We start from the raw sequence: 144,179 nt of genomic DNA, 5'->3' as shown, positions 1-144,179 counted from the left end.
TTAATTTGCCTAATTCAGTCATCGTATTTATCACTGTTAGCGAATTAAGGACATTAAATTCAATCTTTTTTAAAAAATTCATAATAAAAATTATATGAGATATAATTACCTTTTTTTCTTTACAAAAAAAAATGCAAATCAATGAGAAATAACACATATAAGAAATTAAGCTTCCATTATGAAAAATGATTAAGGTTGTGACATAGAAAAGAGAGCGGTAATGTTAGGGAGGAGGTCGGCAAGTTAGAAGGAGAATACTTTTTCTTTTAATTTTTAATTTTTAAATAATTTTAAATCAAATAAATAATTTTATAAATAAATATATAATAATTTATAAATTTTTTTACAAGTTAGATGAAAATGTCCTTAATTGGTTAACGAAGATAAACACAAGGACCAATTGGCCAAATTGAAAACACAAAAACTAAACTGACCCAATGACTAAAACACATGAACTATTTTAACATTTAGATCTTTTATTATAATATGTAGTTTACGTTTTGTTTAAAAAAAAATTCATTAAATGATTGAAACCCAACTTTCTTCGAAATAAAATTCCTTTCCTCGCCTCCGTCTCACGCCTCGCCATTCTTCCTATCCCCAGTCCCACCCTTATTATTATTATTATTATTATTCTGAAAAATCCACTTGACTACAAAAATCCAGATTATTACGACCTCTACCAATCGTCCTAGCCCAATTTTTAATTAAAAAATTGAAAATTTCGTCAACTTGCAGCTTTGATATAGTGTGCCACAAGGCTTCCACGTTCAATGCGGTTGACTATCAGGAAATAGATATATGTACACAATTTGGTATAAAATAATCAAAGTTGTTGAACCTACAGTCAGTAACATGTTGCACCAGAAATTTAAAAGGGGAACAATTCCAAGCTATTTTTTAATGAATGATTTTTATATAGTGATTTAAAATATGAATAATTTTGATTATAAATTAATTGTCTAAGCTAAATAAAGAGAATGGAACGGTTTGAATTCGAAATGAACTTAGATAAACAGAATTTCTTTATCCACCAAGATAATCTACTATTTGCAAAAATCAATTGTAATTAAATGAAATACCCTGTCAAATTCTTCATTTACCCTACGTTGTACAAGGTTCCTCTTGCTTTAAGACCCATTGTGTCAATCCCCGTTGTGTTGTCCCCAGTATGAGAAACGACTCGAATATAGGACTTGATGTATACAACATTGTTCAACTAATAAGTCTAATATTATGAAATGATAAAGAATCTCATTTTTCTTAATGACCAATGTGATCGAGTTTAATATATTTATATCGGTAATGTGTTGATCAATTCGTAAATATACGCGATGATATAAATAGTGTCATTTGGCAGATCAATTTTTTTTTTTATTCAAATAAAACCCAACTTTCTCTTTATTTTGTTTCAATTTTAGACTTTTTAATTTTGGTGAAAGCTATTTTAAACGTTTTTCTTTTGCCGAATGAGTTAATATTTTTCAAATTGGGTAATTTTAGGGACAGCTTTGCGGAAATAAGCGCTTCTTATTGTTTTATTTAGGACATGTTGATTGAAGATGGTCTAAAAGAATTTTATTTAGAACCAAAGTTACAATTGAATGAAAGTTTAGAGAATATTGCTCCAATTTTCTCTTTAGATGTTAATATACCTCTCTTGAATTTTTAACAAATTTTTATTTAACATTACAAACTAAAATAAAATTAATAATAAAAAAAAAGCCTTACGCGGTTTAATTTGAATGTTCTTTGTTTTTGTAATGGCATATTTTTCTTAGCCTTTTGCGTAAGTGTGCCGGCTAAACACTTTTATAATACTTATGTTCCAACGCTACAATCTTCACTTTTGACCAAATTCAAATTTGGCGTTTTCAATCCAAACCAAGCTACGTGACGTGTTGTAATATAAGTAAACAATTTTTTTTTTTTATATTTATACTAGCATTTGCCTACATATTTTGTGTGTATGAACATATTTTTTTAGAAAATGAGAATGAGAGAGGGAGTGACACACCCCGACCCAGAAAGTCCACTTGGACCCTGAATCGAGCTGTGCTGGCCGACACCTGGAAGGTGACGAAGCCATAGAATGTGATAGTGTATAAAAAGTGAATAAATTTGAATCTAAAAGTGTCTAGGTACCAGAGTGCGCTACGAGTGAGAGCGAACCCATTTTCACACGCGATGTCAGAGCATAAGTAAGGTACAGTAGTTTGGGTGAGAATCATACCCTCAGAAATATCCATCAATACTAAGATTCGCCACATATTCTTGTCGATACAAACTCAGCAGCTAAAACCTGGAGGGCACCAAACAGAAGGTGTGAGTAAGCAATAAAACCAAGCTTCCCAAAGTTAGTACCTCTCTAAAAGTAACGCCCCTAAATGTAAAACCCGTATCGTTTTCCAGAAGACATTACAACATATATACATATATCCAAACCATACTCAGAAATGACCAAAACCTCAGTTTGCCATCAACTCCACCATACATTAATAAGTAGGCCAAATGAACTAAATCAATACAAAGTGATATATCAGTTAGAGTCATCTAAAATGACATGTACAACTTATCCATATCTCATCAATCATGGCTAGCATATAAGTCGGAGTCACCTATAGTGACCTGTACGACTTATCCACATCTCATCAATCCTGGCTAGCATATAAGTCGGAGTCACCTATAGTGACCTGTACGACTTATCCATATCTCATCAATCATGGCTAGCATATAAGTCGGAGTCATCTATAGTGACCTGTACAACTTATCCATATCTCATCAATCATGGCTAGCATATAAGTCGGAGTCACCTATAGTGACCTGTACGACTTATCCATATCTCATCAATCCTGGCTAGCCAATAGCTCAATAAGTATATCTGCACACGAGTCGGAACCACCTAAAGTGGTCTGTACGACAGGACTGGGTGTAAATAAGTGCTACGATCACGTGAAGACTGGGCGAATAATCGCGGGTCACCTACGAGTCGGAACCACCTAAAGTGGTCTGTACGACAGGACTGTGCACCTACCTTGAATCCAAGGTGAGCGTAAGGTGCGGGAGGTGAACATAACGTGAAGGACTGTGCCCTGGCCACGGGCGGGAGCACTAACACCGGGGTGCAGGTTTATGAGCTATACTATATCTCAACACAATCGTACTCACTACCATCACTAACATCAACATGTACTCACCTGAAACTTACCTGGGTGTCCTGCTTCCACCTTTGCACTTGAAAGCATTCCCAATAATTATATGCAAGTAATATACATATGGATATACCATGATGCAATCTAATACTCAACCATGTCGTAGCATTTTCAATTATACACAATACAGTGAGAAGTGTACAATCAATAACGCCCTACACCCAAACTACTTATTTTCAGGGATAATTATCCATAACAACCCAATTAACACTAATTAACTAACTAATTCACAAAACTAAAACTTGCCTTTACCAATTTCCTTTGCATTACTCAATTTCCCAAATAAGGCTTTTGTCTCAAATATTTTATGGCTGCATCTAACGTCTCGTTAGACTGCCTACGTACCCTAAACAGGGATCAAGCCATTCGTAGTTCATATAGTACTTCAAGCATTCACAATAATTATATATGAAAGTAATATGCCTAATCAATTTAAAAGTGTCGATAGAACTCTCAACAATAGGTACGATAAAAAGGAAAAGATCCACTCACCTGAAGTCCACGCTATGATTCTCTAGCGCACACATCGAGGCGTCCTGAATGATTGGTCCCTGTGACCAATTATCAATCACATCTCAGAACTCTTATCCGAAGAATACGTAATTCACATAAAACACAACATCAACGACATTCTAAAATAGTTTGAGACCCATTGACCACAAGTCAACCGTCAATCAAAGATCGACGGTAGGGTTTACAACCCTGTATAACTTGACCCGGAAGATCCGCATATCAGATTTCCAATCCGCAACTCCCAACAATCCACAATATGTTTCTAGAATAACATATTAAAATTTCATTACGATCCAACGGTCAGATCTCCGCCAATTGCCTAAAACAAGTGGTCGTGAACATTTATTTTACTAACTTACAAATCAAATTCAGGAAGATCCGTAAGTCGGATTCCCGATCCATAAATTCCTATGATCTTTAAATATTACGTATTATAATGTATCTAATTTTGGTGACGATCCAACGGTCGGATCATCGATTCACATTTTTATCAAGTAACGTATCGTAACGAATTTAGGTTCCAACTATCAACCTACGTCATTCAAATGACAAAACTGAATTCAAAACATTTGACATAGCCTAAAAATAGCATTGGCGGCCCACTGGCCACGCGCCGCCGCACGCGCCGCCGCGGGTGGCGGTCGGCCGCCCCGACTCGCCGGAAAATCCAACTATTTCCAAAAATTCTCAAACTTCACATAAATGAATATCTCAGTGAGTGGAGTAACTTTCATACCTGCCACGAAGTCCAAAAGTGGACGGAAGATGGTCAATTTTTCCCACAAAGCCGGCGGGTGCCTAAAACTTCCCGACGTCGATTCGTCGTCTACGGTGGTCCAACGGGGTCAAGGTTGGTTGGGTTTTTCTCCTGGGATGATGGGATACAAAGCCCAAGTGGTGGCATCGGCCATTGCTTTGTGGATTTGCCGGAAAATCGAAAAGGGTGGCCGGAGCACCATTGATTTTCGTCAACTTTCGTGGCCTCAAACCGCCCCATACCATGATTAATCAAGGTGGTTCTTGGGTGGGTTTTGTAGAGGGGAATGAGAGCTTCAAGATGGTGGTGGTGGCATCGAAACACTCCACCGGAGTTGGCCGAAATCGGCCTTGGAAGATGTACCCGCGGTGGGTGCGGGTAGACGGAAACCACCTTTGTTGTTGTTTTTTTTTTTTTTTTTTTTCTTTCCTCCCTCCATTTCTGATTTTGGGCCTCCCCCACAAAGTGGGGATTTAATTTAAATAAACACTAAACCTTGAATAACCAATTTCGAACGTCTGTAACTATACCGTTATAATCCGGACTCGCAAACGGCTTTCGCCTATACGTTCGTACCAAAGAGTACTACGAGGGTATGCTTAAAGAATAAGTCCCACATCTCTCAAGTCGATGGTCAACAGAAGTCAAAGTCCTTACCTCTAGGGCAATTTCGTAAATTCACGTTTTTAAAATAAAATAAAAACGTAAAATTTGGAACGGGTTGTCACAGGGAGAGAGAGAGAGAACATGAGGGGAGTGTGAGGTTTTTGTTTTTGGTTTTTTATTTTATTTTAAATATTGGAGGTATTTTAACATTACCTGTAGATGAGGCTCTAATAAAAGATAGTAAAATTTGGACCTGTGAAATTACATTATTGCCCATCATTTTTTTTTGTGTGATAGAAGACTAATTTGTCCTTTCACCCTCTTGGTTGATAAAGAGAGTTTCATTAATTAGTAGAGATTATAATATGCAATGAATTTTAATGTTCTTTTGTTTTTATTATGGCTTAAATGTCAAAACGGTCCCTATGTTTTTGATTTGGCTAATTTAGTCATCGTATTTATCACTGTTAGCCAATTAAGGACATTAAATTCAATCTTTTTGAAAAATTCATAAGAAAAAAATATATGAGATATAATTACCTTTTTTCTTTACAGAAAAATGCAAATGAATGAAAAATAAAACATATAAGAAATTAAGCTTCCAATATGAAAAATGAATAAGGTTGTGACATAGAAAAGAGAGCGGTAATGTTAGGGAGGAGGTCGGCGAGTTAGGACAAGAATAATTTTTCTTTTAATTTTAAATTTATTTAATTTTTAATAATTTTAAATCAAATAAATAATTTTATAAATAAATATATAATAATTTATAAATTTTTTTATAGAAATTAGATGAAAATGTCCTTAATTGGCTAACGAAGATAAATATAAGGACCAATTGGTCAAATTGAAAACACAAAGACTAAATTGACCCAATGACTCAAACACATGGACTATTTTAACATTTAAGCCTTTTATTATAATACGTAGTTTACGTTTTGTTAAAAAAAAAAAAAAAAGTCATTAAATGATTGAAACCCAACTCTCTTCGAAGTAAAATTCCTTTCCTCGCCTCCGTCTCACGCCTCGCCATTCTTTCTATCCCCAGTCCCACCCTTATTATTATTATTATCATTTTTCTGAAAAATCCACTTGACTACAAAATTCCAGATTATTACGACCTCTACCAATCGTCCTAGTCAAATTTTTAATATTGAAAATTTCGTAAACTTGCAACTTTGATAAAGTGTGCCACAAGGCTTTCACGTCCAATGCGGTTGAATATCAGGAAATATATATACACAATTTGGTATAAAATAATCAAAGTTGTTGAACCTACAGTCTGTAACATGTTGCACCAGAAATTTAAAAGGGGAACAATTGCAAGCTATTATTTAATGAATGATTTTTATATAGTGATTTAAAATATGAATAATTTTGATTATAAATTAATCGTCTAAGCTAAATAAAGAGAATGGAAGGGATTGAATTTGAAATGAACTTATATAAACAGAATTTCTTTATCCACCAAGATAATCTACTATTTGCAAAAATCAATTGTAATTAAATGAAATACCCTGTCAAATTCTTCATTTGCCCTACATTGTACAAGGTTCCTCTTGCTTTAAGACCCATTGTGTCAATCCCCGTTGTGTTGTCCCCAGTATGAGAAACGACTCGAATATAGGACTTGACGTAGACAACATTGTTCAACTAATAAGTCTAATATTATGAAATGATAAAGAATCTCATTTTTCTTAATGACCAATGTGATCGAGTTTAATATATTTATATCGGTAATGTGTTGATCAACTCGTAAATATATGCGAAGATATAAATAGTGTCATTTGGCAGATCAATTTTTTTTTTTATTCAAATAAAACCCAACTTTCTCTTTATTTTCTTTTCTTTTCCAGCAAAGGTCCAGCTTTCTCTTTATTTTGTTTCAATTTTAGACTTTTTTATTTTTGGTGAAAGCTATTTTAAACGTTTTTCTTTTGCCGAATGAGTTAATATGTTTCAAATTGTGTAATTTTAGGGACAGCTTTGCGGAAATAAGCGCTTCTTATTGTTTTTTTAAATTTAATTTGTACTCATAGTTTTGAATTTTAATATGTGCCCATATTTTTAATTTAATTTGTACCAATATTTTTTTTTATGAATGTACCCATGCTAATTATATTTGTTTATTTTATGTTTTAAAATATACCAATAGTTATTACTTGCACTATATTAATAATACGTGGGTACATTTTTTTTTGTTAGAACTACGTGAAGAACAAATGACTGTATTATTGATTTTTAAGTAATTGTTATATTTGTAACAATATTATTTGGCTTTGTTTAAATTTCATAATTTGCGGGATATTGAATGCATAAATGCATGAGTTAAATTCCTTAAATGCTAGAGACCTTGATCAAACTATTTAAACAAATAAGGTTTCATTCCAACAACTAGGTTGATTAGGGACCGGAATCAAAATAACCTTTAAAATATTAAAGATTTTATAGGATTTCATTAAGTTGTGGATTTTATGAGATTTGAGAATAACAAATATATATAACCAAATTCAAATAGAATCCAACCTCAACCCACCCCCCAAGATTTCAAATCTAGCGACCTCTGACTCTCTCTTCCTCTCACTCCCTGCCAGCCACTTTGTTTTTTGGTTTTTTAATCTTATTCCTTCATCTCTGCATTTTTTCTTGAAATTTCGTTGATGGGTCGCATCATTTCTAAATAAAGATGATGCTGGGTTGCATCATTTCTCATATGTAGTGTTGCTGGGTCCCAATTTTCACATCTTCAATTTTTTTCGCTCGACGATCAATTTTTGTTCTTTATCCTTTTTTACCCTGATCTTTGGGGATTTTTTTGAGTTTTTTTTTTTATTATTTTATTTTATTTTTAATTTCATGGAATGATGGTGTTGATTTCACCGTTTGTAATATTTATTTGGTAATTTTTTTTTATCGGAAAGTCGAACTAGACTTGGTGGGTAATGGTGAATTTCCCATGGGTGGCAGTAGCGGTTGGTGTGTAGAAGTGGTGAACAACAATGGTTGCTCTCGGATGTCTGTTGGGTTACCACATCCATTGCCTTAAAAATCCACCAAAATCATAAACGAAATCCTTAAAAATCCATATATATTGTAAAATCGACGGTGTGTGTAGTGGAATAAATAAAACAAGACACAAAATTTACGAGGTTCCTCTACAGTCAGTGTGACTGGAGTACGTCATTGTGCAGCAGTGATGCTTTCATTATAATTTGGAATAATAGGAGTGCAAAGATAACTCTATGTATTCTCTCCTCTCCTCTTTCTCTCTTTCTTTCTCTGCTCTCTATTGAAAGCATACAGAGTGCTCTATTTATAGAGTAACTCCAAGCACACATCTTTGACAATATAATCTTTTTTCATCTCCCAAATCAAAATTAATTTTATGGGCATTGAAAATCTACCCAATATCTTCAGTTTCTATATGGGCATTCATTACCCACTATTATTTTCAACAATATAAAATTTGTAGGAGTTTCCAAATTCTATCAAATCTATAAAGTCTTATAAAATCCTCCTAATTCCTTGTTGACTAAATGGAATTGAGTCAGCCAATAATTGAAATCTAATTGATTCGTAGCCTGCGAAGCCTGTGATCTGAATCGAATTGATTCGGTTGGAAAATTAGAATTGGGGCAAATGATAATAACAACGAATGTGCCCTTGACGGATGAAATCCTAGAAGAGAAAGAGATAGGAGGCTTGGCTTGCACATGGAGCTCTCGTCGGCGAGGTGGGTTGGTCGTGGGTAGTGGCGATTCCGTGGCTGTCGTGGTTGATCGGTGCAGACTTACGAGCTTTGGCCGTCTACGCTGCCTTCGTGTTTTTGGGGTTTTTTTTTATTAAGAGTTTTAAGGAAAAGTCCACATTACTGTTTATTTTAACAAAAAATTATATTTTTACATTAAAAAGTCAATATTGGTACTATTTACTTTACCCTTTATTTTGTCATTATCATTAAAACTTAAAGTTTTCAAACCCTTTTCATTAGTTTTTATTTATTTATTTATTTCCAATACAAAATAATAGAAGTAAACAGACTTAAACTTGTCACTTGGTATTACGGTCTAATGATATTCCTCTTCATTGATAAGTGAAAGATCTTAGGTTCGATTATCGTCAAATGTGAATTTAAACCACATTATTGCTAGTCCATTGTGAGACTTAGCTCACTTTCCCACTTCTTTAGTAAAGGAACCTTGTAAAATGTAGGGTAAATGAACAAGTTGAGAGGGTATTTCATTTAAAGGAAAATTAATGAAAATGATTTGAAAATTTTGAGTTTTAATCAAAATAACAAAAATGTGTTGTAAGTGATAGTATCAGAAGTGACTTATGTCATTTTTCGTTGAAGTGAACAGTACCTGAAGTGTTTCGTTAAAACTCTCTTCGTTTAATTACAATTGATTTTTATAAGTGATGAATTATTCTAGTAGATAGAGAATGTCTATTTAACTAAGTCTGTCACGAATTCAAACCGTTTCATTCTCTTAATTTAGCTTAAATAAATAAATAAATCGCTTGTTAAAAAATTGTACATTTGAACTGAACCGATCAGTTGTTTTGATAGAATTTTCAACATTGTTATTACCACAAGTAAATTCAAAGTGGTTGGGCATATGTCATTGTGATTAAACGACCAATTCAATTGTCGTTGATGCCATTCTCGGGATTTTGGGATTTTTATATGAAAAAAAAAAGCTAAACATTTTCAATTTTTAAATATTTATGCCCATGTGCTTTATTAATGCAAATGTAGACAAATGGGTGTTTTTTTATGCCCATGTAGACAAATAGGTGGCTTTTATGTTAGAATAATACTTGACTATTCAAGTTACTTAATACTACAATTTAATAGTATTTTTCTTAACTTATAAGTGAAGTTTTAGATTCGATTCTTACCAAAAACGAATTTGAATTGTATTATTGCTAATTCATTGTGAGGTTAAAACCTAGCTTATGTAGATATACTTTTTGTTCAAGAAAATACTTTACTAGTAAAAACTAGAAAGATTATGTCTCAAAAATGCTTCGTGATTAACTTATAGAACTTCATATTTATAATCAAAATTTTATATTTTAAATCAATATGTAAAGATTAACCATTCAATAAATAGTCTACAATGTGTGTCCTATTTATTTTTTTGCATGTTACAGATGTAGGTTCTGCACCTTTGATTATTTATACCAAATTGTATTATATTTTTCACATCGGACGTCAAAGCCTTGTAAATATGCATTTGGCACTCTCTACCAAAAGTTGACATAATTTTCAATTTTTTGTATTAAAAAATTGACTGGGAGGACTGGTAGAGGTTGTAATAATCCGGATTAGGATCCTCTCCTAATCTAAGGATAAGGATTCTCATGACCAAGGGATGTGGGTCATTGGATGAAAATCCAACGATTATAATTATTATAACTTTAAAGGAACTCCCTGTTTGTAGCCGTTGGATTTTCATCCAACAGCCCACATCCCTTGGTCATGAGGATCATCATCCTTAGATTAGGAGAGGATCTTGATCCTAATAATCCGATACAACCAGAAAAAGATGAGGTTCATCATCAAGTGGTGTTCGAAAATTTTGCATTTAGCTGACCAAGAAAGTGGCACCCATGACGAGGCTTCAAGACACAATTTGAAATTTAACAAGCAAAAAATGAGAGAAACAAGTGGAGAAACTCTATTCCTCTGGAGTAGGAATTAACTCTCTAATTCTATATGTTTATTGACATGTTGGCGAGGGCTTGTTTTAGCCCTCTGGCCTCCAAGAAATTAATATTTTAATGAACAATGCAAGATCATATTTCTTACCATCTTCAACTGAGGACCAAATGGCTCGTTTTAACCCTTTCACAAAAAAGCCGTCTCCAACCGAGGGCCAAACATAATTTATTATTTAAATTTAAAAACAACAACTTAAATTTAAAACTATAACAACTTAAATTTAAAAACTACAACTTAAATTTATAGGAAAAAAATGAACATTTTTTAATATATTTTTTAAAATTTTGGCCAAAAAAAAATTCAAATTCAAATACAACGGCTGGCTGACGTCATAGGAAAAAAAAAGAATTTTTAAATATTTTTTTTTACGTTGTATAATTTTTATGTTGTTTAATGTTATTTAATGTTGTTTCATATTGTTTAATGTTGTTTCATGTTACTTAATTTAATTTAATGTTGTTTAATGACTTAGGAAGTTATAGGAAACAAATAGAATTTTAAAAAATTTTGTAAAAAAAAAAATAATTATAAAATAACGGCTAGTTGATGTCAGCTAGCTAGCTGTTGCAATTTGAATTCTGGCCCAGCTTAGGGTTGGTTGGCTGACTGGCTGCTTTGGGCCGGCCGGTTGGCCCTTTTTTGTCTAGTGGGGTCCATGAGCCCTTTGGCCTGGCCCTTGGTTGGAGACGGTTTTTAGGCTATTTTCGACCCTCTGGACCCTTCGGTTGGAGATGATCTTAGGATATGTGGCTACTAGTCTACTAGATGTTTCCAACGCAAGTTTCATTTTTTATTTTTTTATTTTTTTATTTTTTTTGTTATAAGATTACCAAAATCAAGCGACAGTAATCGATCCTCATTTTCCACTGTTTAAACTATGAAGTTGATGTCCATCCTCAATTCCCAGCTCCTCCATCCTCCGAATAGGGTTTCCTCCGTTCTCTCGTTGATTGCCAAACCAGCGGCAGTATTGCGGTGAGCAGCCACTGCATTCCTCTTTCTTCCTTCATCGACTACTAAACCACAACACCGCTGTAAATTTTTTGAAAAAAAAAAAAATCCCATATATCATTTGTGATTTAAATTTAAAAGCTTTTTAAACCCCGATGAATCCATCAAATTCAATACTTCAAAGCTCATAATTACTATTGAAATAGAGTGAAAAGAGTATTTGGATTTTGTCTCAGACAGCTCTCGAGAATCCATCAAGTGTTTCTTGCAGCGGTGGAACCAGGATTTCGAGTTAGGAGGTGCTCCTCACATATGGAAAAAAAAATAAAATTAAACAGATAGTATTTGCAAAACTATTAACTAAAACATCATAATATATACATGCAAAGTAATCAAAAGTCTAAAATAGCATAGCATCGAAAATATTACATATTTCCAATAATCTTAATAATTGTCCTCAAGTCATATATCGAAGTCGTTGCATGATAGCCTCGCCCTCTATACTATTAAATATATCCTTCTCAATGTGAACAACCAAACAATCGTTCATTCATAAATCACACACTCGATTGTGTAAGGTGTTCTTCACAATATCCATTGCAGATAAGACTCGCTTTACGCTTGCAGTTGAAACTGGTAAGATGGGTGCTAGTTGTGGATGCAAATTTCCGCCGTCTTCTCCTTTGACAAAAATGCACTTGCAAAATAATAACACCAAAGATTAAGGCCAAAAGCCTCATGTGCCCACGATGAATGGGGAGGGGGGCTTTGGCTGAAGAATCTCCAATGCCAAAGTTAGAATTTGAGAGAAAAATGTATTTAGGGAATTTTTGAGGAGAGAATGAATTAGCATTTTAGTGGGGAGAATGGGACTATTTATAGGGGTGTGGCTGGCCCTATTTGGAGACTAAAGGTTGGCCATAATTGGTAGAATTATGGGTTTAATTGCAAGATATTATATTATGTGAAATAATATCTTGCAATTAATCTTGGTAATCAATCCTAAGTTAAATAGGATAATTGGCAGTAACCTTTTGAGTGAGGATGTGATGAGAAGTCATGAGAGGGATTTGAATAAATACCATTTTGATCACCTTTGACTCTTCCTTGATTGAGCCTTTATTGTCTGTTACATGCACGTGGGAATCCTGGTGTGCCTCAAGGGTAATTTTGTCCTTTTCACCAAAAAGTCCACGTGCCGCCTCCATAATTTTCTTGATTATTTTTGGCTCCATAAATGCCCCGCACCTGTTGGGCTGCTTGCAGGAAAAAGACAGCAGGTGTAGAGATCTTCCATTGCTTTAGGAAACATAATATTGTTTCCTATTTTGATTTAGATTCCCACATTAATTGGAAATTAGATCTTTCTAGGAAAGGGAAATAAATTACTTCCAAAGTCTATTTAAGTCTACCTCAAGTAGATGATTAAATCAACTTCAGAGAGCAATTTATTTTACCTTACAAGAGAGAGAAAGCTAGAGGATATTTGTCCCCCTTCTGCTAGCAATCTTCTACACCTGCCCCGTGCAAAGGATCGTCATTCGTTGCTTTTTTCGTCTTCACGCCGCATCAAGGTAAGAAAAATTTTAATTTTCCTTGTCTTCGTAATTTTTGGGAGCCTCAGGGCTTGAAATTTGGCTCAATAGGGGTCGAGAATGTGTCAAAAACAAGTTGGGGAGCCACGATTGTTGGAAATGTGCCCTAAAGCCAAACATATGATGATACTTTACGGACATTTCACATGTTAAACTAATCTAGTTTAATATAAAGGGCAAAGATTATTGTTTAAAGTCGTCTCATATAAATGTTATATGCTTAAATGATAAGTCCAAGGAATATGCAATTGGGAGAATGTGATCTAAAGAAGTTAGATTCATGAGACTATTCTCTTTCGTATACATATCCTACATATCCTAAACGTTCCTGATCATAGGATTGCCAATTGGGCATTAACAGTCCGTTAAGATCAGTACGTGCTATGTCTTCTCTTAGAAAGAGTGACTGGTCTCGTGTCATTGGTGTGACTGATACCAAGACAAGCATGTAGGTGCTCAATAGAGAATGAGTCCACTGAACACGATCAACAAGGAGTTCTCATATTCATGTCACATGAAAACTCATGGTTGGGATAATGCAAAGTAGTCCTTTGACCTAAGGCATCATAGTTGTCTTATGGTTAGGTCCTTGATCTTTGACTATGTCAAAGTCATTCCGTCAAAGGGTGTCCACGACATAGTTGGGGTTAAGCCACTTAGCCATGGAGGCAAGTGAATGCACAACAAGGGATCTTTAACCTTCAAACTGTTTGAGGGAGAATACTCTATGATATGATTAAGAATCTCTAGCCAGAGTATGAATGAGATTTAGGAATTCTTTCCAAATCACATTCAAGGTAATCATATAAATAAGAGAATCACATTGGATAGTAGACATGAATAAACTATCAAATCAAACAATGTGGTCAAGAGTATTGTATTAAAGAAAGACCGTATTACATTGTAATCCCAAAGTGAATAGGTTCTCCACCTCTTCTGATTAGCTTGGGTAGCCATGACATACTATTAGGTGTCACTTATGGTTTGTGGAAGCCCTAAAGGTGTATAATCACTAAAAAGAGAATTGAAAAGTAAGTTTCAATTCACAATCAATTTAAAGAGTTCTAATTGCCCACTACCTCGCTAAAGGGAACTTAATGGATCGTACACCGTGTAAGGTAGAGACTGAAGAAACAACGGAGATAAGTAAGGATAATTAAATGGTTTAATTATTTATGGCTAGGATTAATTAATAAGTTAATTAATCAAACAAATAAGTTTGTTTTAGACATCGAGTTAGTTTTGGGCCTCAAGGCCCAATGGGCTTCGAATGTCAAGTCCAATAACTCAAGTTGTATGACAACTTGAAAACACAAAGAGCATGAAAGCCCAATGAACCCACATGGCCGGCCATAGAGAGTGTGAGGGAGAATTGGTTTTAATTTCAATTATGTCACTCAGTGTAAGTGGCTATAGAAAGGAAATTATAATCCATTCCCTCATTAGGGTTTTCTAGAGAGAAAAGAGAAAAACACCAAAAGGCTCTCTCTTCTCCTCTCCTTGGTGTGGAAACTTAGAGGTTCCCTTTCTTGGGAACTTGGAGAATCCATTCCTTCATCCATATCCAAGAAGTCATGGAGCCAAGAAGCAAAGTTCCTCCATCCACATCCATGGAGCCAAGGAACAAGGAGACAAAGGAAAGAAGGCCCTTAAGCAAAGAGGTGCTTCAAAGGTATAAAAGTTTCTCAACTCTTTTCTTCAAGATTTGAGTTGAGTTTTGATTCACCACAACTAATAGGCCTTGAATTTCATGGGTAAAGTTTTGTTTTTGAGTGCATACAAGCATGATTCCACCTTTAATTGTTAATTGCATGCATAGATGTTGCTCAAATGAACTTGTTTTCCCAAATTTTTCCTTCAAATGGTATCAGAGCCTAGGTCTAGTTGTTGGTGAATCCTTTTGGGTTTTGTATTTTTATAGTTTATGATTTGAATGTTGTAATTGTTACAAGCTTTATTCTTGCTTCTTTGAATGCAAATTTTGGTAGAAAATTTTCCATCTCAAAAGTTGTAGATGTAGTTCATTTAAGCATGAATTTTGGAGCTAAAATTTGGTGCAATGTTTATGGGGAAATTCGGCCAAATCCAACGGGTGGATTTTTGGGTTGTTGTTTGTCTTGTTAAAAGTGTTTTAAAGTGACATTAGGAACCCCTAAGTACCCTAGGATGTTAACCCTCTTTTGAGTAGTGAAAATTTGAGTTTTATTGAGTGAAAACATTCATGGAGCTTTTATGGATTTTCATGGATGTTCTTCTATGTTCTTGCTTTGTTATTGTTGTTCATACCAAGAACAAAAAGTTTGTTGTTATGATTCAAAAAAGGTGTTTGGTTGTTTATTTGTTTTGTTAGTGATGGATGGTATGATTTTTCAAATAATACCCGTACCTTTTTTACTATTCACACCATACCAATCACTTACAACTTTCAATCACCTTTCAAATACACAAATCAATTCACACACACCATCACTACTCACCATGACTGGCCACCCCTATAATGGGGGTACTATTGGGGCTTTTATGCAATTACATAAAGTTTTGATACTTTTTTGTATTTGCACTTTGACTCGAAAGTTTACGTTTTTAAGTGAAGGCCCAAAATCACTAAAGGACAAATTGTTTTGCTCCTTTAATGAAGTTTTTGTATTTGTTGAAATTTTTGGGTTCTAATTTTAATTACATGAAGTAGTGGACTTTTGTGTTTTTATAAAGTGACCTCAAAAGTTTGTATTTTGCAATATAGCCCAAAAGTTGAGGTTATTGCATTTTGGCTCAAATTAGTTAAGAACAAAATAGTTTTGTCTCTTTAAATGAGAATTGGATTTTCATTTCATTTAGCTCCATTTAAATCTATTTTATGGATACAAAAACCAAATGACAATGTTGCATTCAAGTTTAATTAGTTAAAGCTTTAATTAATTAAAGAAGGGGTGATTATAAACCTAAGCCTACAATAATTGAGTTATGTGAAAGGCCGTCTCTCAAATTTGTTTGAACCATGGGAATGTGTAGATTAGTTTTTGGTTGTAATTTGATATGATCAAATGTTGTAAAAGAGCATAAGCTCTTCTTTACTTTAAAGTATTTTGATTTGATCAAATGTTGTAAAAGTGCATAAGCTCTTCTTTACTTTGAAGTCTCCCCTCTTGTTTTATTTGATATGCATGAAATTGTAGTAGTTGAGTACATCGTCCAATAAGAAAACACGCCTTAATGTGATTAAATGCATAAGTAAAATCAATCACCATCCCTAGACCGAGATCCAACACTAGGCTCGTGTTGGATCAAATCAAAGGTTCATAGTCATCTTAAGGCCCTAAGGCAACTATATAGTTCATCAATGAATGCAAAGCTTATGTTAGTAGTACCATATACTCTTTGCTTTAAAAATTGGTTTACAAGCATAGTGGGAGTATCATATACTACTAAATTAATCACATGGACCAATAGTTGTAATAGGACCAAATTGTTTAAATGAGATTAAAATGCATGCTTATATGTGATGAGACCTAAAAACCCTCAACTAAACCGTTATTAAGTTGACAAGTGTGAGAGTGCTTTGAACACTCTTTCGTGGCCTTCCACCGTGGTAGGCTCAAATTGCTTGTTACTCATACACCGACTTCACCCTATCATGGGGGAGTACAAAGTATGTGCTTACACTCAGGAGAAGTTCTATACACATACATGAAGTTGTGACGGTAGGCAACAAGAATGATCAACATCATATCATTGTGAGGTTGTTCTTGAACCCTTACCCAAACTTGCATGGTGGGAATGACTTAACTAAGTGCAATGGAGCCAACATTATATCATTGTGAGGCATCATTCTCTAAAGGCCAAATAAGATGGGTAATTACATGAGATGTAAATGAGTAAGCATACTCTCTCATTATTATTGATGCTAGCCAGCATCATATCATTATGAGGTGGGTTTGGTAATAGTGAGCCTCCTATACCCTACTAAGAGTTTCCTCCAAAACTCTCCAATTCTAATGAGGGATATAGAATTTGCCAAAAATAGTGGGTGGTGCTATTTGATTTAAAGACCCAGATCAAATAGGTTAAAATCAATCAATTTATATTCGTTATGTATTTATTTACCGATATATTTGCAAACGGAAAAAGCCGAAGACTTTAGTTTCCGGACTTGGTACCACAATCCTATAGATTGGCTCGGGCACGTGTGTGAGAGGAGAGAGAGAGAAGGAGGCAAAGGGGCACCAGCCCCCCCATTTGGATTGGGTTGCAAGGCCATTGGGCCGAGTGAGGGAAATGGGAGCCAGCGTGGGCTGGGCTCCCTTGGCTACTGTCTTTGGTGCGCAAGGCTTGCTTTTTTTGATTTTTTGATTTTTTTTGTGCATCCATCTAATGAATTTTTTCCTCGCGTCTTTGTAGAATTTCTTCAAGCATGTCTCCTTCAAGCCACGAGGGTGATGATGGTGTGCCACTGTTGTATCGTCAAGGTGGGTCTTTGAATAAAGTGGGCTACTTCAAGGCTGTTCACTTCAAAATTAGCTCCGATGACTCATTTAGAGATTTTCTTGAAGCGTATAGGCATGCCATTCCATCAAGGGTGCATGTGAAGCATCTCAAGGAGGGTAACAGTCGTGAGCCATGTAGTAGGGCTCGAAGAGTTATCAAGTTTCACCTCTACTACTACATGTTAGGATTTACCTTTCCCATGCTACTTTTCCTCCAAGAAGTGCTTTGCTTTATGAATTGTGCACCCGCTTAATGTTCTCCAAATGTGGTCGGTGTGATGGTAGGGTTCCTCAATCTAAGCCAATTCTTTGACTTGGATTTAACCGTCAACGAATTCTGGTACTTCTTTGACATAGACAACATTGAAAGAGTTGGGTAGCTACGATCCCGCCATAAGCTCTTCGATCGTTCGAGTAAGGGAGATCATGATTGGGCTAATGAGACTTTGGAGATAAGTGGAGAGAGGAAGTCTGATTCTTCCCTTGAGCTACGTGTTCCGACAATTTTCATCACTAGTAAGTAGGCTCTCCTCTGCTTATGTAGACTCGAAATTTTGCTTAACTCCCAAGACTTCTCCAGATATGAATAAGGTGCATGTTGCTCTAGGCGTCCCTTATGAGTACCGTGAATGGCATTGGCTGCTTAGTTCTCTTCGCCGGGAGAAATGTGGGTTGCCCTTGAGAGAGAAAATAAAGCGGATTAAGGTAGAAGCATTTGCTCATTCGATCGCTGTCGTGGAGCCTGCTGTGAATAAAGGTGGAAAGAAGAGATTTTCCCTGCCTGCTCAAGATATGCCGGTTGAGAAAAATCCAGTGACTTTATCCGTTGATAGACTTATGATTGACTTGAATTCTTCCAAGGGGAAGAAAGATAAGGCTACTAGATCAAAATCGATGATGCCTGCCATGCCAAATGTGGCTAGTACGATTGCTGATAGGATTACTCAGTGTAGAGGTTCCGTCGTGCCCCTAATGCAAAAGTTTATGCCAAGATGTCCGTTAGGAACTAAGTCTGCTTCACCTTAGAAGAGGTTTGCCACTGTAAAGAGTAATAAAGTGGACTCTGCTACTAAAGTGGCGCCAAAGCCCATTCTTTTTGCTGCTGAGACTGATTCACATGATGGGAAATGTGAGACTACTCATGTGGGCAGTTGTGAGAAATCCACCAAGCTTGTTTCTCGGGAGGCTGCTGAGATTTATGTGCTCTTGAAACTAGATCTACTTGAAGACATGAACGCGTGTACCAAGCTTGTTGATGGTGTTAGAGGGGTTGTTTGACCAAGGTCATTTGTAAAGCATACGACCGAATATATGAGGATTGCTTTGCTTGTTATGATGGAGAAAACGACAATTCTAGCAACCGAGTCTACGTTCCTTGACCAAGAGGATGCTAAGGCTGCCAAAGAGGTGGCAAAGACTATGGCAGCTGAAACTTATTCTTCTGCCAAAAAGATCAGAAGGTTGGAGTATGATCTCATTGCTTTAAAGGGGTCTTAAGACCGCTTGCCAAGAGATTGTTGACTTGAAGACTAGGCTTGACATGATCTAAGTTAAGTATGAAAGTGCAGAGAAGGAGATTGGATGTTACATACCTCAGATTCAAGATCTTGAACGTGCCGTTTTTGAGCTTCGTTCCGCTGTTAACATAAAGGATAAAGAGTTGATTGCTGTTTATAATCAAGTGATCCACTTCAAGAAGATTGTCGACATGCTTAAACCTTAAGTGTTGGAACTCCAAGGTGTACTAAAGATCAATGAAAGTCTGAAGAAGGAAGCAGATAAGCTGCAGTGCATCTATGTTGGTCTGCTCGAGGAGAACAAGCAACTAAAGGGTGAGAAAGCTGGGTTTGAGGCTTCGCTTGTTCAGAGTCAGGCCAATTTCTACAAGCTGGGTTATGTAGATTATAGTAGACCGTCTGACTTTGAGTTTGTTAGGAAAGACTTTGAGACCTTCTCTATTTCTCTAGAAGATTTGCTTGCCTTTACTTTTGAGGCTTCCATTGGTAAAGTAGTTGGAGAAGTTAGTGCCTAGGCTAGGGCAGCCGGGGGTGAAGCGCTAGATGATGGCGCTTTTGAGAGTGTCGTGGCTATTGAAGGTGTGGTGATCGAGTAGTCGTAGAATGTCTAAGCTGTTGAAAAGTAGTCTTTTAGATAGCCTTTAGGATTTTCTTTTTTTTCCTTGTTGCATTTTGCTTTGCTTGAACTCTTTTGGCCTTTGCTAGTTATTTATCAATTTTGCTAGAAAATTTAACAAACTTGCTTCCTTCGTTTTTCTTCATCTTCGCTTTTTTTGCTCATGCCCAACCTTTGACCTTTAGATCAGTGGCAGGCGTGTTATTTTTCGATAAGCAGACAAGCCCACGTAGCCTATGCAACTGTTGGTGTAGAACTTTTGCAAAGTTGTTAGCCCTAAGGTCGACGGCCAGACGCCTTACTTACAGAAGCATGCGAGTCCGTGTAACCACTTGGCTGTTAACCTTGGCTTTCTTTAATCCTTAGAGCTGTGTGGCCTGCATCACAACGTACTAAAGATTTTTGGGTTATGAAATTCGCTAACCTTTCGTATCAAAAGTACGTGATTGTATGGAATTTTGTAAGCAAAGGTTCGAGAGAACTCTTTGCTATTTATGTAACCAATTCCGTGGGTTGCGTAGCAAGTATCACAACACTTTAAGAATTAGTGTAGATCTAAGCGATCATCCCGTGCTTTGGCAGAGGTGAAACTTATCAACGTGTAGCATGTCAGCAGTGGATAAAGCTTCGTATATGCACACTAACTTGTTTAACCTTTCATAAAAAATGTGCGGTTGTATAAGTTTAACACGGCTTACTACTTGAAGGGCAAGCCGTAAGTAGTCTTCTGGAAACCATAGGCTACCTTAGTGCACTCGGTAACAGCTTTAAGGTTCCAGGGCAACCGTCTATAGGGTGTACTGCATAATGTGCCTCCTCTGTCTTTGCTGTCTCTGAGGCCCGGTTCCCCACGGATTAGGCCAAGAGACCCAAAATCCTTCAGTTAGCTAAGCCTTGAAAAAGACCATTATGGCTACTTCTAGGAATCCCGACACAAGTTATCGTGCATTTAGTTATACCAAGGTAGGCCGACTCATCCACATCTGGATATTCGGAGTGTAAAGTTTATCTTCCCACATTGGAGAGCAAACCCATGTAGCTGTCGGGGAATTAGTTTACCTTTTCGCACTGGAGAGCATGGTTGGTCCTTAAGGGGGTGTAATTTCTGCGATAAGTTCCTAAGAAGGGCGCAATCTTCTTTTGAAGTGTATGAGTGATCAGTTGTTATAAGCATGCAGCTGAGCCAAGTTGTAAATTACTTCTAAATTCCTCATTGAAAAATGAGTGAAACGAACGAAAACTTAGCTGTAAGGTAGGAACTACATAACAACTGGATAATCGTCGGCTTTACGAGGTGGTGCTCGTCTAGTTGCTTGAGTCTTCAGGCTTTGATGTAGGGGGATGTCACACATGGTACTTCTTCAGATTGTAGGCATTCCACTGCTTTTCAATCTCTTTGTCGTTCATGGTGGCGAAGGTGTAACTACCCTTGCTTCCTACTCTGCTGATCTTGTATGGACCTTCCCATATGGGATCCCTTTTTTTGGAGTCTTCTTTGCAGACAGTGATGAAGGTTTTTCTTAGGACTAGATCTCCGGGTTGGAACTTCCGTATCTTGGCCTTTTTGTTGAAGCTGGAGAAGAGTTGCTACTGGTATGCTGTGATATGGGTGATGACCTTATCGTGTTTCTCTTTTGCCAGATCTAAGTTTGTGGCCATCTCCTTTCTGTTCTACTATATACTTGGCAGTAGAGTGCTGATGCTTGGCACGATGACATTGGGAGGAATGATTGCATCTGAACCAAATGCCAAAGAGAAAGGAATTTCACCGGTTGCTTGTAGTTTGGTTGTGCAATACGCCCATAGACATCTGAGAAGTTCGTCTGGCCATTTTCCCTTCTTGTCGGAGAGCGATTTCTTGAGGCAGTTGAGAATCATCTTGTTGGATGCTTTGGCTTACCCATTTCCTTAGGGATACCACGGCGTGGACTTGTTATGCTTGATGCCATATTTCTGGAAGAACTTCGCCAAATCTTTGCCTACGAATTGTGGGTCGTTGTTTGTGACAATGGATTGAGGGATGCCAAATTGGCAAATGATGTTCCTCTATATGAAGCATTTTATGTTCGTCTGAGTTATGGTCGTCATAGGGTTTGCTTCTACCTATTTAGTGAAGTAGTCAGTTGCTATGATCATCATGCCTCTACCCTCAGTACCGGGCGGCATTGGCCCTACCAAATCGATTACCCATTGCATGAACGGCCAATGACTCGTCTGTTGGTGTAGTTCACTGGCAAGTAGTGCTTATATCGGCATCTTCAGATGTTTCACCGTGTACTCCTCAGTAGTTTGGCTAGTGATTAGCTGGGATTCAGAATGAATTGCAAGCCTTTTCACCGTTAAGCCTGTTTCCAATCAGAGGCCTGCTAGTAAGGCTTTGTACTCAGCTTCGTTGTTGGATGATTTGTAGCCTATAGTGATTGCCTGCTCAAACATTAAACTATCTAGGGTGATTAGGACCACGCCTGCTCTTGACCCCTTGTAGCTGGATGCGCTATCGACATGCAAATGGTAGAAGTCTCTATCAGGTGAAGCAAACGTGGCTAGGTGTGCTCGGTTGCCTCTAGGGCGTCGTTGGGCTACTTTGTTGTGTTGCCTAGGTTAAACATGAATTTTGCTATGAAGTCCGCTAAGGCTTGGGCCTTTATCGCTGTGCGGGGTCGGAAAACTAAGCCATATTGGCCAAGTTCTAAAGCCTATTTCATTACTCGTTGAGAAACATTTAGACCATGTAGGATTGATCGTAGCGGATATTGAGTCATGACGATGATTGTATGAGCTTGAAAATATGCTCTGAGCTTCCGAGCCATAACAACTAGCACCAAAATTAAATTCTTGATCTTCGGATATCTAGTTTGTGCATCGAGAAGAGCTTTAGAAGTGTAAAGTACCGTGGGACCCATACCTCACCCAAGGTCTCCTCCCTACCTCTACCATATATCTCCCTTGCTCCCACACACTCGGATTTCTCTCTCTTCTCCCTCACTTTTCCTTCACCTATCTCCTGTATCCCTCATCTGCAACAACACAACGCCATCACCACCTTGCAGCTTTGACGACGACATTGAGTTTTACCCTTATTCGTGAACCAATACCACTATTGTTACTTTCTTCCCCGTCTCGAACACAGGCCAAAAATTTAGAACCCTGACAGTGGCAGAGGCCCCTGTTCATGTTTCTTCTGACAAAGCACCAGTGAGTTGTCGATGATTTCGACTAAGTTAAACCCAGAAATTGACGTCAATCATCTTAGATCGCTGTTTGTATATGATTCTTGCCTTATTTGAGAGAAATGTTGAAGTTTTAGTGCAGATCAATTTGGGGGAAACTCTCCCTAGTTTTTTGGTGAGAATTTGATGGCCTTCAAGCCATTTTTCGACCATCTGCTATAGTAGGACCTTGTGTTGGTATATTATCTTCCTCTCCTTTTAAACTTCATTTTGATTGGTAGAATGTGAAAAATGGTTGAGATTTGAAGCTAATCGGAGCTCGGGAAGTTTCTCGGCCAAAATTCCTAGAAACTGGCGGCCAGACTTGCTAAACTGAATCCGAACCCAGGATCTGACCAGACCCATTTTCGAAATGGATAGAGTATTCTAGGAATATTATTCCCCGTGTTGATTATTACGAAATTTTTTCGGGATCTTCTTAGACTAATTTCAATGCCTTGAATCCGTTTTTGATATCCATTTAGTGAAATTTCAAAGTTCTAACGTAGTTGACCGGCTCAATGTCTTGGTTGACTTTTTGAGGTTGACCATTGATTTTTCGTTGACTTTTTATGAAAATTGCCAAGGACCCTTCTTAGGGTATTTCGATGCACTGATTCCAAATCTTCGCTCCATTTTTCCAAATTTAATCATTTTAGTTGAGTTTTACTAATGGGCCCCAATATATATATATATATATTAAGTTTCCATATATACTTAATAATGAATTTTTTACGTGATGCCATAAGTAAATTAACGTTTATAAGAAATGTCGTATTGATTGGAATTATGAAATAATCCTGCGGGATGCATAGGTATACACCCTATAATAGGATGCCTTAATTATAGTTGGGGTCATGAATAGTATTTTATTGGCTAGAATAATAGATTCACCATTGCATGATCATATTTACGTTATCTGCTTATCGTGTACTACACTGGTATTAGTACTTGCATCGTATTGTATGTTCACATCGCATCGCACGTTCACTTTGGATCTATTGTAGGTGCTAGTCCTATCCTAGATTGCTATAGGTAATTAGGACTCGTATCTGATGCACCTAGTGTCAGTCTCCACGTGATTGTAGTACTAAAGCATAAATTATTATCATTATTACACCCAGTCATGTTCATGTTAGAATATGCCTACATGAGCTCATGTGTCAGCATATGTTGATGAGCACTTAATATGATATGTTTTTTTATGCAAGATATTGTGATTACCGGACGTTATGTGTTTATTTACGAAATATTGCAAAGTATTGCATTCTTGAGATATTGCTGGCTACAGTAAGTATTTTCATACTATACGTAGTATGTTATCTTTTGAAACTATACTTATTTTACGGCAATGGGTTATTATGTTTCCGAAAAGGTTTTACAAAGTTTTATTTTTAGGCCCACTCACCCTTATTTTTCGCCCTTCTAGGTTTTGGTGGTAGAGCTTTTGTGCCGATGAGGATTCTTGGAAAATGTTGGTATAGGACAGTGATGGTATAATTCTTATGTTGCTTTTACTGTACTTTGCTTATACTTTAACATCACATGTGAAATGGGTTCAATCCCACTGACATGCACACTCTTGCATTTAGTCACTTTTAGGTTTAAAGTTACTCATATTTTCCACCTCACTACTCTTTTTGGCTTTGTCACATTTCTGTGTCAGCCAACACATCTCGATTCGGAGTCCAAGTGGACATTCCGGGTTGAGGTGTGTCAACCAAGGGCTATTCAATCATGTTTTACCATTAAATGTTGAAAATTTGCAAAAGGGTTGGCCTAATTAGAAAGATGCAAATTCCATTTGTTACAATTCGTTCCTAATTTTCCTGTAGTTTGTCCTCGTTAATGTAAAATTACCAAAAACCCCTAGAAGGGTTTGTGTTGACTTTTGTTGACTTTATTTTTTGTGACATGTATGAAGTATTAATTAGTATATTTGAATAGTACTTGTCTCTACGAACGCATGAGCACAAGCGGAATGAGATTTGGACTTAAAACGAATGACATTTTTGTAAACTTGATATGTTTCGGAAAATTTTCATTGCTTTGAAGGCTTAATGGTGCCCATGGGTAAATCTTTCTTTTCATTCTCTCTTCCTCGACTGCTCTGGAGAATTCCCTTTCCCTTGATTTTCTTCTTCCTGACGACACCCACATAACCACCACTTTAAAATCTTCGATAAAACAAACTTTCAAGACCACCATCACCTTCCTCTCGTCACCATGAGTTCAACAGTGGTTTCCGTTTCCTAAAATACGAAGCTTGGATGCTGTTTCACGGAACTCCACCACGAGCCATTTTTTCTGGCGAGTTTCTTGCCTTTTCCGATGGAGGTAAGCCCTAAAACCATTGTCTTTGTGTTTGTCTCGTTGGGTAGATGAATTTTTCATATGGCTCCCATGATTTGTTTGAGATTTGAGTGAGAACGAAGCCGGGAAAGTTCTTTGAACTTTTTCGACGAATGTTTCCATAATCTGACTTGTTTTCTGGCGACCGTTGATTCTGAATTCGCACAATGTCCTTCCAAATTCAATTATTTAAAATGTGTTTTGCTAATGACTAATGCTATTCATACCATATTTTTGTACCACATTTTCCTACCACCTTAGGTGGCATTTGATGTGGACAACCACATCATTTAAATTAATTAGATTTTTAAATTTAGTTCATTATTTAATAAACTAATAATTAAGAAAAAAAATAGTTAATTAAATGATGATTGTGGTATACGAGGAGTCATTCTCCTTCATTTCCTTGGGTTTTGCAAATTTTTCAAATGATGTGGATGTCCATATCATATGCCACCTAAGGTGGTATATAAATATGGTATAAAAACATAGTATGAATAGCATTACTCTTCGCTAATAGGTCAGTTTATATGCTTAGATGGGAGCAGTTCCAGAGGCCTTAGAGGACAGAGCCAACTAGAAGAGGACTTCATTAATGATTTGTGAGTGGACTGTTATTTCACAAATGTTTTACTTATCTAAATTCTAAGTATGCCTAGATAAAAATGAATTTTAGTTATATTTTATCGATTACACTAATTTCATGATATATCTTCAGAGTTATGTTTTTTACCCTAATTTATGATTTATGAGTTAGCCATATTTCGATAGTTTACTATCAGACTCATGATACATGATCATGATTTATGACGATGACGACTTTGTGATGGTTATTTATTTATCAATACTTATCTTGTGGCACACATACATCATATAGAGTTAGAGTATTGTACTACGTCCACAGCATCAAGATTACTCGGCAATGACATGAGTATATTTCTAAGTTTCACTAGCTACGGTTAGTGGAATTTTATATATCATCTTACACGTGCATTGGGGTACTATATTTATACTCTCAGCTCGTCATTACTTTGATACTACTCGGTAATGATATGATTATATAATTATATTCTTAGTTTGTCATTACCTCGAGATTACCTACTAATGACATGATTTCACAATTATATTCTCAACTTGTCATTACCTCAAGATTACACGGCAATGACATGATTATATTATCCAGCTTCCTTTACAACTAGTGAATGACATTGTATGCCATGCCATCAGTAATTATCAGCTCTGTATGTATGTACTCACCAGCTCTCATTATATACAAGTATATATATCAGTTTTTAGTTGTATGGCATGCTTAGCTTTTCAGAAATTATATGTGTTTTCAAAACATGGGGTTTGTATGTTTAAAAAATAAAATGTTTTATAAAACTTTGTTTTTTTTCGTCCACTCACATTTGAATGTTTTTCACCCTCTCAAGATTCAGTAGGTGTAGCAGTGATCACATTCGGTGTCAAGGTACTTTCTAGCAACCCTGACATATTCCACCGTGTATGTTATTTACTCAATATATTCATAGGATTTTTGTTTGGGTAAATATGCTTTGAACCCATTCTCATGCATGTGATAGAGGGTTGGACACCTAATAAAGTGTGGCACTCCAGGGATATGTTGAAATTAATGTCGTTATTGTAAGTGTCTCAATTTGAGTTTATCCCTATTTTAGGGAAAGTTCTGCCAAATTTCGGTAGATTTCATGCATATCATGGCTTCATTACCCATTTGGGTGATGACCATCACACCACGATTTTGGTGTCTGCTCGATATCAGGGTCGAGGTGTGTCACCAATTTTTTGAGCTATTGAAAAACGTGGAATAAGAAACCTGTAATATATACACCAAGTTATTCTTGGGTGTTTGTAATTAGTGAAATAAACTCACTAGTATGGCATGATGCTTCATAATAGATATGAGCATTTTTTTGTCATCATATATGTAGCCATATTTCTATAAGTACAATGTTACTTTAGATGTGAGACTTAATTATGGCATGTGTAGACTGCATACTAACCACTTGAGAATTTATCTCTCAAAGCCATTTCTTAAAGTATGAAAATGCCGTAAAATTTGTATCCAAAGATTTCAATTTAAGAGCATAAAGCTCAAAATATGTACTCAATACCTATTCTAGATAAATTTGGTTTATATTACCTCAATGAGTACTTTTGTTCGTTTGAACTAAAATTATTGTTGCAACAAATTCTTGAAAGAGTTAAGAGTTACGGTAGAACTTTTGGAGAGTCTATAAAGCAATTTGTGTATATGGCGTGTATTCGCCGGAGTTATTCATTAGGTGGAGTCTTCGACAATATGCTATAATAGACATATAAACGTGTTGTGCTCTTTTTCCCTTCAACCAAATTTTTATCCCATTGGGTTGTCCTATCAAGATTTTAGCGAGGCAATATTATTCGTGTCCAACACCATACCAATATTTCATAATCGTGGTGCCTGATTTCTAGTTCGCTTAGGTGTTTTCCCACTGGGTTTTCCAAGTAAGGTTTGTCGAGGCAACTACCATTGATTGGTGAACACCCAAGGGGAGTGTTATTAACAATATTTATTATGTTGTTCAGTTCTGGGTCAAATATGTAATATCTTAATAGTTGAACACCTTTCTATGTAAATCTTACGCCAATAAATAGGCACTCTAATGAGAAAGGAGACACACCTTGATTTCTCCTCAACTTGCTCACTTGTCTCTTTGTATTCTCTCTTACTCTCTATTTTATTTCCAACAATATATGAATTATAAAGTAATAGATCATGTTGTAAATATGGGGAATAAGGTTATAATGAGTGTTCATACAAGTATCTAACAAGTCTCCTACAATTTATTGAAAAGATAAAATGTAAGATGAAAGATATCTATGCTCGCCAAGGCGAGCTAGGCAGCTTAGGTAACTGGACGGGCATCTAGGAAGATCTAGGCGCCCTTTCTTATTTTTATAAATAGATAGGGATTAATCGTGGCAGTGGTCAACCACCTAGCGCCTAGGCATCCCTAAGAGGTCGATACAGAGCATGAATAGAGTTGATTATTTTGAGATCCTCCCTAAATTATAGCTAGGAGCTCATTTAAGGAGCCCAAATGCTCTTATGTTTTACTATTATTGTTATTCACCGGGTTCCTTCACCAACCTAGTACACCGTTTCACGGTATAGGGGTTTAATTCAGCACTATTGGGGGTGAGTGTTTGAACAATAATGACCCCAATTCTAAACACTCTCACTGCATAGAATTTTCCTCAAATATAAATATAGACAGAAAACACCCCAATCTCCAAGATTACGAACCATTCTCCGGTCGAATGAACCTTGGTCCAACACAATTTGTCTCAATACAAGTTGCAAACACAAAAGGTATAATAAGATGGTTCGTGTTTAGTTGTCTTACAGATAAAAGCTTATTCAACAGTAATGTTCAAAAACTGGACAACGAACCTAAACACAAGTAACGTGAGATGGAATGGTTCACCTGTTGCCAATTCTCGTTTTTTTATTGGTTTTGCACTATAAACAGACCTAAAATCTGTTGAAAAACCTATATTCGTATCCTTATTGAGATCAAGTGACGGCGATTGACTCACATTTTAGGTTCTTTGGCTGTGATGGACAAATTAACTAGCATGATCATGCCTTCCAGCCATAACGTACGTTTATTCTCTACCTACAATCCATTCCAAGTACCTCTCCACAGCTTCCAGTCCACACAGCTCCTTCACAACAGGCATGGTAGCAGGAACGTCTAACTGGAATATTGATGCCGATCCATCTAGGCCGCCCCACTGAAGAAGCTGTTTTCTTGATTCTTTAATGGCAGCCCTTGTAGCGCAGTGAACAGAAACCGCAAGAAGTAATGGTGGCTCACCAGAAGCTGCGCAAACGATTTTCAATGTGTGAGTTTCACACAACACTTTTCAAATTTTATGATGAAACATGCTCTTCTTTAATTGAAATGTTCATACTAACATAAAATTTTCAGCTTTCCAATTTATGTAATAACACAAAATTTTCGACTCTTCAATTTTTGTAACAACATAATCTCAATTTTTTCAAAATTCGCCTACTTTTAATCACACAAAATACTTTTCTGGTATCAGTTGTAGTTGGGATAAGTAGAAGTATGCAAGGGACGGCATGGCAGACCTTTTGAAGAGAGCACGTGTTTTTTATGATGCCCACTGTTCAATACTTCAACATTGAACTGTTTGGGTATGGTGTCCACCGTAGGAATCTTATATGTCCATGTACCTTCTGAAATCACCAACCCATCAGAGTTTTCCGAGTATTCTTCAAGCATGAAAAACCCAATACCCTGAACAAAAGAACCTTCGATCTGCAAGAGACATGTAATGTCAAACTTAACTAAACCACATTAACTACGTGCCAGTGAACTGGCATTATGGATCTTAACAGATTGTAGAAAAGTTGAAAACTAGGATTCTTATTCCAAAGATGACTAGATGATGAAAATGCTACAATTCTTCGAATAGAGAAAGCCTAAAGACGCTAAAGAACGAAAGTACCTAAAAATTTATAAAATAAACCGACCTACTAACTTTTCTTACAATGGAATTTGAAAAATTCTCCAAGGCAGAACCTACTGATTAGCAATGCAAAAAATAAAATCTAGGTAGAGCTAATGCAAAAAATAAAAAAATGTATGTAAACATTATAAAAATCTGAGTAGCAAGTTCAATCATGCTAACCTGTCCTAAATCCACAGCAGGGTTGAGACTCTGACCACAACCGTAGATAATATCCGATCGCAGAATTGTGGTTTGGCCAGTCAGAACGTTTACCTCCACCTGTGATCAAGTACTTTCAATGTTATTAATCTATAAATTTTAAATGAGAAAAAACTGGTCTCTATGACTGTGACGTTGCACTATGATTTGCTCTGCATTATGTAAATCTGCATCTTGCCGAAAATTCAACAATACACATGAATGAAAATGAAGGAGTAAGACGGTCAACACAAACTTGCCCTGGAAGCAGAATCAGGGACATAATAAGAACTTGCTGATAAGTTCACATCTTGCAAGGATGCCTGCATTTTGACAGAAGAAATATAAACTGCAACAACTACATCAAATTTGGGAATAAAGAAAAATGCAAGTTAAAGAGAGTTTTTTTTATTTTTTATTATTTATTTATTATTTATTTGATTTTTATTTTTGTTTGATATATATTTCTTGGAGAGAGTTTGGTGTTTCGGCCTTCAAAAGCTATAAGGAGAAGCAACTGGGAAGTAGGGCAAGCTTGAAAGTTTGATAACTCATTAAGTTTTATATGTACTCATAAGAAAATTGTGGCTCAATGTCAATTATTCTGTCTGGGGTTGAGTTTCTTGGGTTCTTCCAGATTCAGTAAGTTAAATAAGTTAATGAAATGTTTCAAAAGAAAAAAATGATGCATCAATAATTTCATGGCATGGATTTGAAACAAATCAATAAGTTAATGAAATGTTTCAAAAGAAAAAAATGATGCATCAATAATTTCATGGTGATTGCTATTTTTGCTCCCCGCACTCCTCTGGGAGACTGCAAATAACATGCTATTATGGTAGTGTTATTTGCATTCCAACAAAGGAGCACACGAGTGAAATAAGCCCTCCCCTCAATCCAAATAGAATACCTGCTGAATAAGAGTCTCCCAGTTAATAGAGCCCATTTGCTCCTTCAATCTCCCCTTGAGAGTAGCTAACCTCTCAACCAAAATATTACAGCAAAGTCTAACTGCCTCACAGCTTGTCTCAGATGTAGTGCTCCCAGCAGTCATTCCCCCTTGAATTAAGCTCAATGTATCTGATTGCACCACCCGTATTTTATCCAAGAAATCTCCACTACCATCACATTGAATCGAACCAAGAGCAAAAGCTGTCACCTGTTTTACCTTCGTCCAGAGCCCCTGACCCAGTTCAATTCCTCCAACTTCAACAACAACAGACCCATCACTTAAAATGCCTACTTTTCCCGGAGTTGGCCTCAATGACACTTCATACAATATCGGTACTCGAGAAATTCCTCTTTTCTGCCATTTATTACACCTATTAAATTCTTTTACAATCTCAGTCCTTGGGTTAAAGCTTGAAGATATGGACAACTTGTTCCATATCAATGGTAAAGTATACTCCAGGGGTTCACCAGCGCTCTGCTTGTAAAACAAATCAAGGCTGTGAGATGTGTGAAGATTAACGCTTCTCACAGAATCTACTTCTATAGAAAGGATGGATGCTACATGTTCAATTACAGCTTCAGCGATAAATGACCCCTGCACCTCCCCAGGGGCCCGCATAGCAGACCTACTTGGAGTGTTTGTTTTGCACACCTTGATATCGAAAGCCAGAGCACCCCAGTCATACTTCTTAACTGCAGTCACAATATTTTTTGGCAATAATGGACTAAAGTCTATGGAAATCCCTGCATTTATCAATATCTCAAGTTCTAAAGCTGTAATCTTCCCATCAGACTTGAATCCCACACTGTAAGTTATCTTCATGGGATGCCTTCCTCCAGCCATTATCATATCAGTCTTGCGATTGAGATATATCCGTACAGGTCTATGTAATTTGTGTGCTGCAAGAGCACATGCAGTTGCGACCTAAACATCAGAATTGCAGCAGCTTTATATTCTATTGAGCATTGGGAATCAAGTACTCAAAAAACCATAAACATAGCAAGTGATATATACATATATATATATATATATATATGCACGTATATATTATGTGTGTGTGAGTGTGTCTGGTGTCTGCACGCATGTGTGTGTATATATATATATATATATATATGCACGTATATATTATATATTAGGCCTCTCACCACCGCTAAAGAACACAACACCCTCTCCCCACCACTAGAAAGCTCAAGATCTGAAATTTAAAAAAAAGTTGGAGGTTTAGAGTAGTATGATCAGAATGATATGCATCGAAGGTCTCCAACTCTAGTAGCACATAGAACGAATTTGATTTACCACTATTCCCAGAACTGACACTAAATGCTAACTATTGCTTTATTTTCTAAAACTTCGCCTCACGTGTACACCTCTCTGCACCACTAGAGAGCCAAGACATTTTATTCAACAAACATTTTTTAACATGAACGTTATTGATCGTTTTAAAATCATACAGAGTTCAACATTCGCAGGGAGGTTGCAGTTGCAGGATCCTAAGATCTCCCACTTGACACCATGATCAAGTTTTATTGGTGCGCTGGTAAAAAACTTATATGGGTCAGAATCAAATATCATTTTATATATGAACTATATATCTACATCTATGTGTATGTGTATATATAAGGGCTTGGTTGGAAGTTCTTTGGTTAAAAAACCTCCTACACTCATTCCCAACTTATGTCTAAATTTCTAGGTGCATAATGAGACTACACCAGTATGTTTCTCTTAATCTGCATTTGTGTACTCTCCACATGCAGGATAGGAGTTGTATGTGCGCAGAATGTTAGCTTAATACACAATGTTGGCCCGCTTCCTAGCAGCTTAAGTTTTTGGGTTCCATTCATTGTCTAACATAAATATTATATTCATGTTCACTGTGATAACAAGTGCTTAATCTACAGTTAAACGGACAATCTCGTCCACGATTAGATAGACAGGAATAAAGAAGGAATATAGAGATTTATGTAGGTATTATACTCACAGGCATTGATTGCATGGCCTTTCCACCGAAGCTCCCTCCGACCCTTCTTGTAATTACACGAACATTATTTTCAGGAATACCAAGACATTTTGCAATTGTAGAGTGTGTAGACTCAGGCATTTGACTTGAAGTGTAAACCACCATGCAGTTGTCTTCATCTGGTACAGCAAGGGCTGTTTGTGTCTTCATGTAGAAATAGTATTGTGAACCAAGTTTGAGCTGAAAGCAAGATATGCATGGATTTGTAAGTTAGTGGGCGGTTCTACTTGAAAACCAAGCCAACATTCTCTTATACTCGTATTTTCTCCCATTTCACAAGTCCTTTCTATGTATATAAATAAAACCAAGGAACAAAGTTGAATATCCAAAATCCAAATTACTGGAACATAGAAAAGTACAAAAAGGGCAGAACGTTGGAGACCGGGAAACAAAGAAAGAATGTCATATTGATTTCAAGTACCTCAGCAGAAATAATCTTGTGATCAGCTGCAGCCATTCCATTTGATATGTCATCGACCTGTTTCGGATACAAGAAAGGAGGGACCTTATTGGAAGAAGTGCCATAAATCAAGGATTTGCTTTTCCATGTTTTATGATTCCATGTTTGCTGCTGCTTTCTTTTTCTTGTTTTGTTGCTTTTTGCTTTTCCTTGTTTTGCTGATTTCCTTTTCCCTTGTTTTTCGGCTTCTGTTTCTTTTCCTTTCTTTTCCTTTCTGTTGCTTTTTCTTCCGCTCATTTATATGAGCTCCTTGTACTTTGTTTTCACATATACAAAAATAGACATTCAAAAATTCAATATGGTATCAGAGCAGTGACCCTAACCGGCCTGTCTCTGTGGTGTTCTCTTGAGAGATTTGTGAGCTTCTTGTCCTTCAATCATGGCTGAAGAAAGCTTAGTAAATTTGGAAGAAGACGGCTTTCATGCTACTCCACCATCACCACACTCAGATATTGATATCAACCCAAATCAACGTCTTAGTTCTGTCTTGCTAAATGAGTTTAACTATCTTCCATGGGAGAGAGCAGTTTCTCTTGCTCTGGGAGGACGATCAAAGCTTGGTTATGTTAATGGTGCTATTCCAATGCCTGAGACTACCTCACCGGAGTATGATGCTTGGCTATGCAAAGACCAGTTGGTCATGTCGTGGCTACTCAATTCCATGGATCGTAAGATTGCAGAAATTTTTAGCTATGCTGAATCCTCCATGACTCTTTGGAAAAATCTCAAGGAAATGTATGGAAATCAGAACAATGCGACTAGAGTGTTTCAGTTAAAGAAGGACATTGCTGGTTTGCAACAGGAAGGGAAGCCATTTGTGCAACATCTTGGAAAGCTAACCACTATGTGGAACGAGCTGAATGTGTATCGACCACACACCATCGACGCTGCTGTGCTAACTAAAAGAGCCGAGGAAGACAAAATATTCCAACTCTTAGCAAGCCTGAGCCCTGAATTCGAAGATCTTCGAAGCCATATCCTCATGAATCCCGACCTGCCTTCTTTTTCAAGTGTGTGTGCCACAATTCAAAGAGAAGAGGTTCGAAGGAAAGTTATGACCTTGGACATGAAGGCAAATATACCAGAAGCTAGGGCTTACTTCTCTAACCAAAAACTTGGTGAGGAGAGAGGCTACAAAGGAAAGAAAACTGGCTTAAAATGTAGCCATTGTGATGCTGGTGGGCACTCAAGAGACCGATGCTGGATTCTTCATCCAGAGTTAAAACCAAAGTTTCCTAGGGATAACAAAGGTGTCTCGAAAGGCTCGTACAACCCTTCTTACAAGGCAAATCATGTTGCCACAACTTCTTCTGATGGAGCACTGAAGTTCACCACTAATCCAGCTGCACTGATCAACGAGTTTGCTATGTTTCTTCACAAGAAACAAGGTCTTGGAGATAGTGAAGGACCACTAAATCAGTGTGACAACAATCAAACTGCACTACTAGGACAATTTGCTGGCTTCCTGGCTGGAAATGAAGGCGTGGTACAAAGGGACATCCCAGGTATCTTACACTCCTTCTCAACTGCTCTCAACATTGGTAATGTGCATGATTATTGGATTATAGATTCTGGAGCCACTGATCATATGACTAACAAGTCTACAAACTTGCATAAATTTGAAAAATTTTCTATTCCATCCCAAGTGTCAGTTGCCAATGGAAAAAATGCTATGGTTGTGGGAAAAGGAAAAATACATTTGATCTCAAGTGATGTCGAGTCTGAGGCTCTTTATGTTCCCTCATTCCCTTTTCAACTTTTATCTGTTAGCAAGATCACAAACTCATTAAATTGTCTTGCCATTTTCTCTCCCAAAAATGTGATCTTTCAGGATGTAGTCACCAAGAAGACGATTGGTGAAGGATTTTTCTTAAATGGTCTCTACTATCTTTCCAAGCATATTCAAGTTCCCAAGGTTTTTCAAGTCACTTCAAGCTTAGCTCAAGAACAACAACTTTGGCACCAACGTCTAGCACATCCTTCTGAAAAAGTTCTATCCACCTTGTTCCCAAATATGTGCAAAGTTACAAGTCCTTGTGATGTTTGTCATTTTTCTAAGTTTACTAGATTACCATTTACTTCCTCTTTGTCTAGGGCTAGTAACCCTTTTGAAATTGTGCATTCCGATGTTTGGGGACCAACTATAGAGTTTTTTCCCATTTGAGAGTCTTTGGGTGTACATGCTTTGTTCACATTCAAACTCAAAATCGTGACAAGCTAGACCCAAGGGCTGCCAAATGTGTCTTTCTAGGTTATTCATCTACCCAAAAAGGTTACAAGTGCTATAATTCAACAACTAGAAAAATGGTTGTTTCAAGGGATGTTAAATTTGAAGAACATGTTCCTTACTTCTCACAATCACTGGATTACTCTAGACAGGGGGAGCATTTGATGGACTTATTTCCTTTTCCATGTCCAAACGGAGAAGATGCAACATGCATTCCTAGTGATCATGTGCCGGATGATGTTAACCTTCACTCGGTGGAACATCTTGAAGATGAAAACCCTTCGTCATCAGAGATTCACAATGCACCCTCCAGTGATCCTTCCAACCATGATGTTGTTCAAATACCTGTAGTTCAATCTCCTACAGTTCGTCGCAATCCTACACGAGAGAGGAAACTTCCATCCAAGTTGCATGATTATGTGACCTACACTGCCAGGTATCCCGTGACTGATGTTATTGATTATAGCAAAGTTTCATCTTCTTTTGCTACATTCCTAAGTGCCATTAATGAAGCTCGAGAACCTCAAAGTTTTCAAGAAGCCAATCTTTACAGTGAGTGGAGAAATGCTATGGCAGAGGAGCTTCAAGCCCTCCATGAAAATAACACATGGACTATAGTGAAACTTCCAAAAGGAAAGAAGGCAGTGGGGAGTCGTTGGGTGTACAAAACTAAGTTTCATTCAGATGGCACAATCGAAAGGAATAAGGCTCGCTTGGTTGCTCGAGGTTTTACACAAACCTATGGCGTCGATTATAAAGAGACATTTGCTCCAGTGGCAAAAATGAACACTGTTAGAGTATTGTTGTCGGTTGCAATTAACAATGCATGGCCTCTCTTTCAAATGGATGTTAAAAATGCTTTCCTGCATGGTGAACTTGAAGAAGAGGTTTACATGAAGCTACCCCCAGGTCATCCTCAATCAAACAATCCAGAAATGGTGTGCAAACTCCATAAATCCATTTATGGTCTCAAGCAAAGTCCACGTGCATGGTATGCCAAGCTCAGTCATGTTCTGGAAAGGGTTGGTTTTTGTCGAAGTATTGCGGATTCTTCCCTATTTGTTCGTTCCAGCTTAGTGGGTAAACTAGTTGTGCTCATTTATGTTGATGATCTAATTGTGACAGGTGATAATATGTCAGAGATTAATGCTCTTAAACAGTATCTCAACAACAAGTTTGCTATCAAGGATCTTGGCACTCTCAAATACTTTCTGGGCATCGAGATGGCACACTCTCACAAGGGTTTCTTCCTCAACCAACGCAAGTATGTCATGGATCTTCTTCACGAAGCAAAAATGACAGATTGCAAGCCTGCTCGTACCCCCTTGGATAGCAACTTGAAGCTAAAAACTCACGGTGATCCAGTTCCCAATTTAAGTTACTATCAAAGAATGGTTGGCAAACTCATTTATCTGACTATCACACGTCCTGATATATCATATGCTGTCAGCATTGTTAGTCAGTTCATGCATGCTCCAAACACAGATCACATGAAGATTGTTCACCGTGTGCTTCGCTATCTGAAGGGTTCCATTGGTAGAGGGATCCTCATGCGCAATAATGGTCATACTCAGATCTCGGGATATACAGATGCAGATTGGGCAGGGAACTCTCTCGATCGCAAGTCTATCACTGGTTTTTGCACATTCGTAGGGGGTAATCTTGTCACCTGGAAGAGCAAGAAACAAAGTGTGGTTGCACGCTCAAGTGCAGAGGCAGAATATCGTGCTATGGCATCAACGGCATGTGAACTCACTTGGCTCAAAACTCTACTCTCGGATCTAGGGTTTCCTCACCCGCAACCTATGTCCCTTCACTGTGACAATCAAGCAGCAATGCACATCGCATCAAATCCTGTCTTTCATGAGCGAACTAAACACATTGAAGTTGATTGTCATTATGTTTGGAATCAAGTGCAGTCCAAGGTAATTGCTACACACTTCATTCGCAGTCATGACCAGCTAGCAGATATCTTCGCCAAAGGATTGGCATTTACTACTTTTCATCATCTGCTATCCAAGCTCGGATCAATTGATCCCTTTGATCCAGCTTGAGGGGGAGTATTGGAAGAAGTGCCATAAATCAAGGATTTGCTTTTCCATGTTTTATGATTCCATGTTTGCTGCTGCTTTCTTTTTCTTGTTTTGTTGCTTTTTGCTTTTCCTTGTTTTGCTGATTTCCTTTTCCCTTGTTTTTCGGCTTCTGTTTCTTTTCCTTTCTTTTCCTTTCTGTTGCTTTTTCTTCTGCTCATTTATATGAGCTCCTTGTACTTTGTTTTCACATATACAAAAATAGACATTCAAAAATTCAATAGACCTCAAAAAAACTTGCTCTCTTAACTGCCTCTTCGACTGATAAGATAGGTGGATCTACATCTTCCATGTTATAATCAACCACCGCAAAGTTTGTAGCCATATCTGCATGTTTCTGCGTATCTGCTACCTACAAAACTTTCTTTTGATGAGTAAACTGACACACATCCAAAGAAAGGAGAAAAATTATGTGTATAGTCTACAATTACGGATAACGATTGGCATTCATCCCAACTAAGATCGTTAGATATAATCACAAGATCGTTGAATTACCACGAAAGCAAGACGCTGACCAGCCCATTCTGTAAGATCATTAGCAAACAGAGGTTCTGTACCAAGAAAAGTCTTAGACCCTATGTTCTCCCCAGACATGGGAATATCTTTGAAAGATATCAGTACAGTAACTCCTGGATGTGATTTAGGTTCAAATTTTATTCCCTTCACTCTAGCCAAAGGCTTTGTACTATAAATGAACGCTCCATGTAAGCAATTTTTCTGAGATGGAATGTCGTCTACATAGACTGCCTCACCTACAAATTGATGGTCATGAATGAGATAAGTACTTTTGTGTCACGAGCTAGAAGCGCTCAAGAAGACATATAAAAAAATGGAAAAGATACATAGTCAGTTGAAACAAAAGAATTATAGAAGAAACAATTAACACTGAAGTTGTAGCACACCCACTGTTTTGTGAAAACAGTCAATAACTATTACAAACGAGGAAACAAAACAAATTCAAACAAAAAAAGACAAAAGGTCAACGAAAGCTTGGTGCCATAAAGATACAAAGAGAATCATTTGAAACATGATCTGTTAAGAAATTATATCTCTCTCTCTCTCTCTCTCTCTCTCTCTCTCTCTCTCTCTCTCTCTCTCTCTCTCTCTCTCTCTCTCTCTCTCTCTCTCTCTCCAGGGAAAGCAAGAGAGCAAAAGAGTGAGAGACAGTGGGAGGAGGACACAATGCTATATAGCAGGTGAACAAATTGCCCACAACTGGTCATCACTTTGTATTCTGTCAATTTTGGTTTCATTAAGATTTTGTTTCTTATATAAAAGAATGATCTCAAAAGATGGAAAATGAGACCTTTCTATAAGAATATCATAAGTATATAATTCAAACTCCCACTACTTTTAGGTATTTAACATGACCGACCAGCGGGAAAAAAACAAGAACCAGTCATTCTAATCCTAAACATAATTGTTAACGAATAAATCATACTACAATTTTCTCAACTAGATAAAAGGGAACATTTTGGAGCAGAGAACAGGCCTGCAAACTAAGTCCAATACCAAAAAAAAGAGACAATGATCCTCATTTTGTTTAACTTGGGTCTCTTGGCTGAAGCTGGTTTGGGAGGGAGAGAAAGCTAAGTTTATGTGGGGCTCACACTATGGTTTGGAAGGGAAAGAAAGCTAGGGTTATGTGGGGCACTATGATCCTCACTTTGTTTTGGGTGGTTTGGATGAAGAGGAATAGAAGGATTTTTGAAGATTTCGTGGGAGCTATTGGAAAGCTGCTATCTCTTGGTTCGTTAGCAGTTTTTAGAGTTTGCTTGTTGTTTTTTTTATATTTTGTTCGCGCTGTAGTGTGCTAGCCCTCCCTCCCACCACCCATAAAAAAATAAAAGGATGCTTAGTAATTAGACATCCATATAATCATGTATGTGAAGGATAACTAACCTGAAGCTTGTATGAGACCTCCAGATTTTGTAATTGGTTTACCAACCGGATCATACTCTGTACTTAATTCAATCACCTGTTTACCAGATGACAGAACAGTTCTCATCTTATCGCTAGCACTTTTGTTCCTTTTTAACTTGGAAGCATCGGCCAACAAAGTATTTCCCAAGAATCCTTTGCAACTTTCACTGTCAATTAAGGGGCTAAAGAACTCGAAAAGAAAACCGGCAGCCAAGCTTGACCTGTAAGCAGGGCTCGTAGTTCCTTCTTCAGGAACCACAACATCCCTAACTAATTTAATAGCGTCATATAGAACACCAGGACTCAGCACTTTTCCAGTTAAAAATTCCTCGACCTTTCTTGCTCTAATTGCATGTTTAGTTCCATAAGCACCAAAAGCCAGACGACAATGATCCACCATAATTCCATTGGAAATCTTACCAAACGAAACCTCTGCTAGGAAGGCAGCATTTAAATAAGCTATTGCCTTCCTAGGGGTCTTGGTGCAGCTCGATAGGTTTCAAACAGCAACATGGTGTTGGTTTCTGGAGAAACTTTTCTAACTGCTTCCCAATTTGGGATTTTAACACTTAAAAGTACACTTTTCAGATCCAATGGAGGCCTTTTCAGAAAATCCTCTAACATAACCGTTTCAGATCTAGCACCATTCATTATATCTACTTCTGAATCCACAACAAGAAGTATTGTAGCAATATCTGAAGGAAAACATTTTCTCTGTGCCATCACCAAATTCCCTCTTATACTACCTGTATTTCTGATGAACCCTGAAGCAATTTTCTCCATATGATTGGCAATTTTTTTTGACACATCACCACCTCTTGATGGAGATCCACCGTTGTCTTTCTTCTTCAAAGACTCAATAACTTTAGAGATTGTTAGAGTTCCTCCGAACTCAACCCCCACAGGGTCATTCTTAACCATTGATAATCCAGGAACACATCTGAGATCAATGTATCTGTCATAGCGCTTTAGCTCCTTGTAATAGCCCGTCCCTGTGTTTCCAACAACTAATTTCATCTTGTTTGCATTATCAAAATCATTATCTTTCAATAAGTTTTGAAGCTCCTCAACTCTAAGAGGATTGTACCAACCATATCTCGTAGGATCCAAAGACATGGAAGAACAAATTTCTTTTTTTAAGAAGTCCAGAAATGTACAGATGTCACCATTACGGTTATATAGAGGCGAACTCTTTACTTTTACTTCCTTACTATCTCCCTTTTTCCAAAAGGAGTTGAACCCCAAATCCTCCATGTCAACATCAGATGCGAAACTCTTGCAGGCATCAGCAATTGGTCGATACCCAGTACATCGACAGAGGTTACCTGCAATAGACTTTTCAGCTTCGGAAACAGAAAGCTTGGAGAACCCAGGTGGGGGATCAGGTCTATTCGCCTTTTCAGCATTGACAAGAGCTCCAAAGAGTGAAACACACATGCCAGGAGTACAAAAGCCGCATTGAGAAGCATAGAAACCAGCAATCCTTTGGTGAATTGGGTGGAACCCGTCTTTGATATTTCCAAGGCCTTCGGATGTTGTAATTGAACATCCATTTATACTCCAAAGCAGAGTGAGACATGAACTTGCAGTAAAATCTTTCACTTCGTCGACAACAGGGTTGTACTTGGACAGTAGCACAACCACCTGCACCCGATTTTTATAAGTGCATATCATAAAACGTGTCCAAAGATTTATAGTAAGACGTAGTTTTCCTTGAAAATTTTGAAACCCAAACTACAATCTCATTTAATATGATCACTGCAGAAAAAACACCTTAAATTACAGACATTTCGTCACAAAAAGAAACCTCTTTAAGCATCAGTTGGTCACCTCGGAAGTGAGGTGAGTACTAGTTTCGTTTTCTGAATTACTTTATTTTGCAACAATTGTTCAGGATGTTAAACCAAAAATTCAGAATTCTTTATATGAGAAACACAAAGTTTGATCATAATTGAAAAAAGTTGAGATTCTACCCTCAAACCAATTGGCAATATAGGGAGTAGTCCAACCTCTAATAAGCTCATACAAGGTCCATTCTCCCATCAATGTGGGACTCATTCTCAATATACGCCCCTCACGTGTGGCAAAAAATTTTCGAGCCGAACACGTGGACAACATAAGGAGGTGACGTGGAGCTCATTCTCAACACGCCTCCTCACGTGTGGTGAATTTTTCTAGCCTAACACGTGGACAACATAACAGGGTGACCTGGAGCACATGCGGTCGTTTGGCTTCACACGTGGGACAACCAGCTCTAGTACCATAAAGAAAGTTGAGGTTCTACCATAAAACCAATTGGCAATATGGAGAGTAGTCCAACCTCTTAGACCATCTCCAACCCTTAAGCTAAGACCTAAAATTTTTTGCCCATAAACAGTTTTTTCTCTGCAACCATTCTGGGTTAAATTTTCCTAGATCATTAAAGAATGAATTTACGCTAATTTTTTTTTCTTAAAGCAACTTTTTAAAAGAAAAAAAATTATGTAGACTATTCTAATTTTATTTTATGAACATTTTAACCTAAAAATATTTAGATTCCGACAAATATTGAAAAATCACTAACCGACACCATGAAACTCGTGAAACACTATGAAAGAATATGAAACACATAAAAGAATTTTTTTTTAATTACTTTAGCTATTGGATTTAAATTTGGACCGTTAGATATTGTTTTTACGGTTGGATTTCATTAAATTATATCTTAACTGTTGGATTCAATGAATTTATAAATATAAAACCAAAAATAATATACATATACGGTGGACTAGCCCTACTAACCCAAGGAGAATCCTGGGCTAAATTTGACCCAGAAATGAGTTTTGAGATTTAACTCATATTTGTCTCAATGATTAGAGGAAGTTGAAGTAAATTTAGAACCTAAAATTTAAGTTCTACTCTAAAAGTTGAAGTAGATCTTATAAGCCTATGCAAGATTTATGCTCCTACTCATTTTCAACAATAGCATGCAACACGCAATTTTTCTTTCATAGCAACACGCAATTTTAGCAACACGCAATTTTTCTTTCATAGCACCACGCAATTTTTCTTTCATACTACGTACGACTAAGTCGGCCAAAAATCCACAAATGATACTCATCAATCATCATGTTTATAATATACATCAAAAAGCCACAGAAATTCATGATCATACACGCAGAGCACAGTCAAAGTTAGAGAGAGAGACCTTCACCGCAGCTGAGCTTGACACTTTTGAATCTCGTCTGAGAACGCAAGAAGGCGAGCAGAGTGGTTGATGGATCAACGGTCGGGAGCTCAAACCTCTCTCCGTTAAATGCAAAAACTAGGCTGCCACCGCTTCCTGCCGCTGCGTCTCTTTCGTTGGCCATTTCTGTGAGCAAAGCGAGAGGAACCCAGCTGCTGTTTCAGAGGCAATGCTACTCAGCTACAAATTCATATATCGAAATTAAACTAACCCAACAACCATTCCAATAACAATGAAAAAGAAAGAAACAAAACGACGATTTGAAAATTAATAACGGCATATTTTATTTTCTGAAGAACTTCATTTACTTTCGGCACCTGTATTTTAATGCAAGTATCGCATTCACATGGTCCTTTGAATTTAGGCGTGGAGATCACAATTTTGAATTTCCTTCTTTTTTGTGATTGGTAAACGACGAGAATGTTCTCCGAATTTTTTTTGAGATTCGGGAATCATTTAATCGTGTTCGTTCATTATATATCGTGTGATCAATTTTCATTAAGTATTATTTATATTTAATTTAAAATTTAAAATTCTAATTTTTAATTACATGATGTACGATAAACGAATTCAATTAATTGATCGTTCGGATTTTCACAAAGAAAATCCAAAGAGAATAGTATACCATTGGTAAAAACTAAAAAGCTGACCGTCCGACAAAAAAAAAAAAAATTAAATACTCAATCGTCTTTCAGAATATTTTGTTTTTGGTGTTTTAATTAGGCTTATTATATTAATTCGACAGTATAAAGTATTGCCCTTCAGATGCACACTAAATGATATTTTATGCATCGCATATCATACTCATACACCTCACCATTATCTGATCATTAGATTTTAGAACATGATTATGTGAAAAAGCATCACCATTATCTTCTTTGAGAAAAAAGGTGAGGGCTGTAATTTGACACCAATGAAGTTTAACCTTTATCCACCTCTAACGGTACATTTTGAATAAGGCGAAGCTTCGAAGTTCTATTCATCAAAAATGATTTTTTTCAATCAATGTGTTTGTAGTTTCATTAGTTAGACTTTTGTTCTATAATGGAGAGTGAGAATGGTTTAGGGAGTTAAAGAAGATAAATAATTTTGTGAAATACATGTTAAAAGTGATTTGGGATGTATTTAGTATTTTTTTTTTAAAGGAAAACTAATGAAAATGACTTGAAAACTTTGAGTTTTAACGGTAAGGACAAAATAAAGGGTAAAGTAAATAGTATCATGTTTGACTTTTTAGTGTAAAAATGTGGTTTTTTATTAAAGTGAACAGTACCATGGGTTTTTCGTCAAAACTCCCTTTTTTTAAACCTTATAAGGTGGAAATTGTCATTGCATATTAGACCTACTCCAACCCTTGTAGTAAAACTCAAATTTTAGGTCCTAAACTTACCAACTTGCTCTAACTCTTAGGGCAAATATGAGTTTTAACCCAAAACTCATTTATGGAACAAATTTAGGTTAAGATTCCTCCAGGGTTAGTGGGGTTGGCCATCATATACATGTATTCTTTTTAATTTTATATTTATAAATTCATTGAATCCAACTGCTAAGATCTAATATAGTCAAATCCAACGATAAAAAAAAGGATCTAACAATCCAAATTTAAATCTAACAGTTAACGTAATTAAAAAAATTTATTTCATATGTTTCATATTCCTTCATAGTGTTCCACAATTTTTACGGTGTCGGCTTAGTGATTTTGTCATCCCAATCTGAAATGTCCACTTGGACTCCAAATTAGCTTTGTTGGCCGACACAAGAAGGTGATGAAGCCATAAAGTGTAGTGATGTGAAAAAATGTAAATAAATTTAAACCTAAAAGTGTCTAAATGTAAGAGTGCGCATATGAGTGGGAATGGATCTATTTCACACATGATGTCAGAGCATAAGTATAGTATACTAAAATTAGAATAAAAACTATACCATCAGAAGTAGCTCCAATATCAGTGTTTCCTAGAGATCCTTGTTGACACGAACATTGGAACTAAATCCTGGAGGGGCCAAAAAACAAGGGTGAGTGGCTTAAAAATAAAGTTTTGTAGAAACCTTTTTGAAAACATAATAGCCCATCGTCGTAAAACAAGTATAGTTTCCAAATATAATATACTACGTATAGCATGAAAGTACTTATCATAGTCAGCAATAACTAAAAAATGCAATACTTCATAACAATTCGTAAATAAGCATATAACTTCTAGTAATTACAATATCTCGCAGAAATAAACATATCATATCGAGTTCTCATCGACATATGCTGACACACGAGTTCATGCAGAGATATTCTAACATGAACAGGATTGGGTGTAATAATGATTTACGCTATAGTACTACAATCACGTGAAGACTGACGCTATGCGCATCACATACGAGTCGTAATTGCCTATAGCAATCTAGGACAAGACTGGCACCTACAATGGATCTAAAGTGAGCTTACGGTGCGATGTGAATGTACACGTGAAAGAATGGCCCCAGACATCAAAGATCCTTGCGATGCGTTTCACCTAGAAGCGAAACCATTCACATAAATATATAACGTATATACACGTTTTTGTACAAAGTACGGTTAATAAAGAAACTACTTTAAAATGGTTGAATTTTAGAAAACGGTCGGCGGATTTGGATTCGGCACGTCGAGAAACCTAAGGAGGAATCTCGAGTTCCTCCATGCATCACCGCACGCGCCGCCACAAGGTGGCTACACAGGCAGCCACGCACTGCATATGCGCCGGTCATCGCGATTTTCAGACTTTTATAGGTTTTTTAAACTAAATTCGAGAGCTCATTCCAGGCTTAATTCAAAAGAAAATTTGAAGCTATAAATGTAGGGAACAAAAATATACCAAAGTGGGGCCTATTTATGGTATGTGTTGGCCGGAAAAATGGCCTAAAAGTGGCCAGGTAGTCACGGTTCTAGGTTTCCAAAAATCTGGGGAAGTCTCCCCTTTAGCCATTTCTGCAACAACTATCCTCCAAATCAAGTATAGAGGTTACAAACAGTACCAGATCATGTTTGAAAGGAAAAATCTAAAGGATTTCGATAATTACCATGGTTGCACAGTGGAGTTTTGCCAGGAAAATGGTTGTGGCGATGATGTGTTTTCTCGCACTTTTAGAGGGAAGGACGAGAGAATGAGGTAAGGAAAGTGGGAGAGAATCTGGTAGTCAGTGGTGGTCTAGAGTTCGCCAGAGTGGCGATGATGATGATCTCAGCCTCACGGATGTCCAGTGTTTGTAGGGGTGAAAGCGACGACAGAGAGGTTGAGGGAGAGAGGTGTAGAACACAAGAGAGACAGAGGGGGATATGACATGGTGGTCTGGTGTGGTTTAGCATTTCCTGGGGAGCTTGCCAGAGGAGGTAGGCAGTGGTGACCATTGTCGAGTCTCTCTGTTTACAGAGATGAGAGAGTTGAAGAATAGAGAGAGAGTGAATATAATAGGGGAGAATAAGAGAGAGATGAGAGTGTTTCAAAAGAAAAAAAAAATAGGGGAAAAAGCGAGGGAGACACAGGTGTAAGGGAGGAGAGTGGGGTGTGGGCCCCATTGGCTCACAAACAAGGCCGTAACAGAGAAACATAAAATATCTCCTACGAAATGTAAAATTACCAAATCGCGTTTCATGTTCGTAAGTCCGTAAAATCTCCATCGTAATTTTAAATTTGATTTCCCTTGCACCTATACGTTTGTACCATCAAGTACTTCGAGAATATGGTAAAATAAAAACTCATCATGTAATGATGGTCAACGAAAGTTGATAATCTCGCCACTAAGGGCGTTTTTGTCAATTCACTCATTTAGAATTTAATAAAATCTTCAAATTAGGAACGGGCTGTCACATTTTTCAATATTTAGTAGAATCTAAATATTTTTAGGTTAAAATGTTCATAAAATTAGATTAGAATAGATTAGAATAGTCTACGTAATTTTATTTATTTTTTTTGTAAAAAGTTACATTAAGAAAAAAATTATTCTAAATTCATTCTTTAATAATATCGAGCTAAATTAACTCAGAAGGGTTGGAGGAGAAAAACTGTTTTTGGGTTAAAACCTAAATTTTATGAGTTCATTATTATTAAATATTAATATGGGGTGCTAATTAAAAAACAACCTTTAATTACTAGATATTTGTTTAAAAATAAAAAAAAATTAAGATCTAACTGTTTAAATATCTAAAGTATCTTCTTTTCCAAAAATAACACAAATTAACCTCATTAATCTCGAAATTAGTGCTCACAACTATACGATGAAATAATAATATAATAATTAATTACGAATATCTTCCCACAGAAATTTTAACAAATCTAATTGAAAAGCTTTGTGGAATGAAAATTTGAATTAAACTGAAAATTATTAAGCATCAAATTTAACACATGAAAATAATAGATTGAAAACATAAGAAACAAGACCTAGGGCATCCAAATTCATCATAACCTATCACATCCCGTCCCAAATTTAATCATATTTTATTCCCTAGCATTGAAAATTTTCAAAAAATGCCCTTGGTTGGCTAAGTGGAAATCCTAAGTGGACATTTGAGTCTTTATCACTCTCTGTCCATTTTCACGTCTTTCTAGGTAGTACGTGTCCTTACGAACACGTGAGCACGAATGAGGTGTAAATTGGACGATTTATGCTCTTTTTCCAAATAGGGGCAAAATGATAATTTTGCACCATCGGGATTCCATTACTTGTTTATCCAAACAACTGTGAGTTGCCAGTATTACGGGTTGCAGATTGTAATATCAATGATTTATTCACGATGACGACTTCGTGATGGTTATTTATTTATCAATACTTATCTTGTGGCACACATACATCATATGGACTTAGAGTATTGTACTACGTCCACAGCATCAAGATTACTCGGGAATGACATGAGTATATTTCTAAGTTTCACTAGCTACGGTTAGTGGAATTTTATATATCATCTTACACGTGCATTGGGGTACTATATTTATACTCCCAACTCGTCATTACTTTGATACTACTCGGTAATGACATGATTATATGATTATATTCTTAGCTTGTCATTACCTCGAGATTACCTACTAATGACATGATTTCACAATTATATTCTCAACTTGTCATTGCCTCAAGATTACACGGCAATGACATGATTATATTATCCAGCTTCCTTTACAACTAGTGAATGACATTGTATGCCATGCCATCAGTAATTATCAGCTCTGTATGTATGTACTCACCAGCTCTCATTATATACAAGTATATATATATATCAGTTTTTAGTTGTATGGCATGCTTAGCTTTTCATAAATTATATGTGTTTTCAAAACATGGGGTTTGTATGTTTAAAAAATAAAATGTTTTATAAAACTTTGTTTTTTTTCGTCCACTCACATTTGAATGTTTTTCACCCTCTCAAGATTCAGTAGGTGTAGCAGTGATCACATTTGATGTCAAGGTACTTTCTAGCAACCCTGACATATTCCACCGTGTATGTTATTTACTCAATATATTCATAGGATTTTTGTTTGGGTAAATATGCTTTGAACCCATTCTCATGCATGTGATAGAGGGTCGGATACCTAATAAAGTGTGGCACTCCAGGGATATGTTGAAATTAATGTTGTTACTGTAAGTGTCTCAATTTGAGTTTATCCCTATTTTAGGGAAAGTTCTGCCGAATTTCGGTAGATTTCATGCATATCATGGCTTCATCACCCATTTGGGTGATGACCATCACACCACGATTTTGGTGTCTACTCGATATTAGGGTCGGGGTGTGTCACCAATTTTTTGAGCTTTTGAAAAACGTGGAATAAGAAACCTGTAATATATACACCAAGTTATTCTTGGGTGTTTGTAATTAGTGAAATAAACTCACTAGCATGGCATGATGCTTCATAATAGATATGAGCATTTTTTTGTCATCATATATGTAGCCATATTTCTATAAGTACAATGTTACTTTAGATGTGAGACTTATGGCATGTGGAGACTGCATACTAACCACTTGAGAATTTATCTCTCAAAGCCATTTCTTAAAGTATGAAAATGCCATAAAATTTGTATCCAAAGATTTCAATTTAAGAGCATAAAGCTCAAAATATGTACTCAATACCTATTCTAGATAAATTTGGTTTATATTACCTCAATGAGTACTTTTGTTCGTTTGAACTAAAATTATTATTGCAACATATTCTTGAAAGAGTTAAGAGTTACGGTAGAACTTTTGGAGAGTCTATAAAGCGATTTGTGTATATGGCGTGTATTCGCCAGAGTTATTCATTAGGCGGAGTCTTCGACAATATGCTATAATAGACATATAAGCGTGTTGTGCTCTTTTTCCCTTCAACCAAATTTTTATCCCATTGGGTTGTCCTATCAAGATTTTAGCGAGGCACCAATATTTCATAATCGTGGTGCCTGATTTCTAGTTCGCTTAGGTGTTTTCCCACTGGGTTTTCCAAGTAAGGTTTGTCGAGGCAACTACCATTGATTGGTGAACACCCAAGGGGAGTGTTATTAACAATATTTATTATGTTGTTCAGTTCTGGGTCAAATATGTAATATCTTAATAGTTGAACACCTTTCTATGTAAATCTTACGCCAATAAATAGGCACTCTAATGAGAAAGGAGACACACCTTGATTTCTCCTCAACTTGCTCACTTGTCTCTTTGTATTCTCTCTTACTCTCTATTTTATTTCCAACAATATATGAATTATAAAGTACTAGATCATGTTGTAAATATGGGGAGCAAGGATATAATGAGTGTTCATACAAGTATCTAACAAGTCTCCTACAATTTATTGAAAAGATAAAATGTAAGATGAAAGATATCTATGCTCGCCAAGGCGAGCTAGGCAGCTTAGGTAACTGGACAGGCATCTAGGAAGATGTAGGCGCCCTTTCTTATTTTTATAAATAGATAGGGATTAATTGTGGCAGTGGTCAACCGCCTAGCGCTTAGGCATCCCAAAGAGGTGGATACAAAGCATGAATAGAGTTGATTATTTTGAGATCCTCCCTAAATTATAGCTAGGAGCTCATTTAAGGAGCCCAAATGCTCTTATGTTTTACTATTATTGTTATTCTCTGCAGCTTACTGGGTTCCTTCACCAACCTAGTACACCGTTTCACGGTATAGGGGTTTAATTCAGCACTCTTGGGGATGAGTGTTTGAACAATAATGACCCCAATTCTAAACACTCTCACTGCATAGAATTTTCCTCAAATATAAATATAGACAGAAAACAACCCAATCTCCGAGATTACGAACCATTCTCCGGTCGAATGAACCTTGGTCTAACACAATTTGTCTCAATACAAGTTACAAACACAAAAGGTATAATAAGATGGTTCGTGTTTAGTTGTCTTACAGATAAAAGCTTATTCAACAGTAATGTTCAAAAACCGGACAACGAACCTAAACACAAGTAACGTGAGATGGAATGGTTCATCTATTGCCAATTCTCGTTTTTTTATTGGTTTTGCACTATAAACAGACCTAAAATCTGTTGAAAAACCTATATTCGTATCCTTATTGAGATCAAGTGATGGCGATTGACTCACATTTTAGGATCTTTGGCTGTGATGGACAAATTAACTAGCATGATCATGCCTTCCAGCCATAACGTACGTTTATTCTCTGCCTACAATCCATTCCAAGTACCTCTCCACAGCTTCCAGTCCACACAGCTCCTTCACAACAGGCATGGTAGCAGGAACATCTAACTGGAATATTGATGCCGATCCATCTAGGCCGCCCCACTGAAGAAGCTGTTTTCTTGATTCTTTAATGGCCGCCCTTGTCGCGCAGTGAACAGAAACCGCAAGAAGTAATGGTGGCTCACCAGAAGCTGCGCAAACGATTTTCAATGTGTGAGTTTCACACAGCACTTTTCAAATTTTATGATGAAACATGCTCTTCTTTAATTGAAATGTTCATACTAACATAAAATTTTCAGCTTTCCAATTTATGTAATAACACAAAATTTTCGACTCTTCAATTTTTGTAACAACATAATCTCAATTTTTTCAAAATTCGCCTGCTTTTAATCACACAAAATACTTTTCTGGTATCAGTTGTAGTTGGGATAAGTAGAAGTATGCAAGGAACGGCATGGCAGACCTTTTGAAGAGAGCACGTGTTTTTTATGATGCCCACTGTTCAATACTTCAACATTGAACTGTTTGGGTATGGTGTCCACCGTAGGAATCTTATATGTCCATGTACCTTCTGAAATCACCAACCCATCAGAGTTTTCCGAGTACTCTTCAAGCATGAAAAACCCAATACCCTGAACAAAAGAACCTTCGATCTGCAAGAAACATGTAATGTCAAACTTAACTAAACCACATTAACTACGTGCCAGTGAACTGGCATTATGGATCTTAACAGATTGTAGAAAAGTTGAAAACTAGGATTCTTATTCCAAAGATGACTAGATGATGAAAATGCTACACTTCTTCGAACAGAGAAAGCCTAAAGACGCTAAAGAACGGAAGTACCTAAAAATTTATAAAATAAACCGAACTACTAACTTTTCTTACAATGGAATTTGAAAAATTCTCCAAGGCAGAACCTACTGATTAGCAATGCAAACAACAAAATCTAGGTAGAGCTTAATTAAAAAAAATGCAAAAAAATAAAAAAATGTATGTAAACATTATAAAAATCTGAGTAGCAAGTTCAATCATGCTAACCTGTCCTAAATCCACAGCAGGGTTGAGACTCTGACCACAATCGTAGATAATATCCGATCGCAGAATTGTGGTTTGTCCAGTCAGAACGTTTACCTCCACCTGTGATCAAGTAGTTTCAATGTTATTAATCTATAACTTTTAAATGAGAAAAAACTGGTCTCTATGACTGTGACGTTGCATTATGATTTGCTCTGCATTATGTAAATCTGCATCTTGCCGAAAATTCAACAATACACATGAATGAAAATGAAGGAGTAAGACGGTCAACACAAACTTGCCTCACTCACAGCAGCACCATAGTTAAGGTATGCCCTGGAAGCAGAATCAGGGACATAATAAGAACTTGCTGATAAGTTCACATCTTGCAAGGATGCCTGCATTTTGACAGAAGAAATATAAACTGCAACAACTACATCAAATTTGGGAATAAAGAAAAATGCAAGTTAAAGAGAGTTTTTTTTTATTTTTTATTTTTTATTTATTTTTTATTTGATTTTTATTTATGTTTGATATATATTTCTTGGAGAGAGTTTGGTGTTTCAGTGGCCTTCAAAAGCTATAAGGAGAAGCCACTGGGAAGTAGGGCAAGCTTGAAAGTTTGATAACTCATTAAGTTTTATTTGTACTCATAAGAAAATTGTGGCTCAATGTCAATTATTCTGTCTGGGGTTGAGTTTCTTGGGTTCTTCCAGATTCAATGTGTGAACTATTGGAGCGCCATGGCATGGATTTGAAACAAATCAATAAGTTAATGAAATGTTTCAAAAGAAAAAAATGATGCATCAATAATTTCATGGTGATTGCTATTTTTGCTCCCTGCACTCCTCTGGGAGACTGCAAATAACATGCTATTATGGTAGTGTTATTTGCATTCCAACAAAGGAGCACACGAGTGAAATAAGCCCTCCCCTCAATCCAAATAGAATACCTGCTGAATAAGAGTCTCCCAGTTAATAGAGCCCATTTGCTCCTTCAATCTCCCCTTGAGAGTAGCTAACCTCTCAACCAAAATATTACAGCAAAGTCTAACTGCCTCACAGCTTGTCTCAGATGTAGTGCTCCCAGCAGTCATTCCCCCTTGAATTAAGCTCAATGTATCTGATTGCACCACCCGTATTTTATCCAAGAAATCTCCACTACCATCACATTGAATCGAACCAAGAGCAAAAGCTGTCACCTGTTTTACCTTCGTCCAGAGCCCCTGACCCAGTTCAATTCCTCCAACTTCAACAACAACAGACCCATCACTTAAAATGCCTACTTTTCCCGGAGTTGGCCTCAATGACACTTCATACAATATCGGTACTCGAGAAATTCCTCTTTTCTGCCATTTATTACACCTATTAAATTCTTTTACAATCTCAGTCCTTGGGTTAAAGCTTGAAGACATGGACAACTTGTTCCATATCAATGGTAAAGTATACTCCAGGGGTTCACCAGCGCTCTGCTCGTAAAACAAATCAAGGCTGTGAGATGTGTGAAGATTAACGCTTCTCACAGAATCTACTTCTATAGAAAGGATGGATGCTACATGTTCAATTACAGCTTCAGCGATAAATGACCCCTGCACCTCCCCAGGGGCCCGCATAGCAGACCTACTTGGAGTGTTTGTTTTGCACACCTTGATATCGAAAGCCAGAGCACCCCAGTCATACTTCTTAAGCGCAGTCACAATACTTTTTGGCAATAATGGACTAAAGTCTATGGAAATCCCTGCATTTATCAATATCTCAAGTTCTAAAGCTGTAATCTTCCCATCAGACTTGAATCCCACACTGTAAGTTATCTTCATGGGATGCCTTCCTCCAGCCATTATCATATCAGTCTTGCGATTGAGATATATCCGTACAGGTCTATGTAATTTGTGTGCTGCAAGAGCACATGCAGTTGCGACCTAAACATCAGAATTGCAGCAGCTTTATATTCTATTGAGCATTGGGAATCAAGTACTCAAAAAACCATAAACATAGCAAGTGATATATACATATACATATTTATATATATATATGCACGTATATATTATGTGTGTGTGAGTGTGTCTGGTGTCTGCACGCATGTGTAAGATAAAGTTTATTGGTTTACTATTGATCCTGAAGAATCGTAATTTATCGTAATTTATCAGTTTATTGGTGTAGGCCTCATTCCCAACTTATGTCTAAATTTCTAGGTGCATAATGAGACTACACCAGTATGTTTCTCTTAATCTGCATTTGTGTACTCTCCACATGCAGGATAGGAGTTGTATGTGCGCAGAATGTTAGCTTAATACACAATGTTGGCCCGCTTCCTAGCAGCTTAAGTTTTTGGGTTCCATTCATTGTCTAACAGAAATATTATATTCATGTTCACTGTGATAACAAGTGCTTAATCTACAGTTAAACGGACAATCTCGTCCACGATTAGATAGACAGTAATAAAGAAGGAATATAGAGATTTATGTAGGTATTATACTCACAGGCATTGATTGCATGGCCTTTCCACCGAAGCCCCCTCCGACCCTTCTTGTAATTACACGAATATTATTTTCAGGAATACCAAGACATTTTGCAATTGTAGAGTGTGCATACTCAGGCACTTGACTTGAAGTGTAAACCACCATGCAGTTGTCTTCATCTGGTACAGCAAGGGCTGTTTGTGTCTCCATGTAGAAATAGTATTGTGAACCAAGTTTGATCTGAAAGCAAGTTATGCATGGATTTGTAAGTTAGTGGGCGGTTCTACTTGAAAACCAAGCCAACATTCTCTTATACTCGTATTTTCTCCCATTTCACAAGTCCTTTCTATGTATATAAATAAAACCAAGGAACAAAGTTGAATATCCAAAATCCAAATTACTGGAACATAGAAAAGTACGAAAAGGGCAGAACATTAGTGTGGGAAGGAGACCGGGAAACAAAGAAAGAATGTCATATTGATTTCAAGTACCTCAGCAGAAATAATCTTGTGATCAGCTGCAGCCATTCCATTTGATATGTCACCGACCTGTTTCGGATACAAGAAAGGAGGGACCTCAAAAAAACTTGCTCTCTTAACTGCCTCTTCGACTGATAAGATAGGTGGATCTACATCTTCCATGTTATAATCAACCACCGCAAAGTTTGTAGCCATATCTGCATGTTTCTGCGTATCTGCTACCTACAAAACTTTCTTTTGATGAGTAAACTGACACACATCCAAAGAAAGGAGAAAAATTATGTGTATAGTCTACAATTATGGATAGCGATTGGCATTCATCCCAACTAAGATCGTTAGATATAATCACAAGATCGTTGAATTACCACGAAAGCAAGACGCTGACCAGCCCATTCTGTAAGATCATTAGCAAACAGAGGTTCTGTACCAAGAAAAGTCTTGGACCCTATGTTCTCCCCAGACTTGGGAACATCTTTGAAAGATATCAGTGCAGTAACTCCTGGATGTGATTTAGGTTCAAGTTTTATTCCCTTCACTCTAGCCAAAGGCTTTGTACTATAAATGAACGCTCCATGTAAGCAATTTTTCGGAGATGGAATGTCGTCTACATAGACTGCCTCACCTACAAATTGATGGTCATGAATGAGATAAGTACTTTTGTGTCACGAGCTAGAAGCGCTCAAGAAGACATATAGAAAAATGGAAAAGATACATAGTCAGTTGAAACAAAAGAATTATAGAAGAAACAATTAACACTGAAGTTGGAGCACACCCACTGTTTTGTGAAAACAGTCAATAACTTTTACAAACGAGGAAACAAAACAAATTAAAACAAAAAAAGACAAAAGGTCAACGAAAGCTTGGTGCCATAAAGATACAAAGAGAATCATTTGAAACATGATCTGTTAAGAAATTATATATATATATCTCTCTCTCTCTCTCTCTCTCTCTCTCTCTCTCTCTCTCTCTCTCTCTCTCTCTCTCTCTCTCTCTCTCTCTCTCTCTCTCTCCAGGGAAAGCAAGAGAGCAAAAGAGTGAGAGACAGCGGGAGGAGGACACAATGCTATATAGCAGGTGAACAAATTGCCCACAACTGGTCATCACTTTGTATTCTGTCAATTTTGGTTTCATTAAGATTTTGTTTCTTATATAAAAGAATGATCTCAAAAGATGGAAAATGAGACCTTTCTATAAGCATATCATAAGTATATAATTCAAACTCCCACTACTTTTAGGTATTTAACATGACCGACCAGCGGGAAAAAAACAAGAACCAGTCATTCTAATCCTAAACATAATTGTTAACGAATAAATCATACTACAATTTTCTCAACTAGATAAAAGGGAACATTTTGGAGCAGAGAACAGGCCTGCAAACTAAGTCCAATACCAAAAAAAAGAGACAATGATCCTCATTTTGTTTAACTTGGGTCTCTTGGCTGAAGCTGGTTTGGGAGGGAGAGAAAGCTAAGTTTATGTGGGGCTCACACTATGGTTTGGAAGGGAAAGAAAGCTAGGGTTATGTGGGGCACTATGATCCTCACTTTGTTTTGGGTGGTTTGGATGAAGAGGAATAGAAGGATTTTTGAAGATTTCGTGGGAGCTATTGGAAAGCTGCTATCTCTTGGTTCGTTAGCAGTTTTTAGAGTTTGCTTGTTGTTTTTTTTATATTTTGTTCGGGCTGTAGTGTGCTAGCCCTCCCTCCCACCACCCATAAAAAAATAAAAGGATGCTTAGTAATTAGACATCCATATAATCATGTATGTGAAGGATAACTAACCTGAAGCTTGTATGAGACCTCCAGATTTTGTAATTGGTTTACCAACCGGATCATACTCTGTACTTAATTCAATCACCTGTTTACCAGATGACAGAACAGTTCTCATCTTATCGCTAGCACTTTTGTTCCTTTTTAACTTGGAAGCATCGGCCAACAAAGTATTTCCCAAGAATCCTTTGCAACTTTCACTGTCAATTAAGGGGCTAAAGAACTCGAAAAGAAAACCGGCAGCCAAGCTTGACCTGTAAGCAGGGCTCGTAGTTCCTTCTTCAGGAACCACAACATCCCTAACTAATTTAATAGCGTCATATAGAACACCAGGACTCAGCACTTTTCCAGTTAAAAATTCCTCAACCTTTCTTGCTCTAATTGCATGTTTAGTTCCATAAGCACCAAATGCCAGACGACAATGATCCACCATAATTCCATTGGAAATCTTACCAAACGAAACCTCTGCTAGGAAGGCAGCATTTAAATAAGCTAATGCCCTTCCTAGGGGTCTTGGTGCAGCTCGATAGGTTTCAAAAAGCAACATGGTGTTGGTTTCTGGAGAAACTTTTCTAACTGCTTCCCAATTTGGGATTTTAACACTTAAAAGTACACTTTTCGGATCCAATGGAGGCCTTTTCAGAAAATCCTCTAACATAACCGTTTCAGATTCTTCACCATTCATTATATCTACTTCTGAATCCACAGCAAGAAGTATTGTAGCAATATCTGAAGGAAAACATTTTCTCTGTGCCATCACCAAATTCCCTCCTATACTACCTGTATTTCTGATGAACCCTGAAGCAATTTTCTCCATATGATTGGCAATTTTTTTTGACACATCACCACCTCTTGATGGAGATCCACCGTTCTCTTTCTTCTTCAAAGACTCAATAACTTTAGAGATTGTTACAGTTGATCCGAACTCAACCCCCACAGGGTCCTTCTTAACCATTGATAATTCAGGAACACATCTGAGATCAATGTATCTGTCATAGCGCTTTAGCTCCTTGTAATAGCCCGTCCCTGTGTTTCCAACAACTAATTTCATCTCGTTTGCATTATCAAAATCATTATCTTTCAATAAGTTTTGAAGCTCCTCAACTCTAAGAGGATTGTACCAACCATATCTCGTAGGATCCAAAGACATGGAAGAACAAATTTCTTTTTTTAAGAAGTCCGGAAATGTACAGATGTCACCATTACGGTTATATAGAGGCAAACTCTTTACTTTTACTTCCTTACTATCTCCCTTTTTCCAAAAGGAGTTGAACCCCAAATCCTCCATGTCAACATCAGATGCGAAACTCTTGCAGGCATCAACAATTGGTCGATACCCAGTACATCGACAGAGGTTACCTGCAATAGACTTTTCAGCTTCGGAAACAGAAAGCTTGGAGAACCCAGGAGGGGGATCAGGTCTATTCTCCTTTTCAGCATTGACAAGAGCTCCAAAGAGTGAAACACACATGCCAGGAGTACAAAAGCCGCATTGAGAAGCATGGAAACCAGCAATCCTTTGGTGAATTGGGTGGAACCCGTCTTTGATATTTCCAAGGCCTTCGGATGTTGTAATTGAACATCCATTTATACTGCAAAGCAGAGTGAGACATGAACTTGCAGTAAAATCTTTCACTTCGTCGACAACAGGGTCGTACTTGGACAGCAGCACAACACAAGCACCGCAACCACCTGCACCCGATTTTTATAAGTGCATATCATAAAACGTGTCCAAAGATTTATAGTAAGACGTAGTTTTCCTTGAAAATTTTGAAACCCAAACTACAATCTCATTTAATATGATCACTGCAGAAAAAACACCTTAAATTACAGACATTTCGTCACAAAAAGAAACCTCTTTAAGCATCAGTTGGTCACCTCGGAAGCGAGGTGAGTACTAGTTTCGTTTTCTGAATTACTTTATTTTGCAACAATTGTTCAGGATGGTTAACCAAAAATTCAGAATTCTTTATATGAGAAACACAAAGTTTGATCATAATTGAAAAAAGTTGAGATTCTACCATCAAACCAATTGGTAATATAGGGAGCAGTCCAACCTCTAATAAGCTCATACAAGGTCCATTCTCCCATCAATGTGGGACTCATTCTCAATACACGCCCCTCACGTGTGGCAAAAATTTTTCGAGCCGAACACGTGAACAACATAACAAGGTGACGTAGAGCTCATTCTCAACACGCCTCCTCACGTGTGGTGAATTTTTCAAGCCTAACACGTTGACAACATAACAGGGTGACCTAGAGCACATGTGGTCGTTTGGCTTCACACGTGGGACAACCTGCTCTAGTACCATAAAGAAAGTTGAGGTTCCACCATAAAACCAATTGGCAATATGGAGAGTAATCCAACCTCTTAGACCATCTCCAACCCTTAGGCTAAAACCTAAATTTTTTTGCCCAGAAACAGTTTTTTATCTGCAACCATTCTAGGTTAAATTTTCCCAGATCATTAAAGAATGAATTTAGGCTAATTTTTTTTTTCTTAAAGCAACTTTTTAAAAGAAAAAAAATTATGTAGACTATTCTAATTTTATTTTATGAACATTTTAACCTAAAAATATTTAGATTCCGACAAATATTGAAAAATCACTAACCGACACCATGAAACTCGTGAAACACTATGAAAGAATATGAAACACATAAAAGAATTTTTTTTAATTACATTAGTTATTGGATTTAAATTTGGACCATTAGATATTTTTTTTACGGTTGGATTTCATCAATTTATATCTTAACTGTTGGATTTAACGAATTTATAAATATAAAACCAAAAATAATATACATATATGGTGGACTAGCCCCACTAATTCAAGGGGAATCCTGGGCTAAATTTGGCCCAGAAATGAGTTTTGAGTTTTAACTCATATTTGTCTCAATGATTAGAGTAAGTTGAAGTAAATTTAGAACCTAAAATTTAAGTTCTACTTAAAAGTTGAAGTAGGTCTTATAAGCCTACGCAAGATTTATACTCCTACTCATTTTCAACAATAGCATGCAACACGCAATTTTTCTTTCATAGCAACACGCAATTTTAGCAACACGCAATCTTTCTTTCATAGCAACACGCAATTTTTCTTTCATAGTACGTACGACTAAGTCGTCCAAAAATCCACAAATGATACTCATCAATCATCATGTTTATAATATACATAAAAAAGCCACAGAAATTCATGATCATACACGCAGAGCACAGTCAAAGTTAGAGAGAGAGACCTTCACCGCAGCTGAGCTTGACACTTTTGAATCTCGTCTGAGAACGCAAGAAGGCGAGCAGAGTGGTTGAAGGATCAACGGTCGGGAGCTCAAACCTCTCTCCGTTAACTGCAAAAACTAGGCTGCCACCGATTCCTGCCGCTGCGTCTCTTTCGTTGGCCATTTCTGTGAGCAAAGCGAGAGGAACCCAGCTGCTGTTTCAGAAGCAATGCTACTCAGATACAAATTCATATATCGAAATTAAACTAACCCAACAACCATTCCAATAACAATGAAAAAGAAACAAACAAAACGACGATTTGAAAAGTAATAACGGCATATTTTATTTTCAGAAGAACTTCATTTACTGACGGCACCTGTATTTTAATGCAAGTTTCGCATTCACACGATCCTTTGAATTTAGGAGTGGAGATCACAATTTTGACTTTCCTTCTTTTTTGTGATTGGTAAAGGACGAGAATGTTCTCCTATTTTTTTTTGAGATTCGGGAATCATTTAATCGTGTTCGTTCATTATATATCGTGTGATCAATTTTCATTAAGTAATATTTATATTTAATTTTAAATTTTAAATTCAAAATAATTTTTAATTACACGATGTACGATAAACAAATTCAATTCAATTAATTGATCCTTCGGATTTTCACAAAAAAATCCAAAGAGAATAGTATACCATTGGTAAAAACTAAAAAGCTGAGCGTCTGACCAAAAAAATAAATAAATAAATACTCAATCGTCTTTCAGAATATTTGGTTTTTTGTGTTTTAATTAGGCTTATTATATTAAGTCGACAGTATAAAGTATTGCCCTTCAGATGCACACTATATGATATTTTATGCATCACATATCATACTCATACACCTCACCGTTATCTGATAATCAGATTTTAGAACATGATTATGTGAAAAAGCATCACCATTATCTTCTTTGAGAAAGAAGGTGAGGGCTGTAATTTGACACCAATGAAGTTTAACGTTTATCCACCTCTAACGGTACATTTTGAATAAGGCGAAGCTTCGAAGTTCTATTCATCAAAAATAATTTTTTTCAATCAATGTGTTTGTAGTTTCATTAGTTAGACTTTTGTTCTATAATGGAGAGTGAGAATGGTTTAGAGAGTTAAAGAAGATAAATAATTTTGTGAAATACATGTTAAAAGTGATTTGGGATGTATTTAGTATTTTTTTTAAAAGGAAAACTAATGAAAATGACTTGAAAACTTTGAGTTTTAACGATAATGACAAATTAAAGGGTAAAATAAATAGTATCATATTTGACTTTTTAGTGTAAAAATGTGGTTTTTCATTAAAGTGAACAGTACCATTGGCTTTTCGTTAAAACTCCCTTTTTTAAAACCTTATAAGGTGGAAATTGTCATTGCATATTAGACCTACTCCAACCCTTGTAGTAAAACTCAAATTTTAGGTCCTAAACTTACCAACTTGCTCTAACTCTTAGGGCAAATATGAGTTTTAACCCAAAACTCATTTATGGAACAAATTTAGGTTCAGATTCCTCCAGGATTAGTGGGGCTGGCCATCATATACGTGTATTCTTTTTAATTTTATATTTATAAATTCATTGAATCCAACTGCTAAGATCTAATATAGTCAAATCCAACGATAAAAAAAAGGATCTAACAGTTAAAGTAATTAAAAAAATTTATTTCATATGTTTCATATTCCTTCATAGTGTTCCACAATTTTTACAGTGTCGGCTTAGTGATTTTGTCATCCCAATCTGAAATGTCCACTTGGACTCCGAATTAGCTTTGTTGGCCGACACAGGAAGGTGATGAAGCCATAAAGTGTAGTGATGTGAAAAAATGTAAATAAATTTAAACCTAAAAGTGCCTAAATGTAAGAGTGCGCATATGAGTGGGAATGGATCCATTTCACACATGATGTTAGAGTATAAGTACAGTATAGTAAAATTAGAATAAAAACTATACCATCAAAAGTAGCTCCGATATCAGTGTTTCCTAGAGATCCTTGTTGGCACGAACATTGGCACTAAATCCTGGAGGGGCGAAAAAACAAGGGTGAGTGGCTTAAAAATAAAGCTTTGTAGAAACCTTTTTGAAAACATAATAGCCCATCGCCGTAAAACAAGTATAGTTTCCGAATATAATATACTACGTATAGCATGAAAGTACTTATCGTAGTCAGCAATAACTAAAAAATGCAATACTTCATAACAATTCGTAAATAAGCATATAACTTCTAGTAATTACAATATCTCGCAGAAATAAACATATCATATCAAGTTCTCATCGACATATGCTGACACACGAGTTCATGCAGAGATATTCCAACATGAACAGGATTGGGTGTAATAATGATTTACGCTATAGTACTACAATCACGTGAAGACTGACGCTATGCGCATCACATACGAGTCCTAATTGCATATAGCAATCTAGGACAAGACTGGCACCTACAATGGATCTAAAGTGAGCTTACAGTGCGATGTGAATGTACACGTGAAAGAATGGCCCCAGACATCAAAGATCCTTGCGATGCGTTTCACCTAGAAGTAAAACCATTCACATAAATATATAACATATATACACATTTTTGTACAAAGTACGGTTAATAAAGAAACTAAGGAGGAATCTCGAGTTCCTCCATGCATCACCGCACGCGCCGCCACAAGGTGGCTGCACAGGGAGCCACGCGCTGCACATGCGCCGGTCATCGCGATTTTCAGATTTTTACAGGTTTTTTAACTAAATTCGAGAGCTCATTCTGTGCTTAATTCTTCACCAAACTCGATGATTCAAAAGCAAATTTGAAGCTAGAAATGTAGGGAACAAAAATATACCAAAGTGGGGCCTATTTATGGTATGTGTTGGCCGGAAAAATGGCCTAAAAGTGGCCAAGTGGTCACGGCTCTAGGTTTCCAAAAATCTGGGGAAGTCTCCCCCTTAGCCATTTCTGCAACAACTATCCTCCAAATCAAGTATAGAGGTTACAAACAGTACCAGCTCATGTTTGAAAGGAAAAATCTGAAGGATTTCGATAATTACCATGGTTGCACAGTGGAGTTTTGCCAGGAAAATGGCTGTGGCGATGATGTGTTTTCTCTGCACTTTTAGAGGGAGGGACGAGAGAATGAGGTAAGGAAAGTGGGAGAGAGTCTGGTAGTCAGTGGTGGTCTGGAGTTCGCCGGAGTGGCGATGATGATGATCTCAGCCTCACGGCTGTCCAGTGTTTGTAGGGGTGAAAGAGACGACAGAGAGGTTGAGGGAGAGAGGTGTAGAACACAAGAGAGACAGAGGGGGATATGACATGGTGGTCTGGTGTGGTTTAGCATTTCCTGGGGAGCTCGCCAGAGGAGGTAGGCAGTGGTGACCGCTGTCGAGTCACTGTGTTTACAGAGATGAGAGAGTTGAAGAATAGAGAGAGAGTGAATATAAGAGAGAGATGAGATGAGAGTGTTTCAAAAGATAAAAAAAATAGGGGAAAAAGCGAGGGAGACACAGGTGTAAGGGAGGAGGGTGGGGTGTGGGCCCCATTGGCTCACAAACAAGGCCATAAAAGAGAAACAGAAAATATCTCCTGCGAAATGTAAAATTACCAAATCGTGTTTCATGTTCGTAAGTTCGTAAAATCTCCATCATAATTTTAAATTTGATTTCACTTGCACCTATACGTTTGTACCATCAAGTACTTCGAGAATATGGTAAAATAAAAACTCATCATGTAATGATGGTCAACGAAAGTTGATAATCTCGCCACTAAGGGCGTTTTTGTCAATTCACTCATTTAGAATTTAATAAAATCTTCAAATTAGGAACGGGCAGTCACATTTTTCAATATTTAGTAGAATCTAAATATTTTTAGGTTAAAATGTTCATAAAATTAGATTAGAATAATAGTCTACGTAATTTTATTTATTTATTTTTTTAAAAAAGTTACATTAAGAAAAAAATTATTCTAAATTCATTCTTTAATAATATCGAGCTAAATTAACTCAGAAGGGTTGGAGGAGAACAATTGTTTTTGGGTTAAAACCTAAATTTTATGGGTTCATTATTATTAAATATTAATATGGGGTGCTAATTAAAAAAAAACCTTTAATTACTAGATATTTGTTTAAAAATAAAAAAAATTAAGATCTAACTGTTTAAATGTAGTATCCCACATCGCCCGTGAGGGCGTGGTCTTTGGGCCTTATATATCCATGCCCAGAGCTTTAACTTCAGAGAGGCCTTTTGTGGACTACGGTCCACAAGAACAAAACCGTGCGGTAGCTGGGTGGCTGCGACATAATCCAGGCCCAGAATGCCAAAGCGGACAATATCCGAGAGGTTGGAGTCTGGGATGTGACAATTTGGTATCAGAGCCAGACTCACGGCGTGGTGTGCCGACGAGGACGTCGGGCTCCCTAAGGGGGGTGGATTGTAGTATCCCACATCGCCCGTGAGGGCGTGGTCTTTGGGCCTTATATATCCATGCCCAGAGCTTTAACTTCAGAGAGGCCTTTTGTGGACTACGGTCCACAAGAACAAAACCGTGCGGTAGCTGGGTGGCTGCGACATAGTCCAGGCCCAGAATGCCAAAGCGGACAATATCCGAGAGGTTGGAGTCTAGGATGTGACATTAAATATCTCAAGTATCTTCTTTTTCAAAAATAACACAAATTAACCTCATTAATCTCGAAATTAGTGCTCACAACTATACAATGAAATAATAATATAATAATTAATTACGAATATCTTCCCACAGAAATTTTAACAAATCTAATTGAGAAGCTTTGTGGAATGAAAATTTGAATTAAACTGAAAATTATTAAGCATCAAATATAACACATGAAAATAATAGATTGAAAACATAAGAAACAAGACCTAGGGCATCCAAATTCATCATAACCTATCACATCTCGTCCCAAATTTAATCATATTTTATTCCCTAGCATGGAAAATTTTCAAAAAATGCCCTTGGTTGGCTAAGTGGAAATCCTAAGTGGACATTTGAGTCTTTATCACTCTTTGTCCATTTTCACGTCTTTCTAGGTAGTACGTGTCCTTATGAACACGTGAGCACGAATGAGGTGTAAATTGGACGATTTATGCTCTTTTTCCAAAGAGGGGCAAAATGATAATTTTGCACCATCGGGATTCCATTACTTGTTTATCCAAACAACTGTGAGTTGCCAGTGTTACAGGTTGCAGATTGTAATATCAATGATTTATTCGTTGGGTTTGACACACCCCGACCGAGATCAGGGCGTGCTGGCCGTCACACGGAGGTGACGTAACCATGTGCACGTGCGGAAGCTAATAAGAAAGTAATATAAAAGTACGAATAATTAAAAACTAGCATACAAAGTACTAAAACAAGTGCTAGCGTATGTGAGACACAAGTTTAGAGCAAGCCTACAACAGTCCAAAAGAAAGGATGCGACAATAGTACACCCGAAGGTGACCCTACGCTGGTGAGTATCTGTCAGAAAAGCCGGGAGAACCCTCTGGGAAACCACCGAACCTGCTAAGCAACTAGAACCTGGATGGGCGCAAAACAAAAGCGTGAGTGGGCAAAAACAAAGCTTTTCTAAAACCATTTAGTAAAATACTTTCTAACCCCTCGCCGTAAAACCTGTATACTTCCCAGAAAATAACATATATACGTATGTATAGATATGCCAGTCATGCTCAAAGAATATGTCAATCATGCTCAAGAATATGCCATGTCGGAATCTCATAATACAATGCAAGTGCTCAGGTATAAATCATAACAATAGCATGTAATCTGGCAGCCGGAGTCACCTAACGTGACCTGTACGGCTGCATATAGAGCTCAAATCTCAAACTCAATAACTGAACCTGCCCACGAGTCGGAACCACCTAAAGTGGTCTGTACGACAGGCCTGGGTGTAACATATATACGCTCTAGTGCTACGATCACGTGAAGACTGTACGAATAATCGCGGGTCACCTACGAGTCGGAACCACCTAATGTGGTCTGTACGACAGGACTGTGCACCTAACTTGGATCCAAGCTGAGCGTGTGGTACGGGAGGTGAACATCACGTGAAGGATTGTGCCCTACTCTGGGCGGGAGCACTAACACCGGGGGTGCAGGTTATGAGCTCTCTAAGCATTTCAAACTACTACTGAAATATAAACATGAATAACACTTACCTGGCACTTACCTGTGCGTCCACAGCACCCAATATGCATATGTATGTGTATGCAACTAATAATGCGGCTAAGGGTGCATAAACAATAATAATAATATGCATGGCATAAGACAAATAACCCTTTTTACTCAATTTTTGGGAAAATAATTGTATATAGGTATATACGGAAAACAAAAGCCCACTCACTAGTATGTGGAAGGGTCGTAGCCCCCCTGTCTCGAGTGCGCACGCTCGTCCTCGGGATACGTATCACCTATATGCGAAATAACTATAAAAACGTTAATTTAAAAGCACATAACCAACTTCTCGTAATAACTTCTCATACATTGCTCAAATTGGACAATTGAATATACCAACGTGCTCTACACAACCTCAGGATCACAACCATATTTTTAGAAAAAATTTCCTCCGCCGCACGCGCCCCCACGCGTCGGCTAAGGCACGGCCACACGCGCCGGCCACGCGCAGGCAGGTGCCTGGCACGCTGACGGCGTCAACTGACGCCGTGAGGAATATTCCGTTATTTCTAACGGATTCCGTCAACGGCGTCAGGAATATTCCATCAAGTCGGACGGAATATTCCGTCTTCTTCCCCGGCGAACCTCCGGTGCCGTCGTCGGCGCCGGAAAACTGGGAAACCTGCAACTCGTGTTTTCTCGCTCGATTCTCAACCATTTTTCACGATTTTAACACCAAATTGAAGCCCTAGACTAGTAGAACACGTCCATACAAGTTTTAAGAGCTAAAAACCACTAGATCATACCTGTCCACACAAACCAAAACCGGCCAACTTCGAACCAGGCTATTCCGACGTCCAATTTCGTCCAACGAGTTACTCTGGGACTCCTGGGAACCTCACTAAGACCTCTACGAGCTTCAAAATTCCAAAAACGTGCTAGATTAATGTTTGCATGAACAATATGCAAATCTGCCATTGTCGAAACGACGTGAAAACGACGGATTTCTTACCTGAAAATAATACGATTGTGCTCCCACAAACTTCACGATCTCGACTGTGCCCTTAGTTTCTTTGATCTGTGATGATTTAGTGTAGTTGTGTGTGTGTCTATACGAGTTCGAAGGAAGAAGAAGAAAGAAGGGAGCACGGGAGAGAGAGAGAGACAGGGAAAGAGACAGAGAAAGGGATAGAGACAGTGAGAGTGTGTGTGTGGCCCAGTACCTGCCAACACTACACCAAACCACCAAACAACATAACGAAACAAACTAGGTGACACACCCCGACCGAGATCGGACCGTGCTGGCCGTCACACGAAGGTGACGTAGCCATGTGCACGTGCGGAAGCTAATAAAGTAGAAATATAAAAGTACGAATAATTAGAAACTAGCATACAAGGTACTAAAATAAGTGCTAGTAAGTGAGATACAATTTCAGAGCAGGTCTATAGCAGCCCAAACAAAACGACAACAGTAGTACGCCCGAAGGCGACCCTACAATGTGGAGTGTCTGTCAGAACGCCGGAAAGCTCTCAAGGGAAACCACCGCAACGGCTAAGCAACTAGAACCTGGAGGGGCGCAAAACAAAAGCGTGAGTGGGCAAAAACAAAGCTCTTTGAAAATCATTCGTAAAAATACTTTCTAACCCCTCGCCGTAAAACCTGTATACCTCCCAGAAAATAAACATATATACGTATGTATAAACATGCCAAACATGCTCCAGGGTATGCCAATCATGCTCAAGATATGCCATGCCAAAGCCTCATAATGAATGTAAGTGCCCAGGTATAAATCATATCAATAACATATAATCTGGCAGCCGGAGTCACCTAACGTGACCTGTACGACTGCATCTAGAGCTCAAATCTCAACTCTATAACTGAACCTGCCCACGAGTCGGAACCACTCAAGGTGGTCTGTACGACAGGCCTGGGTGTAACATATATATATACGCTCTAGTGATACAATCACGTGAAGGCTGTGCGAATAATCGCGGGTCACCTACGAGTCGGAACCACCTAATGTGGTCTGTACGACAGGCCTATGCACCTAACTTGGATCCAAGCTGATCGTGTGGTGCGGGAGGTGAACATCACGTGAAGGACTGTGCCCTACTCTGGGCGGGAGCACTAACACCGGGGGTGCAGGTTATGAGCTCTCTAAGTCTCTCAAACTACTGCTGGAAGTAAATATGAATACCACTTACCTGGCACTTACCTGTGCGTCCACAGCACCCAATATGCATATATATATGTATGCCACTACTAATGCGTGCAATGATGCATAAACGATAATAATAACATGCATGGCATAAGGCAAATAACCCTTTTTAAATCAATTTCTGGGAATATAAATGTATATAGGTATATACGGAAAACAAAAGCCCACTCACAGATACGTGGAAGGGTCGTAGCCCCCCTACCTCGCGTGACCACGCTCTTCCTCGGGGTACGTGTCACCTATATGCGAAATAACTATAAAAACGTTAACTTTAAAGCACATAACCAACATCTCGTAATAACTTCTCATACGTTGCTCAAAATGGACAAATGAATATACCAACGTGCTCTACACAACCTCAGGATCACAACCATATTTTTAAAATAATTTTTGGACTTCACACGCGCCCCCACGCGCCAGGATAGGCACGGACCCACGCGCCCCCACGCGCGGCCACGTGCCAGGCACACTGACGGTGTCAACAGACGCCGTCAGGAATATTCCGTTAAACTGACGGAATATTCCGTTAAACTTAACCCCTGCCGTTAGGAATATTCCGTTAAACTTAACGGAATATTCCTGCTTCTTCTCCGGCCTACCCTCGCCGGACTCCGGTCACCGGAAAACTGGCCGGAAAACTGGAAAACTTCAAACTCACTTTTCTCCGTCGTTTTTCACCCATTTTTCACGTACTTTATACCAAAATGAAGCCCTAAACCTCATCTACTACGTTGGACTAGTTTTAGAGCCTAAAAACAACTGGAATAAACTTTTTAAAAACATGGAAAATCGGCCAAACTTACAGTTCTTGGTTCCAACGTCCAAAACCGTCCAACGATGCACTCCCAAGCTCCTTGGGACCTCACCAACACATCTACAAGCTTCAAAAGTTCAAAAACTAACTAGATTAAATTTGCATGAACAGTACTCAAAACGGACATCGTCGAATCGACGTGAAAACGATGTGTTTCTCACCTGAAAATGATATGGTTGTGTTCCCCTCGACTTCACGAGCTCAAATGTGTCCTTGGTTTCCTCGATCTGTGAACATTCGAGTGGGTGTGTGTTGGTCCGTACGTTTTAGGAAGAAGAAGAAGGATAGAGGACTCGGGGGAGAGAGAAAAGACAGTGTCTGTGTGTGTGTGGTCCAACACCTGCCACACCACACAAAACAACCCATAACGTGACAAAAACGAACTAGGGGCAAAGTCGTAATTTCACACACGAGTTTCGATATTTCCGGGACGGGATGTCACAACCTTCCCACCTTAAAAGAATTTCGTCCCGAAATTCAAAACAATCAAGTAACCACCCCTAGTGGCCAAAGAACAAACGAGGATACAAATCCCTCATCCGGTCTTCTGTCTCCCACGTAGCTTCCTCAACGGAATGGTTCTTCCACAAAACTTTCACTAAATTCACCGTCTTGTTCCTTAGAACTTTCTCCTTCCAGTCTAGTATCGTCACCGGCTCCTCGTCGTACGTCAAATCTGGATTAATCTCAAGTGGTTGAGGAGGTATCACGTGAGATGGATCAGCAACATAGTGTCGGAGCATAGACACGTGAAAGACGTTATGCACTCTAGCCAACTCCGGAGGCAACTCCAACCTGTAAGCTACCTCACCAACTCGTTCTGTGACCACATATGGTCCGATGTACCTGGGACTCAACTTCCCCTTCTTTCCGAACCGCACAACACCTCTCCACGGTGAAAGCTTCAGAAATACCCAATCTCCGACCTCATACGTTCTGTCAGTAGTATGCCGATCCGCTAGACTCTTCTGCCTGTCCTGAGCTGCTTTCAGGTTAGACTTGATCACCTAAACGTTCTGAGTAGTCTCCTCAACAATCTCTGGACCTACTAAGACTCTCTCGCCAACCTCTGACCAACACAACGGTGTGCGACAAGCTCTGCCATACAAGGCCTCAAATGGCGTCGTGCCAATGCTTGAATGAAAACTGTTGTTGTAAGCAAATTCCATCAAATCTAACCGCTGGTGCCAAGCATCACCAAACTGCAACACCGAAGCTCGCAGCATATCCTCCAGAGTCTGAATAGTTCTCTCTGACTGTCCGTCTGTCTGTGGATGATATGCCGTACTGTAAAGTAATCTCGTGCCCAAAGCTTCCTGAAAAGCCACCCAAAACTTAGATGTGAAACGTGGATCACGATCCGAAACAATACTCACAGGGACACCATGGTACTTCACAACCTTCGAGATGAACAACTCCGCTAAACGGCTCAAAGAATACTTCTCTCTCACTGGAATAAAATGAGCCGACTTAGTGAGTCGATCAACGATCACCCAAATGCCGTCAAAGCCATTATGTGTACGCGGGAGCTTGTACACAAAATCCATGGTGATATTTTCCCATTTCCACTCTGGAACGGGAAGCGGCTGCAACAACCCAAACGGCTTCTTCCTCTCTGCTTTAACTTGCTGACAAACAGCACATCTGCTCACATACTCGGTTATCTCCCTCTTCATACCCGGCCAATAATAAAACGGTCGAATGGTATGATACATTTTAGTAGCTCCTGGATGCATGGCGTAAGCCGAGATATGTGCTTCATCAAGAATTTCTTTCTTCAACTCCACACTATTAGGCACGAACATTCTACCCTCTAGCATCAACATGTCATCCGAATCCCGAACTCTGAGGTCTCGCCTCCTTCCTTGCTCTTGAGCTTGAATAAGTTCTTGAGTCTCCTGATCAGCTACTTGAGCTTCAAGCACCCGATCAACAAGTATCGGTCTAACTTGAAAATTAGCAAGTAGCGCCACATCTCGATCTTCTGCTTCTAACCTTACACCCGTAGCACGCAAGTCAGCCAAAAGTGGAAAGCGACTAGCATACAACGCATTAATGCGGCCCTGTGACTTCCTGCTAAGGGCATCAGCCACTACGTTCGCACGACCAGGATGATAATCAATCGTGCAATCGTAATCGCTGAGCAACTCCAACCACCTCCGCTGACGAAGATTAAGCTCCTTCTGAGTAAAAAGATACTGGAGACTCTTGTGATCTGTAAAGATCCTGCACTTCTCTCCGTAAAGATAGTGTCTCCACAACTCCAACGCAAAAATGATAGCAGCCAACTCCAAATCATGTGTAGGGTAATTCATCTCATGAGGTTTCAACTGTCGCGAAGCATAAGCAATCACCCTACCATGCTGCATCAATACACATCCCAGACCATTCAAGGAAGCATCGCTATAAACCTCAAAATCACCACTATCGTCTGGGAGTGTCAAAACAAGTGCATGAGTGAGACAATGCTTCAACTGCTGGAAACTCTGCTCACACCTATCATCCCACTCAAATTTAACATCCTTCCTCGTTAACCTCGTCAACGGCAAGGCAATCACTGAAAAATCCTTAACGAATCTCCGATAATACCCCGCCAAACCAAGGAAACTTCTCACCTCGGTGACGGTTCGCGGTTGCTCCCAACTCTCTACCGCTGCAACCTTCTGAGGGTCAACCAAAATACCCTGAGCAGAAATGACGTGCCCCAAGAACGCAACTTGGTCTAACCAGAACTGGCACTTGCTAAACTTAGCATATAACTGGTGTTCCCTCAACCTCTTCAACACCAAAGTAAGATGTCGAACATGCTCCGCTTTCGACTTAGAATACACCAGAATATCGTCAATGAAGACAATGACAAATCTATCCAAGTAAGGCTGGAATACCCGGTTCATTAAATCCATGAAGGCTGCTGGTGCATTCGTCAACCCAAATGGCATAACCAGAAACTCGTAATGACCGTAACGAGTTCTGAATGCCGTCTTAGGGACATCATCCCTACTGATCTTCAGCTGATAGTAACCAGACCTCAAGTCTATCTTAGAAAACACACAAGCACCTCTCAGCTGATCGAACAAATCATCGATACGAGGCAACGGATAACTGTTTTTAATCGTCACCTGATTGAGTTGCCTGTAGTCGATGCACAGCCTCAAAGTTCCATCCTTCTTCCTCACAAACAACACGGGAGCGCCCCAAGGCGAAGTACTAGGCTGAATAAATCCCTTGTCCACTAACTCCTGCAACTGAACCTTCAATTCCCTCAAATCCGCGGGAGCCATACGATAAGGAGTTAAAGAAATAGGATTTGTACCTGGAATCAACTCAATAGTGAACTCCACATCTCGCTCTGGAGGTAAACCAGGTAAATCCTCGGGAAAAACATCAGGGAAGTGTCTGACCACTCTCACATCCTCAACTCTGTTAGGAACAGCTTCATCTAGCACCACGTGAGCTAGGTACCCCTGACAACCTTTAGATAACAACTTTTTCGCTCGCAGCGCCGAAATAACGCCATGTCTCACCCCACTCTGCTCACCCACGAAAGTAACCACAGGTAGTCCAGGTTGGTGAAACGTAACCACTTTCCCGTAACAGTCAATGTTGGCACGATAGAAGTGCAACCAATCCGTGCCCAGAATCACATCAAAGTCCACAATATCTAACGGGATAAGATCGGCTGACAAAGCAAGACCCTCTACGATCACTGGACATCCTGGGTACACACAATCTACGACACAACTCTCTCCTCTAGGCATGACAACCTCTAAATCATACCCTAGAGGTGTGGGGCGAGGTTGCGTCACTTGAGCAAATGTATGAGAAATTACGGAATGTGTAGCTCCACAATCAATTAAGACTCTAGCAAAACAACCAAGAATGTTCAACGTACCCATAATCAAGTCTGGGTTGTTCTGAGCGTCTTGCAGAGAAATATTGTGAAGACGCCCCTGTCCCTGCTGACGCCCGCCGCGACCTCTGCTTGCCTGAACGCTGCGTCCCTGAGCACCACGCCTCTGACTGGGCTGGCCCGACTGTCTCGAAGACCCTGCACTGCTAGTGGCAATCTCCCCCTGCTGATACTGTCCTCCCAGATACCACTGTGAACCACCCGCTGGAGCTGGAGGATACGGCATATAGCCGCCTGAATACTGGGGATAGCCACCCTGGGAATAGGGATCCTGAGGATACTGATACTGCCCCGGAGCATAAGGGACAGCATCACCCTGATAGTGGTAAGCACCACCTCGACCCGTCTGGCCGTAGCTACTAGGACCCTGGATCTGCTGGAGTGGTGCAGGTGGTGGCATAAAGGTCTGCTGTGGTTTCTGCTGCTGCTGACCCTGGGGACAATTCGCCGCTCTATGTCCCACCTGTCCACATGTGAAGCAACCGTTGCTACCACGCCTACACTCACCGAAATGCCGGTTGTTACACCTGCGGCAAATAGGGGCTCTGCCTCGACCACCATCGCCCTGCCTCTGGCCTCTAGCGCCACCAGAAAATCTACCTCCACGGCCCTGTCCAGTGGCACTGAAGCCGCCACTCGAAGAACTCGAGCTAGCACCACCCCTCTTGAAGTTCTGAGTCTGACGGGGTCCGAGCGATGCCTGACCTTTGCCTTTGTCATCTTTCTTCTGGTTGCTGTCCTTCTCTTCATCAGTGTTGCTCGACATATTCTCAGAATCCTCGATCCTCAGTAATATCTCATAGAAGTCCCGGTAAGTCTCACTGTGGACTGTAGACGCCATAGAACGCCACTTCTTCCTGGTGCCCAAACGGAAAAGACGAAGCATCTCCGCCGGGTTACCAGCGACATCAGGATGGTAACGAGACAAGTCCGTAAACTTACGGTAGTACTCATTCGCTGACATCTTCCGCTGTTTCAGTTCGGAAAACTCCTGCTTCTTTCTATCGATGTACTCAGGGGGCACATATCTCCTCCTAAACAACTCCGTAAAAACATTCCAATCAATCCTCTGATCCGGAGTCAACCTACGAAGCTCCTGCTCCCACCAAGCTGCCAACTCCGTATCCAGAAACCACGAGGTCGTCTCGACCCACCTCTCCATAGGCAAGTTCCCGTGATTATGCAGCACACGGAAAGTCTTCTCTATGTGTTCTAGCCAGCGCTCTGCGCCCTCGTGCCCCTCACTGCCCTTAAACTTATCCAACTTCAGATTGTACATGGTCTCCAGAGGAGTCCTCTGGGGAGGGCGCATCACTGACTGAAGGGCTGTAGCAAAAGTTTCCCCCAACTGAGTAATATCGGGGAAAATAGGCTCAGAAGAGCGACGGGGTTCCCGACGAGGCGGCATAGTTCTGACAGAAGACACCAAAATCATTAGAATACTCACAAGGACACAGGACTGCCAAACCTAGGCTCTGATACCAAACTGACACACCCCGACCGAGATCGGAGCGTGCTGGCCGTCACACGAAGGTGACGTAGCCATGTGCACGTGCGGAAGCTAATAAAGTAGAAATATAAAAGTACGAATAATTAGAAACTAGCATACAAGGTACTAAAATAAGTGCTAGTAAGTGAGATACAATTTCAGAGCAGGTCTATAGCAGCCCAAACAAAACGACAACAGTAGTACGCCCGAAGGCGACCCTACAATGTGGAGTGTCTGTCAGAACGCCGGAAAGCTCTCAAGGGAAACCACCGCAACGGCTAAGCAACTAGAACCTGGAGGGGCGCAAAACAAAAGCGTGAGTGGGCAAAAACAAAGCTCTTTGAAAATCATTCGTAAAAATACTTTCTAACCCCTCGCCGTAAAACCTGTATACCTCCCAGAAAATAAACATATATACGTATGTATAAACATGCCAAACATGCTCCAGGGTATGCCAATCATGCTCAAGATATGCCATGCCAAAGCCTCATAATGAATGTAAGTGCCCAGGTATAAATCATATCAATAACATATAATCTGGCAGCCGGAGTCACCTAACGTGACCTGTACGACTGCATCTAGAGCTCAAATCTCAACTCTATAACTGAACCTGCCCACGAGTCGGAACCACTCAAGGTGGTCTGTACGACAGGCCTGGGTGTAACATATATATATACGCTCTAGTGATACAATCACGTGAAGGCTGTGCGAATAATCGCGGGTCACCTACGAGTCGGAACCACCTAATGTGGTCTGTACGACAGGCCTATGCACCTAACTTGGATCCAAGCTGATCGTGTGGTGCGGGAGGTGAACATCACGTGAAGGACTGTGCCCTACTCTGGGCGGGAGCACTAACACCGGGGGTGCAGGTTATGAGCTCTCTAAGTCTCTCAAACTACTGCTGGAAGTAAATATGAATACCACTTACCTGGCACTTACCTGTGCGTCCACAGCACCCAATATGCATATATATATGTATGCCACTACTAATGCGTGCAATGATGCATAAACGATAATAATAACATGCATGGCATAAGGCAAATAACCCTTTTTAAATCAATTTCTGGGAATATAAATGTATATAGGTATATACAGAAAACAAAAGCCCACTCACAGATACGTGGAAGGGTCGTAGCCCCCCTACCTCGCGTGACCACGCTCTTCCTCGGGGTACGTGTCACCTATATGCGAAATAACTATAAAAACGTTAACTTTAAAGCACATAACCAACATCTCGTAATAACTTCTCATACGTTGCTCAAAATGGACAAATGAATATACCAACGTGCTCTACACAACCTCAGGATCACAACCATATTTTTAAAATAATTTTTGGACTTCACATGCGCCCCCACGCGCCAGGATAGGCACGGACCCACGCGCCCCCACGCGCGGCCACGTGCCAGGCACACTGACGGTGTCAACAGACGCCGTCAGGAATATTCCGTTAAACTGACGGAATATTCCGTTAAACTTAACCCCTGCCGTTAGGAATATTCCGTTAAACTTAACGGAATATTCCTGCTTCTTCTCCGGCCTACCCTCGCCGGACTCCGGTCACCGGAAAACTGGCCGGAAAACTGGAAAACTTCAAACTCACTTTTCTCCGTCGTTTTTCACCCATTTTTCACGTACTTTATACCAAAATGAAGCCCTAAACCTCATCTACTACGTTGGACTAGTTTTAGAGCCTAAAAACAACTGGAATAAACTTTTTAAAAACATGGAAAATCGGCCAAACTTACAGTTCTTGGTTCCAACGTCCAAAACCGTCCAACGATGCACTATCAAGCTCCTTGGGACCTCACCAACACATCTACAAGCTTCAAAAGTTCAAAAACTAACTAGATTAAATTTGCATGAACAGTACTCAAAACGGACATCGTCGAATCGACGTGAAAACGATGTGTTTCTCACCTGAAAATGATATGGTTGTGTTCCCCTCGACTTCACGAGCTCAAATGTGTCCTTGGTTTCCTCGATCTGTGAACATTCGAGTGGGTGTGTGTTGGTCCGTACGTTTTAGGAAGAAGAAGAAGGATAGAGGACTCGGGGGAGAGAGAAAAGACAGTGTCTGTGTGTGTGTGGTCCAACACCTGCCACACCATACAAAACAACCCATAACGTGACAAAAACGAACTAGGGGCAAAGTCGTAATTTCACACACGAGTTTCGATATTTCTGGGACGGGATGTCACACTAGGGGTAGAAAGGTCATTTCACACGTACGTTCTAATAATCTCGGGACGGGATGTCACAGGGTTCGTTAAGCAAGTTGGCAAGTAGGCCTGTCTCTGTTAGTATTTTATTAAGGAAAAATTAGTAGTTGGCCCCTAGTTACTAATGTTCATTGACTGAAATCATATTGGTTTTCAAATTTTGATCCAAGATGTAATGATGAATTAACATGTTAGTTACATAATTTTTTAAAATAAAAATTAATAATTGACTTAGAATTTTAATACTCACATCTTTATTAGACTCCTAACTAATTTTCAATTCAAAACATTTCCAAAATAAATAAAAAAATTAGAATAAGTTTGTAGCCATTAGCTTTTTATAAAATATTCTTCAATTTTTTAATCTTACATGCACCCTTCATGTAATTTTTTTCAAATTTTAATGTTAAAATGTACCCTTTCTTAAATATACCAATTTGTTATATGTAAAATGTACCCTTTTTTTATTTAAAATCTATTCAATTTTTCTCTACTCCATTTTTTAACTTATATGGGGACATTCTTTTCTTTTGATTTGAGAATGTATCCTTGTCAAGTTTAAACAAAGAAATTTACTAATGTTATTAAGCCTAATATCACTTCTTTTTTTTTTTTTTTTTTTTTTTTTGTGGTTTTGAAGAATGTACCCATGTTTTGGTACAATAATTTTTTTGTTAATTTTGATGAATGTACCCATGTTTACACACACACACACACACACACACACACAATAGTATAATTTATATTTTAATATTTTTAATCCCACAAATTATGATTTTTTATTTAAAATCTCATTAATATAAACAACTATAAATTTCAATTTTTAATTTAAAAAATATAGTAACATACATAGAAATAAATTATCACATTAATTTCAGGAACTTCGATCAAAAATTGAAAACCAGCAAGGCTTCAGTAAAAAAATATTGATAGCTAGGGACCGCATCCAAAGTCACTCTTTTATTAATTAGGCCTCGTGCCTAATTAAGTATTATTTGGGCTTGACCCAAAGACACACACACATATTCTAGTAGTGGTCGTCATCGTGTGGGCACGAGTGGAACCAAATTCGAAGTCCATATGATTTAGTTACGTTTAAAAGAAATAAATTCAATACATTTCCTACCCTATTGCTATAATTAAGTGGTGGGACCCACATTTAATTTTAATTGGGAAATAGACAAAATAGACATTTTCTTAATCATGAGACATAAATAGAATTTTTTTTAATATGCACACAGCATGTACACTCCATGCACAACAATCGGAAATAAATAAAAAAATTTCTACTCCTTGAAATGACCAAATTGCCCTCGTATATAAATGAGCTATTTCCTTCCATTTTCTGATTTCTCCCTCTCTCTACTCCCTCTTTACTCTTTCTCTCTCTCTGCCTCCCTCCCCCTCCCTCTAATTTTTCTGAAATTCATACAACAATCAAATTTTGCTTCTTTGTAACCTAGTTGGAAGATTTGATTTATTTGGAGATAGTTGGTGTTTGCTGATTAGCCCTTTTGATAAATGAACACATTTATGACTTGCAGTTGCAGATTGAGAATTTCTTCCTCAAATCATCATCTTCTTCCCCAAATTCGAAATCCCATTCAAAACCCATCTGGGTCCAAACCAATTTACAGTCTAATTTTTTTTCAAATTTGAAAGAAAATCCATTATGAAAACTAAAGACACTATTTTTCTGTTGCAATCTCTCTCTCTCTCTCCTCTGCCGATGAACGCCTTTTACCTCGAAGTTCGAAAAAAATCCCAAATTTGTTATATGTATCAATATGTGCAATGAGATCGACTTTGTGGTGGACATGCAGCATGCAATTGGCAGCGTTGGAGGATATGTTGGGGCCTAGATGTAATACCCTCAAAATTTTAGAAATTATGTGGATATTCATGTTATTGTTTAGGTGGATGAAATCAGAAATAGATCGATTTATGGTTATGAAATTCGAAAGGGGAAAATGTGAAATCCCACTTCCGGATTAAGAATTAATTATGTCGTATAATTTTTTGTTAAGTGGGGAATGATGAAAAGTGCCCTATTCGTTTAGCGTAACTATACGAGGACGTATTTTCTCCTCATATATTTTATCGTAATTCTTGATATATTTGAATAGAGGACGAACCTACGAGCGTGTAGGTGCAAACGGATCTTAATTCCGAGTTAGAACGGAGAAATTACGAGCCTCAGAAGTGGTGAGACCTTTTTGACACGTGGACTTACTATTAGTAGTAACTCTCTATAATTAGACAGCCAAAATTAGGAAGTTTCTAGAAAGAGGAAAACTGACCCAAAAGGCCCAGAAACCCCAACCCAATTCGTGACCCAGTTGACTCCCGCGACATCCCATTTTTTGACGCCAATTCCGGCCAACTCCGGTGGAGTTTTTCAATGCCACCACCACCATCATGAAGCTCTCACTCCCCTCTACAAAATCCAACCAAGAACCACCTTGATTAGCCACCGTATGTGGCGGTGTGAGGCCATAAAAACCGATGAAAACCAGTGGTGCTCCGAAAACCCTTTTCATTTTTCCGGTGAATCGGCAAAGCGATGGCCGATGCCACCATTTGGATTTTGTAGCCCATCATCCCGGGAGTAAATCCCGACCAGCTTTGATCCCGTTGGACCATCGTGGGAGACGAATCGACACCGGGAAGCTTTAGGCACCCGCCGGTTTTATTAGTGGAATTGATCCTCTTCCGTCCCCTTTTGGACTTCGTGGCAGGTATAAAACTTGTTCCTCTTGTTGAGCTCTATCTTCTTGTAAAATTTGGTAAAATTTGGAGTTAGACGAAAACGTGGGTTTCCGGTCACCAGAAACCACCACCCGAGGCGGCGGAGATGTAACCATTGGATTGAAATGAAATTTTGGTATGTTGTTCTAGAAGCGTAATGTGAACCACGAATGGCTTGATCCCTTAGTAAGGTACGTAGGCGGTCTAACGAGAAGGTTTGATGCTGCCATAATAAAATACCTGAGATTAATCTTTTAGTGAAATTTGCTAAGAAAATGAATTTGGGGCCTATCTAAGTAATTGGCTTCCGAATTAGAAATTTCGGGTCGTTACAAAATTGGTATCAGAGCGAACGATCCTACTTCCTAATTTGTTATATTCTTGAATTATTATTGCTGTGAAATATGATATGCAATGTGAATGCATTATTTCATAAATTTTGTGAACAATATGCTATGTGAATTTTGATTTGCATTGATTTTGCATTATTCATAATTTCTATGATTAATGTGGCATTAATGTGAGATATATATGTGTTTTGAATCTCGCACTAGTAAAAGAGGGAATATATATACATATATTTATATATAGTATCGTGTTTGATGATGTGAAATGTGATTGTTGTGATATTGCAATATTTCATCAGTTTTATGCATCATAAGGCACTTATGTGAATTGCATGTGCATTGTGAATGCATTATCTCAAAATTTTTGTGAATGAAGTGGCTTTCATGTGACATGCATGGTGAATGCATTATTCACAATTTTGGTGAATGAGTTGGCATTCATGTGAGAAGCACTTAACTTCTCAGTCCAGAGATGAAATACGCTTTGCGGTCAAAAAAGATGAGGAAGGATTTCCCATTTTTGACGAAACGATAGGACAGGGAATACCCGACGGAGTAAATACTTTACTTTATACGATTATAGAACACTTTATAGGAACACCCAACAACATTACTACGCGTATTCACGACCAACTGAGTAATTTAAGGTGTCCAACTTTAAGTGATTTCAGATGGTATAAAGATGTTTTCATAACCAGAGTTATGCTTCGAGAAGATAGTAATCAACCTTTTTGGAAAGAAAAATTTATCAATGGTTTACCAAATCTTTTTGCTCACAAAATTCGAAATGTTTTAGTAAATGAAGAAGGTGTCATACCTTATCATACCCTTACTTATGGTAACATAGTTAATGTTATTCAAAAGGAAGGATTGAAAATGTGTATCGACATGAAGATTTCAAAACAAGTTCATAAAGATAAATCTATTGCTAAATACGAACTTGGAACATTTTGTGAACAATATGGTTTACCTCCAATCGCTCCTTCGAGTAAAAAGAAAAAAGCTCAACAAACCAGCAAGTTTTCTAAACATCAATCCAGATTTTATAAAAACAAAAGATCTTCCAACAAACCTTTTGAAACAAATAAATTTTATGAAAAACCATCTTCAAACAAAAAACCTTTTCGAAAGTCTAAAAAGGATTTTCAAAATAAAAAGGGAAAGTGTTACAAGTGTGGTAAATTTGGTCATTATGCAAATGAATGCAAGGTTAAAAAGGTTATTAACCAACTAAAAATCTCTGAAGAAGAGAAGGTTCAACTTATCCAGGCTTTAGAAATTAGAAATACCGACTCTAGTCAATCTGATAAAAATCCTGATTTTTCCGTCTCTGACTCTAGCAGTTCTAGCGACGTCTCCTCGCCAAACATTAAGTTTGGGTGCACGGACACTTGTTGTAACAAAATTTCAGTGCTTAATAAGCAAGAAGAACAAGAAGAGCTTTTAATGGAATTAATTAGTAAGGTCAATGACCCTGATTTAAAATCTTTTTATTTGAAAAAACTTAAAAATTTGATTTCTTCTCATGAACCTGGCACTAGTCAAACTTATTCTCAAAAGATTTCTCTCAGTACCACTTTGGAACGTTTTAATAAACCCAAAAAGGAGATCACCCTCAAAGATCTGCAAAAAGAAGTTAATCAAATCAAATCGGAAATTAAGTTTTTAAAATCCGAAAATACCGAAATTCGTTCACAACTCAGTAGAGTACGTACGCAAGAACTCGTCCAAGAACAAAATGGTTCTTCCTCAAATTCCGATTCTGACGCTCACTTAGCTAAGTCTTCTTCATCAAAAGAACTTGTTTTAAGTCTTTTAGACAAAATAAGAATTCGAAAATGGTATTCTAAAGTTACGATAGTAATCGAAGATTTTCATTTAGAAACCATCGCTTTAATTGATTCAGGTGCAGATTTAAATTGCATTCAAGAAGGATTAATACCTACTAAATATTTTCACAAGTCTACGGAAACACTTAGCGCTGCAAATCAATCTCCGATGAAATTAAAATATGAAATTCCCAAAGCCCATGTTTGTCAACAAAATATTTGTTTTAAAACTCCATTTGTTTTGATCAAGAATATTTCTGATCCAGTCATTTTGGGACTCCCTTTCATTGCATTAATTTATCCTTTCAAAGTTCATCATAACTGCATTTCTACCAAGGTTTTTGGCCAAAAAATTACTTTTGAATTTTGCATGGAAACAGATCTTAAAAAGTTAAAACAACTTCAAAAAGATAATGTTTCGAAAACTCTCAACCAGATTACTGCAAAATCCCAACAAATTGCATTTCTACAAGAAGAAATTATTCACAAAAGAATTGAAGAACAGTTGACGAACAAATCTTTGTTAAATGCTATTCGCCAGTTTTCCGATAAGCTTACTAAAGAAATTTGTTCCGATCTTCCAAATGCTTTTTGGCACAGAAAACAACATATTGTTAAACTACCTTATGTTAAAGATTTTATTGAGTCAAAAATCCCCACAAAAGCACAACCGATTCAAATGAATCAGGAAGTTTTAGAGTTTTGTAAAACTGAAATTAATCAACTTTTAGAAAAAGGAATTATCCGTAAAAGCAAATCTCCATGGTCTTGCCCCGCTTTTTATGTCCAGAAAAACGCAGAACTAGAACGCGGCGCTCCACGACTAGTTATTAACTACAAACCTTTGAATGATGTTTTAGAATGGATCCGATATCCAATTCCTAACAAAAGAGATTTGATAAAAAGACTTTCTCAAGCAACTGTTTTTTCTAAATTTGATATGAAATCAGGCTTTTGGCAAATTCAAATTCATGAATCTGATAAATACAAAACTGCTTTTGTAACTCCTTTCGAACATTACGAGTGGAATGTAATGCCTTTCGGCTTGAAAAATGCACCAAGTGAATTTCAAAATATTATGAATGAAATTTTTAATCAATACAGCCATTTTTCGATTGTTTATATTGATGATGTATTAATTTTCTCAAGATCAATAGATGAGCATTGGAAGCATTTGCATGCATTTGTTAGGATCATTAGGTCCAATGGGTTAGTTGTTTCGGCATCTAAGATTAAGTTATTTCAAACCAAAGTTAGATTTTTAGGTTACCATATTTACAGGTCTACCATTCAACCAATAGATCGAGTCATCCAGTTTGCTGATAAATTTCCAGATCAAATTATTGATAAAACCCAGCTTCAAAGATTCCTTGGATCTCTCAATTATGTTTCAGAATTTTATCCTCATCTGCGTCAACAATGTAAGCCCTTGTTTGATCGTCTCAAGGAAAATCCTCCATCATGGTCACAAAATCATACTTCCATTGTCAAACAGATCAAAAATCATGTCAAGACTTTGCCTTGCCTTGGCATTCCAACTCCCGGCTCTCTCAAAATAGTCGAAACCGACGCATCTGAAATCGGTTATGGAGGTATCCTTAAACAAAAAATTTCTTCCGAAACTCCTGAACAAATTGTTCATTTCCATTCAGGAGTTTGGAATTCTGCTCAAACTAATTATAGTACTATTAAAAAAGAGATTTTATCTATTGTATTATGTATTAGCAAATTCCAAGATGATTTATTAAATCAAAAATTTTTAGTTCGTGTTGATTGCAAATCTGCAAAACATGTTTTACAAAAAGATGTTCAAAATATTGCATCAAAACAGATTTTTGCACGCTGGCAAGCCATATTAAGTATTTTTGATTTTGATATTGAATACATTAATCCATATTCAATTGTAACGTTACCGTTTGCTTAAAGACAAGTCCACGAAGAACTCATCTCCTTACACCCTCCATAGGCTTATTGTCAAAGTGATCCATGATGTAATTTTTATATCATATCATCTTTCTTAGAACTACGACAGTGATTTGATTCTCTATTCCGGAGATATGTAGGAAATCCTTCCCGAATTCAATCGCACCCCATTTTCAATCAATCCTATTTTAGTTATGAATAAAGAAGTTTTAGTTTTCAATGTTTGCTCTTTCTTTCTTTCTTTTTTCGGTGACGCAGGGAAGACCTTACTCATCCCAAACAAAGCATGAACTTTAAAAACTTCGCACGAACGCAAGTCTAAAAATTCAAAGCAACATTGTCAAATAAGTCTCTCTTAGCCCATTTCATCCTAAATAGTCAACAACTTGGGATACTTGAACCATAATAAGCGCGGTTACGATTAGTGGGTTATGGGCACGGGTACATGACACCCTGACCTAGAGTCTAATGCACTATCTGACCTCCGAAAAGTTTACAACTAGAAAAGTTGTGGGTTATCCGGAAATCCAGAAATTATCCGAATATGGCTCTAAACTCCTACCGAAGTACGGCTACTTTTATCTCGAACTGACATACTATGAAAAATATATTCCGCAACAGCGTATGTTAGCAGGTTTGAATGAGGCATCCAGACTAGGCAATCCTCAAGAGGAATTTTATTTCAATGGAGCTCTGATATGCGGAAATGCTTTGATCAAGCCAGTCAAGGTAGCCTGATTGGAAACGCTCACGTCTAATGTATAAGGTCTGATAAGAGGATTCAAAAAGTGTTTCTGACTGGCATGTTGACGGCCAAGTTTCCAAAGAACTTTCGCTTAAGTTTCACAGGAAACAAACACACAATTCGAGCAACTCATAGAGAAATCAACTCCTGTTTTTAAGTCATTTTCAAGTACAATTCGAGGCACTTAAATATGATAATGTTTAATTTTTGGCACCTGAGTAATGTGGTACTCCGGATACCGTGATGAGAATACTTTATGAATGCTAAGTTTAGGAGGCAACGTTTTCTCAAATCAACGTTGCCAAGGGGGATTTTGAGCTCTGTCCCAGGCCCATAAACTTACTTGTCTTCCGCTCAGCCATATATTTCTCATACAAAGTTCGTTTACTTTAGAGAGGTTTATCGGATTGGAATTTCGTCCATGAACAAAAAGGGAACAAAAAGAAATTCGTATTAAGATGCAAAATTTAGATCACATAATGGACAGGCCCTCATCCTAACCAGGAAACTTTAAGGCTGGTCTCCTTTTGTGACTTTTTTTCCTTTGGTAATGATTAAAGACTCTCTAGGGGCATCAGGTGCTGGGCCACAAGTGAGTCAAAGGATGTAGGAGACTTCTTCTTTCGATATAAATGTCTTTACTATTATTTTAGTGCAATTTACTTAGGTTTTGAACACCATTTGTTTGAAATGGGTTGATCCCGCTCACATGCGCACTCTAGAATTAGTTACTTTAGGTTTAAATTAGTAGCACTTTCTACATCACCATCACTTTATGGCTTCGTCACATTCCAGGTGACGGCCAACAAATCCCGATTCGGGTGTCCAGGTGGATATTCTGGGTCGAGGTGTGTCAGTTTGGCATCAGAGCATAGGTTAGGCAGTATTGCAATCATCTCACACGTGATTTAAGCATTCTCGAATTTTGAAATCTAATGTCATAAGTACCCCACAACATTGAGTGTGAAATATGCTAGCTTTCTTGAGTTTTGGACATCTCAAAACGAAAATTGTTAACGCCAATGAGATGATTCTTTGACCCTTCAAAAGAACGCTCTAGCAACCACCTCAAGACATCAACTGATGAACCTCTCTGCCAAGGAAGGATTTGGATTATAGAAAAATTCATTGCCTAAATGCAGGGCTAATGTATCGTTAATTAAATACCACAAAAAAATACCAATTAATCACACCACTATCCAGTCAGCACTACCAACCCTTCAGAGATAAAAAACCGTAAATAGCTTTATCCTTAGTAGTGTTTATTTTCTGTACCACCTGCCTGAATTTCCTCGAGGTTTTACTTCACCTCAAAGTTTTCAAAAATATTTTGAGTGACAATGTAAGTGTTAGAAGTGGTAGCACTCAATAGAAGAACTTCTGGGGGGGACAGTCACCTTTGGTCCCCGACAATACTAACCTTTCAAATGTAATAGTTATAATTTCGGATCATCAGGAGGAAAATTGAACTCCCGTAAACTCTATTCTGAGGTAGGTTAACACAATTCCTATTCTCAAGCTTAGGCAGTTTCACCAACACTAGTTCCCATAATTACTTCTGATGCAGTATCCGTCACTACGGTGAGTATTGGCACGAGCATACAAGTTGTTATACCTACAGTTAGAAGACATATCAAAAGCAAAAGTCCGGGTTAGCAGATATATTAAAAGCAGTAGTTAGTGTTCCTATAAACGACAAAATCAGCCTACTAGAGTAGCCTTCCTAGAAATCTTACTTACTTTTCCAACCTTGCCCTAGGTAGTAGCTAACCTTGGTGATGCTAATTGCCATCAAAACGAGATTATCCTATATTCGAGAGCTATAAACCAGTATACAAGGGGTATGATTTCTTTATATTGAAAATTCAATGCGGTATATTAGTATCATACCTCTTTGCCAGAACACTGGTTCATAATCCCATAAAGGCAGACAGTACTAGAATACCATAGAAATGCTAGGTAGCAGCACAACCAACATACACACGTATCAAGACAATTAGGGCCAACGGAACCACAATCTTGGAAACTTAGGAGCAAGTCATGCAGGAGATATGCAAGCCTGTAGTCGTGCCATAAACATTAACCACTAGGTAGTCATATTATCCTTGTTTGTTCAAATACTTCAATCACATGGTACCTCAGTTGGGTACGTCTTAAGAATCCTAATGCCATAAGGCAAGTCTGTTATGTCCATTGCGAGTGCAATAATTGCACTGTGTCCATTACAAATCCAATAATGCCTGTTAATCTTATTTTGTTGGATATTGTGGATTTCCACGTAATCCAATAGATGAATCCACTACATCATTATTATTCGTTTGGTGAAGCATCCACTGAAAGTGGTCATTTTTCCGATGACCTGTCATCTTTGTGGTCACACCTCAACATGCAAACGTCAGAATCTGAAGCACGATTTAACTATCACCATAAAGGTGAAACAATTATTGAGAAAAAGTTATAAAGGCTTATTAGCATGTGTGGTAGAGGAAGAAGACAATTCGGTACAACTGGAAATTATGAACCTAATCAAACTAAATTCTTGACGTCATTCCTAACTATCTACCTCTGATACCACTAGATTAAGATGTGTGACATTCACGACCCGGTTTCACCTTAAACACATTTTGATGGATTTGTTTTCAACCGTTCAGATTTGATTCAATGGACCTCGGTTTCACCTTAACACACGTTTTGATGGATTTGTTTTCAACCGTTCAGATTTGATTCAATGGATGTAATTCGGTCCGCACCTTTGAAACATGTTCACTTTTATGTTAGTTTGGTTTGCTTACAAGAGATTGGGCTTTTGCCTGATTTGTTCTTTAAAACAATTTTCAGGTAAAAAAAATCGTACATAACCTAAACCAAATCGACAAAATGGAACTGTTGGAACTGAATGCGCACACTTCCGTGAGTGGTGATCGAGCACAAATCCGAGTAAATTTGAGCAACTTGCAAAACAATAAATAGTTGTGAGCAAGCCTAAGATCCCGTTGAAGGGGGATGTGTGATGGCCAAAGCCTCTCCGGCAGTCAAGTTAGTGAATGAAATTGGACTCAAGCAGTAAGCCAGAGAATTCAAGTGTTTAGATTGCGTTACCATAGATGAACCCTAAGTGGGTATATTTATACCATGGGGAAAGAAACCCTACCCTTTTAGGATAGAATCCATGTTCTAAGCCGGGAGAATCATAAAGGATATCTAGAAGTAGATATTGCACCCTCTTAGGATTTGTGATTACTTACGACGCACACCAGTCCCTAGGTTATAGAAATTCCAAAACTTATAGGATCTAATTGTGTCTATATCTGGATCAGTTCGGTAGTCTTGTGAAATAAGCATGGTCATCCAGCACAGTCACTAGGACTCCACCTAGTGCCCCGGAGTAGAGTGATGGTGGCACCACTACTCCGTCTGCTACAGCTCCACTTGGAGTTTGTGAATCCATGATCGGACTTTTGAGGTAACTATATTTAGATCAGACTTACTTTGGTCCTGAAAAATCATGGTCCCACAATTGCCCTTAACTATCTGTATAAGAGGCAACCTATTCCTCTGGGAATGGATTTTTATCCAAAGACCATGCTTATTGAAGTAAGTTGGAATACGTACTGTTTGGTCTTCAAATTCTTAGAATATGCCTCCGTTTCGCACATATGCTCCTCGAAAAAGAAATCATATATCTCATTGATTGGCCTTGATCCTCACTCATGCTGACCCGATGACGACCCTTTGACTTCAACGGTGAAATCCTCTTCTGATCTTCCTTTATATAGCCTTCTCAAATAACATTTTTCTTATCATTTCTTCTTTCTACCATGACGTCTGTTTTTCCTTTGCTCAACCTAATCTTCTTCTGAGTCTTTCATTGAAGAAAACTTTGATCCCAAAAAATCGTGTTGTCCACTGTAAATCCCTACATAATCCCAGAAATGTCTCCTTACTTCCAGCAACTTGCTCGATAATTTTTCACACTTCTTGCAACTCGTTCTATAACACCCATCCCCATGTGGCATACACGATGTAGATCTTGCATCGCAGTTGATCCTCTGGATTGGCTTGTCACTCTTGTGGAGATCTTTCATCACCATTTTCTTCCTCATCTGGCACTTGATGATGATGGCAGTGATGCTTCTTCATTCAAACACTAACCCATGCGGTACTTATGTGGTTTGAGCATTGAAGTCACATAAGAGTGTTTTTTCACCAACGTTCTTCCCTCCCTGGCTTTTAGCGCATAATTTGCATAGAGTCGAATTCCTTTAAGGTGATAAAACGTTCTTGTGAATTCTTCGTCTTTGTTTCTTTCCATTTCCTCTACTCATAGACGGGGACGGTGGCGGACTCCGGCCTTAATGTAGTGTCGTGCTCGGTATGCAACAAGGTGGATGTAGTGTGGCACTAACTTGATAATGGTATTCTCTCTTGAATCCAGTGGTGGAGCCACATAGAGACCAGCAATGGCCTAAGCCTATCCTGAAACTTTAGCTCTTATACATATTGCCTGCAAGCTTTCACAAAAATGAGCACCTAGCTCATTGGTTTTGGTGTTTTGCATATCGAAATGACCTTGGTTCGAGACTTGCTTTGTGTTTCAACATTTGTAAGTATTTTTTTTTAAGCTGAAAGAAGAAAAAATCCTTATAATTTGCCTTGTTTTTTACCATAATAAAATTAAGCCCTTCTTTTTTGGTTATAATTAGCATTATGTTTAAACATATAAAAAACTACCCTTTGTTTTGGCTAGACGATATAAATCAAAGACTTATACCGTCTAGAGCAAAGTCTAATTTTAAGTTATGATCTTTAATTTTTGTTCGATTCTTTTTTTTTATTTTATCAAAACTTGTAAACAAGTTTAATTCTTATGATATAATCATTTCAATACTAATTTTTTTTCATACATAATATAAAGCTCCACCATTCTTGTTTGATTATAATTTTCCATGCAAATACAGAAAACAAAACCTTTAATTTTTCTTCATTAATTATACTTCAAAGCCTAATTTCTTTCTATGACTCAAGAGGCCCATCATAATCTAGTTTTCTGGCTCTGCCACTCCTTGAATAGGTGATTCTAGTGCAACATGTTGTTTCGACCCCAGATTTTCTCTTTCACTAGGGGTGAGGGTTTGTCACCCCCAAACCATTGTACTAGTTATATCTTCTTTGTAACTTTGGAAGTAATGATTAATTTGTACGAGAATCTTCATGTCTCGTGTATCTTTTGGCATAAAGAATTTTCAATCCGATAAATGTTTCCAAATAAGTAAACGAACTTTGAGAAATAAAATAAGCAACAGAGCAAAAACACGATTAAGTTTGTAGGCCCAAGATAGAGTTTTAAAAAACCCCTCTTGGCAATGTTGATTGGAAAAACATTACCTCCTAAACTTTGCATTTTATGAAGGACTCTAATCGCGATATCTGGAGTACCACCTTGTTTGGTACTAGGAATTGAATATTAAACCCATGAGGAGCCCATTTGCTCCGAGCTGTTTTTCAACATTGGTCGGATCTAAGTCGACTTCGCGTATATTGAAAATATCCTATAAAACATAGGTTTAGTGAAATTTTCCATACTTCTCCCATGTTTTTAGGTGAAGAGCTTTGACAATTGCAACGTAGTGCGAGAAAGGAGTTTCTCTTCCCAAACTGGGTTGCACGTACATTTCCAGTGAATCTTAAATGAAAGTTCTTTGGAAACATAGTCGTCGACATATGGGTCAGATTTTTAAATCCTCACATTTTCCAGGATGGTTTGTTCTTTGGTATACAGATTTGACATGATTTTGATTTGAAATGGGATGGCCTCTTTTCCGTAAGCCATAAAGAATGGTGTTTCCCTTGTAGCTTTCTGAACTATTATGCGATATGCCCATAGGACTTTGGGTAGTTCTTCCGGCCACTTATTTTCTTTGGTTCTTGTACTTTCTAAGGCAGGCCCAGACCCAATGCGGGCTAGGCGACCATTCGGGGCCCAAAAAATTGGGGGCACCAAAATTATTAGGGTGTTATATTCATATATGTTTTTATAATAGTATAAATTTATAAAATTTGGTTACATGGCAAAGAAATTTAACTAGAACTGGGGGTTTTTGTTGTTTGAAATTAATGAGGAGGTGTTGGGTTTGAAACACCATGTATGTTTATTTACTTTCAATTTTTACAAATTTCTTTTCATAAGAATACAAATGATAAAAAAAAAGTTTGATCAAAAGTCGTTGGTTATGTTGTTTAAAATTAACGAGGAGGCCTAGGCTTGGAATACTATGTGTTTTTTTACTTTCCAATTTTTATGAATTTCTTTTCATAAGAGTTTAAACTTATGAAATTTGGCTAAATGATCAAGAAGTTTAATCAGAAGCAATGATTTTTGTTGTTTAAAATTAATGAGAGGTTATGAGTTCAAAATGTTATGTGTAGTTTTTAAACATTCATTCCAATTCATGTCTAACCTTCAACAAAGAGTAATTCATAGACCAAATTTGCAAATCATATATTGTGTCACCAATAGGTTTAATTTAGTGCTCATTCATTACTTATACATATCAATTAAAAGTTTGAAAACATAATTATTTTTTAGTCTCGTATTGACAAGAAACACCTCACAATTTATCTAAAAATATTTTTTTTAAAACAAATGATATTATCTACACTAAAGGGGTGGGGGAGCGGGCTTAGCCTCATAATGGGCTAGCAATAATGTAGTTCAAGTTCGCCTTTGGCAAGAATCGACCCTAAAACCTCTCACTTATAGGTGAAGAGGATACCACTTGATCGTAAACTACGTGGCAAAAAAACACTTTAAAAATTTAGATAAAAGGAAAACAAAACTCATCATCTATCTACTTGTAAAAATTCAGATAAAGGAAAACAAAACTCATCATCTATCTATTTGTAAGTCTGGGGTTTTTGGGTTCCCTTCTTTCAATACAAAATAAATTAGTTTTTCCCGTGTTTCTAATTTATTGAGTTTGAAGTGCTTTTCTAATAATTTTTTCGAAGTCTTACATGTGAAAACAAATAATTTTCTTCAATAAAGTTGGGGCACATGTTTTGGCGCCACTTCAAGCCTCAAAAATCTCAAGACCGACCTTGGTCTTTTCTTCAAGCACTGGAGGATGGTTTTGTTTGAGGCTTTTGCATGTCCATTGCCTTGGGGATATCTCATAGTGGAGGTGACATGGCAGATCCCAAGTTCTTTGTACTAGTCTGTGACTTCGGAGCCGGTAAATTGTAGCCCGCTATTGGTTAGTATGGCATGGGAAATCCCTATCAATGAATAATATTTTTCCAAACAAAAGACTTGACGACTGTGACCATAATTCTTGTTAGAGGTTCCACTTCTATCCATTTCAAAAAGTAGTCTATTGCCACTATCAAGTAATGTCTGTTTCCTAGAGTGTTCTTAAGGGGTCCTACTAAATTGATACCCCATTGTATGAAGGGCCATGAACCTGTCAGGGTATTGAGTTCTTCCACGTGTTGATGGTTCATAGAAGCGTACCTTTAACATTTATTAGAACTCTGGGCATAGCTATTTGCACTTTGTCGCATGGTAAGATAGTAGTAACCTATGATCATTGCTTTTTGGGCTAACGACGTCCCTCTAGCATGATTGTCCCAGATCCAAGAATGGATGTGATTCAGAATTTGCCAGCCAATCTATGGTGTGGTACATAAGGTATATGGTCTGGAGTAGGAACACCAATAGAGCTTCCCGTGGATGACTATATACGTCGTCAGCCTTCTAGATTAAGTTTCTGGCTAGGTTATGATCCTTTGGTAGTGTTTCGTCCCGTATGTAATCAGTGATTTCCTTCATCCAATTTTCTCAAGCATTGATGATCGCTACTACTTCAGGCTCGATCTGATTGATACTGGGGGCTTCTAGATATTCGAAGGGAATTGGTCGTTGGAATGAGTAATCTACGTTTGAAGCTATCTCGGCAAGTTCGTCGGTGTGGCTATTTTCTATTCTGACAATTTGTATGATTTCATATTTTTCGAACTTCTTAAGTAAAACCTTAACTCTGCTTAGGTAGAGTCTCATGGTGGGATGGTGGGAGACGTAATATCTTGTGACTTGGTTAACTATAAGCATCGAGTCACAATGGATTAGTAGTTCTTTTACCTGGAGTTCTTTTACAACTCTCAATTCCTCAAGAAAGGCCTCGTACTCTACTTTGTTATTGCTTGCTTTCAATCCAAGTTTTAGAGCCTGCTCGAGTATGAATTTGTCTAGTGTTTGAAGCACCATACCTACATTGACCCTATGGATGTTAAACGATCTGCCTACGTAAAGCTTCCATAAGTGTGGATTTTCTAGATTACCTTGGGAACTGGCTGTGTCTATGGTACCTTAAGCCGCTGATGTGAATTTGGCTAAGAAGTCTGCCAGTGCTTACACCTTGATGGATGTCCTAGGTCAATAAATTATCTCATGTTGCCCTAGTTCAATGGCCTATTTGGTGATTCTGGATGAGGCGTTGAGGCTATGCAATATTGATTTGAATGGATACTTTGTCATGTAGATTACTCTGAATGACTGGAAATATGGTTGGGCTTTTCTAGATGCCTTTACTAGTGCCAGGATGAGTTTTTCCATTTTTTGATACATTGTTTCTAGTTTGAAAGTAGCTTTTGACATGTAATATATCAATTTTTGCTCCCCCAAGTCTTCTTGAATCTGAGTTGCACTTATCGCAGAGTTGGACACGGTCAAGTACAAGTACAGGTCTTCTCCGTCCATTGGCTTAGATAACAGTGAGGGTTTGGAAAGGTACTCATTGAGTTTAGTGAAGACTTATTTGCATTCATCTGTCCAAAGTAGACCCTTGCTTTTCTTTATTGTCGTGAACAATGGTTTGCATTTGTCAGTGGAATGTGAGAGAAATCGGCTGAGAACCGCTTCTCATCTTGTTAAACTTTGTATTTCGTTCATGGTTCTAGGTGATCTCATTTTGATGATGGCTTTGATCTGATCTGGATTAGCTTTGATTCCTTGTTTGGTAACCATATAACCTAAGAATTTGCATGATGCTACTCCGAATATGCATTTTTCTAAATTCAATTTCATGTTGTACTTCTAGAGCATATCAAACGACTCATGAAGGTGTGTTATGTGGTCCTTCTTTTCTTTGCTTTTAATGACCATGTCATCCACATAGACCTTCATTGTATCTTCAATTTTTTCCTTGAAGATTCGATTGACAAGTCTCTAGTATGTTGCCCCTGCGTTTTTGAGTTCGAAGTGCATGACTTTGTAGCATTATGTTCCTCAGTCAATGATGAAGGAGGTTACTTCCATGTCTGGTCCGTACATTTTTATTTGGTTGTATCCGGAGTAAGCATCCATGAAGCTTAACAGTTCGTGCTTAACAGTTGAATTTGCCAATAGGTCGATCTGTGTAAGTGGATATGGGTCTTTTGGACAAGCCTTATTTAGGTCTGTAAAGTTCACACATACTCTCCAATTTTCGGTTTTTTTTTTTTTTTTTTTTTTTTTTTTACACTAGTATAACGTTCATTAGCTAGTCCGGATGGTAGACTTCAAAGATGAACTGGGCGTCTTTGAGCTTGTCTATTTCGACCTCTATGATGTTACTACGCTCTGTTCCGTGGTTCCATTTACACTCGATAACTGGTCCAGCAGTTAGGTCCAGTTGAGACGGTGGTAAATTACAGAGGGATCGATTCCAGGCATGTCTTCTACTGACCATGTGAATCCGTTATTTTTGGCTCATGAGAAGTTGGTGAACAGTTTCTTTTCTTGATTGGTCAAATCTTAATCTTCATTTCTAACCTGTTGGGGTCGAGGCTAATGTAAACGGCATCTTCATCAGCCTTCAATTCTAGCGTGCCGTCATCTCAGGGATCAAGGTCCAGGTCAAACTCTTTGTAACTCGTCTCCTGACCCCCAGGCTGTGATTGCTATGTTGTTTCATCCATTCGTGCACTGGAGCTTTATTCTCTTTTCCAGATCATGTTCATGTTTTCAACGGCTCAATAACACATTGCCGATTGACCTCCTTTTATTTCCTTTACCCCGCTGAGAGCCGAGTTATGGAGTAACTGGTGATAACTGGATAGAACGGTGTTCACCTTATGTAACTAGTTACGGCTAAGAATGGCATTATGGGGAGTTGGGCAATCCATCACGTGAAAAGTTACCAAGTGGTTATAGGGTTCCGCTTGGACTGATAACTTCAGATGATGTTTTTTTCGTCGAGTACTGGACAAGGTGCACATACTGAAGCCTTGGGGATTTTCTGGGGTGCCTCTCTAGGGTAGTTCGTTGAGACGACCTGTCTAACATCAGTTCGATCACCTTCTCCTTCTGGGTGGTTAATTCTCCAAAGTGAGTTACTGCTTCTTTGAGATCTTTATTGCGTGCCTTCATGTCGGTAAGCCTACTAGGTTTTTTAGCTAGGGAATTTCGTCAAACGCCCTATAGGGAAAAGTAGATTTCCATGACGTCTTCCCATATCTCGTCAATTGCAGTGACGATGTTGTGCCTTTGCTAGGTACTGCTTTGCAAAAGGCTCATTGACGGTCAAGTTAGTGAATGATTTTAGACTCAAGTAGTAGGTAAGAGAATTTAAGTGTTCAAATTGTGCTACCATAAATGAATCCTAGGTGGGTATATTTATACCATGGGAAGAGAGACATTTTTTAGGATAGAATCCTCGTTCCAAGCCAGGAGAATCCTAGAGGATATCTAGTAGTAGATATTGCACCCTTTTAGGAGTTGTGATTACTTGTGGTGCGCACCAACCCCTAGGTTGTAGGAACCCTAAGACTTAGAAGATCTAAATGTGTCCATATCCGGATCAGATCATATGTCATGCAGAAAAGGAATGGTCATCCATCAGAGTCACTAGAACTTCGCCTAGTGCTCCGGAGTAGAGCGATGGTGGCAAAATTCGATAGAAAATTCAAACCAAATAGTAATTTCGGTTTTGACAAAAAAGCAAACTGATTGAAATCAAACCCAGCATTAGTCTTATGCTTACATGTGAACACTACATTGGGTGCATCTATATTAGAGTATCTATAATCATGTTTTCTATTTTATAGCAAAATTTAAGCTAAAACTATCAAAAAAATTATATTAGGAGCTTTGTGAAAAAGTTATACTTCAGCCATACTCTTTACTTAAGAGAGTTATAATGACTATGATTCAATAATTAGCCAATTAGAATTATTAATAATTTAAAATAATACTAAAATAGCTAATATTACTTATAGAAAGCACTAGGAGCTCATTTCTCTCCCACTGTATTTAGGGGCTTCTAGATGAATCCATACCCAAGGTTCCGAAAGGTGCTACGTGCTACTTAGTTGGTTAGTAAGGGCTTAGGGGCCTAGGCGGTTTTTATATTTTAATTAAATTATAAATAATATATAAATAAGTGTCTACTTAGGTAGCGAAAGCGGTCGCTCTTAGGAGGTGTCTAAGAGCGACCACTTTCGCTACCTAGGATCTATCTTGCAAAATAATGAAGAGTTGGATGGAGACCTTAACCATAGAATACAAGTTGGATGGATGAAGTCGAAGAGTGCATTCAGTGTGTTGTGTGACTGTCGTATGCCACTAAAGCTCAAGGGAAAATTTTATAGGACTGCAATAAGGTCAAAAATGCTTTATAGCACAGAATGTTGGGCGGTGAAACATCAACATGTACATAAAATGGGTGTAGCGAGGATGATAATGCTTCGTTGGATGTATAGGCACACGAGAAAGGATAAGATTAGGAATGAGGATATATGAGGTAAAGTAGGAGTAGCCAAAATTGAAGGAAAGATGAGAGAAAATCATTTACGGTGGTTTGGACATGTGAAATGAAGGCCTACTGACGCTCTGGTTAGAAGATGCGATTACAGGACGGAGGTTTAGGGTCAAAGGGGTAGAGGAAGACCTAGAAGGACTTTGGAAGAGACTATAAGAAAAGACTTAGAGTACTTGGATCTAACGAGAGACGTGACACAGAACCAAGCGCAATGGCGTTCTAGGATTTATATAGCCGACCCCACTTAGTGAGAAAATGCTTTGTTGTTGTTGTTGTTGTTGTTGTTGTTGTTGTTAGGAAACATAAATTACAAAATACAATGATATATGTTATAGATAATATTTATTGTGTGGACATTCACTTTTGAGTCAATGAGTAATACCCAAATAGTTGAACATCTTTCTATGTAAATTCTACACCTATAAATAAGCACTCTAATAAGAAAGAAAACACACCTTAATTTCTCCTCCCCCGAAGAAAAAAAATAAATTTCAAGGTGTGGAATATCCACTTTCTTTCTTGTGAATACATAGGTTCTATTTTTCATTTGTTGTCTATGTATTCCCACATTTCCCCAATTTATAAAAATCATTTGTTACTATGAATTTCTTAATTGAGCTTATTGTTATATCCATTTGTATATCGGTTAATTTATTTTTTCAAATTGGTGTACACTTGTCAAGAACCAGAAGTTCAATGGCCAAATAATGGCATATGATTAACATGGTCATTCATGATACACAATGATGTGTTAAACTATAGCAAGCAAAAACCCAATGGGACTTAACCATGACTATAGGAAAGAAAGTTGCTTCATAGTCAATCACCTCGCAAGATGTCGAAAGACAGATATCTTAGCTCATTGGGTAATGACCACATGGGCACTTGTGAACCTTTTCTATTGGGGAAGATGTCCAAATCTCCATTCATTGGGAAATGAGAGCATGCCAAAGATATACTAAGGTTAATCCATACATATATGTGTGGTGTCCACCACATCAAGGGGAAGCTTCTCCTACTATATCACATTTACCGACATTCCCTCTCAATTTGGCACTGTGTATCTTATGAAGTACAATTTAGAAACCATTGAAAAGTTCGAAGAATTCAAGAATGAAGTAGAGAAGCAAACTAGGAAATAAATAAAGATCTTAACATCAGATCGAGGGGGTGAATATTTGAGTAATAAATTCCTAGATTATCTCAAAGTGTGGAATAGTATCACAGTGAACTTTACCGAGAACTCCTCAACATATCAGAGTTTTGGAAAGGAGAAACTGAACCTTGATGGACATGGTTCGTTCCATGATGAGTTATGCTGATCTACCACTATCATTCTGAGGATATGTACTACAAACAATAGCTAATCTGCTAAATGAAGTGCCTCCAAATAAGTTCCACAAACACCATGTGTGTGATATGGCATGGGAGAAGCCAAGTCTTAAACATCTTAACCTAGTGCTTTGTGCACGTCCTTACAAGTAGTGCTCACATAGAAAATTGGTCCTTAGACCATCTGAGTCAAAAGTGACATTGGATCTCCATTTTTTTTCTCGAGGATTTAAAAGCATATTCATGAGCTTAGTCAACATGTAATTATGGATTATTTGACCTAAATGTATTTACAAGATATTCATCATATAATTTTCTTGTTATTACAAGCACAGTGTCCTAAGTTTTGTTGGCTATTTCATGCCACTTGGGATTAAATTATGAGCACACAATGTTTCATGGCTTACCACAAGTTTCAAGCAATTTATTCATTGTCATTTTCTGCTTATGAGGTGCATCTTGATCACATGCATCATCATGATCAATTTGGTTGAGGTAAAATTTTCCAACCAATAAGTAATTGTGTACTGATGAGTCGATATTATGTATATATTTTAGAGAGCTTTCAGAAAAAGGGTTTGAGCTGAGTTTAATTTAACAAAAAACTATCCTATAATATTGTTTAATCAAAAGGGTTTCATATTTAATCGTAAGAACAAAACTAATCTATATCAAGTCCCACAAACATTGAACGCATATGGACTGAATTAAAAGCCCAAAATGAGATAAATTTGTTTCCAGCCCTTGCCCCTAACAAAAACCCCTTCTCTCCGCCAATTCTAAAAATTAATTCTTTATGAGTAATGATATTCATACCATATTTTTATACCACCTTAGGTGACATCTGATGTGAACAGCCACATCATTTGAAAAATTTGCAAAACCCAAGGAAATGAAGGAGAAAAACTCATCATATACCACAATCATCATTTAATTAACTAGTTTTTCTTAATTATTAGTTTATTAAATAATAAACTAAATTTAAAAATCTGATTAATTCAAATGATGTGGCATCCACATCAAATGTCATATAAGACGGTATGAAATGTAATACAAAAACATGGTATGAATTGGATTACTCATACTTTATTTACAACTGTGCCACTACCTCATTAATCCACCAGACAAAGATTAATGGGTTGGTTATTCAAAAGGTGCCTACCTCCTCCAACGAGGCGCAGCCGACATTCTCGTCGAGAAGAGGAAGTTTGACCGAGCAAAAATATGGGAAGGATGGAGGATCAACATCCCAGTTTCATTTTCGGTTCGTGGTTTTTTAAGGAGAAAGTTTAAATTTGGGGTAATTTCTTGATGATTATATCAGTCAACATGGAGTTTGGCTAATTCCCAAAATTTGGGTTGCGAATCAAGCAAATAATTAAGACAAGCAACAAGGGAGCAATCAACAGCAGTAAACCCAGGAAGGCGTTAAACCTTTGTGGGTTACGGAGAAGGAAAGTAAGACCATGGGCAAGGGAAATTTCAAATTTTAAATATAAAATTTAAATTTAAAGGAGAAGTTAAATATAATATGTCAAAATTTTATTTGATGGCTGATGTGGCAAATTGAATACAAATGCTAAATTCTCTTCTTTTCCCAATGGATGTATCAAATATTTATTTTATTATTTTATTGGGCCTAGAGTTACATTAACTATTAAAAATAATCAAAATTAATTGTAGTTTTTATTCTATTAGTTGTTAATGGTATCCATGTATTAAAAATTTCAATTAAATATATTTGACTCATTTTTTGTTTATTGTCAAAAAATTGCAGCTAGAAAGTAAGGAATCAAATGATCCACATGCCACATCATATATGGCATATCCATTGGAGATGGTCTTATATGGCATTTTGATATTTTTGAAATTTTTTCTCTCTACCCGATTTGTCAAATTAAATTATTAAAGTATTAAATTTTTTTTCCTTTATTTCTATTTTATATTTTAAAGATTCTGTGAAATTAATAGAAAATTAGTAGTATGAAGCAAAAGGAACACCTTCTGCAAAAATAATAGGACATGCCCTTCTGCTTCAGTGGGTATTTCATCGGAGCAAATCTTGAGCAAATACTCTTTGAGTTTTTGTGCAAGATCAAGGTCCCAATTGGATTCTAGGTGACGCTCTGCTGCACTGTATGAAATTCGCCTCCACCGTCGCCGTTGTTGCTTCCACCTGATTCGTCTCTGGCATTAGTTGATGTGATATAAACTAACACACAAATTAACCCTTTTTTTTAGATAGTTGTAGTATGTAAAAGTAGGAATCGTTCTAGACCGGGGATTAGGAGGGATGCTAATCTACTCAAATTAGACTCAATTACACTTAACTAGACTCTTATGACTCAAGACTAACTCAAAACTACACAAAACAAACAAATTGACTCGAAACAATGTGTATGGACGAATTCTAACTTATGTTGACTCAAAACACTAAAAAGAAACCAGTTTGAACAGATTCTAACTAAAGGACACGAAATATAAAAGGGGAAGTGGTTTTTGACGAATTTAAAGTAAAAGCAAACAGATTTAAAGACTCTAAACAACTTTGGACGAAATTGGGTGTTTTAATGGGTGAATGGCTAGCTAGAGGGTTCATCTCCACACATGACACATATGCATACAAATCTATTTCCAGTTATTATTCCTATAAACCATGAATGACAATGCCCCAAATTAATTGTGAACTGCACAAATTAACTCTCAGATTTTCCTAATTTCATTAAATTGGACTCAACAACGCAATCAAATTATTCTTATCAAGTTCCCTATATGAACTGCATGATAGAGATACAAATCAAAAATCATTAAGTTCTATAAAAATCATAAGCATTGACAAGGCATTCGTAGCTATGAACTGCATGATACTCCTGCCATGGATTTACTTAACACAATCATAACTAGTGATTTCTACTACTTATAAATATAAGTTCATAACTGTTAGGTGAAATTCCCTTATATTTTAGCATCAGATTCATGCATGCAAACTAAGTGTGCACCCTTAATTAACATACAAGAATAAGTTATCAATCAAACAGATAAGTAAAGCGCATTCATGTTTTACGAAACAATAACTGGAGTAAATCAATTCATATCACATATATGTTCATGGCTTCAAATTCGCCTCTAACTAAAAAGAATTTAGTTCCTCATGTTCATTATAATTGAAAATCAAATTAAAATAAACATCGAACTAAAACTAAGGATAGAAAGAACTCAGAAACGCTCCAGCACTCCAAAGTAGGCAGTGGCACTCCCTTGGATGGTGGCAGGCACGACACTCTTCCTCTCTTTCCTTCCTTGCACATCACAAGTCTCTATAACTCTCAGAAACCTGCGGCACACTCTTTGTATTTCTCTGAATTTCTCTCATGTGTGTCGTCTGAATTATGCGGCAGAAATTTGTATATATAGGCCTATGGTTATGCACAATTTTTGAAGGGAAAAGGATTGCACAATCCTAGGGGGAAAAGGTTAAGGTTACACAGCAGAGAATGGATCACCTAGAAGGAATAGGTGCGGCATAGAAATAGGACCAGATAAGGCCTTCTAATTATGGCAGGTTTCTAGATGGACAAGGGATAAGGGGTGCGGCACCAATGTAGGAGAAGGATAGGGCTTCTAGAAACCTAATTTGTAGGTATCCTAATGTCATTTAGATGTCCTCCTTGCAGCTGGAATTAAGGTGGAATAAGATTATGTTAGGATAAGATAAGATAAAGTTGGATAAAGTTTGGATAAGATAAGGTTGTTTGGATAATGTTTCCTTCTTCTTAGTTGATTCCTTATCTTCCAAGCTTCCAAATTTGTTTCTAGATATAAAGCACATTCCTAGCCTCTCTTGAACTTCAAATTCATCCATCCACCTTGCTCCATATGCAAGCTATCCATTCCAGCCCAAAATTGCTCTAAAATGCACCAAAATGCACTTTCTTGCCTTTTTTGCCATTTAAACCTACAAACATACGAAAATAGCTTAAATCACTATAATAAATAGAAACTAACTATGTAAATGCAAGAAAACAAGCTAACTAAGTCGCATAAATATGCTCCTATCATTAGTCAGCTTCCGTGAGTCGGATTGTGCATTGGCGCACTATGGAGGTGCTGGATTCATATTTGGTGGGGACTAGGGTTTTTCAATTTGGGGGTTTTCTGAACGCAATGATTTTTTTTAGTCGAAATTAGTCCACAAATTGTGTGAAAGATGGAAAAAGATTTTCTCTTCGTGAGTTTGGTCTTGGTTCGACAGGAAGATGGATAGAGCATGAGAGACAGCGAGAGAGGGCAAAAAATTTAATAAAAAAGATTTAATAATTAATTAAAAATTATTTGAAACTACTGTCAAATTTGACAGCAACCCCTTCTGCTGGAGAAATTTGTTAGTGTTCGGTTGGAAAATTCTTGTGTTTTTTTTTTTAATTGTTATTAATGATTTGAACTTTTGACATCTCTTTTAAAGATGCTCTAAATGATGCAGAAAAATAACATTTTATAAGGTTTTACTCCCTGCTTCTCGAGCTCATATAGATCAAGATTCAAGGCAAACCTTTATAATTAAGTCAAGTAAGAGAAAAGGCATGTTAAAAACTCGTTCACCCAAGGCCATGTAAGATGCAAGTTTGGACTTTCTTGCGAATACATTTTATCCCATTTAAACAGCCCCCTAGAACTTCCGAAAAATAACATCAGAAATATGTAATTAATTTGACTACAAGTCAGACTTTACAAGTAACCGAGAATTAATTTTTCAACTTCATTTCATCCCATAATATTTCAAAAATAAATTGAAAAATCTAGAAAGTAGATGTTGTATGGGGAGGAGAAGGCCTACGAGGAAGATGGAGAAGGGTGACGAAGGCTTGGTGGATGAGTTGTCGTCAAAGATGTGGGGGTGTAAGCTGGGTGGTGTCTTTAGTGGGGACGGGTAAAATTAAGAGAGAGAATGAGAGGAGCCATCTTAGAGAAATTTTTCATTATGACTAGAACATGAGTAGTAACATTATGTGTTTTTATATAAGCGGTGGGAAATTGTATTTTTTAAGTTATTAACTTTTTAGCACACATATTTCACCATTGATATAATGACACGTAGTGTACCACTTCGTGTTCCAATCACCTTGAAAAATCTCTCGCCATCCTAGGGTAATTTTCGTGCTAGTTGGTATATCAATATTTTTTAAACTGAATACTGATTATCATTATTTGTTGAACTAAACACAGGTATTATCATTATTTTTTAAACTTAACACTAGTACCATCACTAGTTTTTAAACTGAACACTAACTATTTCTAAAATTAAACATAGATATTAATACTAGTATTATCACTATTTCTTAAACTGAACACTGACTATTTCTTAAATTGAACACTAATTATTTGTAGAACTAAACATGGATACTATCACTATTTCTTAAACTTAACACTAGTTCTATTGCTATTCTTAAACTGAACACTTACTATTTCTTAAATTAAAAACTGATTATTTCTAGAACTGAACAACGGTACCCTCAATATTTAGTAAACTGAACATTGACTATTTCTTAAACTGAACATTGACTATTTCTAGTACTAAACAACGGTACCATCACTATTTCGTAAACTGAAACTATTTCTAATACTGAACAGTGATACCATCACCATTTCGTAAACTGAACACTGACTATTTCTAGAATTGAACACAAGTACTATCACAATTTATTAAACTGAAGCTCACTATTCCTAGAACTGAACAACGATACCCTCACTATTTCGTAAACTGAACACTGACTATTTCTTAAACTGAATGCTCACTATTTTTATAACTGAACAACGGTATCATTACTATTTCGTAAACTGAACACTAATTATTTTTTAAACTGAACACTGACTATTTCTTAAATTGAACATTGACTATTTCTAGAACTAAACAACGATCGTAAACTGAACACTTACTATTTTTTAAACTAAACACTAACTATTTCTAGAACTAAACAACAGTATCATCGCTATATCGTAAACAGAACACTAACTATTTCTTAAACTGAACACAAGTATTACCATTATTTCTTCAATTGAACACGAGTTATATCACTATTTCTGAAACTGAACACTGACTATTTCTAGAACGGTTTAAGTTCGGGATGAGAGAATGCAAAGGTTATGAAGATGGAGAAACTAAGGTTTGATCATGAGATTTGAAGGCAAAGAGAAAATGGAGGCGTTAGCGTTCCCTAATAACAATAGAGATGTTTAACGAAGTTCGTTATTTAACAAATTTAGGCCATTCTAAGCATTCCTATTGTATTTGGCTACTTGATGCCCTGGAGACTTTCTGTTTTCACATTTGAATTTGAATGGTTCGTTGGCTATCCATTGTTACTATCTATGTATTATGGCTATTAAATAAAACACCTTGTCACAGATAACAAGAAAATGACAAAGTAACGGTTCTTGCATAAAATTTCGATTTAATAAAAGAAACAACACATCTTTTATATATAAAGCTGGAGGCTCAGTTTGGAGTCACACACTTCGACAAAAATAATTGGATCAAATTGGCTCTAGGCTAAAAAAAAAATCCTAACAGCAAAATTGAATGCATAAGATAATGCAAGGGTAATTTTGTAACTTTATTTTTAAATAATGCCATGCTTCTTTGTTGCACGCCGCTTCATTTGTTCCTCCTCCGCCGCTTCATTCTTGCTTCACCGCGATTTGGTGAGTCTCGACTTCTCTCTCACAAACCTCTGCTTCTGTCGCTCTCTACTCCACTGCTTCAACTCACAACCCCAACCTCCACCACCACAAAACATCAAATCTCTTTTTTCAGTTTTGGAGTTGCAGGCAATTTAGGGTTTGGGTTTTTGAAAGGGGTTTTCTGCTTATTAAATTTTAAAAATCTGGATTTACAGTTCGTATTTTGAGCCTGAATTCATGAAAACAAACATAAACCATTATGTATCAGCGATAATTGATCTGATTAATTTAGTTTTTAATCATAATCAATGGCATGTAGCTTTAGCAGGAGTGGGGTTTGGGAAATTAGCCAATACCCATGTTGCTTTTTGTTCGTATGCTTTCCATTTCTCCTCTCTTGCCATCTTCTCTGTATTTTTACTCTTGGTTCCGTGGTTCTGCGGCCGCCGTTAAGGTTTGCTGGATTGTCCGCTTGGCTGAAAACTATGTCCGAAGGCCAGTGCAAGAGATCGCCATTGGTCAGCTTGAACCACCAACGATCTCTTCCTTGATATATCCTCAGCATTAGCAGACTGTTCTCCAAAGGTTGCTTTATCTGTCTACCGTAGCATTTTACCCTAATATCGTTATGTATTATAAATTTATTACAAAGCTACAAGATAATATTCATTGTCTTTGCTTCATGATTTTCAGCATGGGGTGGAATTTGTTGCAGAGCATGTGCTCCCGCTGCTCATACCTCTTCTTATTGACCAGCAATTAAATGTTCAGCAGTTTGCCAAATATATGCTCTTTGTCAAGGATATTCTGAGGTGATAATTGAATGTTTTGAGTTTTACCCAAGTAATGTAGATTATTATCAAAATTGTAGAAAGAAGCAAACAACATATGCATGAAGATTTTATTAAGTACAAAGAGCCAATCATGTTACCCTATGTCTTTCCTGAAATGCCTATTTAAATTTGTTCGTTTTGAAAATGAAGTCAACCAAACCATTTTCTGGATCTTCCCAAGCAGGGACCATTGTTCTTGGCAAAATGCAGTAGTATTGAAGCTAAATGATGATTGTTTGAACTAGATTCAGGAAAATGTGAGTTTAGTAGAGAAATACTGTGTTGCCAGAATTTGGCATTTATGTTAAATGCTGCTTTTGGTATTTTAGTTTGTTTTTTTGCGTTGTGTTGATTATTGTGGCTGCTTGCAGGACCATGCTTTATTTCTTCAAGTTGGCAACGATTGGAGAGGTAAGCTCTCTGATGAAATCATCTACTTTACACTTTATTTCTTTTTACATATGGCTAAATTTTTTTAATGGATTTATATATTTCTTTCCTGTGAATTCGAATTCAAATCGGAATTATAGATTAGTAGGAACAATGGACTAGCAATAATGTGATTCAATCAATTGTTTATTAAATATTATTTTCTCTATTTTTAAAGACATTTAAAACATCTTAAAAAGCGTGTAATACCGGTTATAAAAAATGTTTTTCACAGAAGGATAATAATGTGATTAAATTAGTTGTCAAATTATTGTTTTTTTTTCCTTTTTTTTTAATTTTTAATTTTTTAAACAAACGTACACTAAGGTGGAGGCGGGTGGGTTTAGCCTCACAATGAGCTAGCAATAATTTGATTCAACCAGTTGTTTATTAAGTGCCAGTTATAAAAAATGTCTTTTGCACGCGGATAATAATGTTATTAAATTAGTTTTCAAATGATTTTTTTTTTTAACAAAATATATTATCTACACTAAAGGGAAAGATGTGGGCTTAGCCTCACAATGACTAGTAATAATGTGATTCAATCAATTGTTTATTAAATATTATTTTCTATATTCTTAATATAAATTCTATAAAGAGCGATTTTATTATATGAATTCAACTGCTTTAATTGGTTTATGAGAGATTTCTTCTAGCATAATCTAAGATTATTCATTTACTTCAAATATTTGACTTTCCTTTTGTCAATTTACGCATACAAATACATTTAAAACGTGTAAGCCGCACTTAGCACACCGTGATTCAGAAAATGAAGGCCAGTAAGTCAAGAAAATAAATAAAGCCACCACTCCCAATTAACCAATTTGTAAAAAAATAGATTCAACACAGTTTTACAATAAGCAGCAAGCAACCCTTGGAGCTCTCTGCATTCATGTCAAAACTTCCAACCCAATAAATAGATACCGCCAACATTTTTTTGACTATATCTACCAAAAGAAGATAAGAAGAAAAAAAAAGGGAAAATTGCAGACTTAACAAAAAAAATTATCAATACAGCCATCAAATCACCCCATATAATGGCCACATGAAAATATTAGAGACTTGGAGTTGAAGTTTGGGAGCTACTACCTTTTTGCTGTTTTTTTTTTTTTTTTTTGTGGAAATTTTGGGAGCTACTACCTTTGGCGTGAACAACATAGAGAAAACATGAAGGATGCTATGGTTAAGAGATTGAAGGATCAACTATTTATGGCTCGAGCATATTTTCCTAGTATCACGAAACTTCCATCACAGGACAAGTTGTCTCATGAGTTGAGACAAAATATTCAGGAGGTGGAGCGTGTTCTTAGTAAAAGTACTATAGATGCTGATCTTCCCCCACAGTAAGTTGTGAGGAGGCAGGAATAACAAAGAGATCTAGAAAGGAAGAGACATGTTAAACGGACAAAGTCTTGCTGTTATGGGCAGAATTGAAAATTTTATTGTTTGAGCCATTTTAATTAGATTGATTTAGTATTGAATTTTGTAATAATCATTAAATAAAATAAAAATTAATAAAAAGGACTTCAAATCTTTGTATTTTAATAAATAAAAAAATCATTTACTAACTTTATTTAATACTAAAAACAAAAAAATAAAAAATAAAAAAACCTTAAAAAATTCAAATTGCAGTCGTCGTATCCCCCCACCCCCCTTTTCCACACTCCACTTTTTTCTCCTATAGTCAGCTACATTAATAGATTTTATTTTATTTTTTTATTTCTTTGGTTTTTTTTGCTTAGAATAAGAAAAAAAACTTCAAATTGAATTACATTCTCCAGTTTTATTTTTGTGGTGTTGTTTTCCAATAGCAGTCAAGATGACGATAAATTTTTCATTGTGCCCAGAACACGGGATGGTACATCACGTGTCTCTATACAATTTGTGAGATTCTTATGTTAAAAATTAATAACATAAAAAATAAAATTTCTCACCACTTAAATAATAACAGGGGGTGTACCATTTGTGTCACGGGCATAAGAAAAAATTTCTCCAAGATGACACCCAAGCTCAAGAAATTGGATGGAGAGCTACATTTATTATTGTAGGTATGTAAAAAATGTGAGGAAATTTTAATTTGGTAATTGAAAACAGCTTTTTGAATAATTATTGAGAACATAATCTTCTCGAGGTTTTGATCTAAAGGATCACTTATAGGTTCATCGTTTTTGGCACAATGGGTGTTTTTGCAAGACCAAAAAGGGTCCAAGTTTCAAACCTTATGAAACTGAACCAACAATTAAAGACTATTTATAAAACTTGACCAATAAGTAGAACTATTCATGAAACTAGACCAATAAGTAGACCTTATTTATCAAACCGAACATTACTTATGAAACGAAACATAGAATTAGGCACTATTTCCAAAACTAAACCAATAAGTGGAAACTATTTATGAAACTAGACTATACACTATTTATGGGGAGCAAGGATATAATGAGGGTTCATACAAGTATCTAACAAGTCTCCTACAATTTATTGAAAAGATAAAATGTAAGATGAAAGATATCTATGCTCGCCAAGGCGGGCTAGGCAGCTTAGGTAACTACACAGGCATCTAGGAAGATCTAGGCGCCTTTTCTTATTTTTATAAATAGATAGGGATTAATTGTGGCAGTGGTCAACCGCCTAGCGCCTAGGCATCCCTAAGAGGTGGATACAGAGCATGAATAGAGTTGATTATTTTGAGATCCTCCCTAAATTATAGCTAGGAGCTCATTTAAGGAGCCCAAATGCTCTTATGTTTTACTATTATTGTTATTCTCTGCAGCTTACTGGGTTCCTTCACCAACCTAGTACACCGTTTCACGGTATAGGGGTTTAATTCAGCACTCTTGGGGATGAGTGTTTGAACAATAATGACCCCAATTCTAAACACTCTCACTGCATAGAATTTTCCTCAAATATAAATATAGACAGAAAACAACCCAATCTCCGAGATTACGAACCATTCTCCGGTCGAATGAACCTTGGTCTAACACAATTTGTCTCAATACAAGTTGCAAACACAAAAGGTATAATAAGATGGTTCGTGTTTAGTTGTCTTACAGATAAAAGCTTATTCAACAGTAATGTTCAAAAACCGGACAACGAACCTAAACACAAGTAACGTGAGATGGAATGGTTCATCTATTGCCAATTCTCGTTTTTTTATTGGTTTTGCACTATAAACAGACCTAAAATCTGTTGAAAAACCTATATTCGTATCCTTATTGAGATCAAGTGATGGCGATTGACTCACATTTTAGGATCTTTGGCTGTGATGGACAAATTAACTAGCATGATCATGCCTTCCAGCCATAACGTACGTTTATTCTCTGCCTACAATCCATTCCAAGTACCTCTCCACAGCTTCCAGTCCACACAGCTCCTTCACAACAGGCATGGTAGCAGGAACATCTAACTGGAATATTGATGCCGATCCATCTAGGCCGCCCCACTGAAGAAGCTGTTTTCTTGATTCTTTAATGGCAGCCCTTGTAGCGCAGTGAACAGAAACCGCAAGAAGTAATGGTGGCTCACCAGAAGCTGCGCAAACGATTTTCAATGTGTGAGTTTCACACAGCACTTTTCAAATTTTATGATGAAACATGCTCTTCTTTAATTGAAATGTTCATACTAACATAAAATTTTCAGCTTTCCAATTTATGTAATAACACAAAATTTTCGACTCTTCAATTTTTGTAACAACATAATCTCAATTTTTTCAAAATTCGCCTGCTTTTAATCACACAAAATACTTTTCTGGTATCAGTTGTAGTTGGGATAAGTAGAAGTATGCAAGGAACGGCATGGCAGACCTTTTGAAGAGAGCACGTGTTTTTTATGATGCCCACTGTTCAATACTTCAACATTGAACTGTTTGGGTATGGTGTCCACCGTAGGAATCTTATATGTCCATGTACCTTCTGAAATCACCAACCCATCAGAGTTTTCCGAGTACTCTTCAAGCATGAAAAACCCAATACCCTGAACAAAAGAACCTTCGATCTGCAAGAAACATGTAATGTCAAACTTAACTAAACCACATTAACTACGTGCCAGTGAACTGGCATTATGGATCTTAACAGATTGTAGAAAAGTTGAAAACTAGGATTCTTATTCCAAAGATGACTAGATGATGAAAATGCTACACTTCTTCGAACAGAGAAAGCCTAAAGACGCTAAAGAACGGAAGTACCTAAAAATTTATAAAATAAACCGAACTACTAACTTTTCTTACAATGGAATTTGAAAAATTCTCCAAGGCAGAACCTACTGATTAGCAATGCAAACAACAAAATCTAGGTAGAGCTTAATTAAAAAAAATGCAAAAAAATAAAAAAATGTATGTAAACATTATAAAAATCTGAGTAGCAAGTTCAATCATGCTAACCTGTCCTAAATCCACAGCAGGGTTGAGACTCTGACCACAATCGTAGATAATATCCGATCGCAGAATTGTGGTTTGTCCAGTCAGAACGTTTACCTCCACCTGTGATCAAGTAGTTTCAATGTTATTAATCTATAACTTTTAAATGAGAAAAAACTGGTCTCTATGACTGTGACGTTGCATTATGATTTGCTCTGCATTATGTAAATCTGCATCTTGCCGAAAATTCAACAATACACATGAATGAAAATGAAGGAGTAAGACGGTCAACACAAACTTGCCTCACTCACAGCAGCACCATAGTTAAGGTATGCCCTGGAAGCAGAATCAGGGACATAATAAGAACTTGCTGATAAGTTCACATCTTGCAAGGATGCCTGCATTTTGACAGAAGAAATATAAACTGCAACAACTACATCAAATTTGGGAATAAAGAAAAATGCAAGTTAAAGAGAGTTTTTTTTTATTTTTTATTTTTTATTTATTTTTTATTTGATTTTTATTTATGTTTGATATATATTTCTTGGAGAGAGTTTGGTGTTTCAGTGGCCTTCAAAAGCTATAAGGAGAAGCCACTGGGAAGTAGGGCAAGCTTGAAAGTTTGATAACTCATTAAGTTTTATTTGTACTCATAAGAAAATTGTGGCTCAATGTCAATTATTCTGTCTGGGGTTGAGTTTCTTGGGTTCTTCCAGATTCAATGTGTGAACTATTGGAGCGCCATGGCATGGATTTGAAACAAATCAATAAGTTAATGAAATGTTTCAAAAGAAAAAAATGATGCATCAATAATTTCATGGTGATTGCTATTTTTGCTCCCTGCACTCCTCTGGGAGACTGCAAATAACATGCTATTATGGTAGTGTTATTTGCATTCCAACAAAGGAGCACACGAGTGAAATAAGCCCTCCCCTCAATCCAAATAGAATACCTGCTGAATAAGAGTCTCCCAGTTAATAGAGCCCATTTGCTCCTTCAATCTCCCCTTGAGAGTAGCTAACCTCTCAACCAAAATATTACAGCAAAGTCTAACTGCCTCACAGCTTGTCTCAGATGTAGTGCTCCCAGCAGTCATTCCCCCTTGAATTAAGCTCAATGTATCTGATTGCACCACCCGTATTTTATCCAAGAAATCTCCACTACCATCACATTGAATCGAACCAAGAGCAAAAGCTGTCACCTGTTTTACCTTCGTCCAGAGCCCCTGACCCAGTTCAATTCCTCCAACTTCAACAACAACAGACCCATCACTTAAAATGCCTACTTTTCCCGGAGTTGGCCTCAATGACACTTCATACAATATCGGTACTCGAGAAATTCCTCTTTTCTGCCATTTATTACACCTATTAAATTCTTTTACAATCTCAGTCCTTGGGTTAAAGCTTGAAGACATGGACAACTTGTTCCATATCAATGGTAAAGTATACTCCAGGGGTTCACCAGCGCTCTGCTCGTAAAACAAATCAAGGCTGTGAGATGTGTGAAGATTAACGCTTCTCACAGAATCTACTTCTATAGAAAGGATGGATGCTACATGTTCAATTACAGCTTCAGCGATAAATGACCCCTGCACCTCCCCAGGGGCCCGCATAGCAGACCTACTTGGAGTGTTTGTTTTGCACACCTTGATATCGAAAGCCAGAGCACCCCAGTCATACTTCTTAAGCGCAGTCACAATACTTTTTGGCAATAATGGACTAAAGTCTATGGAAATCCCTGCATTTATCAATATCTCAAGTTCTAAAGCTGTAATCTTCCCATCAGACTTGAATCCCACACTGTAAGTTATCTTCATGGGATGCCTTCCTCCAGCCATTATCATATCAGTCTTGCGATTGAGATATATCCGTACAGGTCTATGTAATTTGTGTGCTGCAAGAGCACATGCAGTTGCGACCTAAACATCAGAATTGCAGCAGCTTTATATTCTATTGAGCATTGGGAATCAAGTACTCAAAAAACCATAAACATAGCAAGTGATATATACATATACATATTTATATATATATATGCACGTATATATTATGTGTGTGTGAGTGTGTCTGGTGTCTGCACGCATGTGTAAGATAAAGTTTATTGGTTTACTATTGATCCTGAAGAATCGTAATTTATCGTAATTTATCAGTTTATTGGTGTAGGCCTCATTCCCAACTTATGTCTAAATTTCTAGGTGCATAATGAGACTACACCAGTATGTTTCTCTTAATCTGCATTTGTGTACTCTCCACATGCAGGATAGGAGTTGTATGTGCGCAGAATGTTAGCTTAATACACAATGTTGGCCCGCTTCCTAGCAGCTTAAGTTTTTGGGTTCCATTCATTGTCTAACAGAAATATTATATTCATGTTCACTGTGATAACAAGTGCTTAATCTACAGTTAAACGGACAATCTCGTCCACGATTAGATAGACAGTAATAAAGAAGGAATATAGAGATTTATGTAGGTATTATACTCACAGGCATTGATTGCATGGCCTTTCCACCGAAGCCCCCTCCGACCCTTCTTGTAATTACACGAATATTATTTTCAGGAATACCAAGACATTTTGCAATTGTAGAGTGTGCATACTCAGGCACTTGACTTGAAGTGTAAACCACCATGCAGTTGTCTTCATCTGGTACAGCAAGGGCTGTTTGTGTCTCCATGTAGAAATAGTATTGTGAACCAAGTTTGATCTGAAAGCAAGTTATGCATGGATTTGTAAGTTAGTGGGCGGTTCTACTTGAAAACCAAGCCAACATTCTCTTATACTCGTATTTTCTCCCATTTCACAAGTCCTTTCTATGTATATAAATAAAACCAAGGAACAAAGTTGAATATCCAAAATCCAAATTACTGGAACATAGAAAAGTACGAAAAGGGCAGAACATTAGTGTGGGAAGGAGACCGGGAAACAAAGAAAGAATGTCATATTGATTTCAAGTACCTCAGCAGAAATAATCTTGTGATCAGCTGCAGCCATTCCATTTGATATGTCACCGACCTGTTTCGGATACAAGAAAGGAGGGACCTCAAAAAAACTTGCTCTCTTAACTGCCTCTTCGACTGATAAGATAGGTGGATCTACATCTTCCATGTTATAATCAACCACCGCAAAGTTTGTAGCCATATCTGCATGTTTCTGCGTATCTGCTACCTACAAAACTTTCTTTTGATGAGTAAACTGACACACATCCAAAGAAAGGAGAAAAATTATGTGTATAGTCTACAATTATGGATAGCGATTGGCATTCATCCCAACTAAGATCGTTAGATATAATCACAAGATCGTTGAATTACCACGAAAGCAAGACGCTGACCAGCCCATTCTGTAAGATCATTAGCAAACAGAGGTTCTGTACCAAGAAAAGTCTTGGACCCTATGTTCTCCCCAGACTTGGGAACATCTTTGAAAGATATCAGTGCAGTAACTCCTGGATGTGATTTAGGTTCAAGTTTTATTCCCTTCACTCTAGCCAAAGGCTTTGTACTATAAATGAACGCTCCATGTAAGCAATTTTTCGGAGATGGAATGTCGTCTACATAGACTGCCTCACCTACAAATTGATGGTCATGAATGAGATAAGTACTTTTGTGTCACGAGCTAGAAGCGCTCAAGAAGACATATAGAAAAATGGAAAAGATACATAGTCAGTTGAAACAAAAGAATTATAGAAGAAACAATTAACACTGAAGTTGGAGCACACCCACTGTTTTGTGAAAACAGTCAATAACTTTTACAAACGAGGAAACAAAACAAATTAAAACAAAAAAAGACAAAAGGTCAACGAAAGCTTGGTGCCATAAAGATACAAAGAGAATCATTTGAAACATGATCTGTTAAGAAATTATCTCTCTCTCTCTCTCTCTCTCTCTCTCTCTCTCTCTCTCTCTCCATCCAGGGAAAGCAAGAGAGCAAAAGAGTGAGAGACAGCGGGAGGAGGACACAATACTATATAGCAGGTGAACAAATTGCCCACAACTGGTCATCACTTTGTATTCTGTCAATTTTGGTTTCATTAAGATTTTGTTTCTTATATAAAAGAATGATCTCAAAAGATGGAAAATGAGACCTTTCTATAAGCATATCATAAGTATATAATTCAAACTCCCACTACTTTTAGGTATTTAACGAATAAAACATAATTGTTAACGAATAAATCATACTACAATTTTCTCAACTAGATAAAAGTGATATTTTGGAGCAGAGAACAGGCCTGCAAACTAAGTCCAATACCAAAAAAAAGAGACAATGATCCTCACTTTGTTTAACTTGGGTCTCACACGATGGTTTGAAGGGAAAGAAAGCTAGGGTTATGGGGGCACTATGATCCTCACCTTGTTTTGGGTGGTTTGGATGAAGAGGAATAGAAGGATTTTTGAAGATTTTGTGGGAGCTATTGGAAAGCTGCTATCTCTTGGTTCGTTAGCAGTTTTTAGAGTTTGGTTGTTTTTTTTTTTCATTTTGTTCGGGCTGTAGCGTGCTAACCCTCCCTCCCACCACCCATAAAAAAATAAAAGGATGCTTAGTAATTAGACATCCATATAATCATGTATGTGAAGGATAACTAACCTGAAGCTTGTATGAGACCTCCAGATTTTGTAATTGGTTTACCAACCGGATCATACTCTGTACTTAATTCAATCACCTGTTTACCAGATGACAGAACAGTTCTCATCTTATCGCTAGCACTTTTGTTCCTTTTTAACTTGGAAGCATCGGCCAACAAAGTATTTCCCAAGAATCCTTTGCAACTTTCACTGTCAATTAAGGGGCTAAAGAACTCGAAAAGAAAACTGGCAGCCAAGCTTGACCTGTAAGCAGGGCTCGTAGTTCCTTCTTCAGGAACCACAACATCCCTAACTAATTTAATAGCGTCATATAGAACACCAGGACTCAGCACTTTTCCAGTTAAAAATTCCTCGATCTTTCTTGCTCTAATTGCATGTTTAGTTCCATAAGCACCAAAAGCCAGACGACAACGATCCACCATAATTCCATTGGAAATCTTACCAAACGAAACCTCTGCTAGGAAGGCAGCATTTAAATAAGCTAATGCCCTTCCTAGGGGTCTTGGTGCAGCTCGATAGGTTTCAAAAAGCAACATGGTGTCAGTTTCTGGAGAAACTTTTCTAACTGCTTCCCAATTTGGGATTTTAACACTTAAAAGTACACTTTTCGGATCCAGTGGAGGCCTTTTCAGAAAATCCTCTAACATAACCGTTTCAGATCTAACACCATTCATTATATCTACTTCTGAATCCACAGCAAGAAGTATTGTAGCAATATCTGAAGGAAAACATTTTCTCTGTGCCATCACCAAATTCCCTCCTATACTACCTGTATTTCTGATGAACCCTGAAGCAATTTTCTCCATATGATTGGCAATTTTTTTTGACACATCACCACCTCTTGATGGAGATCCACCGTTGTCTTTCTTCTTCAAAGACTCAATAACTTTAGAGATTGTTACAGTTGCTCCGAACTCAACCCCCACAGGGTCCTTCTTAACCATTGATAATTCAGGAACACATCTGAGATCAATGTATCTGTCATAGCGCTTTAGCTCCTTGTAATAGCCCGTCCCTGTGTTTCCAACAACTAATTTCATCTCGTTTGCATTATCAAAATCATTATCTTTCAATAAGTTTTGAAGCTCCTCAACTCTAAGAGGATTGTACCAACCATATCTCGTAGGATCCAAAGACATGGAAGAACAAATTTCTTTTTTTAAGAAGTCCGGAAATGTACAGATGTCACCATGACGGTTATATAGAGGTAAACTCTTTACTTTTACTTCCTTACTATCTCCCTTTTTCCAAAAGGAGTTGAACCCCAAATCCTCCATGTCAACATCAGATGCGAAACTCTTGCAGGCATCAACAATTGGTCGATACCCAGTACATCGACAGAGGTTACCTGCAATAGACTTTTCAGCTTCGGAAACAGAAAGCTTGGAGAACCCAGGAGGGGGATCAGGTCTATTCGCCTTTTCAGCATTGACAAGAGCTCCAAAGAGTGAAACACACATGCCAGGAGTACAAAAGCCGCATTGAGAAGCATGGAAACCAGCAATCCTTTGGTGAATTGGGTGGAACCCGTCTTTGATATTTCCAAGGCCTTCGGATGTTGTAATTGAACATCCATTTATACTGCAAAGCAGAGTGAGACATGAACTTGCAGTAAAATCTTTCACTTCGTCGACAATAGGGTCGTACTTGGACAGTAGCACAACACAAGCACCGCAACCACCTGCACCCGATTTTTATAAGTGCATATCACCAAACGTGTCCAAAGATTTTTAGTAAGACGTAGTTTTCCTTGAAAATTTTGAAACCCAAACTACAATCTCATTTAATATGATCACTGCAGAAAAAACACCTTAAATTACAGAAATTTCGTCACAAAAAGAAACCTCTTTAAGCATCAGTTGGTCACCTCGGAAGCGAGGTGAGTACTAGTTTCGTTTTCTGAATTACTTTATTTTGCAACAATTGTTCAGGATGGTAAACCAAAAATTCAGAATTCTTTATATGAGAAACACAAAGTTTGATCATAATTGAAAAAAGTTCAGATTCTACCATCAAACCAATTGGCAATATAGGGAGTAGTCCAACCTCTAATAAGCTCATACAAGGTCCATTCTCCCATCAATGTGGGACTCATTCTCAATACACGCCCCTCACGTGTGGCAAAAATTTTTCGAGCCGAACACGTGGACAACATAACGAGGTGACATGGAGCTCATTCTCAACACACCTCCTGACGTGCGGTGAATTTTTCGAGCCTAACACGTGGACAACATAACAGGGTGACCTGGAGCACATGTGATCGTTTGGCTTCACACGTAAGACAACCTGCTCTAGTACCATAAAGAAAGTTGAGGTTCCACCATAAAACCAATTGGCAATATGGAGAGTAGTCCAACCTCTTAGACCATCTCCAACCCTTAGGCTAAGACCTAAAATTTTTTGCCCAGAAACAGTTTTTTCTCTGCAAACATTATGGGTTAAATTTTCCTAGATCATTAAAGAATGAATTTAGGCTAATTTTTTTTCTTAAAGCAACTTTTTAAAAGAAAAAAAATTATGTAGACTATTCTAATTTTATTTTATGAACATTTTAACCTAAAAATATTTAGATTCTGATAAATATTGAAAAATCACTAACCGACACCATGAAACTCGTGAAACACTATGAAAGAATATGAAACATATAAAAGAATTTTTTTTAATTACTTTAGCTATTGAATTTAAATTTGGACCGTTAAATATTTTTTTTACGGTTGGATTTCATCAAATTATATCGTAACTGTTGGATTCAATGAATTTATAAATATAAAACCAAAAATAATATACATATATGGTGGACTAGCCCCAACTAACCCAAGGGGAATCCTGGGCTAAATTTGGCCCAGGAATGAGTTTTGAGTTTTAACTCATATTTGTTTCAATGATTAGAGCAAGTTGAAGTAAATTTAGAACCTAAAATTTAAGTTCTACTCTAAAAGTTGAAGTAGGTCTTATAAGCCTATGCCAGATTTATGCTCCTACTCATTTTCAACAATAGCATGCAACACGCAATTTTTTTTTCATAGCAACACGCAATTTTAACAACACGCAATTTTTCTTTCATAGTACGTACGACTAAGTCGTCCAAAAATCCACAAATGATACTCATCAATCATCGTGTTTATAATATACATCAAAAAGCCACAGAAATTCATGATCATACACGCAGAGCACAGTCAAAGTTAGAGAGAGAGACCTTCACCGCAGCTGAGCTTGACACTTTTGAATCTCGTCTGAGAACGCAAGAAGGCGAGCAGAGTGGTTGAAGGATCAACGGTCGGGAGCTCAAACCTCTCTCCGTTAACTGCAAAAACTAGGCTGCCACCGCTTCCTGCCGCTGCGTCTCTTTCGTTGGCCATTTCTGTGAGCAAAGCGAGAGGAACCCAGCTGCTGTTTCAGAGGCAATGCTACTCAGCTACAAATTCATATATCGAAATTAAACTAACCCAACAACCATTGCAATAACAATGAAAAAGAAAGAAAGAAAACGACGGCACCTGTATTTTAATGCAAGTATCGCATTCACATGGTCCTTTGAATTTAGGAGTGGAGACCACAATTTTGACTTTCCTTCTTTTTTGTGATTGGTAAAGGACAAGAATGTTCTCCGAAATTTTTTTGAGATTCGGGAATTATTTAATCGTGGTCGTTCATTATATATCGTATGACCAATTTTCATTAAGTATTATTTATATTTAATTTTAAATTTAAAATTCAAAATAATTTTTAATTACACGATGTACGAGAGACAAATTCAATTAATTGATCATTCGGATTTTCACAAAGAAAATTCAAAGAGAATAGTATACCATTGGTAAAAACTAAAAAGGTGACCGTCTGACAAAAAAAAAAAAATATTAAATACTCAATCATCTTTCAGAATATTTGGTTTTTTGTGTTTTAATTAGGCTTATTATATTAATTCAACAGTATAAAGGAATGCCCTTAAGATGCACACTAAATGATATTTTATGCATCACATATCATACTCATACACCTCACCATTATTTGATCATCAGATTTTAGAACATGATTATGTGAAAAAGCATCACCATTATCTTCTTTGAGAAAGAAGGTGAGGGCTGTAATTTGACACCAATGAAGTTTAACCTTTATCCACCTCTAACGGTACATTTTGAATAAGGCGAAGCTTCGAAGTTCTATTCATCAAAAATAATTTTTTTCAATCAATGTGTTTGTAGTTTCATTAGTTAGACTTTTGTTCTATAATGGAGAGTGAGAATGGTTTAGAGAGTTAAAGAAGATAAATAATTTTGTGAAATACTTGTTAAAAGTGATTTGGGATGTATTTAGTATTTTTTTTTAAAGGAAAACTAATGAAAATGACTTGAAAACTTTGAGTTTTAACGATAAGGACAAAATAAAGGGTAAAGTAAATAGTATCATGTTTGACTTTTTAGTGTAAAAATGTGGTTTTTCATTAAAGTGAACAGTATCATGGGCTTTTCGTTAAAACTCCCTTTTTTTAAACCTTATAAGGTGGAAATTGTCATTGCATATTAGACCTACTCCAACCCTTGTAGTAAAACTCAAATTTTAGGTCCTAAACTTACCAACTTGCTCTAACTCTTAGGGCAAATATGAGTTTTAACCCAAAACTCATTTATGGAACAAATTTAGGTTAAGATTCCTCCAGGGTTAGTGGGGCTGACCATCATATACGTGTATTCTTTTTAATTTTATATTTATAAATTCATTGAATCCAACTGCTAAGATCTAATATAGTCAAATCCAACGATAAAAAAAGGATCTAATAGTCCAAATTTAAATCTAACAGTTAAAGTAATTAAAAAAATTTATTTCATATGTTTCATATTCCTTCGTAGTGTTCCACAATTTTTACGGTGTCGGCTTAGTGATTTTGTCATCCCAATCTGAAATGTCCACTTGGACTCCGAATTAGCTTTGTTGGCCGACACAGAAAGGTGATGAAGCCATAAAGTGTAGTGATGTGAAAAAATGTAAATAAATTTAAACCTAAAAGTGCCTAAATGTAAGAGTGCGCATATGAGTGGGAATGGATCCATTTCACACATGATGTCAGAGCATAAGTATAGTATAGTAAAATTAGAATAAAAACTATACCATCAGAAGTAGCTCCGATATCAGTGTTTCGTAGAGATCCTTGTTGACACGAACATTGGCACTAAATCCTGGAGGGGCGAAAAAACAAGGGTGAGTGGCTTAAAAATAAAGCTTTGTAGAAACCTTTTTGAAAACATAATAGCCCATCACCGTAAAATAAGTATAGTTTCCAAATATAATATACTACGTATAGCATGAAAGTACTTATCGTAGTCAGCAATAACTAAAAAATGCAATACTTCATAACAATTCGTAAATAAGCATATAACTTCTAGTAATTACAATATCTCGCACAAATAAACATATCATATCGAGTTCTCATTGACATATGCTGACACACGAGTTCATGCAAAGATATTCCAACATGAACAGGATTGGGTGTAATAATGATTTACGCTATAGTACTACAATCACATGAAGACTAAGGCTATGCGCATCACATACGAGTCCTAATTGCCTATAGCAATCTAGGACAAGACTGGCACCTACAATGGATCTAAAGTGAGCTTACGGTGCGATGTGAATGTACACGTGAAAGAATGGCCCCAGACATCAAAGATCCTTGCGATACGTTTCACCTAGAAGCGAAACCATTCACATAAATATATAACGTATATACACGTTTTTGTACAAAGTACGGTTAATAAAGAAACTACTTTAAAATGGTTGAATTTTAGAAAACGGTCGGCGGATTTGGATTCGGCACGTCGAGAAACCTAAGGAGGAATCTCGAGTTCCTCCATGCATCACCGCACGCGCCAACACAAGGTGGCTGCACAGGCAGCCACGCGCTGCACATGCGCCGGTCATTGCGATTTTCAGATTTTTACAGGTTTTTTTAACTAAATTCGAGAGTTCATTCCGTGCTTAATTCTTCACCAAACTCGATGATTCAAAAGCAAATTTGAAGCTAGAAATGTAGGGAACAAAAATATACCAAAGTGGGGCCTATTTATGGTATGTGTTGGCCCGAAAAATGGCCTAAAAGTGGCTAGGTGGTCACGGTTCTAGGCTTCCAAAAATCTGGGGAAGTCTCCCCCTTAGCCATTTCTGCAACAACTATCCTCCAAATCAAGTATAGAGGTTACAAATAGTACCAGATCATGTTTGAAAGGAAAAATCTGAAGGATTTCGATAATTACCATGGTTGCACAGTGGAGTTTTGCCAGGAAAATGATTGTGGCGATGATGTGTTTTCTCGGCACTTTTAGAGGGAGGGACGAGAGAATGAGGCAAGGAAAGTGGGAGAGAGTCTGGTAGTCAGTGGTGGTCTGGAGTTCGCCGGAGTGGCGATGATGATGATCTTAGCCTCACGGCTGTCCAGTGTTTGTAGGGGTGAAAGAGACGACAGAGAGGTTGAGGGAGAGAGGTCTAGAACACAAGAGAGACAGAGGGGGATATGACATGGTGGTCTGGTGTGGTTTAGCATTTCCTGGGGAGCTCGCCAGAGGAGGTAGGTAGTGGTGACCGCTGTCGAGTCTCTGTGTTTACAGAGATGAGAGAGTTGAAGAATAGAGAGAGAGTGAATATAATAGGGGAGAATAAGAAAGAGATGAGAGTGTTTCAAAAGAAAAAAAAATAGGGGAAAAAGCGAGGGAGACACAGGTGTAAGGGAAGAAAGTGGGGTGTGGGCCCCATTGGCTCACAAACAAGGCCATAAAAGAGAAACAGAAAATATCTCCTGCGAAATGTAAAATTACCAAATCGCGTTTCATGTTCGTCCGTAAAATCTCCATCGTAATTTTAAATTTGATTTCGCTTGCACCTATACGTTTGTACCATCAAGTACTTCGAGAATATGGTAAAATAAAAACTCATCATGTAATGATGGTCAACAAAAGTTGATAATCTTGCCACTAAGGGCGTTTTTGTCAATTCACTCATGTAGAATTTAATAAAATCTTCAAATTAGGAACGGGCTGTCACATTTTTCAATATTTAGTAGAATCTAAATATTTTTAGGTTAAAATGTTCATAAAATTAGATTAGAATAGATTAGAATAGTCTACGTAATTTTATTTATTTTTTTTTGTAAAAAGTTACATTAAGAAAAAAATTATTCTAAATTCATTCTTTAATAATATCGAGCTAAATTAACTCAGAAGGGTTGGAGGAGAAAAACTGTTTTTGGGTTAAACCTAAATTTTATGAGTTCATTATTATTAAATATTAATATGGGGTGCTAAGTAAAAAACAACCTTTAATTACTAGATATTTGTTTAAAAAAAAAAATAAATAAGATCTAACTGTTTAAATATCTAAAGCATCTTCTTTTCCAAAAATAACACAAATTAACCTCATTAATCTCGAAATTAGTGCTCACAACTATACGATGAAATAATAATATAATAATTAATTACGAATATCTTCCCACAGAAATTTTAACAAATCTAATTGAGAAGCTTTGTGAAATGAAAATTTGAATTAAACTGAAAATTATTAAGCATCAAATTTAACACATGAAAATAATAGATTGAAAACATAAGAAACAAGACCTAGGGCATCCAAATTCATCATAACCTATCACATCCCATCCCAAATTTAATCATATTTTATTCCCTAGCATTGGAAATTTTCAAAAAATGCCCTTGGTTGGCTAAGTGGAAGTCCTAAGTGGACATTTGAGTCTTTATCACTCTCTGTCCATTTTCACGTCTTTCTAGGTAGTACGTGTCCTTACGAACACATGAGCACGAATGAGGTGTAAATTGGACGATTTATGCTCTTTTTCCAAAGAGGGGCAAAATGATAATTTTGCACCATCGGGATTCCATTATTTGTTTATCCAAACAATAGTGAGTTGCCAGTATTACGGGTTGCAGATTGTAATATCAATGATTTATTCGTTGGGTTCGTTAAGCAAGTGGGCAAGTTGGCCTGTCTCTGTTAGTATTTTATTAAGTTATAATTAGTAGCTGGCCCCTAGCTACTAATGTTTATTGACTGAAATCATGTTGGTTTTCAGATTTTGATCCAAGATGTAATGATGAATTAACATGTTAGTTACATAATTTTTTAAAATAAAAATTAATAATTGATATAGAATTTTAATACTCACACCTTTATTAGACTCCTAACTAATTTTCAATTCAAAACATTTCCAAAATAAATAAAAAATTAGAATAAGTTTGTAGCCATTAGCTTTTTATATAATATTCTTCAATTTTTTAATCTTACATGCACCCTTCATGTAATTTTTTTCAAATTTTAATGTTAAAATGTACTGACACACCCCGACCGAGATCGGAGCGTGCTGGCCGTCACACGAAGGTGACGTAGCCATGTGCACGTGCGGAAGCTAATAAAGTAGTAATAAAAGGTATGAATAATTAAAAACTAGCATACAAAGTACTAAAACAAGTGCTAGTAAGTGAGATACAATTTCAGAGCAGGTCTATAGCAGCCCAAACGAAAACGATAACAGTAGTACGCCCGAAGGCGACCCTACAATGGGGAGTGTCTGTCAGAAACGCCGGAAAGCCCTCAAAGGAAACCACCGCAACTGCTAAGCAACTAGAACCTGGAGGGGCGCAAAACAAAAGCGTGAGTGGGCAAAAACAAAGCTCTTTGAAAACCAATTAGCAAAGTACATTCTAACCCCTCGCCGTAAAACCTGTATACTTCCCAGAAAATAAACATATAAACGTATGTATAAACATGCCAAACATGCTCAAGGGTATGCCAATCATGCTCAAGATATGCCATGTTGAAACCTCATAATGAATGTAAGTGCCCAGGTATAAATCATATCAACATCATAACATCTGGCAGCCGGAGTCACCTAACGTGACCTGTACGGCTGCATCTAGAGCTCAAATCTCAACTCTATAACTGAACCTGCCCACGAGTCGGAACCACTCTAGGTGGTCTGTACGACAGGCCTGGGTGTAACATATATATACGCTCTAGTGCTACGATCACGTGAAGGCTGTGCGAATAATCCAAGCTGAGCGTGTGGTGCGGGAGGTGAACATCACGTGAAGGACTGTGCCCTACTCTGGGCGGGAGCACTAACACCGGGGGTGCAGGTTATGAGCTCTCTAAGTCTCTCAAACTACTGCTGAAAGTAAATATGAATACCACTTACCTGGCACTTACCTGTGCATCCACATCACCCAATATGCATATATATATGTATGCCACTACTAATGCGTGCAAGGATGCATAAACGATAATAATAACATGCATGGCATAAGGCAAATAACCCTTTTTAAATCAATTTCTGGGAGTATAAATGTATATAGGTATATACGGAAAACAAAAGCCCACTCACTCGTATGTAGAAGGGTCGTAGCCCCCCTGCCTCGCGTGTGCACGCTCGTCCTCGGGGTACGTGTCACCTAGATGCGAAACAACTATAAAAACGTTAACTTTAAAGCACATAACTAACTTCTCGTAATAACTTCTCATACATTGCTCAAAATGGACAAATGAATATACCAACGTGCTCTACACAACCTCAGGATCACAACCATATTTTTAGAATAATTTTGCTCCGCCGCACGCGCCCCCACGCGCCGGCCAAGGCACGGACCTACGCGCCCCCCACGCGCGGCCACGTGCCATGCACACTGACGGTGTCAGCAGACGCCGTCAGGAATATTCCGTTAAAACCCCGGAATATTCCGTTAAAACTAACAGGTTCCGTTAACGGCATCAAGAATATTCCGTCAGAATTGACGGAATATTCCGTCGCCTTCTTCATTCAATCGCCGGCGACGTCGCCGGCGCCGGAAACTGGGAAAACCTGCAACTTGGGTTTTCTCGCTCGTTTCTCAACCGTTTTTCGTGATTCTTGGACCTAATGAAAGCCCTAGACTAGAAGAACATGTCCCAACAAGTTTTAAGGGCTAAAACTTACGCGATCTTACCTGTGCAAACAACCAAAACCGGCCAACTTCGAGCAGGACGATCCCGACGTCCAAATTCGTCCAACGAAGCACTCCGAGGCTCCTTGGGACACCACCAAGCTACCTACGAGCTTAGAAATCCCAAAAACTCAATAAATAAACTTTGCATGAATAGTACTCAAATCGGCCATTGACAAAACGACGTGAAAACGTTAGAGTTCCTACCTGAAAAGGGTATGGCTGTGCTCGCCTCGACCACACGAGTTCAATGGTATCCTTAGTTTCTTCGATCTGTGAGGATTTGGTGGGTTGTGGGTTTGTCCGTACGTATTAAGGTGAACGGGAAGGGTGAGAGAGACGAGAGGCAGAGACAGAGAAAGGGTAGAGAGAGACAGTGAATGTGCAGGTGTGTGTGTGGCCCAACCCATGCCACAACACACAAAACAACCAATAAACGTGACGAAAACGAACTAGGGGCAATTATGTAATTTCACACGTGCGTTCTAATAATCCTGGGACGGGATGTCACAACCTTCCCACCTTAATAGAATTTCGTCCCGAAATTCAAAACAACCAAGTAACAGCCCCTAGTGGTCAAAGAACAATCGAGGATACAAATCCCTCATTCGATCTTTTGTCTCCCACGTAGCTTCCTCGACTGAATGGTTCCTCCACAAAACTTTCACTAGGTTCACCGTCTTGTTCCTCAGAACCTTCTCTTTCCAATCGATGATCGTCACCGGTTCCTCGTCATACGTCAAATCCGGATTAATCTCTAAAGGTTGAGGAGGTATCACGTGAGATGGATCAGCAACATAGTGTCGGAGCATAGACACGTGAAAAACATTATGCACTCTAGCCAACTCCGGAGGCAACTCCAACCGGTAAGCTACCTCACCAACTCGTTCTGTGACCACGTATGGTCCGATGTACCTGGGACTCAATTTCCCCTTCTTTCCAAACCGCACAACACCTCTCCACGGTGAAAGCTTCAGAAATACCCAATCTCCGACCTCATATGTTCTGTCCGTAGCATGCCGATCCGCTAGACTCTTCTGCCTGTCCTGAGCTGCTTTCAGGTTAGACTTGATCACCTGAACATTCTGAGTAGTCTCCTCGACAATCTCTGGACCTACTAAGACTCTCTCGCCAACCTCTGACCAACACAACGGTGTGCGAGAAGCTCTGCCATACAAGGCCTCAAATGGCGCCATGCCAATGCTCGAATGAAAACTGTTGTTGTAAGCAAATTCCATCAAATCCAACCGCTGGTGCCAAGCGTCACCAAATTGCAATACCGAAGCTCGCAGCATATCCTCCAAGGTCTGAATAGTTCTCTCTGACTGTCCGTCTGTCTGTGGATGATACGCCGTACTGTAAAGTAATCTCGTGCCCAAAGCTTCCTGAAAAGCCACCCAAAACTTCGATGTGAATCGTGGGTCTCGATCCGAAACAATACTCACGGGGACACCATGATACTTCACAACCTTCGAGATAAACAACTCCGCTAACCGGCTCAAAGAATACTTCTCTCTTACCGGAATAAAATGAGCCGACTTAGTGAGTCGATCAACGATCACCCAAATGCCGTCAAAGCCATTTTGTGTACGCGGCAACTTGTACACAAAATCCATGGTGATATTTTCCCATTTCCACTCTGGAACGGGAAACGGCTGCAACAACCCAAACGGCTTCTTTCTTTCTGCTTTAACTTGCTGACAAACAGCACATCTGCTCACATACTCAGCTATCTCCCTCTTCATACCCGGCCAATAATAAAATGGTCGAATGGTATGATACATTTTGGTAGCTCCTGGATGCATGGCGTAAGCCGAGATATGTGCTTCATCGAGAATTTCCTTCTTCAACTCCACACTATTAGGCACGAACATTCTACCTTCTAGCATCAACATGCCATCCGAATCACGAACTCTGAGGTCTCGCCTCCTTCCTTGCTCTCGAGCTTGAATTAGTTCTTGAGTCTCCTGGTTAGCTACCTGAGCTTCAAGCACCCGATCAACAAGTATCGGTCTAACTTGAAAATTAGCAAGTAGCGCCACATCTCGATCTTCGGCTTCTAGCCTCACTCCCGTAGCACGCAAGTCCACCAAAAGAGGAACACGACTAGCGTACAACGCATTAATGCGGCCCTGCGACTTCCTGCTAAGTGCATCAGCCACTGCGTTCGCACGACCAGGATGATAATCAATCGTGCAATCGTAATCACTGAGCAACTCCAACCACCTCCGCTGACGCAGATTCAGTTCCCTCTGTGTAAAAAGATATTGGAGACTCTTGTGATCTGTAAAGATCCTGCACTTCTCTCCGTAAAGATAGTGTCTCCACAACTTCAACGCAAAGATGATAGCAGCCAACTCCAAATCATGTGTAGGGTAATTCATCTCATGAGGTTTCAACTGCCGCGAAGCATAAGCAATCACCCTACCATGCTGCATCAATACACATCCCAGACCATTCAAGGAAGCATCGCTATAAACCTCGAAATCACCACTATCGTCTGGGAGTGCCAAAACAGGTGCATGAGTGAGACAATGCTTCAACTGCTGGAAACTCTGCTCACACCTATCATCCCACTCAAATTTAACATCCTTCCTCGTTAACCTCGTCAACGGCAAGGCAATCACCGAAAAATCCTTAACGAACCTCCGATAATACCCCGCCAAACCAAGGAAACTTCTCACCTCGGTGACGGTTCGCGGTTGCTCCCAACTCTCTACCGCTGCAACCTTCTGAGGGTCAACCAAAATACCCTGAGCAGAAATGATGTGTCCCAAAAACGCAACTTGATCTAACCAGAATTGGCACTTGCTAAACTTAGCATATAACTGGTGTTCCCTCAACCTTTTCAACACCAAAGTAAGATGTCGAACATGCTCCGCCTTCGACTTAGAATACACCAGAATATCGTCGATGAAGACAATAACAAATCTATCCAAGTAGGGCTGAAACACCCGATTCATCAAATCCATGAAGGCGGCTGGTGCATTCGTCAACCCAAATGGCATAACCAGAAACTCGTAATGACCGTAACGAGTCCTGAACGCCGTCTTAGGGACATCATCCCTACTAATCTTCAGCTGATAGTACCCAGACCTCAAATCAATCTTAGAGAACACACAAGCACCTCTCAGCTGATCGAACAAATCATCGATACGAGGCAATGGATAACGGTTTTTAATCGTCACCCGATTTAGTTGCCGGTAATCGATGCACAGCCTCAAAGTTCCATCCTTCTTCCTCACAAACAACACTGGAGCGCCCCAAGGCGAAGTACTAGGCTGGATAAATCCCTTATCCACTAACTCTTGCAGCTGAACTTTCAATTCCCTTAACTCCGCGGGAGCCATATGATAAGGAGTTAAAGAAATAGGATTAGTACCTGGAAGCAACTCAATAGCGAACTCCACGTCTCGATCTGGGGGTAAACCAGGTAAATCCTCGGGGAATACATCAGGGAAGTGTCTGACCACTCTCACATCCTCAACTCTGCTAGTAACAGCCTCATCTAGCACCACGTGAGCTAGGTACCCCCGACAACCCTTAGATAACAACTTTTTTGCTCGCAGCGCCGAAATAACGCCATATCTCACCCCACTCTGCTCACCCACAAAAGTAACCACAGGTAGTCCAGGTCGGTGAAACGTAACTACTTTCCCGTAACAGTCAATGTTGGCACGATAGAAATGTAACCAATCCGTGCCTAGAATCACGTCAAAGTCCACAATATCTAACGGGATAAGATCGGCTGACAGAGCAACACTCTCTACGATCACTGAACATCCTGGGTACACACAATCTACAACGCAACTCTCTCCTCTAGGCATAACAAACTCTAAATCATACCCTAGAGGTGTGGGGCGAGGTTGCGTCACTTGAGCAAATGTATGAGAAATTACGGAATGTGTAGCTCCACAATCAATTAAGACTCTAGCAAAACAACCAAGAATGTTCAACGTACCCATAATCAAGTCTGGGTTGTTCTGAGCGTCCTGCAGAGAAATATTGTGAAGACGCCCCTGTCCCTGCTGACGTCCGCCGCGGCCTCTGCTCGCCTGAACGCCGCGTCCCTGAGCACCACGCCCCTGGCTGGGCTGACCCGACTGTCTCGAAGACCCTGCACTGCTAGTGGCGATCTCCCCTTGCTGATACTGTCCTCCCTGATACCACTGAGAACCACCCGCTGGAACTGGAGGATACGGCATATAGCCGCCTGAATACTGGGGATAGCCACCCTGGGAATAGGGATCCTGAGGGTGTTGATACTGCCCCGGAGCATAAGGGACAGCATCACCCTGATAGTGGTAAGCACCACCTCGACCCGTCTGACCGTAACTACTAGGACCCTGGATCTGCTGGAGTGGTGCAGGTGGTGGCATAAAGGTCTGCTGCGGTTTCTGCTGCTGCTGACCCTGGGGACAATTCGCCGCTCTATGTCCCACCTGTCCACACGTGAAGCAACCACTGCTACCACGTCTACACTCGCCGAAATGCTGGTTGTTACACTTGCGGCAAATAGGGGCTCTGCCTCGCCCACCATCGCCCTGCCTCTGGCCTCTAGCGCCACCAGAAAATCTACCCCCACGACCCTGTCCAGTGGCACTGAAGCCACCACTCGAAGAACTAGAACTAGCTCCACCTCTCTTGAAGTTCTGAGTCTGACGGGGCCCGAGCGATGCCTGACCTTTGCCTTTGTCATCTTTCTTCTGGTTGCTGTCCTTCTCTTCATCAGTATCGCTCGACATATTCTCAGAGTCCTCGATCCTCAACAGTATCTCATAGAAGTCCCGGTAAGTCTCGCTGTGGACCATAGACGCCATAGAACGCCACTTCTTCTTGGTGCCCAAACGGAAAAGACGGAGCATCTCCGCCGGGTTACCAGCGACATCAGGATGGTAACGAGACAAGTCCGTAAACTTGCGATAGTACTCATTCGCCGACATCTTCCGCTGTTTCAGCTCGGAAAACTCTTGCTTTTTTCTATCGATGTACTCAGGGGGCACATACCTTCTCCTAAACAACTCCGTAAAAACATTCCAATCAGTCCTCTGATCCGGAGTCAACCTACGAAGCTCCTGCTCCCACCAAGCTGCCGACTCCGTATCCAGAAACCATGCGGTCGTCTCGACCCACCTCTCCATAGGCAAGTTCCCCTGATTATGCAGCACACGGAAAGTCTTCTCTATGTGTTCTAGCTAGCGCTCTGCGCCCTCATGCCCCTCACTGCCCTTAAACTTATCCAACTTCAAATTGTACATAGTCTCCAGAGGAGTCCTCTGCGGAGGGCGCATCACTGACTGAAGGGCTGTAGCAAAAGCTTCCCCCAACTGAGTAATATCGGGGAAACTAGGCTCAGAAGAGCGACGGGGTTCCCGACGAGGAGGCATAATTCTGACAGAAGACACCAAAACCATTAGAATACTCACAAGGACACAGGACTGCCAAACCTAGGCTCTGATACCAAACTGACACACCCCGACCGAGATCGGAGCGTGCTGGCCGTCACACGAAGGTGACGTAGCCATGTGCACGTGCGGAAGCTAATAAAGTAGTAATAAAAGGTATGAATAATTAAAAACTAGCATACAAAGTACTAAAACAAGTGCTAGTAAGTGAGATACAATTTCAGAGCAGGTCTATAGCAGCCCAAACGAAAACGATAACAGTAGTACGCCCGAAGGCGACCCTACAATGGGGAGTGTCTGTCAGAAACGCTGGAAAGCCCTCAAAGGAAACCACCGCAACTGCTAAGCAACTAGAACCTGGAGGGGCGCAAAACAAAAGCGTGAGTGGGCAAAAACAAAGCTCTTTGAAAACCAATTAGCAAAGTACATTCTAACCCCTCGCCGTAAAACCTGTATACTTCCCAGAAAATAAACATATAAACGTATGTATAAACATGCCAAACATGCTCAAGGGTATGCCAATCATGCTCAAGATATGCCATGTTGAAACCTCATAATGAATGTAAGTGCCCAGGTATAAATCATATCAACATCATAACATCTGGCAGCCGGAGTCACCTAACGTGACCTGTACGGCTGCATCTAGAGCTCAAATCTCAACTCTATAACTGAACCTGCCCACGAGTCGGAACCACTCTAGGTGGTCTGTACGACAGGCCTGGGTGTAACATATATATACGCTCTAGTGCTATGATCACGTGAAGGCTGTGCGAATAATCGCGAGTCACCTACGAGTCGGAACCACCTAATGTGGTCTGTACGACAGGCCTATGCACCTAACTTGGATCCAAGCTGAGCGTGTGGTGCGGGAGGTGAACATCACGTGAAGGACTGTACCCTACTCTGGGCGGGAGCACTAACACCGGGGGTGCAGGTTATGAGCTCTCTAAGTCTCTCAAACTATTGCTGAAAGTAAATATGAATACCACTTACCTGGCACTTACCTGTGCATCCACAGCACCCAATATGCATATATATATGTATGCCACTACTAATGCGTGCAAGGATGCATAAACGATAATTTTGCACCATCGGGATTCCATTATTTGTTTATCCAAACAATAGTGAGTTGCCAGTATTACGGGTTGCAGATTGTAATATCAATGATTTATTCGTTGGGTTCGTTAAGCAAGTGGGCAAGTTGGCCTGTCTCTGTTAGTATTTTATTAAGTTATAATTAGTAGCTGGCCCCTAGTTACTAATGTTTATTGACTGAAATCATGTTGGTTTTCAGATTTTGATCCAAGATGTAATGATGAATTAACATGTTAGTTACATAATTTTTTAAAATAAAAATTAATAATTGATATAGAATTTTAATACTCACACCTTTATTAGACTCCTAACTAATTTTCAATTCAAAACATTTCCAAAATAAATAAAAAATTAGAATAAGTTTGTAGCCATTAGCTTTTTATATAATATTCTTCAATTTTTTAATCTTACATGCACCCTTCATGTAATTTTTTTCAAATTTTAATGTTAAAATGTACTGACACACCCCGACCGAGATCGGAGCGTGCTGGCCGTCACACGAAGGTGACGTAGCCATGTGCATGTGCGGAAGCTAATAAAGTAGTAATAAAAGGTATGAATAATTAAAAACTAGCATACAAAGTACTAAAACAAGTGCTAGTAAGTGAGATACAATTTCAGAGCAGGTCTATAGCAGCCCAAACAAAAACGATAACAGTAGTACGCCCGAAGGCGACCCTACAATGGGGAGTGTCTGTCAGAAACGCCGGAAAGCCCTCAAAGGAAACCACCGCAACTGCTAAGCAACTAGAACCTGGAGGGGCGCAAAACAAAAGCGTGAGTGGGCAAAAACAAAGCTCTTTGAAAACCAATTAGCAAAGTACATTCTAACCCCTCGCCGTAAAACCTGTATACTTCCCAGAAAATAAACATATAAACGTATGTATAAACATGCCAAACATGCTCAAGGGTATGCCAATCATGCTCAAGATATGCCATGTTGAAACCTCATAATGAATGTAAGTGCCCAGGTATAAATCATATCAACATCATAACATCTGGCAGCCGGAGTCACCTAACGTGACCTGTACGGCTGCATCTAGAGCTCAAATCTCAACTCTATAACTGAACCTGCCCACGAGTCGGAACCACTCTAGGTGGTCTGTACGACAGGCCTGGGTGTAACATATATATACGCTCTAGTGCTACGATCACGTGAAGGCTGTGCGAATAATCCAAGCTGAGCGTGTGGTGCGGGAGGTGAACATCACGTGAAGGACTGTGCCCTACTCTGGGCGGGAGCACTAACACCGGGGGTGCAGGTTATGAGCTCTCTAAGTCTCTCAAACTACTGCTGAAAGTAAATATGAATACCACTTACCTGGCACTTACCTGTGCATCCACAGCACCCAATATGCATATATATATGTATGCCACTACTAATGCTTTCAAGGATGCATAAACGATAATAATAACATGCATGGCATAAGGCAAATAACCCTTTTTAAATCAATTTCTGGGAGTATAAATGTATATAGGTATATTCGGAAAACAAAAGCCCACTCACTGGTATGTAGAAGGGTCGTAGCCCCCCTGCCTCGCGTGTGCACGCTCGTCCTCGGGGTACGTGTCACCTAGATGCGAAACAACTATAAAAACGTTAACTTTAAAGCACATAACTAACTTCTCGTAATAACTTCTCATACATTGCTCAAAATGGACAAATGAATATACCAACGTGCTCTACACAACCTCAGGATCACAACCATATTTTTAGAATAATTTTCCTCCGCCGCACGCGCCCCCACGCGCCGGCCAAGGCACGGACCTACGCGCCCCCCACGCGCGGCCACGTGCCATGCACACTGACGGTGTCAACAGACGCCGTCAGGAATATTCCGTTAAAACCCCGGAATATTCCGTTAAAACTAACAGGTTCCGTTAACGGCATCAGGAATATTCCGTCAGAATTGACGGAATATTCCGTCGCCTTCTTCATTCAATCGCCGGCGACGTCGCCGGCGCCGGAAACTGGGAAAACCTGCAACTTGGGTTTTCTCGCTCGTTTCTCAACCGTTTTTCGTGATTCTTGGACCTAATGAAAGCCCTAGACTAGAAGAACATGTCCCAACAAGTTTTAAGGGCTAAAACTTACGCGATCTTACCTGTGCAAACAACCAAAACCGGCCAACTTCGAGCAGGACGATCCCGACGTCCAAATTCGTCCAACGAAGCACTCCGAGGCTCCTTGGGACACCACCAAGCTACCTACGAGCTTAGAAATCCCAAAAACTCAATAAATAAACTTTGCATGAATAGTACTCAAATCGGCCATTGACAAAACGACGTGAAAACGTTAGAGTTCCTACCTGAAAAGGGTATGGCTGTGCTCGCCTCGACCACATGAGTTCAATGGTATCCTTAGTTTCTTCGATCTGTGAGGATTTGGTGGGTTGTGGGTTTGTCCGTACGTATTAAGGTGAACGGGAAGGGTGAGAGAGACGAGAGGCAGAGACAGAGAAAGAGTAGAGAGAGACAGTGAATGTGCAGGTGTGTGTGTGGCCCAACCCATGCCACAACACACAAAACAACCAATAAACGTGACGAAAACGAACTAGGGGCAATTATGTAATTTCACACGTGCGTTCTAATAATCCCGGGACGGGATGTCACATGTACCCTTTCTTAAATATACCAATTTGTTATATGTAAAATGTACCCTTTTTTTTATTTAAAATCTATTCAATTTTTCTCTACTCCATTTTTTAACTTATATGGGGACATTCTTTTCTTTTGATTTGAGAATGTATCGATGTCAAGTTTAAACGAAGAAATTTACTAATGTTATTAAGCCTAATATCCCTTTTTTTTTTTTTTTTTTTTTATTGTACCCATGTTTTGGTACAATAATTTTTTTGTTAATTTTGATGAATGTACCCATGTTTACACACACACACACACACAATAGTATAATTTATATTTTAATATTTTTAATCCCACAAATTATGAGTTTTTATTTAAAATATCATTAATATAAACAACTATAAATTTCAATTTTTAATTTAAAAAATATAGTAACATACATAGAAATAAATTATCACATTAATTTCAGGAACTTCGATCAAAAATTGAAAACCAGCAAGGCTTCAGTAAAAAAATATTGATAGCTAGGGACCGCATCCAAAGTCACCGTTTTATTAATTAGGCCTCGTGCCTAATTAAGTATTATTTGGGCTTGACCCAAAGACACACACACGTATTCTAGTAGTGGTCGTCATCGTGTGGGCACGAGTGGAATCAAATTCGAAGTCCATATGATTTAGTTACGTTTAAAAGAAATAAATTCAATACATTTCCTACCCTATTGCTATAATTAAGTGGTGGGACCCACATTTAATTTTAATTGGGAAATAGACAAAATAGACATTTTCTTAATCATGAGACATAAATAGAATTTTATATTAATATGCACACAGCATGTACACTCCATGCACAACAATCGGAAATAAATAAAAAAATTTCTACACCTTGAAATGACCAAATTGCCCTCGTATATAAATGAGTTATTTCCTTCCATTTTATGATTTCTCCCTCTCTTTACTCCCTCTTTACTCTTTCTCTCTCTCTCTGCCTCCCTCCCCCTCCCTCTAATTTTTCTGAAATTCATACAACAACCAAATTTTGCTTCTTTGTAACCTAGTTGGAAAATTTGATTTATTTGGAGATAGTTGGTGTTTGCTGATTGGCCCTTTTGATAAATGAACACATTTATGACTTGCAGTTGCAGATTGAGAATTTCTTCTTCAAATCATCATCTTCTTCCCTAAATTCGAAATCCCATTCAAAACCCATCTGGGTCCAAACCAATTTGCAGTCTAAGTTTTTTTCAAATTTGAAAGAAAATCCATTATGAAAACTAAAGACACTATTTTTTCTGTTGCAATCTCTCTCTCTCTCTCTCTCTCTCTCCTCTGCCGATGAACGCCTTTTACCTCGAAGTTCAAAAAAAATCCCAAATTGTTTTATGTATCAATACGTGCAACGAGATCGATTTTGTGGTGGACATGCATCATGCAATTGGCAACGTTGGAGGATATGTTGGGGCCTAGATGTAATACCCTCAAAATTTTAGAAATTATGTGGATATTCATGTTATTGTTTAGGTGGATGAAATTAGAAATAGATCGATTTATGGTTATGAAATTCGAAAGGGGAAAATGTGAAATCCCACTTCTGGATTAAGAATTAATTATGTTGTATAATTTTTTGTTAAGTGGGGAATGATGAAAGGTGCCCTATTCGTTTAGCGTAACTATACGAGGACGTATTTTCTCCTCATATATTTTATCGTAATTCTTGATATATTTGAATAGAGGACGACCCTACGAGCGTGTAGGTGCAAACGGATCTTAATTCCGAGTTAGAACGGAGAAATTACGAGCCTTAGAAGTAGTGAGACCTTTTTGACACGTGGACTTACTATTAGTAGTAAATCTCTATAATTAGATAGCCAAAATTATGAAGTTTCTAGAAAAAGGAAAATTGACCCAAAAGGCCCAGAAACCCCAACCCAATTCGTGACCCAATTGACTCCTGCGACATCCCATTTTTTGACGCCAATTCCGGCCAACTCCGGTGGAGTTTTTCAACGCCACCACCACCATCATGAAGCTCTCACTCCCCTCTACAAAATCTAACCAAGAACCACCTTGATTAGCCACCGTATATGGTGGTGTGAGGCCATAAAAACCGATGAAAACTAGTGGTGCTATGGCCATCCTTTTCATTTTTCCGGTGAATCGGCAAAGCGATGGCCGATGCCACCATTTGGATTTTGTAGCCCATCATCTCGGGAGTAAATCCCAACCAGCTTTGATCCCGTTGGACCATCGTGGGAGACGAATCGACATCGGGAAGCTTTAGGCACCCGCCGGTTTTATTAGTGGAATTGACCCTCTTCCGTCCACTTTTGGACTTTGTGGGAGGTATAAAACTTGTTCCTCTTGTTGAGCTCTATCTTCTTGTAAATTTTGGTAGAATTTGGAGTTCGACGAAAACGTGGGTTTCCGGTCACCAGAAACCACCACCTGAGGCGGAGGGTGTGGCGGCATGTGGGGGAGAATTTGTTTACATGGATTTTGGTCAGCAGGACATCCTTGATGTCTTGAGCCCATATCCAAAGTCCGTTCGTTGAAATTTGATGAGATGATTCGAATATTCCAATTTTTGGATAATTGTACCGTCGTACGATTTTTCGTAATTGATGACAATTCAACCGTTGGATCGTCACTAAACTTTGAGACATTATAGTACCTAATATTTGAGGACCTTAGGAACTTACGGATCAGGAATCCGACGTACGGATTTTCCCGAATTGGATTTGCAAGTTAGTAAATTAAAATGTCGACTGCCACTTGAATGCTGTAATTGGCGGAGATCTGACCATTGGATTGAAATGGAATTTTAGTATGTTGTTCTAGAAGCGTAATGTGAACCACGAATGGCTTGATCCCTTAGTAAGGTACGTAGGTGGTCTAACGAGAAGGTTTGATGCTGCCATAATAAAATACTTGAGATTAATCTTTTAGTGAAATTTGCTAAGAAAATGAATTTGGGGCCTATCTAAGTAATTGGCTTCCGAATTAGAAATTTCGGGTCGTTACAAAATTGGTATTAGAGCGAACGATCCTACTTCCTAATTTGTTATATTCTTGAATTATTATTGATGTGAAATATGATATGCAATGTGAATGCATTATTTCATAAATTTTGTGAACAATATGCTATGTGAATTTTGATTTGCATTGATTTTGCATTATTCATAGTTTCTATGATTAATGTGGCATTAATGTGAGATATATATGTGTTTTGAATCTCGCACTAGTAAAAGTGGGAATATATATACATATATTTATATATAGTATCGTGTTTGATGATGTGAAATGTGATTGCTGTGATATTGCAATATTTCATCATTTTTATGCATCATAAGGCACTTATGTGAATTGCATGTGCATTGTGAATGCATTTTCTCAAAATTTTTGTGAATGAAGTGGCTTTCATGTGACATGCATGGTGAATGCATTATTCACAAATTTGGTGAATGAGTTGGCATTCATATGATATATATATATATATATATATATATATATATATATATATATATGGTGCGACTCCATTGTGATTATGGAGTCCAGTTGGTGGAAATTATGATTGCATTGTGGTTGCATATTTCATAATTTCTATGAATATGTGAGTTACATACATGTATTATGGATTACTCACGTGTGTTGTTGCGAGCACAGGTTCCTGTGGATTGTAAATGTAGGTTCCCAGGATGATTTTGATGACCTAAGAGTGAAAGGGACTATGAAGTTCCCCTGGGTTTCGATCCCTTAAACCTTCAAAGGGTGTTATACGGTCAGGCTACTCCTGCGAGATAGTCTATGTGGTATGGCCTTTGGAAATGGACACTCCTAGATTGAGAGTTACTAGGAGTGAGGGGCACCATGCACTGCCTTGGGTTTCGATCCCCTAAACCTTTGGAGGCCTACACGGTCAGACTTGTACCATATCCTGTGGGGGAGGGTACTTGGTTCTGAGGTGTAGGATTAAATGGAAAATCTCGTTACCCTACTTCGTGCTCTTGTGGTCAGATTGAAGTGAGGGTAATCGGCCGCGGGACCGGTCATCAGGTTGGATTATGTTGGCACACGAATTCTGAAGGTGAATCGTGGTGATGGCTATGTATAACTAATAATGGTAAGTGATTTTATCAGTGATTGTGATTTGAAATTCCAATGATTTGGTGGCAATTTCTTATATTTGATTTGCCAATTTGAGTGGTTTTGCCTTGAAATTGGGATATGCACTTAGCCACTTATGATTATGGCTTGGTATTTTGATAATTATTTGGCCGATGAGGGCTATGGTTTGAATTTATGATATTTGTTTGTCAAGAATGAAAATGGCAAAATTTTCTGATGTTGATATCGCCAGTGATTGTGGCTAGAAATTTCAAGGAAGAATCATGGTGACGGCTGCATATATCCAATGATGGTAAGTAGTTTACCAATGATTGTGATATTTATTTTTCCAATGCGAATTATGGCTTGATGTGATATTTATTTTGCCAACGTGTGTGGCTAGAATTTTTGAAAATTTTCCACCAATTAATGTGGCTGGAAATCTGAGATATGTGTGAGAATCATGATACTTGATTCATTGAATTATTTATTTTGAGCTTGAATAAAATCGTAGATTTAGGTTATGATTTTATTCACTAAAAACGGAATGGTGGAATTAGCTCTAATTCTTTTTTTGTTTTTCGAGGGTAGAAATCTCGAGGACGAGATTTATTTTAATGGGGGTCGAATGTAATACCTTGAAAATTTTAGAAATTATGTGGATATTCATGTTATTGTTTAGGTGGAGGAAATCAGAAATAGATCGATTTATGGTTATGAAATTCGAATGGGAAAAATGTGAAATCCCGCTTCCGGATTAAGAATTAATTAGGGCAAATCTCTGTTTACTACTCTTAATTTTCGTGGTTTTCAACATTTAGTACATGTTTCGTCCTAGGGTCATACCTAAAATGTTAATTTTGGGACAGTCTCATACATTCGTTAATCTGGCTGTTAAGTCTTCCATTAACTGAAGATGTGGCGCCCATGTGGACAACGACTGGGCGCCACATGTCATTAAAAATATTTAAAAAAAAATTAAACTATTAAAATAATTAATTAAATAAAACTAAAAATAAAAAAATATTCCCCAGATCCCCTTTGTCTTCCCCACCTCGACTCCCCTCTCTTCTCCCCCTGCACCTCTGCACATCCATCTTTCCCCATCCCTCAAACTCTGAAACACAGAATCCATGGAAGATCGGAGATTCCTGCGTTTTTTTTTCTCCCTTTACCTCTGCATAGGCCTAGTCTTTATCTTCACTTGGTCCCACCTCCCTTACGCCCCGCCCGTACGTCTTCAACCTCCTCAACTGCACAACAAAATCCCCCTAGTGCTCCTCCAACTACCGCATCCAATCCAAACTTCCTATCCCAACGCCCCGCCTCAAAGACCACAGCTCCGACACCCCACCACCCTCTCGACCCCTTCACCATCCAAGAACTCAACACCGTCTGCACCATCCTCAACTCTCACAACCTCTCCAGGAACCCGACAAGTCCCTCGTCCTCGGATGGAAGCACGGCGACCCTCTCTTCCACAGAAAGGCCTTTATCGTCACACGTGTCACAACAAGTCACTTGGGGTGGGGAAGACAAAGGAGATCTGGAGAATGATGGATATGCAGAGGTGCAGAGGGATTTGGGGAGTGAGAGCGGAAAGTGAGAGTAAGTAAGAGAGCAGAGATTGAGAGAGAGAAAGAATGGAGAGTGAAGGTGAGAGCGGATGTGCAGAGGTGCAGAAGGAAAAAGGAAGGGGATCAAGGTGGGGAAGACAAAGGGGATCTGGGGAATAATTTTTTTTTTTTTTTTAACTTTTTTTTAACTAATTATTTTAATAGTTTAAGTTTTTTTTTTTTTTTTTAATGACACACGGCGCTTAATCATTGTCCACGTGGGTGCCACATCATCAGTTAACGGAAGACTTAATAGCCACACTAACGGATGTATGAGACTGTCCCAAAATTAACACTTTAGGTATGACTCTGGGACGAAAAAAACTTCATGTAATAAATGTTGAAAACCACGAAACTTGAGAGTAGTAAACAGCGATTTACCAAATTAATTATGTCGTATAATTTTTCGTTAAGTGGGGAATGACGAAAAATGCCCTATTTGGTTATCGTAATTCTTGATATATTTGAATAGAGGACGACCCTACAAGCGTGTAGGTGCAAACGGATCTTAATTCCAAGTTAGAACGGAGAAGTTACGAGCCTCGGAAGTAGTGAAACCTTTTAGACAAGTGGACTTACTATTAGTAGTAAGTCTCTATAATTAGACAACCAAAATTAGGAAGTTTCCAGAAAGAGGAAAACTGACCCAAAAGGCCCAGAAACCCTAACCCAATTCGTGACCCAGTCTTGAAGCTCTCACTCCCTTCTACAAAATCCAACCAAGAACCACCTTGATAAGCCATCGTATGTGGCGGTATGAGGCCATAAAAACAGATGAAAACCAATGGTGCTTCGACCACCCTTTTCATTTTTCCAATGAGTCAGCAAAGCGATAGTCGATGCCACCACCTGGGTTTTGTAGCCCATCATACCAGGAGTAAATCCCGACTAGCTTTGATCCTGTTAAACCACCGTGGGTGACGAATCAACATCGGGAAGCTTTAGGCACCCGCTGGTTTTATCAATGAAATTGACCCTCTTCCGTCCACTTTTGGACTTTGTTGAAGGTATAAAACTTGTTCCTCTTGTTGAGCTTTATCTTCTTGTAAATTTTGGTAGAATTTGGAGTTCGACGAAAAGGTAGGTTTCCAGTCGCCAGAAACCACCACGCGCGGCGGCGTATGTGGCGACACGAGGGGGAGAATTTGTTTACATGGATTTTGGTCAATGGGACATCCTTGATGTCCTGAGCCCATATCTAAAGTCTGTTCGTTGAAATTTGATGCGATGATTTGAATATTCAAATTTTTGGATAATTGTACCATCGTACGATTTTTCGTAATTGACAACCATTCAACCATTGGATCGTCACCAAACTTTGAGACATTATAGTACATAATATTTGAGGACCTTAAGAACTTACGGATCGGGAATCCGACGTACGGATTTTCCCGAATTGGATTTGCAAGTTAGTAAATTAAAACGTCGACCGCCACACTAATGTTGTGATTGGCGGAGATCCGACCGTTGGATCGAAATGAAATTTTAGTATGTTGTTCTAGAAGCGTAATGTGAACCACGAATGGCTTGATCCCTTAGTAAGGTACGTAGGTGGTCTAACGAGAAGGTTTGATGCTGCCATAATAAAATACTTGAGATTAATCTTTTAGTGAAATTTGCTAAGAAAATGAATTTGGGGCCTATCTAAGTAATTAGCTTCCGAATTAGAAATTTTGGGTTGTTACACTAGATTCTAGAAATCCCTTAGAGATTTGTAGTTTATAAATCTTTGACTAGAACATGACATTTACATGATATGCTAATAGATCTGAGCTAACCCAAAAACCTAGAGCTCACAACTCTCTCTTTGAAATTAGAAAAATGACGTTGTCACTTGTGATGTCACCACTATATACACTATACACACACACATGCACATTATATGCACAATACATGCACATCATATGCACAAAATTGAAGATTGAGCAATGAGCTACTTTTCGCATGAATAAGAAACTTTAATGGCAACTTAATGGTATAGTGGATACACTTAAAACATAATCGTTACGTAGATAAGGTTACAGTGGTAGTTTGAAAAGTCTTGTTACGTATATCAACCATCGCTTAACCGTGCACGTGGAAAACAAGATACTCGTTATTGTTATTTCATAGACAGGCATGACCCTTAATGTCCTCTAATCTTTTTCTTAATTTTTTTTTTCACCGAGCCCAACCAGGGTGTGGTCATACTCGCTAAATTCCAGGGCCTAACATATGTGCATTATAACTAGTGAACATTCATGCTTCTCATATTAAGTTGTATCTGTGCACACCATATGCACACCACATGCACATTACGAAAAAAATTTCACAAATTTTTGCAATTGAACACTTAAACTAGAAATTGTTCCATCCCATTTTTGTAGCACGTCAAAAAGTAAAGTTTTTTCCACAACCCATAGGCCTTAACATGAAACACAAACCTTAATTTAACTTCTAAGTATTAATTCATCTTATAAACAACTCATTTAATCCATAAATCATTGATGTAGAAACTTAGAACTAAACACCCTACCTTACTATGCCTGTCGAAGCTTTAGTCGCCAAAAAAATGGAACTTTCAAGCCACAACAGAAAATATGGGACAAAACCCAGCTTATTCTTCTCAGCTCTTTTTCTCATCCCTTTGTTCGAAATTAGAGGTATGAGGTCAACCCAAACTCCAGCTCACTTTTCTCACCTCTTTTTGGACTTCCATCTCTTCGAAATCTGAGCTCAACCAGAAATTCAGGGCTCACAAAGGTCTCTCGACATCCCTCTCTTCCAAATGAAAAAAGTGATGCAATAGGCTGATGAAATCCCTATTTTTGTCTATTTCCCTAACTTTGGGATTTGAAATCCCTTATCGTGATTACCTATGAATTGTAGCAAATTTTTCTTATTTTAATCATCTACATTCATTTCTTTTGATTTCTTTATTTTCCACATCTTCTTTTCCCCATGGTTCTATCCCTCTTCCTCGTGTGCACTCTCCACTACCTCACTCAATCACTCTTATTTCACTCCCTCACAGACTATCTCTGCTTTTCTCTCTTAACTTTCTCTCGTAGTTCTCCCTCTCCCTGCACTTTTTTGTTCATGTCGACACAACCCAAGCAACCAGAATACCACCGTCAAATGCACCCAAAAACACCCTAAATTTTCCTAAGGTCCTTTTGAACTTTACCTAACCTCTGGCTACAACAAAAACTGAGGGAGAAAAATCGGAGTTTTCCCATTTCGAGAATCGACGAATGACGGTGAAACCTTAGCCCCTCCGACAATGGCGAAGCTAGGAATTGTCGGGTGGAGGGGCGAAAGTTTGTGAGTCTTGGAGTTTTGCGCTTTGTTTTTCGGGTGCGAAATGCCCCTGTTGAATTAAGTGGAATCCTACGTAGACATTTGAGCTTACTTTATATATGGTTTCCTTTCTTGCCATGATCTTATAGTACTTGTCATCACAAATATGTGAGTGCAAGCAGAACATAATTTAGAGTTAAAACAAAAAAAACTTATGAAAAAGAATGTTAAGGATACCGTCTCGCTCAAAAAGTGAGTCCTAACAACTCGCCCAAAAAGTGAGTCCTATCAACTCACTTGACGGTCGAAGTCCTTGCTTCTAACCATTAACATTGTAGTTTTGGGACCATAAAAACTTTAAAAATATATTAAGTATTTGTATGTTTTTCCCTCTCTCATCATCTCCACTACCCGAATTAGGAAGAACTCAAAAGCCAGAGAAAGAGCCTTTAAACTACCATTTATAGCCTCACTTCCTTACCCATATGCTTTATCTTTCTTGACCATCTCATTTTAATTTTTATTTGTTAGAAATTCTACAATAAAAATGGAATTTTAGCTGTTAAAACTACAAAATAGAGTCTCATCTGCAATATCTGTAGAAGTTGGTCCTCCCATGCAACCCATCCCCTATTCAATATCTCCTTAATCAAAGGGGCGGATTCAATTCGTGTAGGTGTGTGTATACTGGGGACGATTTGTCCTCTACTGTTTAGTTTTTTAATTTATTCATTTTGAAATGAAACAACGTCGTTTACTCGTTTTCATTTAAATTTTCCATTTTTTCCTATCCAAAATGATGTCGTTTGGCCTGGGTTTTTGATGAAAAAAAAAATAGAACGCAGTAGCGCTGCTGCAGAAAACTAGCGTAGTACTTAAGCACTAGAGTAGCAAGACCAGAGGAGAGGGACGAAAACCTGAGTTGTAGGAAGGATCTTTGGTAAGTGGAGGGGTAGTTGCCCATCCTTACCCCTATGTGGCTTCGCCAATACCCTCCGACCACGGTTGATAGGAGCATATTCATGCGACTTAAATGGCTTGTTCTCGTACATTTACGTTATGTTTCTTTAGTTAGTTTAGTCCTTTATGCTTCTTTTGTGTGTTTTCAGGATAATAAGACGTGTTTGACGAAAGGATGCATTATGGAGTGTTTTGGAGCACTATTGGGCTAAGGATGGATAGCTTATGCTTGGAGCCCAAGTGTTGGATGAAATTGAAGGCCTTGTAAGCACTTGAGGACACAAAACAATGGCCCTAACCCAATTACATTCACCTTGCCTTGGGCTTAACACAAACACCATTCCTTGCCATGCAAGGGGGAGCAATTTGGGTCCATTTCATGTACTTAAACCCTAGCCCAATCCACAATCACTTCAAAGCCATGCAAAACCTTTCAACACCTTTTAATCATTCCCCCTTAAATTATGATTTTATTTCCTAACCCTACATGCATTATTTATTAGCATCTTCACATGCATTCACACACCATCTTCCCTTTTACAAAACACCTTGTGCCGTGCCTTCCCTTCACAATTTCAGCTTTCCTCCTTGAAATTCCACATGCATTCACTTCATCATTACACCACCACTCATTCTTTAATCCACATGCACATTCAATCATTCACTCAAGCACCCTTGTGCCATGTTTCCCCCTTTGTTCCCACCCATCACATGCATCATCATCAAACAAACAACACTTTGCCGTGGGCACCATTCCACATTCCAGCTTTCCCTTTTATTTTCCAGCTTTCACATGTTGTCCTAGCTGTTTTTCCATCATTCCTCCACACAAACACCTTAAACAAACAGCCATATACATCTCCACTCCTCCTATAAATACCCTTGCATTCATTCATTCATTCCCCATTCAAATCTCTCCATTTCTCACACCACAACACAAACACACACCATCTTCACATCCTGAAATTCCAAGCCTTGCCGTGGGTTTCTTTCCATTTTCTATCTTTCCTCATCCATTTCCATAATTCCCCAATCCATTCAACACACCAACAACATCCCTTAGACCTTGTGC

The 144,179-nt window shown here is 38.1% G+C and overlaps 2 protein-coding genes and 1 pseudogene across 2 annotated transcripts; all 3 read right to left on the bottom strand.

The window, feature by feature from the left end:
• Window positions 1-28,880: 28,880 nt before the first annotated feature.
• Window positions 28,881-43,534, bottom strand: LOC137742967 (indole-3-acetaldehyde oxidase-like; annotated as a pseudogene).
• A 6,775-nt stretch (window positions 43,535-50,309) lies between these two features.
• Window positions 50,310-117,424, bottom strand: LOC137742011 (indole-3-acetaldehyde oxidase-like). The gene is made up of 11 exons (XM_068481742.1): window positions 117,289-117,424; window positions 59,755-59,948; window positions 56,536-58,215; window positions 55,121-55,377; window positions 54,768-54,977; window positions 54,298-54,516; window positions 52,771-53,736; window positions 52,121-52,216; window positions 51,843-51,941; window positions 51,268-51,457; window positions 50,310-50,995 (listed from the first exon to the last, which is right to left on the bottom strand). Exons 2-11 carry the CDS (start codon window positions 59,915-59,917, stop codon window positions 50,778-50,780), a joined length of 4,098 nt encoding a protein of 1,365 aa, XP_068337843.1. The 5' UTR covers window positions 59,918-59,948; window positions 117,289-117,424; the 3' UTR covers window positions 50,310-50,777.
• LOC137742010 (indole-3-acetaldehyde oxidase-like) lies at window positions 107,797-117,559 on the bottom strand. Its single transcript, XM_068481741.1, has 10 exons — window positions 117,289-117,559; window positions 114,094-115,773; window positions 112,821-113,077; window positions 112,468-112,677; window positions 111,998-112,216; window positions 110,471-111,436; window positions 109,821-109,916; window positions 109,543-109,641; window positions 108,968-109,157; window positions 107,797-108,695 (listed from the first exon to the last, which is right to left on the bottom strand). Exons 1-10 carry the CDS (start codon window positions 117,449-117,451, stop codon window positions 108,478-108,480), a joined length of 4,098 nt encoding a protein of 1,365 aa, XP_068337842.1. The 5' UTR covers window positions 117,452-117,559; the 3' UTR covers window positions 107,797-108,477.
• Window positions 117,560-144,179: the final 26,620 nt, after the last annotated feature.

Source organism: Pyrus communis, chromosome 8 (assembly GCF_963583255.1).
Source record: "Pyrus communis chromosome 8, drPyrComm1.1, whole genome shotgun sequence".
Taxonomy (NCBI): domain Eukaryota; kingdom Viridiplantae; phylum Streptophyta; class Magnoliopsida; order Rosales; family Rosaceae; genus Pyrus; species Pyrus communis.
This window is presented reverse-complemented; position numbering and strand designations above follow the sequence as displayed.

Coding starts and splice junctions, on each gene's coding strand:
- LOC137742011 (XM_068481742.1), bottom strand. CDS start 59,917: ATGGCCAACGAAAGAGACGCAGCGGCAGGAATCGGTGGCAGCCTAGTT. Junction 55,378..56,535: donor AGGTCTCATACAAGCTTCAG/GTTAGTTATCCT, acceptor ATCAATTTGTAG/GTGAGGCAGTCTATGTAGAC. Junction 51,942..52,120: donor ATGGTGCTGCTGTGAGTGAG/GCAAGTTTGTGT, acceptor ACTTGATCACAG/GTGGAGGTAAACGTTCTGAC.
- LOC137742010 (XM_068481741.1), bottom strand. CDS start 117,451: ATGGCCAACGAAAGAGACGCAGCGGCAGGAAGCGGTGGCAGCCTAGTT. Junction 113,078..114,093: donor AGGTCTCATACAAGCTTCAG/GTTAGTTATCCT, acceptor ATCAATTTGTAG/GTGAGGCAGTCTATGTAGAC. Junction 112,217..112,467: donor ACAAGATTATTTCTGCTGAG/GTACTTGAAATC, acceptor ACTTGCTTTCAG/ATCAAACTTGGTTCACAATA.